Raw genomic sequence first — 121,896 nt, 5'->3', positions numbered from 1 at the left:
ATCAGCAAATGTAAACTAAGGCCCATTCCACAAAATATCAAAATCATGAAAAAGGATCAAAGCATCAAATCATGAAAAAACAAGTGAAGACTGGAAAACTATTTCAGACCACAGAAGACTAAGGAGACGTGATGGCATGGAATCCTGGATTGAATCTGGACTTCAGTTAAAAACCTGGTGAAATCCAAATAAAGTATACAGTATAGTTAGTAGTAGTACTGTACCAATGTTAATTTTTTAAGTTTTGATAAATATACTACACCATGTAAGATGATAACACTAGGGGAAATGGATGCAAGAATATAGAGGCACTCTATATCTTTACAATTCTGTAAATCTAAATTATTTCAAAATAAAACATTTATATATGCTGTATCTTTAAGAGTAATTTTTAAACATTCCTTTTACTTTTTCAGCTTCTATTTCCATTCCATGTCCCTACTCAAGTTTGGTCCTAATGAAATTATCTATTTTTGTACTTCGAAGCTTTGATCACCATCCTGAGCACACTTCTTGGCAACATTTTAATTTTTTAACTCCTGAAAGCAAAAGTTTCTCAATGTTAAGAAAGAAATCTAAACTGAGTTATCGTTAAAATCATTAATGAGCACTAAATCAGAGCATCAGAGTCAACACATTCTGATAACCTCTAAAGAAAAATGTGCTGCTTCTATTGAAAATGAATTGCTTAATGAGAGAGATGAGGCTATTTTTTCTCGCAATTAGCCCCTGTATTTGTGGACGGATGTTACTTCTTGCTGTAATGATACAGAATACCATCAATTCTGTTATTCTTCTTTTTAAGTGATTTAACCCTTGAGAAACCTTTCCCAGATAAAAGAGTAGAGGAGCATTTAAATTTTGTTATAGCAATCTCCCTCAGTCCCTTGAAGTCCTTGTGGGTTTCATGCCAAGACCTATTTAAATACTTGTAAAATACTACTTAAAATATTTTCAATGATCTATCAGCAACACCTCCATTAGTGCCTCCTTCTTCTTTCCCAAAAGCAAAGAACTGGGGACACTCACTTTGCATGTATCATGCATTTATCAGTCATTAGCTTCTCAAGCCCCAACCAGTTTTCGAAACTGTTGCTTATTTGGCTCCATGTGAGGCTTCCGCAAGAGTCCAGAGAGGCTTTTTTCTGTAAACAACAAACACACCATGAGGCCAAACCTGTCCACAGGTACCTTCTGAGAGTATAACTGTAGACAAAGCAAAGGGTCTCCTGAAACTACCCACACATAGGTACCCTAGGACTGCCTCCAGGGATCCTATAATAGATAGGAGTGCTCAGTCATGTCCGATTCTTTGCGGCTCCATGGACTGTAGCCCACCAGCCTCCTCTCTCCCTGGAATTTTCTCTGCAAGAATACTGGTGTGCGCTGCCATTTCCTTCTCCAGGGCATCTTCCCAACCTAGGGATCAAACCTGCATTGCAGGTGGGTTCTTTACCGCTGAGCCAGCAGGGAAGATCCCTATAATAAGGAGGCACTATTCCAGTGCTATGTCGGGATGGAAGCAGTACCAGGCAGGTGTGCGTGGAGGGCATCAGGCAGGAGAGTGAAGGGCCTGAACTGCGTGATCTTACCTGCCTTTCCCAGCAGACAAGGAGGCCAATGGGCCCAGCTACCTACACACAGAAAACCTGTAGTACCTCAACGAGGCCTTGAACATGCGCAATGCGCGACGCTCAACATCACTGCGTCACTTGACAACGCAAGCCTTGGCGCGCGGCAGGCACGCGCTGGCTCAGGCGCGGGGGCGGGGGCGCGGGCCGAAAGGACGGTTGGTGATTGGATGAGGCTTGCGTGAGGCGTCCGCCCCGGTCCTGTGGTGACTCCACGAGGCGGCTTTTGAAAGACGCCCTTCTTGCCGCGTGGCTCTCGGGCCAAGCTGTCTGAAGTGAGAGGTTGAGGCCGGGAGAAAGAAGCAACGGCGTCGTCGGCGGCCGGCTGGCGAGCCCCCGGCCTGCGACCTGACCTGCGGCTCGGTCAGAGCTGCCCGCCAGCGAAGTCCGGCCCGCCGGGCAAGAAGGACAATACCGGTGGGTGGGAGTTAGGCTGGGGCTCAGGAGGCCGCCAACCGGGTGGCCACTGGAGGGCTCTCAAATTTTTGGTTTTCCTTTTTTTTTTCCCTGACCCCCGAGAAAGACTTTTCACCAAAAACCACGTCGTCCCTCCTTTCCTCCTTGTAGAAGTGCTTTGGGAAGAGGTTTGGGAGATAGTTCTGTCACCATAAAACTGGTCATAAAGCAGTCATGACATCATGGAAGCGCATGTCATGGGAGTGTGTGTGTGTGAAAAGGCCATGTATGGGAATGTGGTTGTTTTTATTTCAGAGTATATATTTTTAGTTTACGTAGTACTTTTTAAATTTTCTGCTAATTTTCTTAACAATTTGTAGGTGAGAAAATGTCTGGCAACAATGACTGGTTTCAGAGTTCTCGGGTCCCTAGCTTTGCCCAGATGCTGAAAAAGAACTTGCCATTTCAGCCATCAGCCCAGACGGTAACAACAGCCACAGGATATTCCTCAGAAAGTTACAGCCTGTCAAACATGGCATCCAAGGTTACGCAAGTGACGGGTACAAACTCTTTTACATTTGTAATAATGCCTAAGTTCTGTAAGATTCTGGGATGTCCAGTCAGTTTTGATGAGCTTCCGGTTTCACTGTTTCCAGAATATATATCCATTTACCTGTGGCCATGTTCCAACTAAAACTTGTCTTTGACCCCCAGCCCAGTAGAAATGCTTCCCCTGGCTGTTCACTCAATTGTTCTTTACCACTTGAGCACAAGACCACTTCCCATATGTCTTGCCTTTTTGAAGTGAGTCTGTGTTTATGCCTTTCAGGAAAGAACCGGATTTATAAGGGGTTGTATTCCACATATCACTTACTGTAGTGTTAAGTGGAAAGCCAGGACACACACAGTAGAAATTCAGTTGAATTCAGCTTAAAAGGTAAAAATAGTGAATCGAAAGCAGACTCTAGGTTCTGGTACCAAATCTAACTACATTCTAGGCCTCAGTGACTTCGTGTAAAAATGACTTTGCCTCTGAAGACCTTGACATCACTGAAATCCTGATTCTTTGATATCACTTTATGCTTTGACAATAACAGCACTTTGCACAGTAGCCTTAGTACTCCAGAAGGTATATATATAACAGGTTAAACTTCTTTAGTAGTAGAAACATTTTTGATGAAAAACACATGTGACTGTGTGTGTGGAATTGTCTTCCATTTTAGGGAAGGGTTTAGTGCTTTTGCTTGTCTTATTACTCTCTTTAATTTAACCAAATTGACAAGCATAAACATTTATTTTTAGGTAATTTTCCAGAACCATTGCTTTCAAAAGGTCTTTCATCTATTTCAAATCCGGTCCTTCCTCCAAAAAAAATACCTAAAGAATTTATAATGAAATACAAACGTGGAGAGATAAATCCTGTATCAGCCTTGCACCAGTTTGCACAAATGCAGCGGGTTCAGCTTGACCTGAAGGAAACAGTGACAACAGGCAAGTAAAAAGTTGTATCTGGTTGTTACAATACTAGAAAATATTTTCCTATTAAAAGGAGAGTATATATGTGGCACTAAATTAAATTATTTTCTTTATTCACCTAATGTCGGGGTTGGATAACTGCTAGTTTGTTTTGACAAGGATACGTCATAAATGTTTATATTCATACTTTAGCATTTTGAAACTCTAAATTTACTCATACAAAAATTTTAAAATCACTGAATTCTTATTTTTTGTGTATGGCTAGTTAAACGGAAATCTCATCAGCCTTATAGATTATTTTCAGGTGTAACTAGGTACTCCGTATAGCCTAAACATGCTTTTGTAGGGATATTAAATATTTGGACTGACTATTTTTATGAGTATTCTGTGATGATGATGCCTGACAAGAATTATAGTCAAATTTGGCTTCTGAAATACAAAAGTTAGAAGGGAAAATAGCACTTAGGTGACTGATCTCTCTGTGAAGACTTGCCCGTGACTTAATTTCTCCATTCTCTCTTAAACTGTCCCCTACCTGAAGAATCTGTTACCACCTTGGGCCTGTGGAAAGCTACAAGAGTAAAAGATGGAAAGAAGTTTCTGATTTCTTCACCTTATGACTAGTGATTAGGAAAAAAATTAGGAAAGTGAAGGGATGAGAGAATAAAGTGCTCTTAAGAGGCGTTGACAGGCTAAAAGCATGTGAAGCAAAGGAGCACAATCTTAAAAATATCTTCATTATGTGTGCACACATTATCAAGTAGTTTCCTTTCTTTAATTTTCTATTCCTGATACTGTTACCAATAGGGATCTCAGAGCTACTATATGTAGCAGATTGTCATAGTGAAGCCAAATTTCTAGTCATTGATTTGGGTGAAACAGCAGTACATTAACAGGTGACCAAAAAAGGTGGAGTTTTCCTAGTCCTGTCACTGTAGGTTGGATAACTGGATGTGTTCAATACTATAGACTGAATTTTTCTGTAATTAGTTAGCTTTCTGCCATTCTGTTGGTCAGCTCTTAATACCTCTGCACCACCAGGGAAGCCCTAATTGAACTAAGCAAAACTCAAGAACACAACCCAGTGATTGTTCATAGTGTTCATTTTATGTGCATAGTACTGTCGAATTACCTAATTCTGTAGATTTGATAGAAAAACCACAGTGTCAGTATTTTTAAACCAGCTAGGTAGTATGGATTTAGATGATGGTAAAGTTTGAGAACCTGGGGCAGAAACAAAATGAAGCTTAAAGTCTCATCTCTCTGATTCAGGATACTTATTAACAAATTTCATGCATAGTATCTCAAACATAAGAATCATCTGGGCTGCTTGTTAAAAATGTGAGTCCCAGGTTTACTTAATTTGGATTGGAACTCAGGTGATCATGAAGGAAGAAATTTGGGAAAATGAGATCATAGATGTTGGAAGGAAAGCAGTTTACCCTGATACAGTCTGGAGTTACTTATAAAATCTTATTGTACATTTTAAGAACCTAGCAGTTAATGGAGTATGTGAGAAAATAATAATAAAGAGGCTTATGTCGAGTGACAATGTACCTAGCCATTTGTAACCAAAGTAGAGACTTAAGTTTCTTAAAGGCCTCCTATACTTCCCCAGTAGCTCAGACTGTAAGGAATCTGCCTACAAGGCAGGAGACCCGGTTTGATCCCTGGGTTGGGAAGATTGCCTGGAGAAGGGCATGGCAACCCACTCCAGTATCCTTATCTAGAGAATTCCATAGAGGGAGGAGCCTTGCTTGGTGCAGACCGTGGGGTCACAGTCAGATATGACTGAGCGACTAACACTATTAGGAAGGCTATAGTCTGAATACCAAAAAGTAAAATTAAGAGAGGATTCCATTTCATTTTTCATCAGGAAAATATTAAAACTAGGTAAATATAATTGTGTAAAGATACTTTTTCTGGGAATTTTGGATGATTGAACAGTTTCATTCTTTAGACTATCTTTTTTATTATTATTTGTTTTGGTTTCCCATGTAAATCCCCACTATGCACCCTAAAGCTGTGATGGATTTGGATTGTTTCTGTGACTCTGATAGAAACATAGGATTTCTTCAAAGGAATTCCTTCTGTTCTGGAGCTTATAAGAGTATCAGGGCACTCAGAGGACAGGAAAAATTCAGCTTCATCTGTACTGAGGTTTGAAAGGAGACATGTTGCCAGATGCTCCGCATTTTCCCTTTCATTGATCATTAGATAGACATTTGAATGCCTACCACTGCCAGGCATTATACAAGACACTGTCACTCTGTGTGTGACATGTACTCTAAAGTTGGCCCTATTGTTGATGCTGAATCTGAAGCCACACTAGCTGCTTGAAGTTTTCCTCGGAACAAGTTTAGGGGTCCACTCAGCTATACTTAAAACTGTATTAGCCCTACAGAAAAACTGTCAAGTTGAGATTGTTTAATGAAGTTGTACTGGAATGTTTTCCTATGTAACAGACATCTTTCACAAGATCATTCTGTGAAGTATTACAACTTATTCTGAGTTACTTTTCAAGGTAATGTTTTGGGACCATATTTTGCTTTCTGTGCTGTGGTGGATGGTATTCAATACAAGACTGGACTGGGACAAAACAAAAAGGAGTCAAGATCCAATGCAGCAAAATTAGCTCTTGATGAGCTTCTACAGCTGAATGAACCCGAACCAAGAATTTCAGAAACATCAGGTAAACATTTTTTATTATAAAGTAGTGTTGTAAAATGTTTCATTTTCCAGAAAGAGTCATCTGAAAGATTTACAGTAATGAAGTTACTTGCCAACTGCATGATAGAAGTAGCAGAATTTGAATTATTTCTTTCCTTTGCTGATCGCTGAGTTATTTGATAGTAGTTAAAATGCTCTTGTCTATTTTAGCACCAAAGATATAAACCTGTTGCTGAACTGTCTAGTAACTTTGTTGATGGGTTTGAGCACTGAAACTTAGTTTTTTCTTTAATTTATTGGATTCTTGTTATGTTCCTAAACTATACATTTAACATGGACAGGTTTTTATGCAATTTTTGTGACGTTTGCTTGTGTTAAATTTGATAATGTTAGGATTGCCTGAGAAAATAAGGGCCTAAGGTAACATAGCATGTAGGCTGAAATTGTAAATTCCAGAAATAGATTGCTCAGTATTGAGTATTGTCCCTGGACAGATAAGTTGTTTGCCTTCTAAGTCTTAGTTTCATCATTTGAAAAATGGAGACAAGGATAGATACCTCCTATATCTGTCATTTTAGAATTCAATAAATAATGCATGCAAAGCCTTTAACCAGTGCTTGGTGAAGAGTAACATAATCAATTAACAGAGGTTCTTATTAATCAATTTGAAGAATATATGTGTTAGCATAGTAAACAGTAAATAGTTTTTTTCAGTATTCATTCATTTTGATTTTTTAAATTTATTCATTTTGGTTTTGATTTCATTTAGATTACATTTTGTTTTCCCTATAAATGAAGCAACTTCAATAAAGAAAAACATTTAAATTTGATTTAAACAGTGACAGTTGACTATTTTTTAATTCAAATTATCACTTTATTTTATGACTGGACTTTTTTTTTGTTTATAACTTGTTAATTGTAATATTTCTTTCATAATACTTCCCTTAAGGTCATTTTGTTCTTTAAGTTCAATCTGTATTTCATATATTTTAATTTTTCTGTTTAAGTAAAACCATTATTTAATAATTAAAAGTGATCTATTTTGCCACGTCTCAAATTTGATGTGTCTGTTTCATTGTTTTAAAAATAGTTTGTCATAGTTTGGATTAAATAACTACTTAGAAAGTATTTTGTTAATTTTCATATTTCTGTTCACTATATTTCAGATTTATTAATTTTTTTAGGGCTAGATGTGATTTTGCTGTCTTACATATATTGGTAGCTTATTAATGGAAAATCTCTCTATATGATGATTTTATAAACTATCAACCCACTTAGGTATGTGCCCCGAAATATTTTCCCTGTTTCTTTCCAACCATCTCATGCATTCAAATCACTAAATCTGTGGTTTGAAGATCTGCTATGTTTCAGACAGTTTTCCCAGGATCCATCTGCCAATACACAAGATGCAGGAAATGTGGATTCGATCCCTGGGTCAGGAGGATTCCCTAAAGGAGAAAATGGCAACCCACTCCAGTATTCTTGCCTTAATTCCATGGGCAAAGGAGCCTGGTGGGCTATAGCCCATATGGGGGTGCAAAGAGGACACGACTGAGCACACACACATGCATGCATGTTCCAGGGGCTGTGATAAACACTGGGAATCTAGACTCATTTAAGACCCATCTTATACCCTCAAAAAATTAAAATACTTTGTTGAAATCAAAACATATCTACAGAATTTCCCAATTTCTAATTTAATTACTAGAAAAGGATATTTATAATTGGTTTCTCATGAAAAATGCATTTCCCTAAAAGTTTTCAAAATGTTTATCTAGGGCTAGCAAATCTTTTGCCCTTTGGCTACAACTTTAAGTTTCTAAACATTTATATTTTCCTTTTTTGTGAACATTAAAGTAGCATTTTCCCATCTCCAGTGATAGCATTTTAATATTCAACATTGTTTTCTCAAAGAATGATAGAAATGCATTAATTATGACTAAACTTTCTTTCAGTTCAGTTCAGTCACTCAGTCGTGTCCCGCTCTTTATAACCCCATGAACTGTAGCACACCAGGCCTCCTGGTCCATCAATAGCTCCCGGAGTCTACCCAAACCCATGTCCATTGAGTTTTGAAAAAGTCCAGTTTGTCAATTTTTTGTTTGTTTCCTGTGCCTTTGACATCATGTCCAAGAAATCATTACCAGATCCGGTGTCATGAAGCTTTTTCCCATATTTTCTTATAAGAATTTTTTAGCTTTAGCTCTGATGTTTGAGTCTTTGATCCATATTGTGCTAATTTTTATATAATAGTGTTATCTAAGGGATCTGACTTCATTTATTTGCATATGAATATGTAGTTTTTCCAGCATCATTTTTAGAAAAGACTGTTCTTTCCCCTCATTAGACTTATTAGAAAGAAACCCTGATGCTGGGAAAGATTGAAGGCAGGAGGAGGAGAGGATGACAGAGGATGAGATGGTTGGATGGCATCACCAACTTGATGGATTTGAGTTTGAGCAAGCTCCGGGAGTTGGTGATGAACAGGGAAGCCTGGCATGCTGCAGTCCATGGGGTCTCAAAGAGTCAGAAACAACCGAGCAACTGAACTGAGCTGTCATTTCCCCTATTGAATGGTAGTGGTGCTCTTGTTGAGAATCATTTGAAGGCCTTAAAAAAAATTTATTTCTGCACTCTTTATTCTATTTCGTTGGCCTATATGACATTACCACAGTTTTGATTTAGTATTAAGTTTTGAAATCAGGAAGTGTGAGTCCTTCAACTTTGTTCTTCTTTTTCAAGAATACTTTCCCTGTTTGTTTATGGTGTTTCAAAATGTAGACCAACTTGTACAGTCACATTTTCTTATTTATTGAAAGCATTTGTGCTTGATAAACAAGATTAATATCTTTAGTTTTCATTTCACCCACTGAACAGATGGGAAAAAATCTATCTTCCTCTGAGTTTTTAGAGTTCTGCTTATCTAAAGTTCAGAGTGTATATATCTAACTATAGTCAACATTTACTTAACTAATGTGAACCCCAAGATGACATTGTGAATCCTTCTTTATTTCTGTGTTTTCAACCAGTTTTTCATTTTACTCAAAGTGAGGTCCAGAGTAGTAGTTCTGTTTACTGTCTTTGTCTTTATGAATGATTCTTGAGAGATGCTAACTACTTTAGTTGAACCTTTGCTCCTGGACTTTTTTCACTTAAACTTTGCAATCATTTTTGTCCCTTTGATTTAGTGTCCTGCTTTTTTCTTTTTTTTCCTGGATTCCCTAATTTGGAACCAAATTAGAAAGCTATTGCAAAGAATTGGGTAAAAAACTTAGAAAACTTTTTTTTCATGTTAATTTTTTTTATTGTGCTACTGACACAAAAGAATGAAGTTGTTTCTGAATTATGTTTAGATCTTTAAATTACTCATTTAACAAGTTCATTTAAGTAAATAACTTAGAAAACTTTGAATGAAGTATTCCCCTACAAAATACTCTGGTAAAATAACATTAAAATGATAATTTTTGCTTACTAAATTTTTTGATAGAAGATTAAATACAAATGTCTTAGGAATGTTTCACCTGGTATTACTGTAGATATAAAATTATTCATAAGCATTTAAACTAGGGTTTAACCGATTTTCAGAATGTTGAATCTGTTACAAAGCAAGCTATATAGTAGCATAAGAATAGGGAACCAGAAATGTATAATTTGGCGTTTGTATAATTGATTTCAGTATAATAAAAACATTTAGAAGGCTGAGCTAATGGATAATTGATGGCCTAGAGTTGGCAGAAGTATATAGAAAAAACAGTCATTCTTGGATTGTTGTTTTATTACAGAATAGTATTATACCTGTCCTTTTGAACATTTAGGTTTCATTTTTCCTTATGATTTTGTTTTATTTACAGGTCCTCCTCCTATCCCTGCAGAACCTATTGTTTCACCTGAACCAGTATATGTTTCAAAAGTACATTATGGTAGGAAAGTCCTTTATGATAATTTTTAAAAGAAGATTAACCCAATTAAAATTATAACAGCATACAATTAAAATATGCATAGGTATGAAAATGTGCATTAGTATTTTATTCAAACCTGTCACACTTCTACAAAGATGAGTATTTCCTTCCATACTCTGCTAAAAATTAGACAAATAAAATTGGAGAGGAACAATTGAAGAAGTGGCTTCTTTCCTATAAAGAGATGACATCAATATCATGTAACTGCCTTTTTGAAAATTCTGTGCTTTGGTGGGCTGGTCATTAATGAAATCCAGTGGCTTTCTGGTGCTTGATGGTTGGGATATTCATTTCAAATAATCTGTTCACTTTCTTTTAATGTTGTTACTCAAGCTCAAGAAAACTGTAACTGCAATTGAAGTTACTAGTTGTGTGACCTAGAACCACTTACTTTTCTCTGTACACCGTAATTTCTCTACCTGTAAAATGACTACAACAATAACTGCCTCATAGGGTTATTGTGAGGTTTAAATTAATTTATGCATGTACAAAATCTTGATCAGTGCCTGGCCCACAGTAGGTGCTCACTAAATAGTAACTACTATTATTTTATTGTAGTATTTATTCTATTCAACACTATGTGGTGACTGTTGTATTCTTTTCCCATTCGATTGTTAATCTCCTGAAAGGCAGGAAATTATCCTTAATTTCTGCCTTGCCTACATAGTAGTAACACTTCAGACTTTAAAATTTAGAGTATTTGCAAAACTAAAATGAAGAAGAGCATTTCTTTCTTTGTCCTTTCCAGGTCTGAGGATTAGGATTTGAAAACACTTTTCAGGCTTGGTTTTCCATGGTCTTTTTGAGACAGAAAAAGGCTGTGTACATTTGTGTGCTTGTTTAAAGTAAAAGGACTAGACCAGGGGAAATAGGCACATTCAAAAGGCAAAATCAACCAAGAGTTAAATATATTCAGTCAAATATTGTCACTTGATCAAATGATCATAGGAATTGATGAACAGAAGGACAGTGAGTGATCATTTCAACAGGAATGATCTCTTAATATTGAAAGGGGCTCTAGTCTTTTCAGCTTCAATGGACATTTTTAATGAATAGTAGAAAGAATCCTAAGTTGATGATGGGCAGATAATACAGATTACTGGTACCCTGAGTATGTGGTTAACAATGTGTTTACAAAAATACATGAGTAGAGTCAGGTTTGATAGGCTCAGGTAAGGAGTTAAAAAGTTAAAGATTAACAGTTCTCTGTTAGGAAAGGGAGGGACAAATATCATTCTTCAGGCTTATGTGTAAACACAGGAGTTGAATATTACACTTTGAAGAACAGATTTGAGATACATAAAAATCTCCTGAACAGCTCCTTTTGGGCCAGTTATGGAAGGTATCATTTTCTCACAGCCTGTCTACTTTGCCATATTTTTACTGGACTGTATCTTCACTTAATATAATGATATTTTGGTTCTGAAGATAGATTCAGGTTCCTTATGATACTAAGGATCAATTGAAATTAGCAACTGGAAATCAAGGAAATGGTGTTAACATCATATATGTAATGCTTTATCTCATCCTTCACGTCCAATGATTTGTGAGAACATTTTATTTCCTCAGCAAGCAGCACACATGTATAGGAAAAATGGTATTGCTCCTTATTCATATGCATGCTAATAAGAGATCCATTTAGTAGCAAAGATTTGTCTATAGTCACAGGATTCATTATTTCCTTCAACAATCAGTTACAATCAAGAGCTGTATCAGTATGTTGTTAACTTCTAAATGTTCTTTATAATATTTAGGTGCAACCTTTTTATATGCAGTGAAACATTGTCCTGCCACACACATAATTCTTGTTCTGTCAGTATTAATTACAGTGTATTTTTCTGTTCTGTGTCATTGCACAAAATAATTGCTAACTATATAGTTAAAATCAAAGTCACTGAATCTTGTCCGACTCTTTGCGACCCCATGGACTATACAATCTGTGGAATTCTCCGGGCCAGAATACTGGAGTGGGTAGCCTTTCCTTTCTCCAGGGGATCTTCCCCACACAGGGATCAAACCCAGGTCTCCCGCATTGCAGGCAGAATCTGTACCAGCTGAGCCACAAGGGAAGCCCAACCATATAGGATGTGATGAAGCAAATTACATTCATTCTTTGGAACCATTAAGAAGGAAGGTAGCACTAATGTCTACCTTTGAATGATGCCCAAGACCAGTTGCAGAGTGGATTTTAGCATGTCCAGTTTTAATTTTTTTAAGTAGTATATGTTTTTATTTATTTGTTTATATTTTTGTTCATCAAAATATCCATCCTGATAATAGTGGTTGCATTTGGAGAGGAAGACTTCTGAATGTACACCTTTTATATTGCTGTTGAAGTGAAAAAAAGATTTCATTTTAAAATATCATTAAATGAGTATGCTTCTCCTGTGTAATAAGATGTTGGTGATAAACAGAGCCAAGTTGCTGAATACTTCTCATTCATATTTTTACTATATACTATACACTTTTACTAACACCAAAAACTAATTTTTATGCCACACAATGGTTTTGCAAAGTTAAATGAAATACATACTAGCATGCAATTGTAATAACTTGCACCTTCACACTTTGTGGTTAGATAAAAGAATATAACCAGTAGTTCATTCTTCTTTCCCTCAGAATTTCATTTTATGATTGTATTTATGAAGTTCTTTAACTCTTTTTGATGTGACTTTACCTGTTTTTGCTAAGAGAGCATTGACAGTATTAACAAAGAAAAATTCAAGTTTGACAAATATAAATAAACTTGTAAATGGCCTGAGATTAGTTGTACTAAGACTAATAATGTTAAAATTTTTGTCATTTGTGTGCCTTTTTAATATATTTATTAAGCAGGTAAGAAGAATTTCTATGAAAGTATGGGTTTCATATATATGCAATGCATGAGAGCAAAATTGTGTCATTACTTATTTCCTCCGAAGATGATATGGACTGCAAACCATTTGATAAGACTACTTAGCAGCCATCATGCAACATCAGGAACTTTCAGTGGCTTAGTAAACAAGTAAACTTTGAGAAATACTCTATTAAGTGATTCTGCAACCTCTCATTCTCTAGAATAATGATTCTTCCCTGGGGATACACAAGCATATATACACAAAGCAATAGGTGGCCCAGGTCCTATCTCAGAACCTCAAAACTTTCATATTTTTTAAAAAGTCTGTGGGTAAGTTTTGATGTATATTCTTGGTTATAACTATTCTGTAGTAATCCTAATTACTTTAAACTACCTTTATCTCCTTTCAAAGTCTGGGTTTTTCGGTTTTTTTTTTTTGCTTTTTTTTTTTTTTTTTTGTAGGAACATGGAACTATATCAAGAGTTTAAGTGTTTAGTGCTTTTCAGTGGTTCTCAGTGGGGCAAATACTAAGGAGTATATTTTGATTATCACAGTGATTAGGGAAAACTGTTGGTTTTCATTGACATCGTGCTTATCAGGCAGTGTGGGACAGTCCCTTATAACAGAGAATTGTCTTTTGTCCTGAATGACTTTTCAATATTTTATCAAATACAAATCAGTAATCTAATTTGTAATACTTGCACTTCTTTTTTTTTTTAACTAAAATCTATCCAACAGCTCAATAACTTGTATACTTTTAGAATGGAATACTTTAAAATCTCAGTCATGACATAAATTGTACATTTGCTTACGTACCTCTGAAAATTAACTCATTCAGTTGAAAGGTTATTCTGGCCTCTGGGATAAAGCACAGTGTTCTTCAAATTGATGTTGCATTTGATTTTTTTTTTCTAGAAGGGAGACATATTCAGTTTGCAAAGATTTCACAGATTGTTAAAGAAACATTTAGTCAACTAATTTCTAATCAATCAGACTATCTGAAATGTAGCAACTCATTAGCTGCTTTTATAATTGAAAGAGGTAAGTGTGAGTATTTGGTAAGTGTTTATAGAAAAACTATTAAGTAACTTAATGATACTGTGGTAGTATATAATTAACTTTCTTTGCCCCTATTGATAGTGGTGCTGCATTAATTTGAAATAGCCTTTTCTAGTAGGTGTGGGTTGTTAAACACACATTCTCAAAGAGATAAAGTATACTGAACAGGAACCAATAGAGAACTGCAGAATGGTAAAATACTTAACATTTTAATCAGTAACTATGTTGGAATCACTAGCAACTTGAAATCTAAGCTCATTATAACAAACATTGAGGACTCTATAAAAATGAACATTTTCTTCACTATCAAGTAATAAAAGATTAAAAATGAAAAATCATGAATCTGTTTTTTCCTGTAATTATTATAATGTGATTTCAATTACATTTTATTTTTTATCCTTTAATGTTTTATATTGATATTAAAACCATTTGAGTTTTATATTCATCTCTGAATAAGACACTGTAGATGATACAAAAACAATTTCATATTTGGTTCCTATTCTTAAGGATTTTTTTTAACCTGGGTAGGAAGAGAAGATATATATGATTATTCAAGGGTCGACTTAGTTTGAAATCATAGAGCATGATACCTCCATGCTTTTTTTTTTTTTTCCTCTCTGTAGAGATAGCTTTGGTTATTTGGGTGTTTTTGTGTTTCCATACAGATTGTACAGTTTGTTCCTGTTCTGTGAAAAATGCTGTTGGTATTTTAATAGGGATTGCACTAAACCTGCAGATTGCCTTGGACAGTAGTATGGTCATTTAAAAGAAATGATTTATTTATTTTAATTGGAGGCTAATTACTTTACAATATTGTGGCGGTTTTTGCCATACACTGACATGAATCAGCTTTGGGTGTACATGTGTCACCACGTCCTGAACCCCCTTCCACTTCCTTCCCCATCCCATCCCTCTGGGTTGTACCAGTGCCCCGGCTTAGAGTGCCCTGCTTCATACATCAAACTTGGACTGGTCATCTGTTTCACATATGGTAATATACATGTTTCAGCGCTGTTCTCTCAAGTCACCCCACCCTCACCTTCTCACACAGAGTTCCAAAGTTTGTTGTTTACATCTGTGCTGCTTTTGCTGTCTTGCATATGGGGTTGTTACCATCTTAATTTCTTCCAGTCTTTGAGCATGGTGGATCTTTCCATTTGTTTGTTATCTTCAGTTCCTTGTCAGTATCTTACAGTTTTCTAAGTACAAGTCTTTTCCAAAACTCCTTGGTTAGATTTATTCCTATGTATTTTATTCATTCTGATATAATTTTAAGTGGTATTGCTTTCTTAATTTGTCTTTTTTGATAGTTCATTATTAGTATATAGAAATGCAGAAAATTTCTGTATATTAGTTTCATATCATGTAACTTTACTGAATTCATGTATTAGTTGCAATAGTTTTTTGGTGGAGTCTTTAAGAATTTCAGTATATAGTATGTCAGGGTTGGCAATTTTACTTCTTTCCATTCAAATTGTATTCCTTTTATTTATTTTTTAATCTGATTACCATCGCTTGGACTTCCAGTACTATGTTGAATAAAAGTAGTGAGGGTGAGTATCTTTGTCTTAATCCTCTTAAGAGTACATTGCTTTCAGCTTTTCACCATTGAGTATGATGTTGGCTGTGATATGTCATATATGGCCTTTATTATGTTGAGGTACGTTCTATCTCTACCCACTTTGTTGAGAGTTTTTTGTTTTTAATCATAAAAGCATGTTAAATTTTGCTGAAAGCTTTTTCTGCATCTATTGAGATAATGTACTTTTTAGTTTTCAGTTGTTTATATGGTGTGTCACATTGATTGTGTATATTAAACCATCCTAGCATGCCTCAAATAAATCTCACTTGATTATGGTATATGATCCTTCTGTGAATGTATTGTTGAATTTGGTTTGCTAATAATTTGCTGAAGATTTTTTTACATATGTGTTCTTCAAGCATTTTGGTCTGTAATTTTGTTTTGTGGTATTTTTCTATGGTTTTGGTATCAGCATAATGCTGGCCTTGTAAAGTGAGTTTGAAAGTGACCTTTCCTCTTTAATTTTTTGGAATAGTTTAAGAAGGATGGGTATTAACTCTTCTGTAAATGTTTGGTAGAAGTCACCTGTGAAGCCATCTAGTTCTGGACTTTTGTTTGTTGGGAGTTTTTATACTACTGATTAAATTTCATTACTGGTGATTAATCTGTTCATATTTTGTTTCTGCCTTGTGCAGTCTTTGGAGATTGTATGTTTCTGGGTATTTATTTCTTATCGGTTGTCCGTTTTATTGGCATATTATGGTTCATAGTAATCTGTCATATTTCTTGATATTTCTGTGGCATCAGTTGTAATTTAACCTTTTTCATTTCTGATTTTATGTGGCTCATTTTTTTTAATGTATCTGACTAAAGGTTATAAATTTTGTTTCTTTTCGAAGAACCAACTCTTTTTTCCATTATCTTTTTTTTTTCAGTCTCTGTTTCATTCATTTCCATTGTTATCTTTATGATTTCTACTAACCTTTGTTGTTCCATCGCTCAGTCATGTCCGACTCTCTGCAGCCCCATGGACTGCAACATGCCAGGCTTCCCGGTTCTTCACAATCTCCTGAAGTTTGCTCAAACTTCTAACTTTAGTTTTTGTTTCTTCTTATATTCTAGTTCCTTTAGGTATAAGGTTGGATGACTTGTTTGAAAATTTCCTTCTTTCCTGAAGTAGACTTATTTATTTTATTTTGGCTGTGCTGCATCTTCATTGCTGCACTGGCTTTCTCTCTAGTTGCTGTGAGAAGGGGCTACTCTCTAGTTTGACCATGTGGTCTCAGTAGTTGCAGTGCACCAGCTTAGTTGCTCCATGGCATGTGAGACCTTCCCAGTCAGTCAGTCAGTCAATCAGTTCAGTCACTCAGTCGTGTCCGACTCTTTCCCAGACCAGGGGTCCAACCCTTGTTCTCTGCATTGGCAGGCAGATTCTTAACCACTGGACCACCTGGGAAATCCCTAGACTTGTTTTAATTTAAGTCTTGTATCTGCTTTTGCTACATCCCATAGATTTTGGGTCATTGTATTTGCATTTTCATTTGTATATAGATTTTTTTTAATTTCCTCTTTGATTTCTTCAGAGACCCATTGATTGTTTAGTACCATGTTGTTTAAAATACATGTTTGTGTTTATGCTTCTTTTCTTATAATTGATTTCCACATTCATAGCATTGTGATCAGAAAAGATGTTTTATATTAATATGATTTGTCATCTTAAATTTATTGAGACTTATTTTGTGGCATAGCATGTGATCTGTCCTGGAGATTGTTTCACATACACTTGAAAAGAACGTGTATTCCGCTATTTTGATGAAATATTCCATATATGTTTAGTTCTGTCCGGTCTGATGTGTCATCTAAGACCAGTGTTTTCAAATTAATTTTAGGTCTGGATGGTCTGGCTATTGATGTAATTGGGGTGTAGCCCCCTACTATTATTGTCAACTTCTCCCATAATGTTTATTAATACATTCTTTATGTATCTGGATACTCCTATGTTGAATGCTTTGCATTTACACTCGCTATGTATTCTTTCCAGATTGATACCTTTATCATTTTATAGTGCCCTTTTTGATATTTTTACTGTCTTTCTTTTTCTTCCATTTGCATGGAAAATCTATTTCCCTTTCACTTTCAACCTGTGTGTGTTTGTAGATGTGAAGTGAGTCTCTTGCAGGCGGTAGTGTGTATCTTGTTTTCTATTCATTCAGCCACTTTGTCTTTTTTATTGGAGCTTTTAGTCTATTTACATTTAAAGTAATTACTGATTGGTAAATACTTACTGACATTTTGTTACTTGTTTTCAGCTTATTTTTATAGTTCTCTTTTGTTCCTTTTTTCTCTTGCTCTCCTCTTGTGATTTGATGACCATCTGTAGTAGTTGAGTTTGAATTCCTTTCTCTTTTTTGTGTGCATCTCTATTATAGATTTTTGGTTTATGCCTACCATGAGGTTCATATATTACTATAACTATATATATATATGAATGATTATTTTAAGTTGATGATCTCAAACTGAGAAGGACTGGGTTATAGAAAGTCCACATAAATAGGAGGTGAAAAGAAAAATGAATGGTATTCTTCTGAGTATAACGTTTCAAAGAAATCTCAAATGGGGTACAGCAAAAAATTATTCTGTTGCCTTTTTTCCTAAAAGGCAAAAATTTAGACAAAGTATAATGTAAAACATCTGCCTTTTAAATTGAGATATTACTGAAGTATTTTAAAACTTTGCTTCTTAAAAGACTCTTAAACTTTTTTTTAAACTTTTCATTTTGAACTGCAGTATAGCCAGTTTGACAATGTTGTGATAGTTTCAGGTAAACAGTGAAGGGACTCAGCCGTGCATATACATGTATCCATTCACCCCCAAACCCCCTCCCGTCCAGGCTGCCATATAACATTGAGCAGAGTTCCATGTCCTATACAATAGGTCCTTGTTGGTTATCCATTTTAAATATAACGTGTACCTGACCATCCCCACCTCCCTAACTGTCCCTTCCCTTCAGCAACCATAGTTCGCTTTCTGAGTCTCTGAGCCTCTCTCTGTTTTGTAAGTAAGTTCGTTTGTGGAAGACTCTCAAACTCTTATTTGAAGGTGTGGAATTATTGATATTTTTCCATATTTTTGGTCAATGGTTTTTCTAACTTTAAAATGGTAAAATAGAATTTTTCATTGAATTATAAGCCTAATTCACTCATTTAACCTAATCTCTTTTTATATTAATACCTGGCATTTATTGGGTTGGCCAAAAAGTTCCTTTTGTTTTTAAGAGACAGATTTTTTTTTTACTTTCACCAAGAATGTTGATGATTTTGTTCAGTCACTAAGCAGTTGTCTGACTCTTTGTGACCCCATGGGCTGTAGCACACCAGGCTCCTCTGTTCTCCACTATCTCATGGAGTTTGCCCAGATTCATGTCAATTGAGTTGGTGATGCTGTCTAACCATATCAAACTCTGCCACCCCCTTCTCTACCTCCTCTCAGTTTTTCCCAGTACCAGAGTCTTTTGCAATGAGTCAACTCTTAGCATCAGGAACAGTCCTTCCAATGAATATCCAGGGTTGATTTCCTTTAGGATTGACTGGTTTGATCTCCTTGCAGTCTAAGGGACTCTGAAGAGTCTTCTCCAGCATCACAATTCAAAAGGATCAATTCTTTGGAGCTCAGCCTTCTTTATGGTCCAGCTCTCACAGCCATACATGACTACTGGGAAAACCATAGTTTTGACTATATGTACCTTTGTTGGCAACGTGATGTTTCTGCTTTGTAATACACTGTCTAGGTTTGTCATAGCTTTCCTTCCAAGGAAAGGTGTCTTTTAATTTTGTGGCTGCAGTCACCATCCACAGTAATTTTGGAGCCCAAGAAAATAAAATCTGTCACTGTTTCCACTTTTTCTCCATCTATTTGCCATGAAGGGATGGGACTGGATACTATGATCTTCGTTTTTTGAATGTTAAGTTTTAAGCCAGCTTTTCACTCTCCTCTTTAACTTTCATCAAGAGGCTCTTTAGTTGCTCTTTACTTTCTGCCATTACACTGGTAACATCTGCATATCTGAGGTTATTGATATTTCTCCCAGCAATCTTGATTCCAGCTTGCAAATCATCTAGCCTGGCAATCCACGTAATGTACTCTGAATATAATAAACAGGGTGATAGTATACAGCCTTGTTGTACTCCTTTCCCAACTTTGAACCACTCCATTGGTTCCATGGAACAAACCAGTCTGTTTTCCATGTCAAGTTCTGTTGCTTCTTGACCCACATACAGGTTTTTTTAGGAGACAGGTGTAAAGTGATTTGGTATTCCTTGGACATCGGTCCCTGCCTGGGCTACAGTCCATGAGATAGCAAAAAGTCAGACGTAACTGAGAGACTAACACACAAAGTAGTCTGATATTCACAGCTATTTAAGAATTTTTCAGTTTGTTGTGATCAACAGTCAAAGGCTTTAGCATAGTCAATGAAGCAGAAGTAGATGATGTTCTAGAATTTGCTTGCTTTCTCCATGATCCAATGAATTTTGGCAGTTTGGTCTCTGGCTCTGCTGCCTCTTTGAAACCCAGCTCGTACATCTGGAAGTTCTCGGTTTACACACTGCTAAAGCCTAGCTTGAAGGATTTTGAACAATAACCTTGCTAGCATATGAAATAACCACAATAGTATGGTAGTTTGAACATTCTTTGGCATTGCCCTTCTTTAGGATTGGAATGAAAACTGACCTTTTCCAGTGCTGTGGCCACTGCTGAGTTTTCCAAATTTGCTGACTTATTGAGTGCAGCATTTTAACAGCATCATCATTTAGGATTTGAACTAGCTCAGTTGGAATTCTGTCACCTCCATTAGCTTTGTTTATAATAATGCTTCCTATGGCCCACTTGACTTCACAATCCAGGATATCTGGATCTAGGTAAGTCACCACATCATCATGGTTATCTGGATCACTAAGACCTTTTTTGTATAGTAGTTCTGTATATTCTTGCCACCTCTTCTTAATCTATTTTAGGTCCTTACCATTTCTGTCATTTATCATGCCCATTCTTACATGAAATGTTCCCTTGCTATCTGCAGTTTTCTTGAAGAGATCTCTATATATAGTCTTTCCCATTCTATTGTTTTCCTGTTTCTTTCATTGTTTATGTAAGAAGGCCTTCTCTCTCCTTACTATTCTCTGAAACTTTACATTCAGTTGAGTTTGTCTTTCCCTTTCTCCCTTGCCTTTCATTTGTCTTCTTTCCTGAGCTGTTTATAAAGTCTCCTCAGACAACCACTTTGCCTTCTTGCATTTCTTTTGAGGATAGTTTTGGTGACTGTCTCCTGTACAGTGTTGTGAACCTTCATTCTGTAGTTCTTCAGGCATTCTATCTACCAGATCTGATCTCTTGAATCTATTCATCACCTCTACTGTATAATCATAAGGGATTTTATTTAGGTTGTACCTAAATGGCCTAGAGGTTTTCCCTAGTTTCTTCAGTGTAAGCCTAAATTTTGCATTAAGATGCTTATGATCTAAGCCACAGTCAGCTCTTGTTTTTACTGACTGTATAGAGCGTCTCATCTTTGGCTACAAACAATATAATCAATCTGATTTTGGTATTGACCATCTGGTGATGTCCATGTGTAGAGTCATCTCTTGTGTTGTTAGAGGGTGTTTGCTATAACCAGTACATTCTCTTGACACAATTCGTCAGCCCTTGCCCTGCTTCATTTTGTTCTTCAAGGCCAAACTTGCCTGTTACTCCAGGTATTTCTTGACTTCCTAATTTACACTCTAGTCCCTTATCATGACCTCTTTTTTGGATATTGGTTCTAGAAGGTGTTGTAGGTCTTCATAGAACTGGTCAGCTTCAGCTTCTTCAGCATCAGTGGCCAGGGCATAGACTTGGATTACTGTGATATTGAATGGTTTGCCTTGGAAACAAACCAAGAACATTCTGTCATTTTTGAGCTTGCACCCAAGTACTGCATTTCAGACTCTCTTGTTGACTATGAGAACTGCTCTGTGTCTTCTAAGGGATTCTCTCCCATAGTAGTAGATATAATGGTCATATGAATAAAGTTCTCCCATTCCTGTCCATTTTAGTTCACTGATTCTTAAGATGTCAGTGTTCAATCTTGCTGTCTCCTACTTGATCATGCCCAGTTTTCCTTGATTCATGGACATAACATTCCAGATTCCTATACAATATTGTTCTTGACAGCTTCAGACTTTACTTTCACCACCAGACACACAGCTGATCTGCTTTGGCCCACTTGCTTCATTCTTACTAGTTGTTCAGTTCCTCAGTCATGACCAACATTTTGCGACCCAATGAACTGTAGCATGCCAGGCTTCCATGTCCTTCATCATCTCCCAGACCTTGCTCAAACTCATGTTCATTGAGTCAGTGATGCCATCCAACCATCTCGCCCTCTGTCATCCCCTTCTCCTGCCTTCAGTCTTTCCTAGCATCAGGGTATTTTCCAGTGAGTCAGCTCTTCACATCAGGTGGCCAAAGTATTGGAGCTTCAGCTTTAGCATCAGTCCTTCCAATTCAGGGTTGATTTCCTTTAGGGTTGACTGGTTTGATCTCCTTACAGTCCAAGGGACTCTCAAGACTTCTCAAACATCACAGTTCGAAAGCATCAATTCTTTGACTCTCAGCCTTCTTTATAGTCCAACTCTCACATCCATACATGACTACTGGAAAAACCATAGCTTTGACTATACATTCCTTTGTCAGCAAAGTAATGTCTATGCTTTTTAATACACTGTCTAGGTTTTTGATAGCTTTGATCCAAGGAGTGAGCATCTTTTAATTTCATGGCTGTGAAATTAAAATCACTGCAGTGATTTTGGAGGCAAAGAAGATAGAAGTTTGTCACTGTTTTCATTGTTTCCCCATCTGTTTGCCATATGTGATGAAACTGGATGTCATGATCTTAATTTTTTGAATGTTGAGTTTTAACCCAGCTTTTTTTCTCTTCTCTTTCACCTTCATCAAGGAGCTCTTTAGCTCCTCTTCACTTTCTGCCATAAAGACGGTGTCATCTGCGTATCTGAGGTTATTAATATTTTTCCCCGCAGTCTTGATTCCAGCTTGTGCTTCATCCAGCCTGGCATTTCACATCATGTACTCTGCATATAAGTTAAGTAAGCAGGGTGACAACATACCTAGACATACTCCTTTCCCAATTTGGAACCAGTCTGTTGTTCCATGTACTGTTCTACCTGTTGCTTCTTGACCTGCATACAGGTTTCTCAGGATTGCCCTTCACTCTTCCCCAGTAGCATATCTGACACCTTCCAACCTGTGGTTGGGGGCTCATTTTCCAGTGTCATATCTTTTTACCTTTTCATACTGTCAATGGGGTTCTCCTGACAAGAATACAAGAGTGAATTGCCATTTCTTTTTCCAATGGATCGTGTTTCTTCAGAACTCTTCACTATGACCCATCCGTTTTTTGGTGGCCCCGCATGGCATGGCTCATAGCTTCAGAGTTACACAAGCCCCTTTGCCACAATAAGGCTGTTATTCATGAAGGGCACTAAGAACTTTATTGAGGAACCTATTCATCATTTTGCTATACTACCTTCAGCCATTTTTCAGGCAATTTTATAATTCCATCTTCCCAAATTTTTTTTTTCTTTTTGAGCAAAGAACTATTCCAGGTGCTATTTACAGTCTTCCAAGGAATTGAAATTTTTTCCATTAAGAGAATTGAGGTTGCAGTATCTTGTAAATACAGTGAGTGAATCAGAACTTCCCAGCCAAGCTGTAACAGTTTTTGCCTGGTCATCAAATAGACATGTGATCTAGCATTATCCTTGTGGAAGATAATGCATTTTTCTGTTTATTATTTCTGGATGCTTTTCATCAAGTGTTGCTTTCAGTTGGTTTAGTTGGGAGCAGTACTGTTGGAATTGTTTGGTTTTCTGGAAGGAACTCAGAATAGAGGAATCCCACCATGTTCACAAAATCACTTTCTTTCAGTGAAGACCGGCCTTTGGTGGGGTTGGTCATGGTTCACTTCACTTGCCCCATGATTTCTTCTACATTATTGTATGGTGTCCACTTTTCATTGCCCATCACAATTTGTTTTAAAAATGGAATGTTTTCATTATGTTTAAGTAGAGAATCACATGTAGAAATACTGTCAGGAAGAGCTTCTTAATTTATGCTGACCCAAACATTAGAATGATGACCATAACCAAGCTGGTGCAAATGATTTTCAACACTAGATCTCGATATTTTGAATATTTTGGCTATTTCCCATGTGACATAATGTTGATTTTTCTCAGTTAATGTCTGATTTGATCACTATCATCTTCAACTGGTCTACTTGACCATAGAGAATTGTCCAGCAAAAAATCTTTAGCATGAAACTTTGCAAACCACTTTTGACTTGCTCGATCAGCCACAGCACCTTCTCCATACATGGGAGAAATCATTTTTTACATTTCAGTTGCATTTTTATCTTTCTTGAAACAATAAAACATAATATGCCAAACATGTTGCTGTTTTTCTTCCATCTTCAGTATTAAAGTGGCTACCCAAAGATTTACCAATTTGGATAAATTTTTTTTTAATCCATGCTGATAGGACAGGTGTCACAATACAATCTTAACAGTTGTCTCAAATGAAATTAAAGGCAACTAAGTACTGCTAGTGTCACCTTACAGGAAAAAAAAAACAAAAACCCTTTTGGTCAATCCAGTAAATAGATGCTTAAATAACAGTTTGTTGAATATAAATATAAAAAGGTGGTAAAGTAGAGGTGGAGGTTGAACATAGTGAAGAAGGAGGTCAAAATAATCTGCTACTCTTAACCTTTTCTTTTCAGCTGGACAACATGAAGTTGTAGCTATAGGCACAGGTGAATACAATTACAGTCAGTGCAGTAAGCCAAATGGAAGAGTGTTGCATGATACTCACGCTGTTGTTACAGCAAGGAGATCTCTCCTTAGGTAAGGTAACATACATTTAATGCCATCAAATATTAATGCTCTTATATTAATATTAGCCTAAAGAATCACATATATATGTTATTATTTACAAGTGGAGTTTTACTCATCACTGAGCCAAAGATACGGTATTGTCTTACTTACCTAAGCTATCTTACATTTTCATGTCACTTTTAGAAACCTTATATTAACTGCACTGTTTAGTCTATGAATTTTAGTATCTTCCATTATCACAACCTTATGAACTAAATTTTAAAAGCCATGCAACCTGTTTTTAAAGATAAAATATGTCTTCATTAAAGTAATTTGAGAGTATAGCCTTAGATGTGGACCAAGTAGGCTTAGTAATACTTCACCCCTGAATTAGCCATACTATCCAAAGGCAGAAATCAATGAGTTTCCACTCATGAAGTCTCTACAGTCTACCATATGGTAGAATATCGATAAAGTATTTTTTAGACTGGCAGATCTCAGAGAGAAGGGGGCTGAGGTAAGCATGCCTAGTTTCTTTTTCCAAATTTATCAGTCACTGCTTCCTATAAAAGGAAGGAGTATCTGATAGTGGAGAAATAAACCAGGAATTTTACTCTTTGGAGTTTTTCTGTGAAAACACAAAAAGTGGGAAATAAGCATTATCTCTGGTAGTATTCAGCTTTTGTTCTCTTACATCACTGAATTTACTTTTCAGAAAACCTTTCTTAATGGAATTTTTCAAACACAGGTGAGACTCAGATAATTAATACCTTCATTCAGTTATCAGCATACTGATTCCAGTATCTAATATTCATATCCAATTATTAGTGTATCCTGCTATATTAGGATTTTGTTCTTATTTAATTATGCGTTCTCACTTTTTATTGGTGATATTTTCTTTAAATCTTAAAAAACATTTAGGCATACTCTCTTTTCTGAAAATCTTATGTATCTCTAATAATATGGAAAGAATCCTATAATCTTAAAAGGAAAGCTATTGGGAAGTCCATGAAAGTAATACAGCTCACTGAAAACTACCTCTTTTGTGTTTATTTCTTCCCATGCTTGGCACTGTCAGATATACTGATGATTAATTTTTATTACATATTTCTGATGATAGGATTAAAATTATATTTTTTTGAGTAAGCAAAATAGTATTTGTCCCCTTGAGTTATCTTTCAGGAAATCTGTTTCACTTCTAAATTCAGTTTATGGGCTTCATTATGTTATTCGTATACTCTTAAATTTTTGTCTTCAGAACCACTAGGTAACAGGAACCATAATTGTTTGTCTATGTGTTTGGGGAAGAGAAAATAGAAATAATGCAGAAAATTGATACTCCTAGGAGGCTGGGAGCAGAGATGTCTTGAGAAAAAGGAGGAATCAATAGAGAAATGGGTCTTTTGCAAGAAATGATAGTTGAGTACTTTCGAGTGGAGTGGTAGTTGAGGAATGATGCTTTAAGGCAGGTCACAGTGTAAACTGGGCTATAGCTGAAGACTTCTCAAGGGACTTACATCTTCATTAAGTAAGACAGATTATTTTATAATAAAACTTGATTTATAGGAACATTGCTCATGACATGAGTATAATGTTTAAGATACTTCATTTTTAAACATTCTTACTCAATAAAGCTCTATCTTTTACTTTAGGTACTTTTATAGACAACTTCTACTCTACTATAGCAAAAATCCTGCTATGATGGAAAAATCAATATTTTGTACAGAACCAGCTTCTGATCTACTCACCCTCAAGCAAAATATCAACATTTACCTCTATATGAACCAGTTGCCTAAAGGATCAGCCCAGATTAAGTCACAATTGTAAGTATATGGAAGCTGTTAAAAGCAGCTAGGATGACCGCTTATACATTCTGAATCCGTATATCAAAAGAACAAGTAAATTCAAATCCATCCATATTTTCCTTTCAGTCTTCAGAAGTTATTTGTAGGCTGCAAGAGACCACAAATTCATTCTCCCTCCCCTGCACTGTCTTACCTATTACTATTACTTAAATAGTCCACATATTTCACCACTTTGTTTTATATGCTGTTGAAAATCTACTCCTTTCTGGTTGTAAGACTTTTTTATAAACTTTAGGAAGTATGGATTATGCACTCTTCACATACTAACACAGGAGTTAAGGAATGCAGTCTATTCCTCTATAGTCAGAACTTCATTGTCTTGATGAATGGGTAGCATCAGTAGCATGATTGAACAACACAGACACAAAAAGAAAGTAAAATTTACTTTAAGTCTGACCATCTAGAGATAATCATGGTTTATAGTTTGTTTAAAAGCCTTCCAGTAACACCTTTGAAAACAAGGGTGAGTGTTCTGTAGAAAAACATCAAGAAAAATAATTTTAGATTTTACTGTTTTTTATATTTTATTGGAAGTGAATCTTAAATATAAATTGTCAGTTTTCTTTTTTCATTCTCTAGTTTTGTCATTATTAAAAATTTTCATTTGGAGAAAGGAAATAACTCAAAAATTATGACGGGGCAAAAATCAGATTTTTATTTGATTTTAAGGGACATAAAAAAATGGCAATAATATGAAATTTATCCTTGTGGGAGCTCTAACTATAGGGTTAATTTCCACATGGTTTTAATCTTGTGAAACAAAGTCATTCCATCCTGGCTTGCTTTGGGTTTGCCTCTATTTCTGTTACTGAAATTAAGTATAACTGGCAAGTTACAATTCTTAGGTATATGCAGATTTTACTTCATTGGCTTTGATTTTTAAAGGAAGAAACTTTCTTTTCTTCCTCTAGGCGTCTTAATCCACATTCTATATCTGCATTTGAAGCCAATGAAGAACTAAGTCTCCATGTAGCTGTTGAAGGCAAAATTTATCTGACTGTCTACTGTCCTGCAGATGTTGTTAATAGAATAAGCAGTATGTCCTCAAGTGACAAGTTGACAAGATGGGAAGTGCTTGGTGTACAGGGAGCATTGCTCAGTCACTTTATACAGCCAGTTTATATCAATAGTATTCTTGTTGGTGAGTGAGATTTCAGTACCTCTTGGCTTCTTTTACTAAGTAATTATACTTTATTTATCAGTGTAAAATCAAATTTTGCATGCATGAAGCTTTTCTTAAGGTAAAATTCAGATCCACTGTTGTTGAGGTTTTCATTTCATGGTAACTTGTAATCACACTTAGTATAATATGACTTTTATCATCTTGTGAGAAGGCTAAGAATATTTTAAGTTAGGCAATTATATGTATTCTGGCTTGAACATATGCTTTTGTTTGCACGATATCCAATGTTTCCCTTTCTTTTGGAAGAAGGTGCTTTTTTGAACTTCTCAGGTAAGCTTATATTTAGTTATTTCTGAAATAAAAAATATATGCCCATTTTGGTTCTTTGCTACTTTTATACTTTTTAAAAATGTGTTTGATTATGAGTTGGATTCTTTTGGTTTGTGAAGTAATTAGGAAGTAAATAGAATACAAAATAAGTGACATGAACTGATAATTAACTTCTTCCTTTGGTATTTATATTTGAATGGGTTTTCAGGTATTATCTCCTCAACAGATATTTTGGACACTCAGTTTTGTAGTTTTCGCAAAGCCCTGAGAGTTTCAAAGCTTTAGTCACCCTTGAGAATCAATTTAAATTCCACTACTTGACTCTTCTTTGTTTACTGTTAATTTTTGGTAATGATTGCTCACCTAAAAACTTTAGCTCATCATATGAGTAATGTTTTGTTTTTAGAAGGTACTGTTTGTTTTATTCTTGTGAGTTTTTTTTATTGTTGTTCTGTGTATTTTATATCCATTTCTTTAAGAAGTTCTCTTATGGACTGTTTTTTGATAGTTCTATATATACACAAAATATTGTATTTTCTTGCCATTTGTGTTTGACTTGACTTTATTAAATTATAAAAAGGAAATAATGATTATATAATTTTCTAATATTAAGCTTATTTTCATTATTTTGGAAACTTGTTTCACAGTTCAAAAGGGTTTTCAGTGAAAAGTCTTAACTTCTATCCTAGTGCCACAGCTGCCATTTTACCTCTGTGGCATCCATTGTTCCTAGTTTCTTGTTTCCTTTCCAAAGATGATTTCTGCTTATACATTTTTAAAATTTTACACCAATGAGATAATACAGTTCACACTTCTGCATCCTACTCTTTTCATTTATTAATGTATCTTGGAAATTTTTCCCTATGAAGACTTTTTTCATTATTATTCATAACTCTCTTATGGTATTTTCTTTGTATAAATGTATTATAATTTATTTAACCAGTTGTGGGTTGATGGAACTTTAGATTGTTTCTAATCTTTTGTGGCTACCAAATGCTACAGTGAACCTTGACCTTTTTATGTTTGTCATTGACACGAAAGTAAAATATATGTAAATGTAAAATGAATTCCTAGAAATAGAATTGCAGGTCAGAAATACATGAATTTGCAGTTTTGAAAATTATTGCCAAGTTACTCTCCAAATTATATTCTCACTAGCAATATATGAGAGTGCCTCTTTGGAGTTACTTCTTATTTTCCAAATATATATTCTTATAGATGATTTATTTCTTAAACTGGATACCAGAATTATTCTTATGTTTTCTTTTAGTCAAAAAACTCTAAGACACTTCAAATTTTTCTCAATCTTCTTTAAGAAAGGCTATTTTCTTGATAAATGTCTACAGAATGTCTAATAAATATCTATGCATTCTCTAGAGTCACAACTTTGAAATGCAAAGCTTTCTTTGACTTTTGTGAAGAAAGATATTTTACAGTTTGTTATTTGTATAACATAACTTCATAATATTTTAGTCTCTTAAAAGGATGGACTCAAATGGATTCTTTTGAAATTATGTACTGTTTAGTGGTTTGGACTGGGGCTTAACAATTAGATCTCATAATTTGACTACCAACTTGTACATGGGAATGGGAACACCAGGAAGCAATAAAAATACTATTAAGACTGTAAAATTACTCCTGATCTCTTTCTTTGCGTCTTTATGGGACATATCTAGAGTTAATTAATTGGTGATCAGTCTGAGAAAGCCGAAACAGATTTTAATGTTTGTTAAAAATGCAGATTTCTCAGCCTCTTAAGATCTCTACTCTCTCTCTGGGGGATAGCCCCAGGAATATACATTTTAAAAGGGCACCACCAGTGATTCTGATACAGATAACATGAATGGCTCATTGAGAAATACTTAAACTGTACATTTAAAAGTGTGATATGTACAGTTAAATGAATCAAGAGTTTATTGAACTAGTAAAGCTTCTCATTATACAAATTCTTTTTATGCCATTTCTGATCATCTAATCTAGTTTAAAAGGATCCAGTAATGTGGGATATAGGATTTAATGACAATCTGTTCCATTAATTGGGTGCTCCAAATGATTTTAAAAATTACTTTTTAGGATTTAAATTTGCTTCCCTTTCACTTTGAACTAAAAGACAGTACAGATTAAATCTTGATTATTTGATGATAATGACCTTGTCCCTTTTTCTCTTATCTTATTAAATCTTTTGCAGTTCTTTATTTTGATTCTTAAAAACGTGAGTTATTTTATCAGTAATAGATCAGTTACAGGTGAAAAGAGAATTATATATGAAGACTTCATTTTACTTTCAAAAAGTTTTCATAGACTAATTTCATACCTTAGATGTTCTCAGATACTCATTTTGTCTTTGTTAATAGTCTTTCTTTTTTAAGAAAAAAATCTTAAACTTGCTTTTTTAAAAGGCACTATTATTTTAATAGAAAATAAAAAGACAAGATGTTTTTTCCTTTATGTATTTTCCTACCTAGCCATCACTTGTGTTACATATGATTTGTTTTCTCCAGATGTTCTGTAATATGTTGGTGATAGTGTCAAAATGTAATGCCTTAGACTAAAGACAGTGTTTCAGTTCTGTAATAATGCTGTATTCTTTGATTTAGATGCTGTTTTTATTAATGCAGCTTCAGTTTCTATGGGCATACCTCAAAGATAGTGTGGGTTCATTTCTAGGCCACCACAATAAAATGAATATCACAAGGGTGGGTTCAGTTCCAGACCACCACAATAAAGTGAATATCACAATAAAGTGAGTCACACGAATATTTTGGTTTCCCAGTGCATATAAAAGTTGTGTTTAGACTATCCTATCATCTGTTAAGTGTGCATTAGTATCATGTCTTTAAAAAAAGCAATGTATATACCTTAATTAAAAATTGCTTTATTGCTAAAAAAAGGCTAAACGTCATCTGATAACATGGGTTGCCAGACTTTCAATTTGTATCTCTGAAGTGCAGTAAAGCGAAGTGCAATAAAGTGAGGTATGCCTGCATTACATACTTCAGCAACTGTTTCTGTTGACTTATATTTGTTTTGTTTGAGTATGTATTTTGTTTTTGCTTTCTAGGTGATGGAAATTGCAGTGATACCAGAGGCTTAGAAATTGCTATAAAGCAACGTGTTGATGATGCACTCACTTCCAAACTTCCAGTGTTTTACTTGGTCAACAGACCTCATATTAGTTTAGTACCTTCTGCATATCCATTTCAAACAAACTTGGAATATAAATTCCTGAGTCTGAATTGGGCACAAGGGGACATTTCTTTGGAGATTGTGGATGGCCTAAGTGGAAAGATTACAGAAAGGTTAGCATTACTGACTTCTTCAAATATCACATATTACTTAAGCAAAAGAATGTATTTTAGTACAATTTATAAAAACTATTTTAACATTTTTGAATACAGGTTTTTGAATTTTGAATAATAATGATTATAATAGTTATTGGGTGTGTCTATGTTGCAGACATTATACTAATTTTAAAACTTTTTTTTTCCTGATAAGAAGACAGGCCTAGAGAGGTTATATAACTTATTGAAGTTACTTAGTAAGTGGTGGAACCAGCATTTGAAGTCAGTTTCCAGAACTGACTTTATTTCTCTAGTGATCATTATCATTAGAATTATATAATGTATTTGGTTTAAAATTGTGGTTTTCCCACTGAATCTGAATATCTGAATTTAGGGCTCAGAAATCTGCATTTTTGACAACTTTACAAAATATTATTTATGTACACTTGAGTGTGAGAACTATTGTACAATCCTATACTGATTTCTTAGAAAAACCCTGTTATTCTTTTTTTTTTTTTCTTTTTACAGATAAAGAGACTGAGATTCAAGTAGGTTAAATATCTTTCTTAAAGTCACCCAACTATTAAGTTAAACAGCTAGGATTCTGATCTGAGTATTTTATTTCCAAAGGCTTTGTTCTTCTCCATAATACATTATGCCTCTTACATATACCCTTGTAATATCCCTAACATTGATTATCAAGTAAAACTAAAATCCTTCTTTTATGTGAACATACATTTATAATGGACTAATGAATAATGTTAAAAGTTTAAGTGCCTAAATTTGCTTTCTTTGTGAGAGACAGATTTAAATTAAGATCCCATACAAATGTTTCTTCAATCAAGTATGAACTATTGACTATTTTAACTAGTATAAATTATACTGTTTATGCTTTGAATCAGCATGAAGAAGTGTATCTCTGTTAATAACATACAAACAAAGCAGGTCTTCTATGAAAGACACTGTAAACAGTTTACTGAAAACATATTTTTAAACCAAAATTGAAATTAATATAAAATGAGCTTAACTCATTTTTTATAGCCAAATGCTTGCTGCTGCTGCTGCAAACACAGAGAAAACAAATACGATCTAATTATTCAACCCCAAAGTAGTACATAAGGCAAAAAACACTTTAGCAATATAATCCACAAGGAAGAACAGTTCTGAGTAATTGTGCAACAAATAACATGATGTGTCAACATTCATAAAGTAGAAATTACAACGAGGATAAATAGAAATACACTATTAGTTAGTGGAGGCAATAATTCACCTCTTTCAGTTAGTGGTAGATTGAATAGACAGAATAATAAGAATATATCAATCTTAATAATGTAGATTTGATTAATTTCTTTAAAATTCTACACCGTAAAAATATAAAATATACCTACTTTTCGGGAACCTACAGAACATTAACAAAAATTGACCATACGTTAGGCCACAAAGAAAGTCTCAAATTCTGAAAAGTACAAGTGATGTAGGCAGTATTCTCTGATTGTGATGCAATAAAAGTATAAATCCCATAAAGTCAGAATACTTAGAAACTCCTTTCACTGGGCAAAAGAAGTTCTCTAACTTTTGACTCAAATAGGGAATATAAAATGAAACCATAGAATATTTAGAAAACAGGATGTTTAATGCATTGCATTTCAGAACTTTTAACTTATATAGCTAAAGCAAAGCTGAATGGAAAAGCCAGTTCTTTGGATGTTTATATCAACAAATAAGGAAAATATAGTGAAAAAATTTATAATACTAGAAATGTAAAATAAAGAGAGAACAGATGAAGTTAGAAATGATCATAAAAACTGATTCTGTGTGGGGAAGAAAGCACTGTCTAATCTCATATAAAATAATGATAAAGGCGTTATCACAGAGAAAATTTAAAGAAATCAAAGGAAACTTCTTTGATCACCATGCAAATATATTTGAAAATATGGGTGAAATGCATACATTTCGAGGAAAAGTTATTTCTAAAATTGGTACACGAGAGGAGAAAATCTTACATTATTTTCTTGAGAAAGCTACCAAGAAGATGCCCTACCTCTTTTTCAAAGAAAGCAACATTTTGAGGTGGTTCAGAGGAATGTTTTAAACCTTTAAATAGCAGAAACTTCCAATGCTATCTGAAAAGATGGAAAAGATTCAAATCCTTTTCTGAAGCATCATTGATCATGTATGCATGCTCAGTCATATCTGCCTCTTTGTGACCCTATGAAGTGTAACCCACCAGGCTCCTATCCATGGTGTTTTTCAGGCAAGAATACTGGAGTGGGTTGCCATTTCCTTCTCCAGGGGATCTTATTGACCCAGGGATTGAACCACGTCTCCTGCATCTCTTGCATTGTCAGGCAGATTCTTTACCTCTGAGCCACCTGGGAAGCCCTATATCATTGGTTCTTAAGCTTGATAGAAGATTTCATGCCCACCCCCAAAAGTTATAGACCAAGCTCAATTTTATATCCAAGCAAAATTGCTAAATAAAATAATAAGAAGCAGAACCTTAAAATAATATATTTTATGCATTACTAAGTGGCAGTTTTTCTAGAACTGAGGAAAATAATAAAAATACCAAATTAGAAACTTTTATTAATAAATTTGTTATATTAACTGATGTAGGGAAAAACACCATATTTCATCTTTATAAATTCCACGAAGACATACAGTACAGCTCTACAACTATTCTTGACAAAAGATACCCAATAAGAAAGTAATAGATACTTTTGTTAAGAATAAAATATCTCTCTTATTTGTCCAAATTGTCATCATCATTCATGATGAAATCTCAGAGTCATTTCTACTAGCGTCCAAAACAGGACATTATTGTTTACTGTTATTGTTGTTTAAGATGTTGTTTAATGCATTTAACAAAAGAAAGGAAAGACACAAAATATTGGAAAGGAGGAGGTAAAATGACTGTTTCCATATGGTATCGTTTTATACCTGAAAAGTCCAAGAGAATCATGTGAAAAAACACCACCAGAAAAAGGTATCATGGTGGAAAATTAATATATAGAGATTAGTACATTTTGTTAACAAGAGTGTGTGTTAACTATTGCTGCATATACTATTGTTTTAGAGGCTTAAAACACCAACCACTTTTTACTGCTCCCAAATCCTTAGGTCAGCTGAGCTAGATTTGGTCAAGTTCTCCCATGTGTGTGGGGTCAGCTGTAGGTCAACTGTAAGGCAGCTTGGCTGATCTTAGAGGGACAGCTGGGCTCTCATCTTCTAGTGGACCAATCTCAGCAAGTTCATATGGTAGAGGAAGGAGTGCCAAGGCATAGAAACAAACTGCTTGCAGCCCAGGCTTGCAACTGGCAGAGTATTTTATTGACCAAAACAAGTTACAAGGCCAGTCCAAATTCAAGGGGAGGAAGAATAAGCTGTAGTTGTTGATGGAAGAATCTGAAAAATTATATTGTAAAGAGCATGCAACAAGAATAAAGGATTTTGGCAGTTTTTGCAATCTATCACAAAAACAACTAAAGAGAGTATATAATGAAGGGAAAGAGTTACATAAGCAAGAAAGCTATGATATGTGAACCTATTTTTATTAGAAACATAGAAAAATATATATTTACATGTGTACATATATGCACGTATATATATATGAAGGCTGATGAAGTGCATATATTTTACTTTTTAGGGAGTCAAATTGTACATTAAAATGTATAATTTCATGAGTTTATATATACACACACATATATATATTTGTGTATATATGTATACACACCTGTGTAACCATTACCCCAGTCAAAATTCAGGATGCTTTCTTCATCTCAAAAAAGATTTCTATTCCCTCATCTAGTCAATCCCTGGTTCTACTTATCTTAATTTGGATCACTATCTTAAATTGGATCACTATAGATTAATTTTGCCTCAAACAGTAGAAATGTTCCAAATATCCATCTTTTGCTTTAATTCTTAATGTAATACTCTGATAACATACACTAATTTTATAAAAGAAATTAGCTTCAGAAAGCAGTTAAATATTCAGAATAATTTTATATAGAAAATTTCACTATCTTCTCTGTGCATCATTGAGATAAATGTACATTTTGTATTGATTGTAATCCCTGTAAGTGCTAACATAAATCATTAAATAATGATTAGTGATTGTTTCATTCTTTTCTACTTTAGTTCCCCATTTAAAAGTGGTGTGTCAATGGCAAGTCGGCTTTGTAAGGCTGCAATGTTAAGTCGATTTAACCTGCTTGCCAAAGAAGCTAAAAAAGAAGACATACTTGAAGCTAGTACATATCATGCAGCTAAGGTAAGTCTTTAAAAGAATGAAAGTGATCATTGAAATAAAAATTTTAAGACAGTAGTACTGTGGTAATTTGATGATACATAGCAAAATAATGGTTAAATAATTCCTGATATTGCCATGTAGTGGTAAAATTAGATTTTAAATGGATATGTTGGAAATTGGATATGTGAATAAGTTTTACCACTTTTAGTAGCTTCCTCAGTATGGTATGTACCAACCTTGGCAATATTGCTAAAAACATGCTGGTCATACCCAGAGAAACAAAAAGGTAATAAAATCTCTTTTGTGTATGATATTAACTATGTTAACTATAGTATTTCAGTATTCTAAAATAATGCACTACTATATTTACGTAAATTACTTTGCTTATCTTCCTAAGTTGTGAAACGCCTTTGAGTTTGTGATTTGGGCTTAAGTGATATATAGAGAGCCTTTTATATCTTTAAAAATACACTTTTTTAGTATTACAAACATAATGTATATTTGAGTAGAGAACTTGGAAATCTTTCTTAAATGCAGATGGGAAATATTAGCTTATAATCCTACCTATTATTCCAGTATAATACTCCTAATCTTATAAGCATGTTGTTTCATTTTCTTGTCATGTATTTATATTTTTTGTGTATGTGTGCATGTGTGCACTAAGTCACTTTGGTCATGTCCGACTTTTTGTGACCTCATGGACTATAACCCAACAGGCTCTGCTGTTCATGGGATTTCCCAGGCTAGAATACTCGAGTGGGTTGCCATTTCCTTCTCCAGACAATCTTCCCAACCTAGGAATTGAAGTCACATCTTCTGCTTGGCCGGCAGATTCTTTACCACTGAGCCACCTGGGAAGCCCTATGCTCATACTTGATGTGCTTTTTAGTTTTTTTATTCAGTTTACTATGAACCGAGCCATGTCATAGTATGAAATATCCATGTTTTCAAGTTGTGAAATACATATTGTTTTTTATCTAATTTCCTTTTCAGTAACAATATAGTATTGTATGAAAGTCTTAATTTCATCTATATCTTAATGCTCAAACTGTATAATGCTAAACCTGTAAAGCAATGAATACTAATGGTAGGTAGTTTGTATATAGACACATTTTTAAGTATAAAAGCTTACCCTAGACAGTTTCTGACTTTGGCTGCATAAAGAGGTTTCAAGTCCTCTCTATTAAAAAAAACAAATTATCTCTGTGATAAAATTGGATGAATTAGTCGAGATAAAAACCCTTTTCACAACTCTGGAAATTGACTAAAAGCAGACAACGCATTGGAAATTGTATAGTCTTGTAAAACTTAGAACTCTGGGAAAGAACAGCAGGAATTTGTGAAACCTTTGCCCAAAGGTGTTCCTGTTCTCTCTCCTTTCTCTCCGCTAGTTTGAATGGCAAGGACTCTAGTTTTATGAGATTCAAAATGCCACTGAAAGTAGTAGATTTTCTGGACTTGATTTTGGGCAAGAGGGTGAGCATTCGTCACTTTTTCAACTAAATGTGCCAAACCTGATAGGGAGAAAAATGGCAAAAATCAATAACTGATGCAAGGTTGCAGTCCTTGTTGGAGCAAGTGGTATACAAAAGAGTATAACAGGTAGATATTGGAAATGAAAGAGCCATGGAAGAGTTGAAAGAAATTCTCTATATATCCTTGGGTGACCAGTAAATTACACTCAGGTGCAAATGAGACTCAAGAGAACCCAGAAGAGTTAAAAGTGTGAAATAGAACTGCCTGCAATATTAAATACACTGTACCACCCATCCCTCCCCAAATTAATTGATCAGAAGAAGGTAGAAGTCTTAAAAGTTTAAGGTGTTGAGTGTAATGCCTGCTGAAGTCATTTGCTTCTCACTAAGCAAATCATTTGCTTCTCACTTATTTGCAGTTTATCACAATAAACTGTGGAAAATTCTGAAAGAGATGGGAATACCAGACCACCTGACTTGCTTCTTGAGAAACCTGTATGCAGGTCAGAAAACAGCAGTTAGAACTGGACATGGAACAACAGACTGGTTCCAAATAGGAAAAGGAGTACGTCAAGGCTGTATATTTTCACCCTGCTTATTTAACTTCTATGCAGAGTACATCATGAGAAAGGCTGGGCTGGAGGAAGCACAAGCTGGAATCAAGATTGCTGGGAGAAATATCAATAACCTCAGATATGCAGATGACACCACCCTTATGGCAGAAAGTGAAGAAGAACTAAAGAGCCTCTTGATGAAAGTGAAAGAGGAGAGTAAAAAAGTTGGCTGAAAGCTCAACATTCAGAAAACGAAGATCATGGCATCTGGTCCCATCACTTCATGGAAAATAGACGGAGAAACAGTGGAAACAGTGTCAGACTTTATTTTTCTGGGCTCCAAAATCACTGCAGATGGTCATTGCAGCCATGAAATTGAAAGATGCTTACTCCTCAGAAGGAAAATTTTGACCAACCTAGACAGCATATTAAAAAGAAGAGACATTACTTTGCCAACAAAAGTCCATCTAGTCAAGGCTATGGTTTTTCCAGTGGTCATGTATGGATGTGAGAGTTGGACTGTAAAGAAAGATGAGCGCTGAAGAATTGATGCTTTTGAACTGTGCTGTTGGAGAAGACTTTTTATATATATATAAATTTATTTTAATTGGAGGTTAATTAGATTTGGGAGAATGGCATTGAAACATGTATAATATCATATATGAAATGAATAGCCAGTCCAGGTTCAATGCATGATACTGGATGCTTGGGCCTGGTGCACTGAGATGATCCAGAGGGGTAGAGAAGACTCTTGAGAGTCCCTTGGACTGCAAGGAGATCCAACCAGACCATCCTAAAGGAGATCAGTCCTGGGTGTTCATTGGAATGACTGATGCTGAACCTGAAACTCCAGTACTTTGGCCACCTGATGTGAAGAGCTGACTCATTGGAAAAGACCGTGATGCTGGGAAAGATTGGGGGCAGGAGGAGAAGGGGGCAACAGAGGATGAGATGGCTGGATGGCATCACTGACTCGATGGACATGAGTTTGAGTGAACTCCGGGAGTTGGTGATGGATAGGGAGGCCTGGCGTGCTGCAGTTCATAGGGTCGCAGAGTAGGACACGACTGAGTGACTGAACTGAGCTGAAGCTTTGCAGATACATGGTAACTACTAGGAAACCAGGCTAAAACAGAAACTGGAAAGAGACAGTACACACCATAGGTGAAAACAGCTTACTATTTCAACATGCAGAAAACAAAAACAAAACCTTATAGAAAAATAGAATCCAGAGTTACTATAATATATTATCCAAAAAGTCTCTTTCACCCCAAAATTATGGGGTATGTAAAAGCAGGAAAGTAAAATAAAGTCTATACTTAGAAAAGAAACTGGTTTTGAGAGGATTCCAATTTTGAATACAGCAAAGTCTTCAAAGCAACTGTTATAAATATGTTCAAGTTATTAAATGAAAGGGTAGCAATGTTTCAGTAAACAGGTAATCTCAGCAGAGAAATAGAAGCTCAAAAGAAAAGGCAAAAGTCAAAAAAACTCAAAATTCAGAAAAAGACCCAGATGAATATTCTAGGACTGAAACAATAAATAATAAGTGAAATGAATAATTCTCTAGATGGACTCAACAGTACGTGTGAGATTGCAGAAAAATATCAGTGGGCTTTGAAGATAAATCAAAATAATTTTAAAGGGCAGATGAAGCAAATAAAAGAAAATTTTACAGAACTTCAGAGATTTGTGGAACAATATTAAGTGTACCAACTTATGTTTACTAGAAATTCTAGAGAAAAAGAGAAAAGGATCAACAAAAATATTTGAAGAAATTACTGAAAAAAATTTCCATATTTCATGAAAAACATTAGCAGACCCAAGATGCTCACAAAATCCCAAGGAAAAAAAAAGATTCACATCTAGATACATTACAGGCAAGCTGATTAAGACAAAGAGAAAATCTTGAGTTTCTGTGCATTACCAGGATTATGTCAGTATCAATCTGAAGTAAACTATGGTAAGAAAAAGAAGCATATTGTAATTCCTGAAGTAGTCATGAAAGCAATAACTTGAAAGCTATTGCTAAAATATCAGCAGAGGAATTAAAATACTGTCCTAAAAAATGTATTTTTAAAAAGACTAGAAGGCAGTAAAGCAGCAAATAAATAAAAGACACAGGACTTGGAAAATAAGTAATGAAATGGCAGACATAAATCCACTTATCAATAATTATTAAAACATTAAATTTGAATATTCTAAAACCTCGAAAATGACAGAATGATCTCAGTTTGTTTCTAAGGCAAACCACTCTACATCACAGTAATCCAAGTCTATGCCCCAACCACTAATGCTGAAGAAGCTGAAGTTGAATGTTTCTATGAAGACCTACAAAACCTTCTAGAACTAACACCAAGAAAAGATGTCCTTTTCATCATAGGGGATGAGAATGCAAAAGTAGGAACTCAGGAGATACCTGGAGTGACAGACATGTTTGGTCTTGGAGTATAAAATGAAGCAGGGCAAACACTAACAGAGTTTTCCCAAGAGAACACACTGGTCATAAAAAACACCCTCTTCCAATAACACAAGAGATGATTACACGTGTGGTCAATACTGAAATCAAATTGATTATATTCTTTGGAGCCAAAGATGGAGAAGCTCCACACAGTCAGCATATACAGGACCTAGAACTGACTGTGGCTCAGATTGTGAGCTCCTTATTGCAAAATTCAGACTCAAATTGAAAAAAGTAGGGAAAACCACTCAGTCATTAGGTATGACCTAAATCAAATACCTTATGATTATACATCAGGCTTCCCTGGTGCCTCAGATGTTAAAGCGTCTGCCTCCAATGCGGGAGACCCGGGTTCGACCCTGGGTTCGATCCCTGGGTTGGGAAGATCCCCTGGAGAAGGAAATGGCAACCCACTCCAGTATTCTTGCCTGGAGAATCCCATGGTCGGAGGAGCCTGGTAGGCTACAGTCCATGGGGTTGCAAAGAGTCGGACACGACTGAGCGACTTCACTTTCACTTATGATTATACAGTGGAAGTGACTGATTCAAGGGATTAAATCTGACAGAGTGCCTAAAGAACTGTGGATGGATGTTCGTAACATTGTACAGGAGGCAGTGACCAAAACCATCCCAAAGGAAAAGAACTGCAAGAAAGTGAAGTTATCTAATGAGGCTTAACAAACAGCTGAGGAAAGAAGACAAGTGAAAGGCAAGGGAGAAAGGGAACGATATACCTAGCTGAGTGCAGAGTTCCAGAGAATAGCAAGGAGAGATAAGAAAGACTTCTTCGGTGAACAATGCAAGAAAAAAAAAAGGAAACAATAGAATTTGAAAGACTAGAGATCTCTTCAAGAAAATTTTAGATACTAAGGGAACATCTCATGCAAGGATGGACACAATAAAGGACAGAAATGGGAAAGATCTAAGAGAAGCAGAAGAGATTAAGAAGAGGTGGGAAAAATACACAGAAGAACTATATGAAAAAGGTCTGAATGACCCAGATAACCATGATAGTGTGGTCACTCTTCGAGGGCCAGACATTCTAGAGTGTGAATTCCGGGGCGGCGGGGGGGGGGGGGTGTCTTAGGAAGCATTATGATGAACAAAGCTAGTGGAGGTGATGGAATTCCAGCTGACTATTTCAAATCCTAAAATATGATGATGTTAAAGAAAAAGTAAAAGAATCCCAGAAAAACATCCACTTCTGCCTCATTGATTACACTAAAGCCTTTGACCGTGTGCATCACAACAAATTGGAAAATTCTTAAAGAGATGGCAGTACCAGACCATCTTACCCTCCTACTGAGAAATCTGTATGCAGGTCAAGAAACAGCAGTTAGAACTGGACATGGAACAATGGGTTGGTTCAAAATTGGGAAAGGAGTAGGTCAAGGCTGTATATTGCCACCCTGTTTATTTAACTGATACACAGACTACATCATGAGAAATGCCAGGCTGGATGACTTACCAGCTGGAATTAAGATTGCTGAGAGATAACTGCATATCAACAACCTCAGATATGCAGATGATACCAGTCTAATGGCAGAAAGTGAAAAGGAACTAAAGAGCCTCCTGATGTGGATGAAAGAGGAGAGTAAAAAAGCTGGCTTAAAAGTCAGCATTCAAAAAGCTAAGATCATGGCATCCGGTCCCATCTCTTCATGGTGAATAGATGGGGAAACAATGGAAACAGTGACAGGCTTTATTTTCTTGGGCTCCGAAATCACTGCAGATGGTGACTGCAGCCATGAAATTAAAAGACACTTGCTCCTTGGAAGAAAGGACAAACCTATATAACATAATACAAAGCAGAGACATCACTTTGCTGAGAAAATTCTATATAGTCAAAACTGTGGTTTTTCCAGTAGTCATGTATGGATATGAGAGCTGGACATAAGGCTGAGCACTGAAGAATTGATGCTTTTAATCTGTGATGTTAGAAACTCTTGAGAGTCTCTTGGATTGCAAGGAAATCAAACCAGTCAGTCCTGAAGGAAATCAACCCTGAATATTCATTAGAAAGACTGATGCTGAGGCTGAAGCTCCAATCCCTTGGCCATCTGATACGAAGAGCTGACTCACTGGAAAAGACCCTGTTGCTGGGAAAGATGGAGGGCAGGAGGAGAACGGGGTGCCAGAGGATGAGATTGTTGGACGGCATCACGGACTCGATGGACATGAATTTGAGCAAGCTCCATGAGATATTGAAGGACAGGGAAGTCTGGCAGTGCTTCAGTTCATGGGGTTGTAAAGAACTGGACACGATTTAGGCACTGAACAACAACAAAATGTCCTAGAAAAGACAGAGATTGTCATATCAGGCAAAATGCAAAATCCAGCTATATGGTCTCTGCAAGAGACATGTTACATTAAAAAATACAAGTAGATTGAAAATAAAGGATGAAAAAATGACATACCATGCAAACAATAGCAATAAATTAGCTGGAGTGTGTATATTAATGTCAAACACACATCAAGATGAAAAATAATACGAGAAACAGAGAAACGTTTTAGTGGTAAAAATACACTATTGTTTTTCCAAATGTTGTTCATAAACAACAGGTAGATATTGCTATATGGGTAAAACAGTGGAACTTCAAATGTATAAGCAAAACCTGTTAGCATTTAAAGGTTAAATGGACAGTTCTGCAGTTATAGTTGGAGTGAAGTTGCTCAGTCGTGTCCGACTCGTTGTGATCCCATGGACTGTAGTCTACCAAGCTTCTGTGTCCATGGGATTTTCCAGGCAAGAGTACTGGAGTGGGTTGCCATTTCCTTCTCCAGGGGATCATTTCTGACCCAGGGATCAAACCCAGGTCTCCTACATTGCACGCAGACACTTTACCCTCTGCAGTTATAGTTGGAGGTTTTAGTTAATATTCTTGTCTTAGTAATTGATAGTACAACTAGAGAGAAAATCAGTAAGAATATAGAAGGCTTGAATAATACTGCAGTCCAACCAAACCAAACACTATTTTCCGCACAACAGCAGAATATACCTTCTTTTCAAATACACATGGAGCATTCTCCACTACAGACCATGTAGGCCATAAAGCAAGTTCCAATAAGTTTAAAAGTGTTGAAATCATAAAATGTATGCTGTAACTACTGTACAATTAAATTAGAAATCAACAAGGATAAAAATGAATATAAGAAGGGTTTAGAAATACATAGCCTTAAGTGCTTATATTAGAAAGGAAGAGAACCATAAAAATCAGTTATTTAAGCTTCTACCTAAAAGAAGTTAGAAGTTAGAAGAGTATATTTTTAAAAAAATAAGAGTGCTTGCTTTGACAACACATATACTAAAATTGAAATGATACAGAGAAGACTAACATACATGGCCCCTGTGTAAGGATGACATGCTAATTCATGAAGTGTTAAGTATTTTAAAAAGAGATGAAATAATATAGGATAGGTTGGAAGTTAGGTAAAAACAAAACAGGAAAATAAACAGAAAAATCAATGAACTCAAAAGTTGTTTCATTGAGAAAAATCAGCACAGTTGATAATCCTTAAGACTGAGAAATAAGAGATAGCATAAATGATCAAAATCTTGACGGAAAGAAGGGTCATCACTGAAGAGCCCAAAGAGCTAAAAAAATTATAAGGAAATATTACAAACAACTTTTGTCAACAGATTAGACAAGTTAGATGAAATGGGCACATTCCTAGAAAGACAAATTACAAAACTTGACTAAGAGAACATCTAAATTGAACTAATATAAAGAAATTCAATTATTAATTAAAATTCTTTAAAGAAAAGTGAAAGTGCAGTTATGAATTCACTTGTGAATTTTATCAAATGTAGAAGCAAAGATTAACATAAATCATACAAAAAGTATTTAACAGAGTAAAGGAGCAGCGAGTGCTTCCCAACTCATTTTATAAGGCAATTTTAAAAACCCTGATACCAGAAGTGGGCAGAAACATTATAAGTGAAAACTATAAATCAGAATCTCTTAGGAACATAAATGTAGAAATTCTTCATAAGATATTGACAAACCAAATCCAGCAACATACAGAAACGATTATATACAAAGGAGGTTTATTCCAGGAATGCAAGGGTGATTTAACACCAGAAAATCATTTGATATATTATGTGAATATTTTTAAATTCAAAACCTGTTTGTTTGTCTCAATAGATGTACATAATGCATTTGACAAAATTTGACACCTATTCACAGTAGAAACACTGAACAAATAAGAAATAGAACTTGCTCTACTAGATAAAGGCCATCAGTGAAAATCTGCAGTTTACATGACAATGCTGAAGGCTGAATACTCTTTCCCTTTGCCCCAAGAGTGCTCTCACCACTTCTAGTCAACATTGATCTGTAGGTTCTAGCCAATGCAGTAAGGCAAGAGAAAGAAAGAAAAGGCATCCAAACTGGAAAGGAAGTAGAAAAACTGTCCTTATTCCTAAATGATCTTGTATGTAAAATATCCTATGGAATCTACCAAAAACAAACAGCTATATCATGTGTGAATTTAGCACGCAGTATAAGAACAACATAGAAGAATAAATTGTATATCTATATGTTAAGAATGAACACTCTAAAATTAAACTGGAAAAAATAGTTTTTTCCATAAGAGAGTACAAAATATTAGGAATAAATTTAACAAAAGAACTATAAGACCTGTACATGAAAAATAATGAAACATTGCTGAGACAAACTTGTAAAGACCTAAATGAGAAATGTACCATTTCATAGATTGGAAAACTCTATTTTTAGAATGGCAGTTCTCTCCTGAATAATCTGTTGATTCGAGGCAAGCTCTTATCAAAATCTCAGTAAGCTTTTGTATAGAAGTTGACAAGCTGATTATAGAATTGATATATAAAGCCAAAGGACATAGAACCAAAACAATTTTTAAGCAAAATGGTAGAGTTAACCTACCTAGGTTCCACAATTTAACATAAAGCCACAGTAATCAAGAAAATGTATTGATTTAGCAATAGACATAAAGATCAATAAACAGAGTAAGAGGCCAGAGATAAACCCACACACTTACAATTAATTGATTTTGTGCAGAGGTGTCAAGGGAATTTAGTGGAAGAGAGGACGGTCTTTTTAACAAATGGTAATAGAACAGTTGGGTATTTGAGAACACATTAACCTAGACTTACATCAGTTATACAAAAACTATACAACTTGCAAAGAAAATGTGGGGAAATATTTTATTTTCTTGGGCTCCAAAATTACTCCAAAATGACTGCAACCATGAACTTATAAGTCACTTGCTCCATGGAAGGAAAGCTATGACAAACCTAGACAATGTGTTAAAAAGCAGAGATGTCACTTTGCCAACAGAGGTCCATATAGTCAAAGCTATGGTTTGTACATGTATAAACCATGTACAAACTACAGGTACATGTAGTAGTCATGTACAGCTGGGAGAGTTGGACCGTAAAGAAGGCTAGGCATCAAAGAATTGATGCTTTTAAATTGTGGTGCAGGAGAAGACTTTTGAGAGTCCCTTGGAGAGCAAGATCAAAACAGTCAATCCTAAAGGAAATCAACCCTGAATATTTATTAGATGGGCTGATGCTGAAGCCCCAATACTTTGGCCACCTGATGTGAAGAGCCGACTCATTGGAAAAGACTCTGATGCTGGGAAAGATTCAAAGCAAAAGGAGAGGGGAGCAGCAGAGGATGAAATGGTTAGATGGCATCACTGACTCAATGGACATAAGTTTGGGCAAACTTCGGAAGGTAGTAAAGGACAGAGGAGGCTGGCGTGCTGTTGTCCATGGGGTCACAAAGAGTCGGACACAACTTAGCAACTGAACAACAACAAAATTTGTCTTCCTGCATTGGCAAATTTTTCTTAGATATGGCATCAAACATGTAATCCATAAAAGAAAAAATTGATGGAGTCCAGAATTTAAAACTTGCATTTCAAAAGTCATCATTAAGAAAATGAAAATACAAGCCACAGAATGGAAGGAAATACTTAAAATCATACATTTGACAAAGGTCTTGGATCTAGAATAAAGAACTCTTACAAATCATTAAGTGGACAAACCATTCAACTTTTCCAAGTGGCAAAGAATATATGTGAATGGCTAATACACATATAAAGGTGCTCATCCTGATTAGTCATTAGAGAAATGCAAAACCAAACCACAGTGAGATACCACTTCACGCCTACTAAAATCCAAAAGTCTGGCTGTACTGCATGTTGTTGTGGAGAAACTAGAAACCTCTTTCACTGCTGATGGGAATGTAAAAGGTTTTAAAATACTTTGGAAAACAGTTTGGCAGTTTGTTTTGTATACTTACCATGTGATCCAGTACTCCCACTGAAAAGAGAAGCAAAAACTTATATCCACCAAAGACTGGTACATAAATGTTTACAGCATCATTATTTATAGTAGCCAAGCCCTGGAAACAACACAAATGTTCATCAACTGGTGACTGCATAAGCAGTGTGATCTATCTATTTGATGGAATACCAATCAGCAATAAAGAACAAACTGATGCATCAGACAACAGGAATGAATCTGAAAATGGTATGCTAATTTAAAGAAACCTGACACAGAAGAGTACATGCTGTGTTAATCACTCTCTATGGAATTTCTACGAAAAGCAAAATTCTGGAGACAAAGTAGATTCATAATTGCCTGAGACTGGGGCTTACAAGTACAGATTGACTGTATATGAGCACAGTGGAACTTTTTGCATGTAATGAAGTTATTTTAAAACTGGACTGTGATGGTTGCACACCTATATCAATTTCATAAAAATACCCACATCAAACTGAACACTTACATGTAGTGGGTAAATTTACCAATTGGTGAATTTACCAGTGAGTGAATTTATGGTATACAAATTATACCTAAATAAAGCTGGTTTTTCTTTTTTAAAGTTTATCAGTATGTTTATTTATTTAAAAAGTAAAAGGAAATAAGCCAAAATATTAGTTCTAGTTATCTATAGTTTGAGAATTATAAGTGAGTTTTTTTTACTTTTTGTATATTCTTTTTCAAGTTTTCTGTAATGAGTATCATTACTCTTTTAATTACAAATATTAAAAAAGAAGGAAAATTATCTTAGGAGTGTTGAGAAGGAGAATTTTTAGTTTCAGAAACACTACTGAAGGAAATGGAAATGCAGAAAGATTTTTTGTAATGTTTATGTTAAACTAAAGAAAGATGATTAAGGCTAATTAATTACTTTTCATAAGCCAAATTCTGCCTATATTCTATAATTTACTATTTTTTCTTTCTGTAGCGTATGTCTGGATCCTATCAAGAAGCTAAAACTTTGTTGAAATCCTACTTGCAGCAACATGGCTATGGCTCCTGGATTGTGAAATCTCCCTGTATAGAGCAATTTAGTATGTGAATTAAGCAATCCATTGTCATATTAAAATTCTTTTTTGTGTGTGCTTTGACTACTAAAAAAATTTTTTTTAATATTGGTGGTTTTCAGCTTTCAAAATCAGTCTTGCTATAGCAGTGTTCAGAGATTGCTGAAAATTCGTAAATATTTATGTCAATTTACGTTGAAACATTTGAACTTTTTTTTTAAATAATTACCTGCTTCATTATGTAGCTATTTTGTATTTTTTATAGACATTACAAAGCCATTACCATTTTGTAATTTAAAAGACAATTTCTTTTAATTTTGTACTTTAAAGTTACTTGTTCAGCAAAGATATTCACTGTGTCCTGGTGTCTCACTCAAAAATTTTTTTAATTAAAAATTGGAATCCAAGAATACAAATAGCAATTCTTACTCATTTGTTGATTAAAGCAACAGACATTTGAATGTCTAATATTTGCCAATAATCATAGTAAAAAATAGTAATTAAAACATCATTTCTCATGTCAGAAAAATTTATGAATTCAAATTGAACATAAAAATTCAGAGAAATGTTAACCATGTTGGGGGTACTTTGATAAGTTATTCTGATTAGTAAAGGATTATTATAAATGTTTTAAGATTACCTATTTTCAGGTCTCTGTAAAATCCGTTCAAATGTTATTCTTTATAATTTAGATTAGTAAGAATTTCTAATAATAGGTCAATAAAATATTGTTTAGCCTTATATTTGTTTATACAGCTAGATGAAAAGAGAAAGTTTAGTTACTCTTGGTTAGGATATATATATTTAGTAAAATTGAGTTTGTTCTCTTAAAATCTCTTCCTTAGATTAAATCACAGATGGATTAAACATTGACTCTCAAGACTTTGTTCCTCTTAGCTTGGATCTTTATTAAATTACTAGGTCTCACTCCAACTCTAGCCAAGATGAACTGTTATAATTTCTGATAAGATTAATGTAGGGTCTTTGTTGTTGTTGTTGTTTTTTAGTTTGGGGGTTTGTTTTTTGTCTATTCTAAAAGTATAATTGAGCTTAGTTGATGAACATTGAAGTCATCCTGGATGGAAAGACATACATGTCTTTCAGTAGACTAGATTCTATATTTATTAATAGGTTGAATCATGTGAAATTGCCATTTTGGGGGAGAGGGTAGGTAAATGATCAAATATTTGCAATTTTATGTCAGCATACATATATTATTATGAATAATAAGTTTAATTTCCATCAAATAGATGATATTTAGTAGGTTTTTTTTTTTCTGAATTGGTATTTCCTTGTTAAGTCTTTTCAGTTTCTTGTCTGGGTTGATTCCTTCCACAGCTAATTTACAGCCTTTATTTCTATTACTTTAACCTCTCTTTGATAGTAAATTTCCTGTGAATATACAGCATGTTTCATCTTTTCTTGGCTCTTCACATTTGTGGATATTTTGCTTTTGTCTAAATTAGGAAAAGCTCAAAATGGTTAACTTTTGCCTAAAAGTGAAAGATCATGTTAGACAATTTATTTCCTCGAGAAAAATTTTTAATTTTAAGGGTTAGGTAAAATATATACCCAGCTATTTTACAGACAGGATCCAGTAAGGACCACTGATTTCTTCAAGTGATCACTGAGTGTCTCTGTACATTCAGTTCAGTTCAGTCACTCAGTCATGTCCGACTCTTTGCGACCCCATGAATTGCAGCACGCCAGGCCTCCCTGTCCATCACCAACTCCCAGAATTCACTCAGACTCACATCCATCGAGTCAGTGATGCCATCCAGCCATCTCATCCTCTGTCGTCCCCTTCTCCTCCTGCCCCCAATCCCTCCCACCATCAGAGTCTTTTCCAATGAGTCAGTTCTTCTCATGGCCAAAGTACTGGAGTTTCAGCTTCAGCATCATTCCTTCCAAAGAAATCCCAGGGCTGATCTCCTTCAGAATGGACTGGTTGGATCTCCTTGCAGTCCAAGGGACCCTCCAGAGTCTTCTCCAACACCACAGTTCAAAAGCATCAATTCTTCGGCGCTCAGCCTTCTTCACAGTCCAACTCTCACATCCATACATGACCACTGGAAAAACCATAGCCTTGACTAGACGGACCTTAGTCGGCAAAGTAATGTCTCTGCTTTTAAATATGCTATCTAGGTCGGTCATAACTTTTCTTCCAAGGAGTAGGCGTCTTTTAATTTCATGGCTGCAATCACCATCTGCAGTGATTTTGAAGCCAAAAAAATAAAGTCTGACACTGTTTCCACTGTTTCCCCATCTATTTCCCATGAAGTGATGGGACAGGATGCCATGATCTTCGTCTTCTGAATGTTGAGCTTTAAGCCAAGTTTTCACTCTCCTCTTTCACTTTCATCAAGAGGCTTTTTAGTCCCTCTTCACTTTCTACCATAAGGGTGGTGTCATCTGCATATCTGAGGTGATTGATATTTCTCCCAGCAATCTTGTATTTCTTCCAGTCCAGTGTTTCTCATGATGTACTCTGCATATAAGTTAAATAAACGGTGACAATATCCAGCCTTGACGTACTCCTTTTCCTATTTGGAACCAGTCTGTTGTTCCATGTCCAGTTCTAACTTTTGCTTCCTGACCTGCATATAGATTTCTCAAGAGGCAGGTCAGGTGGTCTGTACATTATGTCTACTTAATTTATATATGGTATTTTGAAGTGGAGAAACATTGTATCTCAAGAGGGATAAGCTAGATAAAGAATAAAGGAGATGACATTTAGTAGAAGGCGGTCATTTAGCAGAAAGTGTAGGATACAGATGTGAAACCCAACATTGGCTGTTGTAACTCTGACAGTTATAAATTATTTAATCTTTTGTAGCTCAGGTTTTTTTCTTTGCAAGAGTGAAGTTGGTTCTAGTGGTTGTTATTCTTTGTTCAGGGATGGAAGCTTGATAGAAAGGGCTTCAGGGTTCATCAAAAGTGGAAATGCTTATTGTTTTTTCTCTGTAATATATATTGGGTTGTACAAAATGTTTTGCTTGAAGAAAAGCAAGCTTCTTTTCTAACATAAATCATAAGTAACATTTAGTTTATAAGCATTCTGAGCACAGTATTTAATTTGTAAGCACAATAAAATATTTGTGGCAGATATTTGTCAAAGATTTTTATTAAAAAGTTGATAATTATGAAATACATTTATGCAGCAGGAGCAGGATTAAGCTATTTTTCAATACAGAAAGAAAATTTTCTGCAAAATTCATTTGTTTTAAATGTTATGTTGGGAAAAGCAAAGCTAGACTTCTAAACCTCTACTTCTAAAGTTGCTCAAAACCCATTAAACTAATTGCATCTAAGTTAAAGTCCTCTTTTGAGCTCTAAGGTTCTGTTATCTGAGGCAAACATTGAAGGATGGGTAAAATTTAGAAGGCTGAAATTAAAGAGAGAGAATGCATTCCACTTGGAAATGATAAAGCAAAGATTAGAAGGGAAATGTTAACAGTGTTTGAGTCTAGAATTTAGAACACAGGATGGAAGATGTTGAGAGATGAATCTAGAAGATGTTCTCAGTTTGGTAGGCAGAGGGAGTTCGAGAAAGATTTCTTATAGGAAAGTGACCTACACTGAAACACAGTTTCACAACGTCTTCTTTGTTTGCTTATTATGGAAATTTTCAGAGATGCAAAAATAGAAAGTAGCAGCCATCACACCAGCTTATTAAAGCATGGCAATCTCATTCTATATGTACCTCCTAAAGATAGATTATGTTAGAATAGGTATCAGACATTCATCTGGAAATACTTTGATATGTATCTGTAAAATATGAACACTTTTTAATACACAATTCAATTAGTGTACCTTAAAAATTAATAGTAATTCTCCATCTCATACATGTTATATACATTGTTGGAATCAAAATTACATCCACGTATTGGAGTTTAAATTTTTGTTAAATATCTATTAATCTACACATTTCTTCTCATTTTTTTCTTTTAACTTAGTTCTTGAAAAAACTGGGTCCTTTGTAGAGTTTCTCACAATCTTGTTTTTGCTGCTTTTATCTCTATGATATCATTTAACATTTGTCTGTCCTCTGTACTTCCAGAAAACAGTAAGTTCAGGTTTAATTTTTTAGCAAAAATACTTCACAGGCAGTGTTGTGTGCTTTCTGTTAGAAAGCTCTCTGGGTTGTCTATCTTTTGTGATGTAGCCGTCATCGATGAGTCTTGTCTAAATCCATTATTTAATTAGGGATTGCAGATTATACTCAAATTCTCTCATTACCTGGAATGCTTTGACTTTAAAAATGTCCACTTCTCAGTTATTTGATTACTGAGGTATAGTTGGTACAGAAAAGAATGGATTATTTCTCTTTCTTTATGTTTTTTAACTAGTTAATTCTCTGTCATCCTTTAAAGTTGACCAAACAGTGCTTTTTAGCATCATTATGATTTTAAACATGTCTCCTAGTCTATCCACATTGTTGTAAATGGCATTTTCATTCTTTTTTATTGCTGAGTAGCATTCAGTTTTTTACTGCTGGGTAGTACTCAAATTGCCAACATCTGTTGGATCTTAGAAAAAAGCAAGAGAATTCCAGAAAAACATCAACTCCTGCTTTATTGACTATGCTAAAGCCTTTGACTGTGTGGATCACAACAAACTTTGAAAAATTCTTAAACAGATGGAAATACCAGACTACCTTACCTGCCTCCTGGGAAACCTGTATGCAGGTCAAGAAGCAACAGTTAGAACTGGACATGGAACAATAGACTGGTTCCTAACTGGGAAAGGAGTACAATAAGGCTGTATATTGTCACCCTGCTTAATTAATTTATATGAAGAATACATCATGAGAAATGCTGGACTGGATGAAACAAGTTGGACTCAAGATTGCTGGGAGAAATATCAATAACCTCAGATATGCAGATAACACTACCTTTTGGGCAGAAAGCAAAGAGGAACTGAAGAGCTTCTTGACGAAAGTGAAAGAGGAGAATGAAAAAGCTGGCTTAAAACTCAGCATTCAAAAAATGAAGATCATGGCATCCAGTCCATCACTTCATGGCAAATAGATCAGGAAACAATGGAAACAATGACAGGCTTCATGTTCTTGGGCTCCAAAATCACTGTAGATTTTTGGCTACAGCCATGATATTAAAGGGCACTTGCTCCTTGGAAGAAGAGCTATGACAAATAGCATATTAAAAAGCAGAGACATTGTTGCTGACAAAGGTCCATCTAGTCAAAGCTATGGTTTTTCCAGTAGTCATGCATGGATGTGAGAGTTGGACCATAAGGAAAACAGCACCAAAGAGTTGATCCTTTTGAACTGTGGTGCTGAAGAAAACACTTCCACAGTCCCTTAGACTGCAAGGAGATCAAACCAGTCAATTCTAAAGGAAATCAGTCCTGAATATTCATTGGAAGGACTGGTGCTGAAGCTGAAACTCCAATACTTTGGCCACCTGATGTGAAGAACTTACTCCTTAGAAAAGACCCTGATGCTGGGAAGGAATGAAGGAAGGAGAAGGGGACGACAGAGGATGAGATGGTTGGAGAGCATCACCAGTTCGATGAACATGAATTTGAGCAAGCTCCAGGAGTTGTTGATGGACAGGGAAGCCTGGTGTGCTGCAGTCCACGGAGTCACAAAGAGTCAGACATGATCGTGTGACTAAACTGAACTGATTCTACTGGGGCTTCTCTGGTGGCTCAGATGGTAAAGAATCTGCCTGCATTGCAGGAGACCTGGGTTCGATTCCTGGGTCAGGAAGATCCCCTGGAAATAGGAATGGCTACCCACTCCAGTATTCTTGCCCGGAGAATTTCATGGATGGAGAAGCCTAGTGATGGGGGTCACAAAGAGTATTCTATTTGTGTGTGTGTGTGTGTGTACACTTCACATCTTTTTTATCCATTCATCTGTCGATTGACATTTAGGTTGATTCCATATCTTGACAATTATATATAATGCTGCTATGAATACTGGGGTACATGCTTCCATACTTTTTTCCCAGTGGCTGCACCAGTTTGCATTCCTACCAATGGTGTATGGGAGTTCCCTTTTCTCCGCATCCTAACCACTGTTTATTATCTGTGTGCTTTTTAAAAAATACTTCTTTATTTATTTGGCTGCACTGGGTCTCTGTTACTCTGCGAAAGCTTTCTCCAGTTGTGACAAGCAAGGCCTACTCTTTGCTGCAGTGCACGGGCTTCTCCTTGTGATGGCTTCTCTTGTTGTGGAACATGAGCCCTAGGGTGCATGGGCTTCAGTAGCTGTGAAGCATGGACTTAGCTGCCCCACAGCATGTGAGATAGTCCCAGATGGAACCTGTGTCCCCTGCACTGGCAGGTGGATTCTTAACCACTGGACCACCAGGGAAGGTCCCTATTTGTGTGGTTTTTGGTGATAGCCATTTTGACAGGTGTGAAGTGACAGTACATTGTCATTTTGATTTGCATTTTTCAGATGGCTAGCGATGTTGAGCAACTGTTCATATGCCTGTTGGCCATCTGTATATCTTCTTTGGAGAAATACCTATTCAGGTCTTCTGCCCGTTTTTTGATCAGGTTGTTGTTTTGATGTTGAGTTGTAAAGAGTTTGTTTATTTTACATATTAACCTCTATGGGTCATACTATTTGCAAATATTTCCCCCCACTCATCAGTGTCTTATAGCTTACCACATACAGGTCTTCTTCCTCCTTAGGTAGGTTTATTCCTTGGTATTTTACTCTTTTTTATATGATAAGTGGTATTATTTCCTTAGTTTCTGTTTCTTATTTGTGTGTAGAAATATAACCAATTTCTGTATATTAATTTTGTATCCTGCAACTTGATCAAATTCGTTGATGAGCTCTAGTTGTTTTCTAATGGCGTCTTTAGGATTTTTGATGTACTATATAGTATCATCAAGGCTGTATATTGTCACCCTGCTTATTTAGCTTATATGCAGAGTATATCATGAGAAATGCTGGACTGGAAGAAGCACAAGCTGGAATCAAGATTGCCGGGAGAAATATCAATCACCTCAGATATGCAGATGACACCACCCTTATGGCAGAAAGTGAAGAGGAACTAAAAAGCCTCTTGATGAAAGTGAAAGAGGAGAGCGAAAAAGTTGGCTTAAAGCTCAACATTCAGAAGACGAAGATCATGGCATCTGGTCCCATCACTTCATGGGAAATAGATGGGGAAACAGTGGAAACAGTGTCAGACTTTATTTTTCTGGGCTCCAAAATCACTGCAGATGGTGACTGCAGCCATGAAATTAAAAGACGCTACTCCTTGGAAGAAAAGTTATGACCAACCTAGATAGTATATTCAAAAGCAGAGACATTACTTTCCCGACTAAGGTCCGTCTAGTCAAGGCTATGGTTTTTCCTGTGGTCATGTATGGATGTGAGAGTTGGACTGTGAAGAAGGCTGAGTGCCGAAGAATTGATGCTTTTGAACTGTGGTGTTGGAGAAGACTCTGGAGAGTCCCTTGGACTGCAAGGAGATCCAACCAGTCCATTCTGAAGATCAGCCCTGGGATTTCTTTGGAAGGAATGATGCTAAAGCTGAAGCTCCAGTATTTTGGCCACCTCATGCGAAGAGTTGACTCATTGGAAAAGACTCTGATGCTGGGAGGGATTGGGGGCAGGAGGGGAAGGGGACGACCGAGGATAAGATGGTTGGATGGCATCACGGACTTGATGGACATGAGTCTGAGTGAACTCCAGGAGTTGGTGATGAACAGGGAGGCCTGGCGTGCTGCAATTCATGGGGTCGCAAAGATTCGGACATAACTGAGTGACTGAACTGAACTGAATCATGTTATCTTCAGACAGTGACAGTTTTACTTCTGCCTTTCTAATTTGGGTAATTTTTATTTCTTTTCTGATTATTGTGGCTATGATTTCTGATACGATATTGATAAATGGGGCAGGAATGGGCATGCATGTCTTGTTCCTAATCTTAGAGGAAACGCTTTCAGCTTTTCACCGTTGATACTGATGTTGGCTATCAGTTTGTTTTATATGGGGTTTATTATGTTGAAGTAGTGCCTTTTATAACCATTTTGTTGAGAAAACATTATAAATGTATGCTGAGTTTTGTCATAAGAGATTTTTGCAGTACTTAGATAGATGATCATATGATTTTTATTCTTCATTTTACTAATATAGTGCATCACATTGTTTGATTTGTTGTTATTGAACCATCTTTGCATCCTGGTAAAATTCTGTTTGATCAAGGTGGTATGATCTTTCTAAAGTGCTTATGGATTCAGTTTGCTAATATTTTGCTGAGAATCTATGTTTATCAATGATATTGGCCTATAATTTTCTTTTATTGTAATATCTTTGATTTTGGTATCAGGGTGATGCTGATCTCCTAGAAAGAGTTAGCAAGTGTTCTTTCCTCTCCTGTTTTTTGAAATAGTTTGAGAAGGATAGGTGTTATCCCCTCTCTGAATATTTGGTAGAAGTTAACTGAAGCCATCTGGGTCTGAACTTTTACTTATTGGAGTTTTTAAATTGCTGATTCAGTTTCAGTATGGTAATCATTCTGTTCATATTTTCTGTTTCTTCCTGATTCCGTTCTGGAAGATTGTAACTTTCTAAGAAATTCCCCATTTCTTACAGCTGTCCATTTTGTTAGCATTTGGTTATTCCTGGTAGTCTTTTATGATCTTTCGTATTTCTGAGGTATTGGTTGTAACTTTCCCTTTTTCATTTATGATTTTATTGATTTGGGTTCTCTCCCCCTTTTTTCTTGGTAAGTCTGGCTAAAGGTTTATCAATTTTATTTATCTTTTCAAAGCACCAGCTTTTAGTTTCATTGAACTTTTATTTTCTAGTCTCTGTTTTTATTTCTGCTCTGAACTCTGTGACTTCTTTCCTTCTACTGATTTTGGGTTTTGTTTTTTCTTCTTTTCCTTTAAGTTTAAGGTTATGTTGTTGATTTGAGATTTTTGTTGTTCCCTGAGGTAAGCTTGTATCACTAAACTTCCCTCTTAAAACTGTTTAGGCTGTCTCCCATGAGTTTTGGATCATCATGTTTTGCGGGGGACGGCCCGTGAAGGGTTAAGTCCTGGGAGCTGCTCCGCAGGTATGCAGAGCCTTAGGCGTTGTCCTAAGCTCCCTGTCCCGCCACCCTCAAGAATTCTTGTAGCCCTTAAGGCTCCAGGTCGTCTTGCTCCAGGATGTCTTGTTCCTGCAACATGTCCTAGAAGATAGATTATCTTATACACGTATCATAAAAGATAGATTATCTTATTGAATTATGTACACAATGGTAGGGGTCTGGTGATTGTATTTTGAGATTAAAGAATAACCTTGTACATGTCTTAAGTCACGTACTTTACCCTATAAATACCGTGGCCTAATAAAGGAAGGCATCAGACATAGTGGGTCTGATCCTCTCAACCCCATCTTTTGTCTCTCTTATTTTTCCACGCAGGGACGCTCCGTTCTCTCCCTTTGCAGGTGCGACTCTTGCTTGTGCTGGCCGCGGCAGTTTTTGTTTTCATTTGTTTCTAGGTATTTTTTAATTTCCTCTTTGATTTCTTCAATGATCCATTGGTCATTTAGTAGCATATTGTTTAGCCTCCATGTCTTTTGTGTTTTTTCAGTTTTTTTTTTTTCACTTGTAGTTGATTTCTAGTTTCATAGCATTATAGTCAGAAAAGATGCTTGATATGATGTCAGTTTTCTTAAATTTACCTATGCTGCTTTTGCAGCTTAGTATGTGATCTCTCCTGGAGAATGTTCCATATGCACTTTAAATTTGTATTCTGTTGCTTTTGGATGGAATGTTCTTTTTATATCTAATGTTCATTTGGTCTGATGTGTCGTTTAAGGACAGAGTTTACTTATTGATTTTCTATCTGGATGATCTGTCCATTGATGTAAGTGGGGTGTTGAAGTCTCCTACTATTACTATGTTCCTGTCAATTTTTTTCCCTTGTACTTGTTCGTATTTGCTTTATGTATTTAGGTGCTCCTATGTTGAGTGCGTATATATTTACAATTTTTATATCATCTTCTTGGATTGATCCTTTGATCATTATGTAATGTCCTTCTTTGTCTCTTGTAATAGTCTTTATTGTAAAGACTGACTTTATTGTAAAAAAACTGACTTTATTGTAAGGTCAGTTTTGTCTGATATAAGTATTGCCACCCTGTATTATTCCCTAAGTATTGTAAAGACTGACTTTATTGTAAAAAAACTGACTTTATTGTAAAGTCAGTTTTGTCTGATATAAGTATTGCCACCCTGTATTATTCCCTAAGTATTTCTTTTGATTATCATTTGCATAGAATAATACCTTTTTCCATTGCCTCACTCTCAGTCCATCTGTGTCTTTAGATCAGAAGTGAGTCTTTCATAAGCAACATATAAATGGGTCTTGTTTGGTTTTGTTTTGTTTTTATCCGTTCAGTCACTCTTTTTTGGGGTGTGTATGGGATACTTAGCAGCATGTGGGATCTTAATTCCCTGATCAATGATTGAACCTATGCCGCCGGCATTGGAAGTACAGAATCAACCACAGGACAAGGGAAGTCACAGCCACTCTGTCTCTTGATTGAGCATTTAGCCTATTTACATTTAAGGTAATTGTTTCCCTGGTGGCTCAGGTGGTACAGACTCTGCCTGCAATGCAGGAGACCCGGGTTCAATCCCTGGGTCAGGAAGATCCCCCTGGAGAAGGGAGTAACTACCTATTCTAGTATTCTTACCTGGAGAGTTCCATCGACAGAGGAGCCTGGCTGGCTACAGTCCATGGAGTCACAGAGTCAGACAAGACTGAGAAACTAACACTTCACTTCATGCCATTATTTTAGTTGTTTGTGGTCTTTTCTTTTTCCTTTTTTTTTTTTCATGCTCGTGATTTGATGACTATCTTTAGTATTATTTTTGAATTCCTTTTCCTTTTTGTGTGTGTATCTATTATAGATTTTTGGTTTATGATTACCATGAAGTTTTTATATAGCAGTTTCATGTACATGTATATGATGATTTTAAGTTGCTGGTCTCTTAATTTTAAATGCGCTTTAGTAGCCCTGCATTTGTACTCAACTCCCATTATGATTACTGTATTTATATCATATTTTACTTCTAATTGTTTTGTGTATCCTTTAGCTGCTTATTGTGAATGTATATGATTTTACTATTTTTGTCTTTTAACCCGTCTACTACCTTTGTGTGTGTGATTTCCTAGATTTACTGTATGTTTGCCTTTACTGATGAGTTTTATTGTTTCTTAATGTTCATGCTTCTAGCTCTCCTTTTCCTTTTCACTTAGAGAAATTCCTTTAACAATTCTTGTAAAGCTGGATTGGTGGTAGTGAATTCTTTTACCTCTTTCTTATCTGTTAAACTTTTGATATCTCCATTACATGTGGGTAAGAGCTTTGCCAGGTAGTTTTCTTGGTTGTAGGTTCTGTCCTTTTATCACTAAGCATATTGTGCCAATCCCTTCCAACCTGCAGGGTTTCTGCTAAAAAGTCAGCTGATAGCCTTATGGAAATTCCCTTATATGTTATTTGTTGCTTTTCCCTTGATGCTTTTAATCTTTATTTTTTAATGACAGAATATGTCTTGGTGTGTTAATCTTTGGGTTATTCCTGTGTGGGGTCGACACCATGCTTTCTGGACTTGGATGTCTGTTACCTTTCCCAGATTAGGGAGTTTTCAACTATTATGTCTTTATATACATGTTCTCAGCTTTGTTCTCTCTTTTTTCTTCTTTTGGGACCCCTGTAATGTGAATATTAGTGTGCTTGATGTTGTCCCAGAGGTCTCTTAAGATGTCCTTATCTTTTTCCTTCTATTTTCTTTTTTCTATTCAATATCAAATCGATCAGTGATTTCTTACTGCTGTCTTCTAGCTTGCTGATCTGTTCCTCTGTATCATTAATCTACTATTGATTCTTTCTAGTGTATTTTTCATATCAGTTGTTATATTATTCTCTTTTTGATGCTTCTTTATATTTTCTAACTCTTTAAAAACTAACTTCTTGCTCTACATATCCATTCTTCTCCCAAGTTCTTTGATCATCTTTATGATCACTACCCTGAGTTAGGTTGCCTAACTCCACTTCACTTGGTTCTTCTTCTAGGGCTTTATCTTGTTCCTTCATCTGGAACATCTTCCTCTGTCACCTCATTTTGTATAAAAGAAAAACTTAGGTATCTGTTAGGTTAGTTATGTTTCCTGACTTCGGAGAAGTTGCCTCCTATACATCCCAGCAGCACACCACCTCTCATCATCTGAACTATGTCTTCCCTCTGAGGGCTGCAGGGCCCTTCTGTTGTGGTGGACTGACTATGTGGGTAGTCTTGTAGGTTTAATTGATCACTAGCCCAGTTGATTGCCAGGTCAGGCCTTGTACACAGGCTGCTGGCTTCTGGTTGGTGGGGCTGGGTCACATGGTGGCTGACTCCAGAACCCCAGGGGGCCTTGGGGCTAGTACTGGCTCCCTGGTGGGCAGAGACAGGGTCCAGAAAACCCCGCTAGTGAAGGACTAACTGACATGCAAAGCTAGGTCCTGGAGTCTGGTTGCAGGACCTAGGGGTCCCAGTACAGGTATTAGATTGTTGTTGTTGGGGTAACTGGTTCCTAACTCAGTTTGTCTTAAGTTGTAGAAGATCTTTTCTGGTGGGTTCCAGTCTTTTTCATCAATGATTGCTGTGTAAATAGTTATGATTTTGGTGTGCTCATGAGAGGAGTTGAGCTCACGTCCAGAGACAGCTGAAGCCTGGACAGTGGACTCTGTCCTTAGTCCGCCCATTACTTACCCTCATGTTCAGTAACACCAGTTTTTTTTATCTGTGCTATGATATGAAAAAGTTAAAAAGCAGTATTCTAAACATTTTAATTTAAAAAGTGTATTGATCATATATTAAGTCATTGCCTATTAAGGTAGAACAGACATTTAATTATATGTTACAGAAACTTACAATTTTTTAGTTGGGAAGTATTTTTAGATAATTATATTTCATTTTGCACATGAGGTAAAGTGAGCATTATTTTAAGAAAACCTTAGATGAAATTTGTGAAAAATAATTTTAGGATAATATGTACATGTAATAGGTAATAAATACTTTAAACATATTGATGGGGACTGGATATGAATGTTGTCCAGCTTCACTTCATAGTAACAGTTAATGAAGGATCACTGTGACTTTCAAATGCAAGTTTATTTTCTTTGAGAATGAGCTGAAATTGATGGTTCCTAGATAAGATGACTATTCTTTGATGTGAGAAAGGAGAAAGAATATTGTTAAGTAAACAGGAAGCATGAGAATTTCCTCTTTAGAAATCTTTTGACCTTGATACCATACTATAAATTAAGTTGATTTAAAGTACACGTTTCTAGTCTGTCACTTCTTGTGTTATAATAGATGTCAAAAATATTTTTGTTTAGTTTAATAGCTTTAGTAGTACCAAAAAAGCATCCTGACTACCAGAACAGTATTTGTTTCTACAAATAACATGCATATTTCTGTTGATAAAAATTCTGCTGAGCCTGAAATCCCTTTCTTTATGGTATTTTAAATCTGGATTATTTTCTAAGCTATAATTTATATTGTTACATGACGGTAGAGCTTAAAAAGGTGTACTACTTCTAGAAAGTTGATATTGCCATTTAAGATCTTTGAATTACTTTGAGTTGTAGTTTAAATTACACTGCATATATTAATATGTAATGTTTGTTAGTTTTGATCATCCAAGAAGCCTTTTTTAATACATCCCAGTAAATGGGGGTATACCAAGATTGGGTGTCCCAAAGTGGGAGATCTAGGGCATAGAATCTACGCTGATTGGAATCCAAACCCTCAAGCAGCAGCAGTTAAAGTATACAAATATATATAGTTCTGTGGCACCCTAAGCCCTGCTGACCTCCCAGGGCCAGACAATCTGGAGATGTCCCCTGGGCAGCATTAATAAAAACCAGGGCTCCAGATGAGTATATAAGCTCCTATCTGGGGAGATACCGTTGAACTGCAGCAGGGCCATGGGAGAGTACAAAGGTGAATTTCTCTGACCTTTGTTTCCTGAGAGCACCTTCATATCCTGTTGGTCAGTGGTCCCCATCCTTTTTGACACCAGGAACTGGTTTCATGAAATACACTTTTTCCATGGATGGTGGTGGTGGGGTGAGGGATGGTTCAGGCAGTAAGCAGATGGTTCAGGCCATAATGTGAGTTCAGTTCAGTTCAGTCGCTCAGTCGTGTCCTACTCTTTGCGTCCCTATGGGCCGCAGCACACCAGGCCTCCCTATCCATCACCAATTCCCAGAGCTTACCCAAACTCATGTCCATTGAGTTGGTGATGCCATCCAACCATCTCATCCTCTGTCATCCGCTTTTCCTCCTACCTTCCATCTTTCCCCGCGGCAGGGTCTTTTCAAATGAGTCAGCTCTTCGCATCAAGTGACCAAAGTATTGGAGTTTCAGCTTCACCATCAGTCCTTCCAGTAGTGTGAGTGATGGGGAGCAAAAGATGAAGCTTCAATCTCCCGCCACTCACCTCCTGCTATGCAACCCAGTTCCTAACAGGCTGTAGCAGGTGTGGCAGAAGTGGGTGTTAGGGACCCCTGCTAGATGTGTGCCAAACCCAAAGCCTACCCCTAAGGCCAAAAGTCCAGGACTAGCAAGTACGCATCTTTCACAGGAAGTCTGGGGGTATATTTCAGTCTTCTGTCTGTGTAGTGCCTTGGCAGTGGGCTGCTATGAATTGTCTCTCCGATGTTACAGTCCTGTGGTACCCAAGAGTGCAAGCCTCCCTCCAGTCTCACCCCACTCCCACATTCAGACAATCAAGGGTGGCAGCTGCAAAAACCAGAGCATTAGAGAAGGGTATGAGCTCCCTTCTATAAGATATGAGTGAGTTCAATTGAGGCAGAGGGAGAGCATGAAGATTGCATCCATTGGCATTCCCTGAGAGCACCTCTGTAGATCCCTATAAGTGTGTCAAACCAGAAGCCTTCTCCTGAGACCAAAGCTCATGGACAAGGAAATGGGCCTCTTTGTCAGAAAGACTGAGGATTTATTTCAGTCTGAAACATGTCCAGTGCCCTGTGTGATAGACTTCGAAGAACTCTCTCTCTGATTGGTACAGTCCCATAAGACCCAGGAAAGCAGACCCCTAGTCTCTAGAGATAGGTGGTCAAAGGGTATCCCTGTGTGGGAGCCATGAAAATTGGGTCACCAGATATAAAAATCCCAGGGCAGCAGGTGTATGTGGAATCTCCCCTCCAGGAGATACTGGCATTCTGAAGCACAGCAGAGGGAGGGTGAGTGGTGTCCTTTGGCTTTAGCAAATCAGAATGGAAGCAGGAAAATGGTTCCCACCAGCCTCTGTTCCTGGAAAGTATCTTAACAGGCCCCTCCTCCTCAGACCAGTGCTTTAAAATTAGGACATGAATCTCATTTATGTAGAGTCTAGACACTTTGCAAATGACTGTTTCTGCACTGGGCCTTGGAGCAGGTGAATCTGTACAGAAGCCCACATTTTGCCACAGCTCTAGTCTCATGGGTACAAACACCATTGTTTTCAAATGTCTGAAGGACTGTTTCAGATATTCAAAGAACTCAAAACCCTAGTGCTGGTCTTAAAAGTTGCAGCATCCAGTGTGGGGTATGAACCCTCTACTCCTCAGTGAGAAGCTCCAGGTTTTTTAGTTCCCTCCTGGTTGTTGATCACCTCACAATGGATGGGAGCTGTGATAAAAATATGTCTTTATTTTTCCTACCCACTTTGATGTGACATGCCTCTCATTTATCTAATGTGAAGGGCAAAATGGTTTGCTGATTTTTAGTTTTGTTTCCAGAGGAAATTTTTCTGTTATAGCTGTAGATTAGGACTGTCCATGGGAGAAGATAAGTTCAGGAATTTCCTGCATCGCCATCTTGAAGATGCATTTCTCCATCTTTTTTCAAATTCTTCCTGTCAGTGCACAAATTGTGGGTATCAGTTTCTCCACATTCTGTCAATACTTCTTATTTTCCCTTTTTTCAGACATAATGCTTAAGGATTTTAAAAATATATATGTATCCAGTTAGTCTAGTAGCATTTATTGAAGACTATTCTTTCCCCACTGAATTAAGTTGTACATTTGATATAACCTTATAGATATTGGTATTATTCTTTTCTGCTGCTCTGTCCTTATGTCAGTTCAGTTCAGTCGCTCAGTCGTGTCTGACTCTTTGCGACCCCATGAATTGCAGCATGCCAGGCCTCCCTGTCCATCACCAGCTCCCAGAGTTCACTCAGACTCACATCCATCGAGTCAGTGATGCCATCTAGCCTTATGTCAACTATGCTTAATTATTATGAGCTTTTCAATATCTTGTTATTTGGTAATACGAGCCCTCGAGCTTTGGTTTTCTTCAAGAATGCCTTGGCTATTTTACACTCTTTGTATTTCCATATAAATTTAAGCTTTACTTTTTTGGTTTCATACCATCTCCTCCACCACAAACATATTGCACTAACTCTGAAGATCAAATTAGGAAGAACTAATAGTCTTAAATTCATGAACATGGTAGATCCTTTCATTTATCTAAGTCTTAATTTCTCGTATTTCTTTTCAAGATAGATATATATGTATATTTTGTAACATTTATTCTCAGTCATTTGATATGTTTGTTGCTATTGCAAATGGCACTGTTTTAAAATATTCTCTGATTCTGGCATATAACACTACAGTTGACATTTTTGTATACTTAGTTTGTTACGAGTAATCTTACTATGTTCACCCATTAATTCTAATATTTGTAGTTTAAGATCCTTTCAGACATTCTATTTTTACAATCTCATCTATGAAAAAATAATAATTTTACTTCTTCCTCTCTTTTACTTCTCTTCCTTGTCTTACTACATTTGTTAGAACCTCCATTATACCATTTGGAGAAGACAGTGGTAACCCACTGCAGTACTCTTGCCTGGAAAATCCCATGGACGGAGGAGCCTGGTAGGCTGCAGTCCAAGTAGTAATGGGCACACTTGTCTTAGTCCTAAACTTAGGAGAAAAGTGGTCCATTTTTCATCATTAACATATTGTCTCTAGTTTTGTGACAAAGATATTCAGTTAAGGAAATTATCTTCTTAGTTTTCTGAGCACTATTATTTTTATTTTCATTTCCTTAACTGATTTTTATGTATCAATTGCATTGATTCATATAATCTGTATGGATTTCTCTTTTTTTCTGTATGTGATGAATTACATTTTTTAAAAAACTTATCAAATCAATATTCCTGGAATAAATCCAATGTAGTCACATATATTACCTTTTATATATAACTGATTTTTGTTAATGTTTTGTTAAAGGTTTTTGCATTTGTGTTTAGCAGAGTTATTGGTTTCTGTTTGCTGTTTCTTAAAATGTTCCAGTAGTCGTGTATGGATGTGAGAGTTGTACTATAAAGAAAGCTGAGCACCAAAGTATTGATGCTTTTGAGCTGTGGTGTTGGAGAAGACTCGAGAGTCCCTTGGACAGCAAGGAGATCCAATCAGTCCATCCTAAAGGAAGTCAGTCCTAAATATTCATTGGATGGACTGATGCTGAAGCTGAAACCAATACTTTGGCCACCTGATGTGAAGAACTGATTCATTTGAAAAGACCCTGATGCTGGGAAAGGTTGAAGGCAGGAGGAGAAGGAGATGACAGAGGATGAGATGGTTGGATGGCCTCACCAACTCAATGGACATGAATTTGAGTAAACTCCCGGAGTTGGTGATGGACAAGGAAGCCTGGTGTGCTGCAGTCAATGGGGTTGCAAAGAGTTGGACATGACTGAGAGACTGAAACTGAACTGAACTGAAAATGTTAGCTTGGTTTCAAGATTTGCTGGCCTAATAGAGTCCAATTTTCTGCAGAAATTCACATTTTCATCTGTATTTTAGAACCAGAGCTCTATTTTCTTGAACATATTTTAATGTTAGTTATTTTAAAGTCTGTGACTTATAACTATTTCTGATATTTTTTAAGATGTTTATTTGCCTCATATTTTTGAATGTGTGTGTGTATGTTTGTTAGCACACCTCATAATTTTTTGGTGCAACATGTGGATGGAAATAATAGACGGGCTGATGTGAATTTGATGATGTTATCTTTAGTTTATGTTTCCTTGAAAGGCAAGTAGGATGGCAGTTACCTTTCATTCTGTTGAATCCTGGCTTTAGGCTTTTTTAGAGCTGGTATATTTCATATCTTCTTATTCTAACGCTCATTTGCCTACAGGCTTGCCCCTTTTCTCTCACCTTAAATTCTGATATATTTACTAGACCCCTCTCCCATGGCAGAAGTTAAACTCCAATCTGTGTCTCTTCAGCACCACAAACCTCTTTTGCCTCATACCTGCTTTTTTCTTGGCATTTCTTCTCTTGGTTGGAAGGTGTCTTAACTTTTGCATGGGCAGGTGGTAGATCAGCCCTTGCAGGGAATTTGTATATAAATATATGATAGGGTCCTTCACAGTTGCCTCTGTTTTACTTCTCAAATGCCAAACACTTTGACAACCCTGAAATCCTACCTTTATTTCCTTATAGGTGTGCCACTTGAGTTCTAGTTCCTTGTACCATAATTTGGAAAATACCATAGGCAGAAAAGCTATCTACATTCTTTCTTGTTATGAATATAACTTGTAAGACCCTGCCTACATTTGTTGCTTTCTTCACACAGTGAAACTGGTGCCACACTTAGGTTTGAAGGGAGGAAGAGAGTCCTAGAAATTTGAATGACAGGGTCAAAAAGAACGGGCTATTTTGAAAGGAGTATGACCTTTGGTCAGCCATCTTGAGGCCATCCTGAAGTGATCCTTCTTCCAGCTCTTAGCAGAGACTTGGACAAATTAAACTAGGAAAAAAAAAATAAGACAGGAAAGCACGTTGACATGGTTTACGTAAATCAGCTTAGCAGAGTAGAGAAGAATGTTGAGTTGTCGGGGGAAAATGGAAATATCTGACACAGGACACCCTTTGTTCCTTAACATTTACTCTCTGTTTTCATTTTGGAGAAAAATCTGTATCCCAGACAAAGAAGACATTTGAAATACCATCAGTTTTGGTATTATTGTGGACAATGTCCATTCAATGATACTTTCCTGAAACTTAAAATATTAGGCATGCAACCAGTATTTTACACATAAATACAGACTATGTGAAGTCTCATTTCACATAGTGAGAAACAAAAAGGATAATGGGTAAAATAAATATAACTACCTGGGTCTCTGCTGAATAGCCAACAAAGTTGGTAGTCATGAAAGTTCATAGTCATGGAATTTGGTAATCATAGCTGCATTCTTCCAATATTTTTTGCATGAATATTATCCTCTACCATCTGCTATTATCCTCTACCATTCTTCTGGCTAGGTAGAATTCATTCAGTTCAGTTCAGTCGCTCAGTCATGCTGACTCTTTGCAACCTCATGGACTGCAGCACACAGGATTCCCTATCCATCACCAACTCCCAGAGCTTGCTCAAATTCATGTCTATCAAGTCCACAATGCCATCCAACCATCTCATCCTCTGTCATCTCCTTTTCCTCCTGCCATCAATCTTTCCCAGCATCAGAATCTTTTCTAAGGAGTCAGTTCTTCTCATCCAGTGGCTAAGGTATTGGAGCTTCAGCTTCAGCATCACTCCTTCCGATGAATATTCCTTTAGGATTGACTGGTTTGATCTCCTTGCTATCCAAGGAACTCTCAAGGGTCTTCTCCAACACCTCAGTTCAAAAGGATCAATTATTCAACAATCAGCTTTCTTTATGGCCAACTTGCACATCCATACATGACTACTGGAAAACCACAGGTTTGACTAGATGGACCTTTGTCGGCAAAGCTTTTTAATATGCTGTCTAAGTTTGTCATAACTTTTCTTCCAAGGAGCAGGTGTCTTTTAAATTCATGGCTGCAGTCACCATCTGCAGTGATTTTTAATCCCAAGAATATAAAGTCTATGACTCTTTACATTGTTTCCCCATCTATTTGCCATGAAGTGATGGGACCAGATGCATAATCTTAGTGTTTTGAGTGTTGAGTATTAAGCCAGCTTTTTCACTCTCCTCTTTTAATTTCATCCAAACACTCTTTAGTTTCTCTTGGCTTTTTGCCTTAAGGGTGGTGTCATCTGCATATCAAGTTATTGATATTTTCCCCAGCAGTTATGATTGCAGCTTGTGCTTCATCCAGTCCAGCATTTTGCATGATGTACTCTGCATATAAGTTAAATAAACAGGGTGACAGTATACAGCCTTGCCAATTTGGAATTAGTCCATTGTTCCATGTCCAGTTCTAACAGTTGCTTCTTGACCTGCATACAGATTTCTCAGGAGGCAGGTAAGGTGGTCTGGTATTCCCATCTCTTTAAGAATTTTCCACAGTTTTTTTGTGATCCACACAAGTCAGGACTTTGGCACAGTCAGGAAAACAAAAGTAGATATTTTTCTGAAATTCTATTGCTTTTTACATGGTACAGCAAATGTTGGCAGTTTGATATCTGGTTCCTCTGCCTCTTCTAAATCCAGCTTGAACATATGGAATTTTTCAGTTCACAAACTTTTGAAGCCTAGCTTGGAGAATTTTGAGCATTACTTTGCTAGCCTGTAAGATGAGTGCAATTGTGCAGTAGTTTGAACATTCTTTAGCATTGACTTTCTTTGGGATTGAAATGAAAACTGACCTTTTCCAGTCCTGAGGCCACTGCTGAGTTTTCCAAATTTGCTTGCATATTCAGTGCAAGACTTTCAGAGCATCATCTTTTAGGATTTGAAATAGCTCAGCTGGATTTCCTCCACTAACTTTGTTTGTAGTGATGCTTCCTAGGGTCCACTTGACTTCACACTCTGGAATGTCTGGCTTCAGGTGAGTGATCTCACCATTGTGATTATCTGGGTCATTAGGATAATTTTTGTATAATTCTTCTGTGTATTCTTGCCACCTCTTAGTATCTTCTGCTTCTGCAGGTCCATACTGTTTCTGTCCTTTATTGTGCCCATCTTTGCATGAAATACTCCCTTGGTATTTCTGATTTTCTTGAAGAGATCTCTAGTCTTTCCCATTCTATTGTTTTCCTCTATTTCTTTCTTTTGACCACTGAGGAAGGCTTCCTTATCTCTCCTTGTTATTCTTTGGAACGATATTCTGATGGGTATATCTTTCCTTTCTCCTTTGCCATTTGCGTTTTTTCTTTTCTGAGCTATTTGTAAGACCTCTTTGGACAATCATTTTTCCTTTTTCCATTTCTATTTCTTGGTGATAGTTTTGATCACCACCTCTTCTACAATGTCATGAACCTCCATCCATAGTTCTTCAGGCACTCTGTCTATCAGATCTAATCCCTTGAATCTTATTTGTCACTTCTACTGTTTAATCGTAAGGGATGATTTAGGTCATATCTGAATGTTTTAGTGGTTTTCCCTACTTTCTTCAATTTAAGTCTGAATTTTGCAATAAGGAGTCAAGATCTGAGCCACAGTTACCTCCCAGTCTTGTTTTTGCTGACTGTATAGAGCTTCTCCATTTTTGGCTGCAAAGAATATAATCAGTCTGATTTCGGTATTGACTGTCTGGTGATGTCCATGTGTAGAGTCATTTCTTGTGTTGTTGGAAGAGTGTTTGCTATGACCAGTGTATTCTCTTGGTACAACTCTGTTAGCCTTTGCCTTGCTTTATTTTGTACTCCAAGGCCAAACTTGCCTGTTACTTCAATTATCCCTTGACTTCCTACTTTTGCATTCCAGTTGCCTGTGATGAAAATGACATCTTTTTTCGGTGTTAGTTCTAGACGGTGTTGTTCACTTCAGTTGTTCAGTCATGTCCGACTCTTTGTGACCCATGGACTGCAGCATACCGAGCTTCCCTGTGATCACCAACTACCAGAGCCTACTCAAACTCATGTCCATCAAGTCTGGGATGCCGTCCAGCTGTCTCATCCTCTGTCGTCTCCCTCTCCTCCTGCTATCAATCATTCCCAGCATCAAGGTCTTTTCCAATGAGTCAGTTCTTTGCATCTGGTGGCTAAAGTATTGGAGTTTCAGCTTCAAGATCAGTCCTTCCAATGAATATTCAGGACTGATTTCCTTTAGGATGAACTGGTTGGATCTCCTTGCAGTCCAAGGGACTCTTAAGAGTCTTCTCCAACAGCACAGTTCAAAAGCATCAATTCTTAAGTGCTCAGCTTTCTTTATAGTCCAACTCTCACAGCCATACATGACTACTGGAAAAGCCACAGCTTTGACTAGACGGACCTTTGTTGGCAAAGTAATGTCTCTGCTTTTTAATATGTCTAAGTTGGTCATAGCTTTTCTTCCAAGAAGGTCTTGTAGGTCATTATAAAAACATTCAACTTCAGCTTGTTTGGCATCAGCGATTGGGGCATAGATTGGATTACTGTAATATTGAATGGTTTGCCTTGCAAACAAACAGAAATCATTCTGTCATTTTTGAGATTGCACCCAAATACTGCATTTCAGACTCTTGCATTGACTATGAGAGCTATTCCATTTATTCTAAGGGATTCTTGCCCACAGTGGTATATATAATGGTCATCTGAATTAAATTTGCCCATTCTGGTCCATTTTAGTTCACTGATTCCTAAAATGTTGATGTTCACTCTTGCCATCTCGTTTGACCACTTCCAATTTACCGTGATTTATGGACCTAACAGTCCAGGTTCCAATGCACTATTGTTCTTTACAGCATCAGACTTTACCTCCATCACCTGTCACTTCCACAGCTGTGTGTTGTTTTTGCTTTGGCTCTGTCTCTTCATTCTTTCTGGAGCTATTTCTTCGTTCTTCTCCAGTAGCATATTGAGCACCTACCGACCTGGGGAGTTCATCTTTCAGTGTCATATATTTTTGCCTTTCCATACTGTTCATAGGGTTCTCAAGGCAAGAATACTGAAGTGGTTTGCCATTCCCTTCTCCAGTGGACCACGTTTTTGTCAGAACTCTCCCCCATGACCCATACATCTTGAGTGGCCCTACACAGCATGGCTCATAGTTTCATTAAGTTAGACAAGGCTGTGATTCATGTGATCAGTTTGGTTTGGTTCAGTTCAGTTCAGTTCAGTCACTCAGTCATGTCCAACTCTTTGCGACCCCATGAATCACAGCACGCCAGGCCTCCCTGTCCATCACCAACTCCCGGAGTTCACTCAGACTCACATCCATCGAGTCCGTGATGCCATCCAGCCATCTCATCCTTGGTCGTCCCCTTCTCCTCCTGCCCCCAATCCCTCCCAGCATCACAGTCTTTTCCAATGAGTCAACTCTTCGCATGAGGTGGCCAGAGTATTGGAGTTTCAGCTTTAGCATCATTCCTTCCAAAGAAATCCCAGGGCTGATCTCCTTCAGAATGGACTGGCTGGATCTCCTTGCAGTCCCAGGAACTCTCAAGGGTCTTCTCCAACACCACAGTTCAAACGCATCAATTCTTCGGCGCTCAGCCTTCTTCACAGTCCAACGCTCAGATCCATACATGACTACTGGAAAAACCATAGCTTTGACTAGATGGACCTTAGTCAGCGAAGTAATGTCTCTGCTTTTGAATATACTATCTAGGTTGGTCATAACTTTTCTTCCAAGGAGTAGGCGTCTTTTAATTTCATGGCTGCAGTCACCATCTGCAGTGATTTTGGAGCCCCCCAAAATAAAGTCTGACACTGTTTCCACTGTTTCCCCATCTATTTCCCATGAAGTGATGGGACTGGATGGTTAGTTTTCTCTTATTGTGGTTTTCATTCTGCCTGCCCTCTGATGCATAAGGGTAAGAGGCTTGTGGAAGCTCCCTGATGGGAGGAATCTGGGTCTTGTGCTAATGGGCAGGGCCATGCTCAGTAAATCTTTACTCCAATTTTTTTGTTGATGGGGTGATGGGGTGAGGCCAAACTATGGGAGCACCTTCAAAAAGATTTATGCCAGCACTGTTGTATTCAGTGCCTCTGACCCTATGGCAGGCCACTACTGATCCACGCCTCTACTGCAGATTCCTGGATGCTCACAGGCAAGTGTGGCTCAGTCTCTTGTGAGGTCACCTTTCTCCTGGGCCCTGGTGTTCACAAGGTTTCATTTTCACCCTCCAAAGTCTGTTTCCCCAGTTGCATGGAAGTTCTGTAATCAAATCCCACTGGCCTCCAAAGTCAAATTCCCTGGGGTTTTTCACTCCCTTTGCTGGATCCCCAGGTTGGGAAATCTGTTGTGGCTCCTAGAACTTTCTTAACAGTGTGAGAACTTCTTTGGTATAATTGTTCTCCAGTCTGTAGGTCATCTGCTCAGTGGCTCTGTGGTGGGATTAATGGCCCTCCAAGAGGACTTAGGCCACATGGCATTCCTTCCAGGTCTGCTGCAGCTAGAGAGCCCCTGTCCCTGAGGCAGGCCACTGGTGGCTGACCCATGCCACCACAGGAGATACTCAACACTCAAAGGCAGGTCTGGCTCAGTCTTTGTGGGATCTCTGAGTCCTGGTGCGCACATGGTTTTGTTTGAGCCCCCCAAGCATCTCTGGTGGGTATGGGGTTTTGATTCTAAACACAATTTTCCCCCTCTTACAATCCTGTTGGGGCTTCTCCTTTGCCCTTGGACATGGTGTATCTTTTTTTGGTGGTGTCCAACATTCTCCTGTTGATGGTTGTTCAGCAGCAAGTCACAATTTTGGACTTCTCACAGGAGAAGATGAGTGCATGTCCTTCCACACTGTCAGTGTCCTAGAATTCTTTACCTGGTGGTAAATTCCAAATTCTCTATTCTATGACATCCAAGTCTGGTATTCTTGCATTTTGGGGATTGGTATAATTTTCCACTGACCAATACAATTGGGAAGAGGAAGTTAAGTGCTGCCCCACTGAGCTTCCAGGGTTCCAAATAGTGTTACCTATTATGTAGCAGCTGCCTTTGTTGTATAGTGGGATATTGATTTCCTCTTGTCATCAAATCAGTTACTCTCCTAGTACAATATGTACCTGTTGGTTCAACTGCATGAAAAGCCCCTAAATGCCCAAAAGGTAGTCTCAGCTCCCATTTAATCAGTTTTCTGATAAAAGTTAATATTCCTGCCCCTTTAAGCAGTACGACCATAAAATCGACTAAGCTAAGATTTCATTAATGGGAGGTAAAGAAAATTTTTTTCACATGAGTCATTTAGTATAATAATGAGATGGACTGCTTTTACTTGTACTTTTTTATTCCTAGACCTATGTTCTCTGGCTCTGGGGGAGACTGTACAATATATTGGCTGCTGATTTAACACTAATAGAGCATTCTTCATTTGACCCTCACAGTATCGTTCCCAAGTAGATGCCCTAACTGAATCTTCAACAAAGCATTTCTCTGTCTAACCAAGTCAGCTGCTTCTAAATAGTAGAGCCTATAGTAGAGAGAGAGCGGTGAAATCCATGGGCTTGATCCTATTGGCACACTTCTTTTGCCATACTATATACTTCGGTTGGAGGCAGTGTTATGATGGATAAGACATTTTGTAAATCTACTCACAGTGGTGCTGCAGAACACTTGAGGCAAAAAAGAAAGAAAATCTGTGTTTGAAACATCAATCTGTTCTTTTGAGGACAAAATACTGCTCATGCCATGGTAGGAGAGGTCCAGTATAATCAATCCCAACTGGGGTTCTTTTAGGGAATGGTGCTATACTGAAAACTCAGCATTGACATGCTTTGGGGAGCTTGAGTACTCACAGTGGCAGTAGCCAGGTTACCATTTGTAAGTGAACGACCATGTTGTTGAGCTCTTTTTTTATTTCCATACTTGTTACCATAGAATTTTGTTTGTGGACCTATTGAATAAGCACTTTATTGGCCAAGGAAAGAGACTGGCTGACATCCTCAGAAAGAGTCATCTTGTCCATCTGAACAATGAAACCCTTCATTAATATCTTCAGATCTTCTGCCCATTCGAAGAGAGCCATTACATACTTCTTCTCCAGAACTTCTTGTCACTAATTTTACATTTTTTCTTCATATCCCCAGTCATCTGGCAGTCTCATTCATCACTTTCCACAAGTCAGTCTATTCTAGATCCAAACCTCTGTCCATTTCTCCTTAAACATGCAACGGGAAACCAAGTTTGAATAGGGTTATTCTTCTGGGATCGTCTATTCTGGCTGACACCAGCATCTAGTACAGATCTGTTTGAACCATGCTCTTTTCTCTCTTGTAATAGGGAACTCCCCCAAGAAGCCACAGGAGTGGGCTAAGGGAGAGGGATTAAACCAGGTTCTGTGAGAATCTAAACTGCCTGTTTATGAAGTTGACTTGTCCCTCTTGGATCTCTTTAGGCCTACTCACTTGCATTTTATAGTGAAATGCTGCTGTGTTGCCCAGTGTTAAATGGTTCAGTCCATCAGTTAATAACTAGTTCATGATGGACAGTTCAGGTTGCAGAATCATTTGGTGTCCTGTGGTCAGACATTTGTCTCTACCAGGATTTTGCTTTTAAACGGGGAATTATCTGCAGAGTAGGGTGTGGTCTTTCTAAAAACTGTAAAACTGTGTGGTCATTATCTTTCAGGGATTTTCTAGAGGCTTTTAACAATACTTCTATCACAAACACTTTGAATACCACTCGGTCTTCTGGGTCATATATCTCATGTGGCTGAGGAACTTGAATTGAGGGCTGGACCTGCAATATAGCCCTTTCTTGCTGGGGGCTTTACTCAAAACTGACAGCATTATAGAGTTACCCTTCAAAAATGAGTCAGCATAGTGTATGTAGCACACTTTCAAATTCCAGAGGCCCACCAAGCTTTGTACTTCTTTGCAGTTGGCCTTTCAAGACACAGAATCTTGTCCTCCACTTTAAAGGAAACTCCTAACGTTCAAGACACTACTGGACCCTTAGAAACTTCATTTTTGTGACACATCCCTGAACTTGTTGCCCTTCTTCTACCCCATATTTGTCTTATTCTTTTACTACTCCTACCTGTTTCTTGTCAGCAAATCCAGTTAACAGCACCAAAGTCATTGACCAGCATGGTATTCTTTGAAATAGTACGATGATCAAGTACTCTTCAGACTAATGAGGACAGAGAGCAGTAAAATTGATAGATCCCTAGGATGAGACAGTTAAGATATTCTGTTGCCCATGCAATTTAAATGCAAATAGCAGTAGCTAGAGACTGCCAGTCAACTGTGCTCTCTGGAATAGTGCTGTGGAGATGTGCTAGGAGGCTTTGTGATCCCTTTGAGCCCTCTGGAGAAGGACTCAAGCTAATATTTCATCAGGCTAAGTCCCCATTCTGACTGATGACTCACATTGGAGTTTCAGAATTACAGGATCCCTCAGGGTCATGTAATAACTTCCCAGAATATCTCAATAATTCCCATTCTTTAGGGAATGGGCTCCCACATGAATATCTCTTCCAGAATTGCTTGGGGAAATTTTTACAGTATATACCTGTGGTCATATTACAGGACCTTCCTTATTCTGTGCTATTCCCAGAATGACAAATATCTGAGTTTGTTTTTATTCATCAACTTTATTAAATAATTTTAGTCAATGACCTGCATAGACATTATATTTAAAGATTCAATATAAAAATAAATACTTTAGGATAAATAATTTAACTGAATTTTTTAGAGCCCGTAGGGCTTACAAAAAGAATCTTAAAAGATCCATATTTATCATCTTAAGACTAATAGTTACAAAAGGTAGGAAAATGTATATCAAAAAATAAATATAAATTTTAAATATTTAAATAAATAGAAAGCCTGATAGTTTAAAATGAGAAGCACACAGTTATCAAGTCATTGTTGAGTAGATGCTTTGACAAAAGGTAATCCATTTGTTCAGAAATTCTACAGCCTTTACTGTCGCATCATCATATTCACATGTGAATCTTGTTTCAGATCCCTATAAAAGAAAACATTTTAATTTTGTTTTAGTTCAAAGTAGTTTACCTTATATACAATTATTTTCAGTTCAAGTCTTATAGAATTATGGCCTTTATTTTCAAGTATATTAAACATATTAACATTCACATTTTCAAATGACCAAAATTATGTGCCTAAATTAGTATATGTTATGATATCCAGATAGTGACATACAAGCTGTAATTTAACTTGTGCTTTTTATTTAGGATGTCTATTAATTAATGAATTTTGTACTTTGACAGATGGGTGAGAAAAGAGAGCCATGAATCTCTCACATCACCCAAGTTCCTTGTATATTTCATGCTTCCTATGCGTTTAAAATTCTTAAGGTCCTGAAAGTGAGTATTACCTCTAAATAAAAAGTTAATTATTTGGTCCATTGGACATTTTACTGGTTGCCATTTTTTTAAACAAATCTCTTAGTTCTTCTACCAAATGATAGGAAAACCTCATTTAAAAAGTAATTTTGGGTAATCAGAATTACCTATTTTGGAAGATGATCTGAAAAAATTTAAAAATATAGTAGGTCCCCTACATCCAAATGAGTTCTGTTCCAAGAGCGGGTTTGTAAGTTGAATTTTGTTTGTAAGTCCTACAGTTAGCCTAGGTACCCAACTTAACACAGTCAGCTATATACTGCTGCTTTTACCCTTGCTTCTAGACATCCTGGGCTTGAAACAAAGATACCCACTACTACTGTACTCTATACAGTACTATACAGTAAAGTACACAAAGCACAATCACTTGTAGAGGATGCAGGCAAATGACAATGTATGACAGACACGTGAACTAACTTTTATGATTGGACATGTGAACGCACATTCACATCTTTGAAAGTCCACAACTTAAAGGTTCGAATGTAGAGGACTTACTGTATATAATGACACCGGTCTCCTTTCTTTGAAGTTCAATTCAGTGTTCTCCCAATCCCAGTTTTGTGTTTAAATGTGAGGGGTGGGTGACAAAGTGCATTGATAGGGGCTTGTCCCTGAGTGGATGGTAGATAGACCCTCTAGCTTACACTTCCCAGATCCACAATTTGTCACCTAACATAAAAATGACTTATATTCATAATGGACTTTAAATGCATGAGTACTTCACAAATACCAAATGTTACACAATGTTAAAATGCCCTTCCATTTATTTTATTTCCAGGAGAACAAATATAGTAATATTTTACCTGTAGTTCCAAAACTATTCTCTTGATATTGTCCATTGAATCCTTGATCTCTCTGGTGTTCAGGTTTTTGCTTGGAGCTAAATCTAGCACTTCCTCTAGAAGTTTGAGTTCTTCTAGTAAACACTTAAGATGTTTCAATTCTGTAGCCTTGAATAGTAGTAAAAGCAATTATCAGGTCAATTTTCCCTGACTAAAGGTCAGAACCAGAAATTAATATCAAAATCTATTTTATTAATAGAAACAGTATATAGTTTGTACCAATTCCCTCTGTTTCTCAGCATTACTATAAAGATGGATCAATATAGTTTACATTATAAGACTGGAAAAATTAGAGTTTAGCTGCCCATAGTTAGCATTAACTGTTAGTTAACAAATAATGAGTCATTAATTTCAGCTTAATTTGGTTTTGCAAAAAAGGCAACATTTCTGCACCCAAATGCAAATTACTGATATAGGTTGAATTATTTTCCAATCTGCGTAGAAATTATTAGAGCTAAGAGTAGTCTTAATTTGGAAGTATAGGCTCACATTCTATGATTCTAATATTTAATAATGTAGGAGTTATGAATCATAGAATGTAAGGGACAGAGGGAGCTCTTGGATGCAATCTGTCACAATCGCAACATTTTATAGATTAGTTAATTGTAACTACTTAGTAATAGCTTGATATAGCAAGGCCCATAAAACTGCATCTTAATTTTTTTACTTTTCTGTAATAATTATAGTAAGATGCATTGTTAAACATAATGTCTCAATCAAATAAAAGTTTACAGTATTTAAAGGATTTTTGGATAGGCTCCCTGATTTAGACATGTACACACACAAGCACACACATATACATACTCATATATATAATGATATTTCATATTTCTATGGTATAAGTTCAAAGTGTTCTGTCCTAAATAAGTCCATTTAAGTCTCACAGCCACCTTTTGACATACATAATACACTGTGTTATCACCATGTTACAAATAAGAAAACTAAATCTCAGAAATTAAGTGTCTTCCCCAAGGCCACATGACCAGGCGATGTGTATGTGTGTGTGTGCTCAGTTACGTCTGACTCTTTGCGACCCTGTGGACCATAGCCCACCAAGCTCCCCTGCCCGTGGGATTATCCAGGCAAAAGACTACTGACTAGGTGGAGCCAGAGTTAGATGTCAGTTCTTTTTCGTTATAGCATTATCATAACAACCTTTGAATTAAATGTTTTTATACCTCTCTAAATTCTTTTGCAAACATGGAATAGTTGTAAAATGGACAAATGAATGGAGTTTATCACATTACTTTTAGTTTCAGATAGATTTTGTGTTGTCATTTAGAAACTGTTAAATTTCAAAGAATTCTACCACCCTGCACATAATCTGGTGTTACCTCACTTTTAGAGAGAGAGGTAGGAATATACCACGTACATTTTATGACATTTTCATCTAATGCCCTTTCAACTTGCTACTATAAATTAACAAGTTTAAAGTTTAAGTTTTTGACATGAACTTGGAGCTCTTTCCCTCAAAATAGTCTAGTGTCTTTATGCTTCTGGAAGTAAGAGTTATGTGACTCTGATTAAGTTAGAGGAGCATCTCTATTTCCTTTTCATCTTTTAAAAGGGTAGTTTGAAAAAAAGGGTGAAGGAAGTGAAAGTGTTAGTCGCTCAGTCATGTCTCTTTGTGACCCCACTGACCTTAGCCCGTCAGACCCCAGTGTCCATGGGATTCTCCAGGCAAGAATAACTGGAGTGGGTTGCCATGCCCTTATCCAAGGGATCTTCCTGACCCAGGGATTGAGCCTAGATCTCCTGCATTGCAGGCAGATTCTTTACGTTTTGAACCATCAGGGAAGTCTCAAAGGGTAGTTTGATATCTAATCTCCTCCAAGGTGTAAGATGGTGATCAATGGAAATTCACCCATGACCCTTAAAACACAGTTTTCTTATAGGCTATTCACCCAAGGACAAGCGCTTTCTAGCATCAGAGTCTTGCCCATTACCTTTTGACTGGCATAACAACTAGGAAACTTGACACACCTAATGTATCTCTAGGAGCTTGGATGATGCTTATCTAACTGTCTGAATCCCCGGACAACCAAATGGAACTTTTAGTCTTGGAATATAAGTCATATAGCATCAGAAGTCTCTAGGTTTATTGACATAAAAAGATGTGTAAGTCCCATTTTTTACTCTATACTCTCCAGGAAGAATTTAGTCTTTGTTATTACTTCTAATTGTTAGTGCTTATATGGCATTTCCCATATGCCAGCCACTATTCTGAGTACTTTACATTTATTCATTAATTCTCACAAAAGTGTATGAAGTATATACAATTATCATTTACATAAGAGACTGTGTCACAAGGAGAATAGGTAACTTGCTCAAAGTTACAAAAGCTTGGACATGGCAGAGCTGAGATTTCAGGTTAAATAATCTGCCCTAGGATCTGTGCTATGGATTAGTGCTATACTGCCTCTTGAAGGAAGATCCTTAAGAATCCTTCCTAAAACAATAAAGTATTTTTTCAGATGGGCTCTCTGAAATCAGTTTTGCTAATTTGAATGGTAAAGTGATATGCTCAAGTATCTCCAGAGTTTTATTTTTAAATAAAAAAGTAAGTCAATACAATCTTTTTAAATATTATCCCAGCAATATAGTGAGAATATTATTCCTCTTTTCCCATTTCCTCTACCCCAAAATATACATAAGTATATATTTTTTAAAAACTGCAAAGCCATTTTTCAGAAGTCCATTATCAAACTTGATGTTTTTTTAAAAAGATACTGAAGTTACTATTTCTTCTCCTCAGATGAGGTGCTATTAATCCAGTTAGTGTGTACATTTTCACATTACTTTCAGTTTTATTAAAATTAAATTGAACATAGAAAGTTGTACTTACGTTAACCTTGGGCATGTAAAAGTTAAATGTATGCATCCTGGAGAGCTTGAGGTTCTCGGGATTCTGAGAAAGCATAACAGATTGTTATTTAAAAAGCAGACTCCAGTTAGAAAAATTAAATGTAATAATTTGAGTAAGAAAGAGAATAAACTTACTTTAACTTTCTCCAAAAGCAACTGTAAATCCAGCAGCAATGACTTCACTTCTTTCATTGTGTTCCCCGTAGAGCTTGAAGTAGGTGCACCGTTTGCAACGAGTGCAAGAGTTAGTGCAATGCAAGACAAGAGTTGTATCTTGTACATTGTGGCAGGAGTTGAGGTTACTGTGAGTAGTGATTAGAGAAGCAGATAGGAAGCTCTAGAACAAGAGAAGCAATTTATACTTTTAATTCTGGAAAAATATGATGGGGGTGTCAAAATGTTTTACATATTACACATACTTTCAAAGATTCTACCTGTGTGGCAAAAAGCATTACCTTTATTTTTCCTCTTCTGATGACTCTTTGGAATTTCTTTAAACCCCCATAAACTGACTGAATGGATGTAGGTGAAATCCCTCTTGGTTACATTAGCCCACACTTAGGTGGCAGTTCTAATTCATACAACTAACGCCTTCTGTATGAAACAGTTTTTCCTCCCTCTTTCTTTAAGGGGGTGGGGATACAAAAATGGCTCATGAAAAATTTCTCTTTGTCATAAAACTGTGCGGAACATGTGGAGCACCGTGTTGTGGTGGACAAGAACAAGAGTAAATAGTTGAAAAGAATAAATTTTTAGATTTGTTGATTAAACAGGAAGAATATTGGTTTCCTGTTCCAGGATGGCTTTACCTTTTTATCTCCACGATGACTGAGCTAATGCATACAATGTGATAGATTACTTCTTACACAATCAGCTAGAGAGGTATTAAAATTAGAATACATAAAATACTCACTGAGTTTGGGGCGCTGTTTTATGCTGTTTTAATTTTAATGTGTTTCTTGTGTCTGTTTACATCTCTTAATGTCTGTTGCACTTTTTTTTATTAGTGTGGTGTTTAACAAATACTTAGAAAACGATTTGCATACAAGAGTACTACTACTGCTAGGTGTGTGTGTGGGGGGAGGGTATTAGTCATTTTTTTACAAATTTGTTTTTGCTCCTTTATTATTTTTTATGAGCATTAAGGGAATATAACGAGAGTTGGAATGTTGCCAGAATCAAGGATGCTTTTTCTTCCTCTCAGTCTCTCAGGGGCCATCTGAGCCCCTGAGAGTATATTAGTCTTTCTCCCTCTTCATGCCCATTTCATTTCTTTCTATCTGTTGAACAGATTACTTGTATTTCTTTAAATATAAGGAAGAAAATGAGCATAACAATAGGAATCCCCAGGCTTGATTATAGGAAGCTTACTAACTGGAATTTATGGATACCGTTTGTATACTTTTAGGAGAAAGACAATATGGCTAGCTTGAGGTGTACCAGTACTGGCCTAATTATTGTGGCTTGGAGTGAGAAAGGCAGGGTAATAAGCAGTCCAGAAGGCCATGATGAGCCATGGAATGTGTATGCGTGTATGTGTGTGTGTCTTGTGGATTGAGAGCAGTTCTCAGGATAAGGGTATTTGGGCTCAGTTACTCCAACATAACTCTTACAATACAGACACCAAAACTCTAGCAATAAAAGTTACCAAGAGGAGTATTCATTACAATTCTTGGAGCACCTTTATGAAAAAATAAAGTACTACAAAAAAACTTGTGACTAACAAATACTCAGAAAAGAGTTTACATTCAAGGGTATTGATGCTAGTTGCATAGTAGACTTTATATGTGCCATGTATAAGGGCTTCTCTGATGGCTCAGCGGTTAAGAATCCATCTTCAGTGCAGGAGATGCAGGTTCAATCCATGGGCCAGGAAGACTCCCAGGAGCAGGAAATGTCAACTCTCTCCAGTATTCTTGCCTGAAAAATTCCATGGACAGAGGAGCCTGGCGGGGTACACTCCATGGGGTCACAAAGAGCTGAAAAAAGCATTCAAAGAGTGCTATGTATAAACCAATCCATAAGTTTCTAGTTTTTATGTTTTTACTCTTTAATAAATTTAGATTTAACCTCTGAAGCACCTGTGACACTGAGTGTAACAATAATAGCTATAAAATAATACCAGATCAGTATCTTTTAGTCATTAGATTGGGTAGGATACCAGGGATTATGTTCATTTGCACTCAGTACAATGCACTAACTGCCTGAATGATGGTATAGATATATACTTCTAATTTAAACTGGGAAAATTTGAGGAAATACTTCTCCAAACCATGTCTTACAACTCCCCCATTTTTATTACCTTATTTATTTTTGTATATTCTGTAAACAGATATTTCCCTAACTCCTATGATACTGTCAGGTATATAGAAAGAAAAAAGTATTCACAGACACATGATTTCGTTTAAGCCTTAGAAGTGATGGTACCATTTTGTGGATTAGAAAATTGAACATCAGAGAAGTTAAATAATTTGTTCTAAGTTATTTAGCCCTTATTTCCAGTTTGAGACAGAACAAGGATTTGAAATCAGAATATTCCTACTCCAAAGTCCACACACTTATCATTTATATTCTTTCTCGAAGAAACATGTGTAATAGAAAAGTCATAGGTAGACAAGGATAAGGCCAGGTAAAAGATGATTACTGCCTTGAGAAAGGTGGATATAAACAATTTTGAAGAAGAAACATGACTTTAAACTGAATTTTGACAACATGGTTAAAATGTAGATATGTAAATTTAAGGTTAAGTTGAGGGTGACTAGGCAGGAAAGTTTATACATTCTGTGAGCATAATTTTTACTTTTTTTTTTTTTTTTTGGTCACACCACAGGACATGTGGCATCTTAGTTCCCTGATTATGGAATAAACCAGTGCCTCCCTTAGTGGAAGTGCAGAGTCTTAACCACTGGATAACCAGGGAAGTCCAGGTTATACTTTCTAAGGAACACAATTGTACTGAAAAAGAACAGAAAAATGGTTCAGTACTTTTTAGCTATGCAGTAGACAATATTCTGAAGAATATGAAACATCTTCCTAAAATTTAAAAACAAGCATTACAGTTCCTAAGGAGGAAAAAAAGAAAAAGCCAGATTAGAGGCAAATAACTTTTTCTTTTAGAAAATATTAGAGACAAATGATCATGCTCTTTTCCTTATTTTTTTTTTTAACTAAAAACTGCATAATGTCTCTCTGTACCTTTCAAATCAAAACCACAAATTTAGCATTAGTTCTAAGGGAAAGGCTATTTGGTAATCTGTGTGTCAACTCTGTTATACTTGTTTCACTTCTTTAAAGACTTTGAGTGTCTCTTCCAGCATCATCAGCTCAGGCTTTTACCCTTCCAGAGTGGAAGGATTCACACCCACACTTTTTTCTGTGTGGGGGCTTTTCCAGCAAGGCCTTTGATGTTCTCAGAGTCTTGATATTTGTATTTCTCCGGCTATTTCCATTAGAGAATAGGTCAGTGTATGGCTGAATTGACAGGACCCTATAGAAAATTGAATTCCTAAGCCCCTGCCTTGTGCTTATTATTGTGTAACAAGCATCATTATAGAAGCTTGGGGAGAAAGCTACAGCAAACATACACTGTGGCAAACTTTCACTTTTTAACATGTCTGACACATCAGCTGGTTTCTCTGGCTATAGCAATAATAGAATCAGTAGTAGACTGCTAACTGCCACGTGTCACACTCCCTATTTCCCCTGTGAAAATAAATTTTACTATCAATAAGCAGCTATTTTAGTTGCTTAGCATTGTTTGTGAGTCTTTCTCAGAGTCAGGAGTAACCCAAGTCCCTAAAGCTGTCTCCCAAAGAGGTTGGTCAGTCAGTTGCATAATTGTCCAGCCATGATTTTCAAGAACTCTGTCTCATGCAAGAATTTCTTCTTTCTGAGCCTTTTCCACAGCTTTGTAAAACTTTAATTTGGTCTGGAGTTTAATGCTTATATTAATGTATGTCTTGTTGGTTTCTCTAAAGGTCTCTTGACTTTTCAAGATGTAGTTCTCTCCCTTTAAAGTTAGAATATATTGTTCAATAAGCTACCTACCATCTAGAGAGATTTTTTACTAGGAACTCTGTTTCCTATGAAAATCCAGATTTCCTCAGGCATAGGATGGTGACCATTTTTTGTCTTTACTAGACCTGTGGTCCTCCATTATGCGATACCCCTTCTGTAAATACGTCTGTGAATCACAATTAAGTCTTATTTGCATGGGGTCTTCCGAGTGGTAAATTTTAATGATGTTCACAACAGTTTGGAAGAATTATTTCTTTGATACTTTTATTTTTTCAAAGTATTTTCAAATTGATTATTTTATTGAGTCGTATTCTGCTGATAAGAAATTTGACATTTGTAGAGGTTGACTTGCCCAAGACCACATTCTTAAATTAGTGGTGAAGTTTAGAGCAAAAGTCAAGGCTTCCTTGTCTCTAATTTCATGTATTTCCCATGTTAAACAGTGATGCCAAATTCTAGGTCCATTATGCTGCATAGAAAAAGCTGAATTAAACTGTGCCCATTTTCCATCTCACGTATTCTCTCAGTAATAGCTGATGAATCAAGTGAGGGATCATCCACTATCCACCTTCACTTAAGCAACACCTTGTCTAAGCAGCTTTAGGATTTCTAAGAATTTAGAGCAGCTGAATTCATATAGTAGCTATAAAAGCTGGGTTTTGCTCATGTCTTTTAATCTCTTTCTGGGGTCTTTTAAAAGCTCTAGAGCATTTGATATTTCCTAACACTTCTCCCATGTTTAAAGTAAGAAAATGATTGTGTCCAATGTGGATTTAAGCTGCATTGTCCTTTTAGGAGTGCAGTGTCCAAGGATGATATGAAAATATGACACACAAGGCAATTGCATTTGTCAGCTAAGAGACAGCTCACACTTAAATGCGATGAGAATGGGAGTATCTTTAAAACCTTTTTTGGAAATTTCCTATTTGTGTAAATATCTGACCCCTATGACAAATCAACAATTACTAGAGGTAGAACATGACAGTCTTCTGATGGTAATAGTAATAGATCTATAAAGCACTTCAAATGCATAAAAGTACTTTCATATCCATTTATCTCATTTCACAGCAAAAAAAAAGTGAAGGAAAGAAATTTTCTGGCTGTATGTATTTCATGAAGACCTTTATTTTCTTGATACATTAAGAATTAAGCGTTGCAACTTATAAATAAATATTAGCTTTCTCCTCTGTGGAAATAAATGCCTTCATTAAAATCACTAAAAATAAAGTTATTATTTATGTTTAAGTTCTCTACTAACCATTGGTTCTTTCCTCTTCTACAGAAGCTTTGGATGCATCATTAACAGTCCATTGTTCCATGATTCCTAATGTTGAAAGATAAACTGAGGCATGCCAAAACTTTTTAGAGTTTATTTGAGCAAAAGTCAATTTGAATCATCCAGTCTAGGGACAGAAGGGAACTCTGGGGAGCTGTACAAAATGAAAGACTTTTACAGCTAAGAAGGGAATGGGAACAAGGAAGTTATATTAGACAAAAGGTGGATTGGTTTTTGCAAGGTTACTTTCCTTTAGGAAATTGCAGGAGTGTATCAAGCAGATTACCTAACTAATGCTGATTAGGCAGTTCCCAGTTGGAGTTTCTGAGAGAACCAAAACTGTAATTAAGTTGTGGTTTACTGATGTGGGGCTTAGCATAAGTGATTCCATTTGGGGCCTGTTGTATTGTTTTTAACACTAGTATATTTTTTAAAGATTGTAGCCTGATTTTTTGTTTAAAAATTATAACATTATCTAATTATAAAATAATTCATATTATAGAAAATTTGGAATATACAAAGAAAGTGAAAAAAATTAAAAATCAACTATAATCTTACTGGGTAGACATAACTGTTGTTATCACATGCAGTATTTATGTCCATCCAGTCTGTTTTCTTGATATGGTTTTACATGCTTTTCTCTTAGTCATGTGTTATAAACATCTCACATATTAAGTATTCTTCTAAAATATTATTTTATAGTTGCATAGAATTCTGTTGTGTGACTGTGTTCTAATATTGGAATTTACATTAATTATGTTCACAATTATGAATAGTGCTGTAATTCACTAAACTATTTTGCACATAAATATTTGTGCAAATTTCTGGTTTTCCTTTTAGGATAAAACCCTAGAATTGGAATTACTGGATCAAAGAGTTTTAAGGCTTTTGATACTTATTCAAAAAGTTCTTAACAACTTAGCACTCCTTATTGGTGGTATAAGCCTATTTTTCTGTACCAATTACATAGTTTTCATATTATCAAATAGGGGTGGAACAAGAGGGAGAAAGCAGTGATGGTAAAATGTATGCTGATTGCTGGTTATACTAATACATTCAGTTCCATATTTGGAATTGGGAATCAAGTAGACCTGAGTACCAGTCCCCTTTATCACTCGCTGGGTGTGTGACCTTGAACAAATTTCTTATCCTCCCTAAGCCTGTTGTTTCATTTCTAAAATGATGTATGGACCTAAGTGGAGTTTTGTGTGAATGACCAATAAAATAGCATATGAAAGCACAAAACACTAATCTGATAACTTTGGATGGCTGAGTAATCCAATGACCTGTTTCTGATACGCTGCTCCCTCTCCGTTTTCTAAGATATTTTTGTTTAATGATGGCATTTGCTTTGCAAGCTGTTTTGATATCATCCAGGTTTACCTATTTGCATAATATGAAGGTTGAAAAAGAAATAGGTGGAGATATTTTACCATGTCAGCATTGCTCAGGTTAAACTCAGGTAAAGTCTAACTAAACCAAATAATTCTTAATCATTCTATAAGGTTGCTAGAGGTAAAATATAATGAAGATATTATCCCATAATATATGTCAGTCCCATTTAAGGAGATCTTTCTCCATTGTAGAGGAGGAACAGTCATTTTCCCTTTATACTTCTATGTGCTCTGCTGAGACTCTTCCCCCCACATACACAGACCATACCCCCCACCTCCATAATAAAAGACAGATTACTAGGAGAAAAAATAAACAATTTTAAGTACATACATATGTACCTATAGGAGCCGTGTAAAGATTTGAGCCTCAAAAGGCAGCCAGATGGTTGAGGCTTAGAGACCATCCTAAACTAAGGAATGGGATAGGGGTCTGGAGCTTCAGGATCTGGGGCTTCAAAGAGGGGAAAGGTGTTTCCTGGGAAAGTGAGAAGAGGAAATGTTTGGTAAGTAAAGGTTGCTCTGCCATGCAGATACATCTCTCAAGTTAAAAAAATTATCTTTGTTACATAATTGCTTTCTTCCTGGTACAGACCCCTCTGGAAATTTCCCCTGTAAGTACAGATTTCTCTTATAAAAGGGTAATTTTTACTCTGTTTTCAGAAATGTTCCTGTGTCTGCAGTTTCTCAAAATAATCAACTAGAAATAATTCTTACAGCCAAGGAAGCATATTTTGGGGTGGCATATTCTGCTGCGCTTCGCCATCAAAATTGACCTATCCTGATCTGAGTCGAAGAACAATCTCATTCCTCTGAAACAACCAAAACTCTGAACGTTGACTAACATCCTCCGATGTGCCTAATTATTAACAGTGTCTGCTTGGAGTGCTGTTTTGAGAATAATTCTGTCCTCAGTGAAGTGCACATAGGTATATGAAGTGCACTGAAGTATATTCAGTCTGCAGTGGGCTCTGGGATGTGGAGTAACAGCCTGCATGCCAAGTTTTTAACATTTCCGCTCTATGCTCATGCTTTGTTTAGGCTGAGTTCCAGCAAACTTTGTTATTTGTTTTCAAGAGCAGGATAGATTAGAAGCAATTGTAGGAATTGGGCTGCCTGCAGAATAAATGATTGTCAGTGGTTAAAAGTATTTTAAAAGTGAAGGAGATATGAGGACCAAAGGAAAGCACATTCTTCTGAAACTTTAGTATGTGCTCCAGTAATCCGATGCACCCTAATAACTATTTATAGTAGCAGAATATAATGACTAATATTCACAGTGATGACCTACCTCTTCAAAAAACATTGAAATTATGCTTTGCCTTATTAAAATCTGCTTTGTTTAGGAAGTCAAAATATATGTAATATTTTTAGGGAAGATTCTATTACAAATGTTCAAAATAAAAACAAATCTGATATTTTAGCTAAAGCAAATGAGAGCATGTCTTCACATGTCTGCAGACCAAGTCAAAAATAATTATTATAGAAGACAGCAGTGCTAGAGAAGAGGAGGGAGTCAAACAAATCAACACTCTACTGGGCCTCTCATGCAAATCATAGAGAATGAAAGGAGGAGCCAGGCTCTTTAAATAAGATGTAACCTTCTGTTACAGGGAACAGCAGAAAAGCTTCCATATTACCTCACAGTTACTCAGCTTTTTATGCTGGTAGAGCTTCTAGAAGTAGATAGGTGGCTGATTTTAGTCAAACTTGCCTCATATAATCTTTTAAAATTTATTATTATATGCTTTATTCTTAATTCTCTACCTCTGACAGTATTAGGCAAATAATTCTGGACTACTCAGCGGATGATTTCATTTCACCTCTTAGGCCAAAATTGTCTATAGATTAACTCACATATATTTCTGTGTGTGTACTTGTATGTGTGTATACTAGATATATTAGTAATTCCTATTTTTTGAGAATTTGGACAAATATTATCCATAGAATAAGAATGTATTAAGGAACTCACACTGCCAAAACTCTTTTTCATTTGGTTTCATTTTAATTTGATTTCATAAATTGTAAGCCAGAATTATCACCGATTTGTTGTTGTTGTTCAGTTGCTAAGTTGTGTCCATCTCTTTGCAACCCATGGACTGCAGCATGCCAGATTTCCCTGTCCTTCACTATCTCCCAAAGTTTACTCAAATTCATTGGGTTGGTGATGCTGTCTAATCATCTCCTCTGCTGCCCTCTTCACATTTTGCCTTCAATCTTTCCCAGCATCAGGGTCTTTTCCAGTGAGTCGGCTCTTAGCATCAATAGATGAGGTTATTTTAACCTAGGAGGAAAATCTTGTAAGTTTGTTGACAGTCATTAAGCTTCTAACCATACTGAAGGTACACAGTCATTGAAAATATTTATATTAATGACACTTTTCTTATGCAGAACTAATAAGGAAAATTGAGATCCCTCCCTCGTCTCACCTTTTACATGTTTCTCACATTGTAAGTCAGCAATATAGGACAGTTCTTACAAAACCATTGGGCTAATATTAAAATGTGGAGTGTACCAAAAACCTAGTTATTTCTAGCATCCCTTTCATTCCTAAGCAGAGGGAGTAAACCCTTGGTGCAACCCATGGACCATCTGGAAGGCACCCTAGATGTGGGTATAATGGGCATCTTTAAAGTTGTTTTATTCTGAGTTTGGGTAAGTTTGAGGGGAAGAAACACCAAGAAGAATACTCAGAGGTGAATCCTTGCTCAGGTAAGATGCAGGTACAGTTTCTAAAAGAATAGCTGAAGGTTGGCTGCTTCATGGACCAGATTGATGGTGAAATGTTTTCAGTATAGCAGCTGGTAATGTAATGCTTAAGAATTTGACCTCTGTAAGTGAGGAATCATTTGATATAGGACTACCTATAAAATGATAAGAGGCAGCATAAAAGTACAAAAAAGTATTCTTGAGGTGAGGCAAAAGTTAACATGTTTTCTGTGTTGAATATGCAGAAGACAGTAATTTTATTATACCTCACATTGTAGGTAGACTATGTAATCCAAGATAATTACAGTCTTTGCTCCAGCATTCTCTCTGTATTTGGCTATGTTGGTTGTGGTGGTTAAAATTTCAGCTATTAGGAATACTTTTATGTGGTTATAATATCACTGAAAGTTATATTGACATGCCCATATACAACTTAGAAGAATAAAATGAAATCTAGTATACCCTAGATTTTAAAATATTAATTCATTGTTCTCTACATTAACATGTTGGGGGGCGGGAATGGAACAATAAGAATTTGATTAAGCATTAGGGATGATTTAAGTTTAAATTATATGGTACTGTTTCCTAGGGAATATAAATTCAAGGGCCACATGACAGTAGTGAGGGTAGGACCACATGAGGGTCTCAGATGGCCTGGGTAACAGAGCCTGAAAGGAGAAAGAACAAACAATCTATTGCAGGCTCATCTCAATCCAGTCCTACAGGAGCAGCTATGAGACACGGGATTACTTTGGAACTTCCTGAATACCTTATTTTCTTCAGATACAAAGGCATTTTTAAAAGTTACCCTGTTATTTCTGTTGTAGAGAATGCTAATTTCCTCCTAATATCTGTTCTTCCCTCTTGCTTAGAGAGTGAGGTCCTGAGTTTTAACTGGATACAGTACTGCTCCCTGGTAAAAATCATATTCCCTGGTTTTTCTTTGCAATGAGGTGTGGCCTTGCAGATATGATAACCGAGTTCTAGTGACTCTCGGACATAAAGACAGGGTACCACACTGTAGGAGTGTAAGAGCTGAGAGCTAAGATACCAATACTTTCATGAAACTAGCAAATCCACTCTGCCAAGTTCCTGAATTGCTTTATGTGAGAGCAAAGTAAACATATCTGCTTAAGATACTTTTATTTTGGGTTTTTGATTATATGTCTGTAACAGTACTATATGAGTTCATTAGTCTTTGTTCTTTCTTAAACAATCCTATTTGGTTATTTTGAGTGCAAAATATTCAAGGTACATGATTAAACATCATTACGGGCTATGATGTACAAAAATAAGTTGCCATCCCTAGGCCACAGAATTTTATATTTTAGCAGGTAAATGCATGGAGACAGTAAATGCATGGAGATGGGTAGGTAGTTAACTGCTAACTGTCAAATTTGGTGGCTTCTACTGGTCATGTATGGATGTGAGAGTTGGACTGTGAAGAAAGCTGAGCGCCGAAGAATTGATGCTTTTGAACTGCGGTGTTGGAGAAGACTCTTGAGAGTCCCTTGGACTGCAAGGAGGTCCAACCAGTCCATCCTAAAGGAGATCAGTCCTGGGTGTTCTGTGGAAGGACTGATGCTACAGCTGAAACTCCAATACTTTGGCCACCTCATGCAAAGAGTTGACTCATTGGAAAAGACTGTGATGCTGGGAGGGATTGGGGGCAGGAGGAAAAGGGGACAACAGAGGATGAGATGGCTGGATGGCATCACCGACTCAATGGACATGAGTTTGAGTGAACTCCGGGAGTTGGTGATGGACAGGGAGGCCTGGCGTGCTGTGATTTATGGGGTCGCAAATAGTTGGACACGACTGAGCGACTGAACTGAACTGAGCTGGTATAAAAATAGACATGAGATCAATGGACTAGAATTGAGAATTCAGAAATGTACTTTTAATTTTAGTCAATTGATTTTTGACAGGGATGCTAAGATAATTCAGTGAAGGAAGAATAATCTTCAACAGCTGGTGCTGGGACAGCTGAATATCTATATTTGAAAAAATGAAGTTGCACTTTTACTTTATACCATATACAAACATTAACTCAAAATAGACATGAAATTATGAAACTAATTGAGTAAAATATTCTTTGAATCAGATAATGATTTCTTAGCTATGTCTATAAAAGCAAAATCAACAAAAATAATAAATTATACCTCACCAAATAAAGCACCTGCCTCCAGTGCAGGAGACCCGGGTTCGATCCCTGGGTAGGGAAGATCCCCTGGAGAAGGAAATGGCAACCCACTCCAGTATTCTTGCCTGGAGAATTCCATGGACTGAGGAGCCTGGTGGGTTGAAACCCACGGGGTCACAAAGAGTCAGACATGACTGAGTGACTTTACTTACTTACTTATTTACTTAAAATTTAAAACATCTGTGCTTCAAAGGACACCATAAAGAAAGTGAAAAGATGATCCACAGAATAGGAGAAAATATTTGCAAATCATATATCCATATAAATTGTTGTTTATATCTAGAATGTATAAAGAACTCTTGCAAAGGACAAATAACCCAGACTTAAAGTGGCCAAATGATTTGATATTTCTCCAAAACAAGATGTATACATGGCACATAAAAAGATGCTCAATATCATTAATCCTTGGGGACAGGCAAACTAAAACCATAATGAGATGCCTCTGCATACCAGTTGGTATAACTGAAATAAAGACTCTATAATGTGTTTGCAAGGATATGAAGAAATTGAAACCATGATGCATTGCTAGTGAAAATGTAAAATAATGGTCCAGGTGTTTTGGAAAACAGTTCCTCAAAATATTAAACCTAGAGTACCTGCAGTTAAGTTCAGTCACTCAATTGTGTCTGACTCTTTGCGACCCCATGAACTGCAGCATGCCTGCCCATCACTAACTCCCAGAGCTTGCTCAGACTCATGCCTATCGAGTCCATGATGCCATCCAACCATCTCATCCTCTGTTACCCTCTTCTCCTCCTGCTTTCAATCTTTCCCAGCATCAAGGTTTTTTCCAGTGAGTCAGTTCTTCACATCCAGTGGCCAAAGTATTGAGGCTTCAGCATCAGTCCCCCCAATGAATATTCATGATTGATTTCCTTTAGGATGGACTGGTTTGATCTTGCTGTCCAAGGGACTCTCAAGAGTCTTCTCCAACACCACAGTTCAAAAGCATCAGTTCTTTAGCACTCAGCTTTAGCACTCAGTTTTTTATGGTCCAACTCTCACATCCATACATGACTACTGGAAAAACCATAGCCTTGACTAGATAGAACTTTGTCAGCAAAGTAATGACTCTGCTTTTTAATATGCTGTCTAGGTTGGTCATAACTTTTCTTCCAAGGAGCAAGTGTCTTTTAATTTCATGGCTGCAGTCACCATCTGCAGTAATTTTGGAGCCCAGAAAAAGTCTGTCACTGTTTCCACTGTTTCCCCATCTATTTGCCATGAAGTGATGGGACTGGATGCCATGATCTTAGTTTCTGAATGTTGAGCTTTAAGCCAACTTTTTCACTCTCCTCTTTCACTTTCATCAAGAGGCTCTTTAGTTCTTCTTCACTTTCTGACATGCAGGGTGGTGTCATCTGCATATCTGAGGTTATTGATATTTTCCTGGCAATCTTGATTCCAGCTTGTGATTCATCCAGCCCAGGCACTTTGCCTGATGTATTCTGCATGTAATTTAAGTAAGCAGGGTGATGATATACAGCCTTGACCTACTCCTTTTCCAATTTTGAACCAGTCTCTTGTACCATGTCCAGTTCTAACTGTTACTTCTTGACCTGCATACAGGGTTCTCAAGAGGCAGGTAAAGTGGTCTGATATTCCCATCTCTTGAAGAATTTTCCACAGTTTATTGTGATCCACACAGTCAAAGGCTTTAGCGTAGTCAATAAAGCAGATGGAGAAGGAAATGGCAACCCACTCCAGTATTCTTACCTGGAGAATCTCATGTACAGAGGAGCTTGGCAGGCTACAGACCATGGGGTCACAAGGGTCAGACATGACTTAACAACTAAACCTCCACAACCAACCAACCACATAAAGTAGAAGTAGATGTTTTTCTGGAACTCTTTGATTTTTTGATGATCCAGCAGATGTTGGCAATTTGATCTCTAGTTCCTCTGCCTTTTCTGAATCCAGCTTGAACATCTGGAAGTTCACAGTTCATGAACTGTTGAAGCCTAGCTTGGAGAATTTTGACCATTACTTTGCTAGCGTGTGAGATGAGTACAATTGTGCAGTAGTTTGAACATTGTTTGACATTGCCTTTCTTTGGCGTTGGAATGAAAACTGACCTTTTCCAGTTCTGTGGACACTGCTGAGTTTTCCAAATTTGCTGGCATATTGAGTGCAACACTTTCACAGCATCATCTTTTAGGATTGAAATAGCTCGACTGGTATTCCATTACCTCCACTAGCTTTGTTCTTAGTGATGCTTCATAGTGATGCTTGACTTTGCATTCCAGGATGCTTGGTTCTAGGTGAATGATCAAACCATCATGGTTATCTGGGTCATGAAGATCTTTATTGTATATTTCTTCTGTGTATTCTTGCCACCTCTTCTTAATATCTTCTGCTTCTGTTAGGTCCATACCATTTCTATCCTTTATTGTGCCTATCTTTGCATGAAAATTTCCCTTGGTGTCTCTTAATTTTCTTGAAGAAATCTCTAGTCTTTCCCTTTCTATTGTTTTCCTCTATTTCTTTGCAGTGTTCACTTAGGAAGGCTTTCTTATCTCTCCTTGCTGTTTGGAACTCTGCATTCAGATGGGTATATCTTTCCTTTTCTTCTTTGCCTTTAGCTAGCTTTCCTTTTCTCCTTTCTCCTAGAGTACCTTATGATCCAAAATTCTACTAGTTATATACTTAAGAAAAATATATCTACATAAAAACTTGTATACAAACATTCATAGTAGCATTAATCAAAATAGCCAAAAAGTGAAAACAACCTAAATGCCAATCAGCTGGTGAATGGATAAATAAGATGTGGTATGCCCATACAATGGAACATTATTTGGTGATAAATATTCAAGTATTGATACATTATACAACATAGATAAAACCTGAAAATGTTAATCCTAATTTCAAGCAACTGGTCACAAAAAGCCATATGTTATATGATTCCATTTAAATGAAATGTCCAGAAAAAGCAAATCCATCATGTAGATTAGTTATTTCTAGAGACTGGAATAAGGTAGAATAGGAAGTGACTGCTAAGGGGTATGATATTTCTCCTTTCAGGTGATGAAAATGTTCTAAAATTAGATAGTGGTGATGTCTGCACCACTTTGTGACTATACTAAAAGCCACTGAAATGTATATTTATGGTATGTAAACTGTCTCAAAGCTGTTAATTTTTTTTTTTTTTTTGCCAGCTTTACAATTGTGGTTAAACATACACGGTATGCTTTTGGTTTGTGGCTAAACTGAAATAGTATCTTCAAATGAAGCTACATTTGTCTCTAAGAATTGCATATTTAACAATATTTTTAAAACCTTTGTTATTACAATTAAGAAAAATGAACTGGGTTAAATTTTTAATTGTCTTTATTGTTACATAAAGATATCACATGGCATTCAAGTATAATCCTTAAGTCCCAAACATCGTAGAAGTGGTAATGCTTTGTCTTTGAGTGGTATTTGAAAATGGCATCATCCAACACATTATTATATTTGAATGCTTGAAAAATGTATTTTAAGATTAATTACTGTACCAGCAAATACTATAGAAATGTGGCAGTGGTTGCAGAAAAGATGATTCCATGGTTTTCCCTCTCACTTGCTAACGGTTCCACATAGTATGACTGCTCAAAATAACAACAAAAAACTTTTTCTTTATCTTGTACTCCATATTCAGTCTGTCAAAAATCTTGTTGGTTCTATCCTCAGAATTCATCCTTGGTCTACCACTTATAACCACAGCTCTCTCAACCACTCACTATCATCTTTTGTTTAAGTATTTCAGTAATTCAAATTGATGTTCCTTCTTTCGATTTTTGCCCCACCACAAGCCTCTTTTTACACAAGAGACAGAGTGGTCCTTCTAAAATCTGAATCAGATTACATCATGGTGACCAGAACCTTCTAGAGAAAGTATAATAAATGCCAAATTTATTAATTGGCTTACAAGGTGCCCCTAATCTGACCTCAGTAATATCATCTTCCACTCTTTCTCTCCTGCCTACAGTTACATTGTTCTCCTTACTATTCCTTCAATAAAACGGCCTGTGACAACTTCAGAGCCACTGCAGTTGCCCTTCCTTCTGCTTGAAATGTTCTCTACCCCAACATCCTCTTGACTTCCCTCACCTTCTTCAATTCTTTTCTCATATGTCTTCCTCTCCAAGAGACCTCTGGTCCTCTTATTAACATTGATCTCCCATAAACTAAATATCTCCCTTCCCTGCTTTTCCCCCTTCTGCAGCTTATTATCACTTTATAGTACATTGCATTATTTTCTTACTTAATCATTAAGTGTCTGTGTTTTTCCACTGTAATATACACTCTGTGAAGGCAGGGATTTTTGTTTGTTTGTTTTCCCTGTTATACCCCCTAAGGCCTATAACAGTGTCTGACACATAGTTGTCACCCAATAAATATTTATAGTAAGCCATTCTGAGAAAGTAGGAATTTTCCCACATATATTGGAAAGATATTGATAGATTTTATATTTCCATTATATAAAGATTCCTCTAGTAGTAGTATGGAGGAAAATTTGGAGGAGCTAAACAAATAAAACAGAAAAGACTTTATCGCATATCAAACACTTTTGCAGAAACACTCTATAGGGAGCCTGAACATACCTTAGGAAGACAAAATGTCATTTCCTTGGGAAATGCCTTGATTATTTAAATAAAAGTCTGCATTTTTTGCCGATTTGTGAGCATGAGGTACACTCTCAGGCTTGTATGTAAATTTACCGTGTGCTATTTGTTATTGAGAGATTTTAAATGAAGCAATGCTATGCTACAATATGGAGTAAGTTTGAGTGTTGAAAGTTTGTTAGGAAAAGTTGGAGTAGAGGGAAAATGTGGATTACTAAGGTGCTGACACAGAAATATTTTATCATGGATAAGCAAGGAAGTTATTGTTTTTCTCATGACGGCCAAAAACAACAACAACTCTCAGTAGATATTGTGTAATATTCTGGATGGAAAGAGTTACTACATCTCAAATGAGTGCCTGAATTCTAAGGGACCAGAAGAAGGTGTCCTCTGAAAAGAGTTTTGAGAGCATCAAATACAAAAGTGAAGATTCTCCTTTGTTGATTTACAATATGTGTAGTCAAGTGCATGTCCCATGTTTTTGTTTTGATGTCTATGTGTTATCTGAAATGATGAAAAATTGGACTTTCCATGGAACTCTGCCACCCTGATTCTACTCTTTCTGGTTAAAATTGCATGCTTTTATGGTTTTCTCATTGCGATTATGCCACATGTTTTGAGAAAAATATGATGTGTTTATACTCAGGTAGATATAGTTTTTGTTTCACAATTACCATAACCAATTAGTATGACATGGAGTTTATTCCCTAACTTTGTATTTTATGTACTTTATGTTAATCTACATCTTGCTAATTTTCTGGTCAAAAAGAACTGAAAGAACTGTGGTCTTAGATAACTGAGTGAGAGACTTGTTTCTGCCCTGCTGAGCAAATAATAGTCAAAGGAAAATTTCTCAAATAGTCATCTCATTTGTGAGCTTTCTTCTTGGGCTTATTTTTTTCATGCTTTTTCTTTCTTTCTATTTATTTTCCCCATTACACCATGCAGCTTGTGAGATTTAGTTTCCCAACCAGAGAGGGAACCCACACCACCTCCAGTGGAAGTACAAAATCTTAACCACTGGACCACCAGGGAAGTCCCATACACATGTTCTTTTTTCAATTTATGAAGTTTACAATTTAAATAATATTGAAAATATTTTTAATTTCCTAAAACACTAATTCCAGAGTGGATTGATAAGACTGAATTCACAGATAAAGGGAAATAATGTTTATTAATTGAAGGTTGTATTAAGTAAGATTGCCAAGAGATACCTGTTGTCAAATTGCTCAAGTTACATGGATTAAAGTATTTAGTCACTCATGAGAGTGATAGCTTCAGAGAGAAATCTGGTTTACTACTTTCCTACTTCTTTGTAATAGTGTGTTTCCATATTGAAATGTCTCCATTTCATCAAAACAGAGGCAAACCAGTCTTTTATAATCTGCTTTCACTCATAAATGTCTACAGTCTTTATAGCATTTTAGCAAGAAAATCTAAAATCTTTTCAGTTCAGTTCAGTTCAGTCGCTCAGTCGTGTCCGACTCTTTGTGACCCCATGAATCACAGCACGCCAGGCTTCCCTGTCCATCACCAACCCCCCGAGTTCACTCAAACTCACATCCATCAAGTTAGTGATGCCATCCAGCCATCTCATCCTCTGTCGTCCCTTTCTTCTCCTGCCTTCAATCTTTCCCAGCATCAGAGTCTTTTCCAATGAGTCAACTCTTCGCATGAGGTGGCCAAAGTACTGGAGTTTCTTTTACATTCCCTCAAATATCCATCCCCTAACCATTCTACTGGATTTCAGTAGTTTGGCCACGTGTATTGGGCTTAAAATTTCTAGCCAAGTTGTAAATAAGTCAGTAACTACACAGAGTAGGTAAGACATTAAATGTATTGCATTAAGCCAGTGGAAACTGTTTAAACTCTTCCTTTATCAAAATTTACTATTTAAATTATCTAAATTATATTTCTTTTATTTCTCCAGATAAGCAGGAAGGCCTGGGGAGGTGGGGTGAGGGGGGTTGGGGGGTGGGGAGGACTTGGCATTAGTAGGCTTAGGAGTAAATGCAATTCTCCTTACTGACGTGTTCATCCTCAGAACGATTCATGTTCTAAGAAAAAGCAACTCTCCCAATTTTGTCAGATCTAAGATGGAAAAACAAAAATAAAACCACAAACCCATGTCATATAAGAGATATTTAAATATTTCATGAGTTAACAATCATAGAAATAGCTATCATTTTTAAATTCTTTCTGCAGAAACCTTCCATAACTTGGGGTATTATGACCAGGCACTTTATTAAACTAGGGGTTTTATGACCAGACACTTTATTGAACTGGAAAATTTGTTTTATAGTTGTCTGTGTTAAAGAAGTAGTTCAACCATATCTGAACCTAATTTCAAAGAATACAAGTGCTAGGCATTACTAACATTTTTTATAGCTTTATTGAGTCATAATTTATATACAAAAGAAAATGGATATATTTAGTGTATACAGTTTGATGAGTTTAGATACAGGCATACTTATGAAACAATCATCACAATCAAGGTAACAAACATACCCTTCTTTTGGTGGTAATAACATTTAACTATCCTGTTAACAAAATTTTAAGCACACGATTTATTATTGTTAACAGTAGGCACTGTGTTGCACAGCAAATCTCTAGAACTTAACTATCTTGCACACATTAAACTTTATACCCATTAAACAGCTCCCCACTTCCCCCTTGCTCTGGCCCCTGGCAACAACCATTCTACTGCTCCTATGAATTTATTTCAGATGCCTCATATAAGTGGAATAATACAGTATTTATCCCTCTGTAACTGGGTTATTTCACTTAGCAAAATATCATCTAGATTCATCAATGCTATTGCATATGGCAGGTTTTCCTTCTTTTTAAGGCTATATAATACTCCCCTGTGTGTATATACCACATTTTATTTATCTATTCATTTGTTGATGGATATTTAGGTTTCTTTTTGTATCTCAGTTATTCTAAATAATGCTGCAGTGAACATGAGAATGCAGATATTTTTCCAAGATCCTAATTTTAGTTCTTTTGCATGTACCCAGAAATGGGATTACTGGGTCATATGATAGTTTATTTTCAATTTCCTGAGGAACCACCATACTGTTTTCTATAGCAAATAGGCCATTTTTTTTTTCACCAATAGAGCGCAAGGGTTTCAATTTCTACACATTCTTACCAACGTTTATTATCTTTTGTTGGTTTCTTTGTAAATAACAATCCTAACCAGTGTGGGGTGATATCTAATTGTGATTTTAATTTGCAGTTCTCTAATAGTGGTTTGAGATTCTTTTTACATATGGCCATCTGTATGGTCTTCTCTGAAGAAATGTCTATTCTCTTTTCCAATGAGTCAATTTTTCGCATGAGGTGGCCAAAGTACTGGAGTTTCAGCTTTAGCATCATTCCTTCCAAAGAAATCGCAGGGCTGATCTCCTTCAGAATGGACTGGTTGGATCTCCTTGCAGTCCCTTGAAGGGACTCTCAAGAGTCTTCTCCAACACCACAGTTCAAACGCATCAATTCTTCGGCGCTCAGCCTTCTTCACAGTCCAACTCTCACATCCATACATGACTACTGGAAAAACCATAGCCTTGACTAGATGGACCTTAGTCGGCAAAGTAATGTCTATGCTTTTGAATGTGCTATCTAGGTTGGTCATAACTTTTCTTCCAAGGAGTAAGCGTCTTTTAATTTCATGGCTGCAGTCACCATCTGCAGTGATTTTGGAGCCAAAAAGAATAAAGTCTGACTGTTTCCAGTGTTTCCCCATCTATTTCCCATGAAGTGATGGGACCGGATGCCATGATCATCATTTTCTGAATGTTGAGCTTTAAGCCAACTTTTTTCACTCTCCTCTTTCACTTTCATCAAGAGGCTTTTTAGTTCCTCTTCACTTTCTGCCATAAGGGTGGTGTCATCTGCCTATCTGAAGTTATTGATATTTCTCTGTGACTCTAAATAGTGACATATTATTTCATCTGCAAAAAGAGATAATTTTACTTCTTCATTTCCCATTTAGATGATTTTTTTTTCTTGACTAATTGCGCTGGCTAGAACTTTTAGTACTGTGTTGAATAGAAGTGGCAAAAGTGGGCATCCTTGTTAGTGATTTTAGAGGAGATTTCAGGTTTTTACCATTGATTATGATATTAACTATGGGCTTATCTTATATGCTGTTAGTTGCTCAGTTGTGTCTGACTCTTTGTGACCCCATAGACTGTAGCCTGCCAGGTTCCTCTTTCCGTGGCGTTTTCCAGGCAAGAATACTAGAGTGGGTAGCCATTTCCTTCTCCAGGGGATCTTCCCAACCCAGGAATCAAACCTGGGTCTCACACATCATAGGCAGATTCTTCACCTTCTGAACCACCAGGGAAGCCCTTTCTTATATGGCCTTATTATGTTGAGGTAAGTTACTTCATTGTTTCTTTAAATAAGCATTTTTTTAAAAAAGAAAAGCAAAACTTTTTGACCACACTACACAGTATGTGGGATCTTAGTTTCCTGACCAGGCATTGAACCTGAACCCTCTACATTAGAAGCATGTAGTCTTAACCACTGGACTGCCAGGGAGGTCCCTAAATACGATTTTTGTGCCTTTTTGTTTCTCTTCTCCTTCTTATACTCTATAATGTGCATATTGATTTATTTGATAATGTCCTATAAGTCCTTTAGGCTTTCTTCACTCTTTTCCGTTATCTTTTCTTTTTTTGTGTGTGAATCATTTCAAATGACTTGTCTTCAAGTTCACTGATTCTTCTGCCTGATCAAGTCTGATATTGAAGCTCTCTATTGCATTTTTTCAGTGTAATTATCAAATTCTTGAGCTCCAGAATTTCTGTTTGGTTTTTTTTTTTTTTCATTTTTTACCATTGTTGATATTCTCATTTTTTCATATATTGTTTCTAGGTATCATTTATTTGTATATCTGTATCCTTTTGTAAGTCACTGAACTTTTTAAAGATGATTTTGAATTGTTAAGAAATATGTAGATCTCTATTTCTTTAAGGTTGGTTGCTGGAGATACATTTTGTTCCTTTGATTTTGTCATATTTCCTGAATCTTTGTGTTCCTTGTTGCTTTGCAATGGTGTCTGCACATTTGAAGAAAACAGCCACCTTTCCCAGTTTTTCCTGGTTAACTTCAATAAGGAAAAATCTTCATCAATCATTCTGCCTAGAGTTTCTGGGAGATTCTCAAACTTTTCCTATGAACGTGCATACTCCACTCCTCTCCGTCCTTCCTGGGGGAAAAATCTTTGGTGGTGTTCTGGTTTGTCTGTTTTTAACCCATAAAGCTTGAAATTATTGGACTCTCAACAAACCTAGATTGTAAACCATTGACAGAAAAGGTCTCTCTTATATTCTTCTTTCTCTGCCGTTAGATGGGCCACCTTTAGTCCCTACTTCTTTCTTTCTTCTAGAGTTTTACTAAAGCAGCAAGAAGCAGCTGATCCATTCTAACATTCCTAAGTTTTCCTGTCATTTTCCTGGATACTCTAACTTGAGTAGGTGTATGTCTGCCCTCAAGGTGAAAGAGTTTTACCAACGTTTTTGCAAGCAAGGTTGTCAAACCTCTCACTGAGGAACAGTAGCAGAGTGCCCATTGCCATTTGTGCCGCGTTCTCTACTTAACAACTTCCACATCACATTTTAGAGTCTGAGACTAGTAGCACTTTAGCGCCATGTGCCAAATTCTGTATTAGATAGGATACCTCCAGCTTTAAGTAACAAAAGCCCTACTTTGAATTGGCCTGAATACCAAGGACATTTATTTCATTTATTAGGAAGTCTAAAAATGTGGTAGACAGAGCCAACTGATTTAGCACCTTAGGTCATCAAGGATCCATATTCTGTGCTGCCACAGTGTTGGCTTCTTGCTGAGACTAGTTACTCTCATGAACATAATATAGCTGCCAATAGCAACTAGAATAATATACTGCCTTATTTATATGCAGCAGGAGAGTGAAACTAGTTCCTTTTTCCAGAAACTCAAGTCAGTCCTTGTTCTAAATTTTCTTAGGCCTGCCCACCCCCCAATTAATCCATTCCAAGGACAGTAGTCTTATTGTGATTGACTCACTGACCTAAGATAGAATGGATGATGGAGCATTAGCTTCAATATCCTCTAAGCCAAGAATTTTCCAATGTGTATTCATAAACAAATAAAGGTCCTAATTTCCAAATACCTCTTCTCTCGATGCTAGCCACATTTCTCCCTGTGCTCTTCTACACCTGAGATCTTAGAGTGAAGACCCTATTGCATGTTTGAGTAGTTATTGGCGGAAAAGTTAACAAAGCTTTGTATTTGTTATCTCTCTTTTCAGTTAAGTTACTGTCAACAACCATCACTTTAATAATTAAGTAAAGGTAGCTAGACTCCCTGAATGTTTTAGGAAAGCTTCAAGGTTGAAAGTATCATAACCCCAATATAGTGGCTTAAACAAACAGGGTATTATTTGTGTCATATAAGAAGTCTGGCCATATGTCCTTGAGTGTGTTGGTGTAGTAGCTTGACAATGTCAAGGTCAGTGTCTGATTATCAGCCTTTTTTATATATTTTTATGACCTCATGACAAAACAGTTACTGCATTCCAGATATTGAGTTTATATTTTAAGCAGGAGGAGGCAACTGTGATCTTACTTACATTTTATCAGCCAAACTAATGACCCATGACCACTCCTAATTGGTAGGTGAATGTGGAAAAGCAGTCTGGGTATGCCAACCACAATGTCTGCTGCACCCTGACCACTGAATAAAGTATGTCAGCATATACAGTTTAGTACATATTTACTTTCTTCCAAAAGCTAGAAATGAGATAAAAACTGGCGGTAGTTATAAGGACCTAAAAATGCCCAGTCCAGCTGCCCTATCCTGTCAGAACACTTCAGGCAGTCTACCTGTGGTGGCTCTCCTGGACTTGGGAGAATGCGTGCTATCCATGGGCCCCTGCTACCTTGCGATTTCTAGCTCAACTTCTGAGTTCAGTTGACTAGGCAACTGAATCACAGTTCATGCTGCAGGGAACTACGGTGGACCTTGTTTCTTGTTACCACACAAGTACCCTGAATGTTTTGTTCTTATAACTCCTCCCAGTGTACATGTGAGGGATAAGGGATTCCTTGAGCCTCCTTTTCCACCTCTGCCCCTCAAAGTGGTCTTTATTCTTAGGATTGGCAAATTGACAGACAGCAGAGAGGACTTTGCCTCCTTGCCTGAAACTCAGGAGCTGTCCTCTTCTTTGCTTCAACTCTTCTCTCTTGTTATCTCTATATCTCACTGGACAGTGTATGTGAAGAAGCTACAGTAGAGGGGAAAGGTACTATAGCAAAGGGGACTTCATTTTGGCTTTCATTAAGTCCTGCTTTGTTCCCACAGCATCTTGGAGCTGGATGCAGTATCGGGCAAGACTGGAAGGCCTACTTCCCATGCCTCACCATTTCCAAGCTAGCCCTACTCTGAACAGAGGAAAGATTGAAACCCTTCTGATGACTCATGAATAGCCAAGCCCCCTGGAATCTCAGAGCTACTTGAGGTAGCAAATAAGAGGTAATTGTCTTTAGTTGCCTTCAGTTCTTATTCTCTTCTTTGTCAGAATGGAGCTCACTGTCCTCCACTAGGACTTTCCTTCTGATCATGCTTTGTAATCTTGTCATGAAATTCCATCTCTACTTGCTACCACCACATGTACACACTGTGGTTCTGTTCTAAGGCAGAGAAGTAGAAATTTATTCCAGATTTCTGAGTTTATGGAACTGGCTAAATGTTCTTCACCATTGGAGCTTTCTAGAAAATGGTATGTATTTTCATTTTTTGTGAAAACTGGACATTCATGGAGAGAAGTGATATGCAAGTAGAAAGTCAACATCAGAGAGCCTCACACAACTCTTATGAACAGAGACAGCTTCCAAGACAATGAGGATTATGTGGTAGGAAGTGTCCAGAGCCAAAGAAGCTGAGTGGTGACAGACAGCCTTTTATGCACATCCAGGACTCCCTGTGCCCTTATGCAAACCTCAGGTTTTGGCCAAGAGATATAAGTTTAAAATAGGCATGGATTGTTTTAAAGGGCAGGATTCTTATAAGGTTGTTTTTCTCAATCCAGTGCTGAGCATATATCTGTTTGCTGTTCAGAAGCAGCCCTGTTTTCTGGATCCTTCAACAGCTATCAATGTCCTGACAGTCTCTCAGTACTGTCTTGTAAAAGAGATAAAATCAGGTGTCTTTGATTTTAAAACAGATTCCTGGTTCCCTGAATAGATTATCTCAGGAATGAGTCTTAAAGATGCTGCAAAGGGGAAAGGAAATCTTGAAAATCATTTTATTTCGCTATCTCTGGAAATAGCCCAACCCAGATCTTCTCACACAAATGTACCTCTGAATCCCATATATCCAGCAGTAGAGTCCAGAACTTTTGTTTTTAAAGTGATGTGTTTTTTCTCCTGATTAGAAACTACTGCATGTTCATTGTAGAGATTTTGAAAAACATAAAAAGTACAAAGAAAACAAAAATTATCTGCAGTCCCATATGTCCAGTGATTGTCACCCATAACAATGTGATGCATTCTTTCCAATCTCCCATTACTTTCTCTCTCAATTTATGTGTTCATGCCCCTTACAAAATTGGGATGATAACCATGTACATGATTTTATATTCTGCTTGTTTCATCCAACTGTATATTATTACTATTTTCTCAGGCAAGTAAACATTTTTTTAAATATCTTTTTAAATGATGTTATAATACCTCATCAAATGACTATAAAAATATTTGATTATTCTCTTGATAATAATCCATACCTTTTCTGAACAAATTTTAGTGATATTTAAAATATTTAAATAGAAAGTATATTAAAATAAAATCAATTGAAATTTAAGCATATGAAATGGTCAATGTAATCTGCTAAATGCTGTAAAGCAGATAAAGAATTAATAAGGCCAGTTCTCTAATCTCAGTGAGATTTTAGGTTTTATTATGGTATGATTTTTTTAAATTGAGTACAGTGTAGCTTAATACTTAAAAACATATAGCTTATAGTTTAAAATAATTAGTACTTACAGTTAATTATTTTTAAATACTGTTTATTATACATTCACTCTACTTTTCAAAACTCTACGAGGCAACTTACTGTAAAAGAAAAGCTAAAATAAAAGTGAAGATCATCACAAGTAGAGGAAGAAGATAGGAACCAAGACATAAAGGAAGGTAAAGGAAAAAAGGAGAAAGAGACCAGTGAAATCAGAAAACCTAATCTAAGAAAAATTACTGCATGGACTGGGAGGCACCTAGCTTTTATTATCTAAAAAGTTCATTTCTTCAGTTATTCATTTGTTTTTTCAGTCCACAAATACTTATTGAACACTTCGCATGTGTCAAGCATTGAGTTAGGGGCTGGGAACAATGGTGAACAAGATAGACTTGTTCTCATAGAACCCATGTTTCACAAAAAGAAACAGACTTTCTCCTAGCTCCTAATGATTGTATCCTCAGTGGAAAATTCAAACATCTTCCATGTTTCTTCATCTCATATAGGTCCTCAGAAGCCATGAACACTAAGGTAGCTCAAAATATTCAGCACAAAGTTTGAAAAATATAATCTATCAATAGAGGATTTGAAATAGAAATAATAAAGTTTGGAGAATCTAGAATATGAATGTTTATCACATTCTTCATGCAATTTCTTATATAAATTAAATATCCTAGACAGCCTTTTGATAATATAGTTGACTTTTTAAATATTTCTTTTTTAATTAAGAAATCTGAACACATTACTAACATTTTGGAAAAGAAGAAAAATAAAATTCTCCTTAAGGCTTTGATCTCACTTAATTATTAGTAATATTATATCTCTTTCTCATCTTATATATTGCCAAATTTTACATACTTGTAATCATACACTACATAAAATTGTCCTTGAATCTTTTTTTCACTAATCATTATATTGTAAGCATTATATCAATCAGTGCTCTCAAGATAAACAGAATATATATATTCTGCATATGTATAAGTATATATTATGCTGCTGCTGCTAAGTCGCTTCAGTCGTGTCCGACTCTGTGCGACCCCATAGACGGCAGCCCTCCAGGCTTCCCCGTCCCTGGGATTCTCTAGGCAAGAACACTGGAGTGGGTTGCCATTTCCTTCTCCAATGCATGAAAATGAGAAATAAAAGTGAAGTCGCTCAGTCATGTCCGACTCTTAGTGACCCCGTGGACTGCAGCCTTCCAGGCTCCTTCGTCCATGGGATTTGCCAGGCAAGAGTACTGGAGTGGGGTGCCATTGCCTTCTCCGAAGTATATATTATGTATATATATATAATATATATATAGTAAATAAAAGAGAGGGATATTGAGAATTTAGAGTGAGAATGGGCTCATCCAGTTATTGAGGCTGAGAAGTTCCAGGAGTTGGCAGCCAGCAAGCTGAAAACCAAGAAGTATCAATGTTTCAGTCCAGGTTCTAAGGCTGGAAAAGACCAGAGTTCTACTCAAGCAGTCAAGCAGAAGGCAAGAAGTAGGCATAGACTTGAGTAGCCCTAGTAGGCCTCTGAGTCATCCTATGGAATGTATGTGTTAGTTGCTCAGTCATGTCCGACTCTTTGTGACACCATAGATGGTAGCCCACCAGGCTCCTCTGTCCATGAAATTCTCCAGGCAAGAATACCAGGTTGGGTTGCCTTTCCCATCTCCAAGGGATCTTCCTGACCGAGGGATCGAACCCTGGTCTCCTGCACTGCAGGCAGATTCTTTACCTTCTGAGCTACCATTCTGTAGTCACTTTGGATTACAGTACTCTTATCATTTCCTAGTTTTTTCCCACTTCTGATTAACACCATGATGGACATATTCATGATAGGAATATTTCCATATTTTAAACTGTTTCTTTGGAAAAGCTCCCCCATATGCATTTCTTTTTGTTTAGGGGTTGGGATCTGTGTTAAATAAGCAGGGTGACAATGTACATCTTTGACATACTCCTTTCCCGATTTGGAACCAGTCTGTTGTTCCATGTCAGTTCTAACTGTTGCTTCTTGACATGCATACAGATTTCTCAGGAGGCAAGTGAGGTAGTCTGGTATTCCCATTTGTTGAAGAATTTTCCAGTTTCTTACAATCCACACAGTCAAAGGCTTTGGCATAGTCAATAAAGCAGAAATAGATGTTTTTCTGGAACTCTCTTGCTTTTTCCATGATCCAGCGGATGTTGGCAATTTGATCTCTGGTTCCTCTGCCTTTACTAAATCCAGCTTGAACATCTGGAAGTTCATGGTTCATGTACTGTTGAAGCCTGTCTTGGAGAATTTTTAGCATTGCTTTGCTAACGTGGGAGATGAGTGCAATTGTGTGGTAGTTTGAGCATTCTTTGGCATTGCCTTTCTTTGGGACTGGAAAGGAATGAAAACTGACCTTTTCCAGTCCTGTGGCCACTGCTGAGTTTTCCAAATTTGCTGGCATATTGAGTGCAGCACTTTCACAGCGTCATCTTTTAGGATTTGAAATACCTCAGCTGGAATACAATCACCTCCACTAGCTTTGTTCATAGTGAAGCTTCCCAAGGCCCAGTTGACTTCACATTCCAAGATGTCTGGCTCTAGGTGAGTGATCACACCATTATGGTTATCTGGATCATTAAGATCTTTTTTGTATAGTTCTGTATATTCTTGCCACCTCTTCTTAATATTTTCTGCTTCTGTTAGGTACGTACCATTTCTGTCCTTTATTGTGCCCAAGATATACAGATGACACCAGCCTTACAGCAGAAAATGAAGAACTAAAGATCCTCTTGATGAAAGTGAAAGAGGAGAGTGAAAAAGTTGGCTTAAAACTCAACATTCAGAAAACTAAGATCACAGCATCTGGTCCCATCACTTCATAGCAAATAGATGGAGAAACAATGGAAACAGTGACAGACTTTTTTGGTGGGGCTCCAAAATTGCTGCAGATGATGACTGCAGCCATGAAATTAAAAGACACTTGCTTCTTAGAAGAAAGTTATGACCAACCTAGACAGCATATTAAAAAGCAGAGACATTACTTTGCCAACAAAGGTCTGTCTAGTCAAAGCTATGGTTTTTCCAGTAGTTATGTTTGGGTCTGAAAGTTGGACCATAAAGAGAGCTGAGCTCCCAAGAACTGATGCTTTTGAACTGTGGTGTTGCAGAAGACTCTTGAGAGTCACTTGGACTGCAAGGAAATCCAACCAGTCCATCCTAAAGGAAATCAGTCCTGAATATTCACCGGAAGAACTGATGCTGAAGCTGAAACTCCAATACTTTAGCCACCTGATGCGAAGAACTGACTTATTTGAAAAGACCCTGATTCTGGGAAAGATTGAAAGCGGTAGGAGAAGGAAATGACAGAGGATGAGATGGTTGGATGGCATCACCGAGTCAATGGACATGAGTTTGGGTAAACTCCAGGAGTTGGTGATGGGCAGGGAGGCCTGACATGCTGGAGTCCATGAGGTCACAAAGAGTCGGACATGACTGAGTGACTGAACTGAACTGGGATGTGTGTTAAGTTTTCTAGGGCTTCTATAGCAAAATACCACACACTGCTTGACTTAAAATAATAAAACTTTATTATTTTAGAGTTTAGAATCCAAAATCAAGATTTTGGCAGAGTTATGGCTGGGAAAGAATCTGTTCCTTGTTTCTAACCTAGTTGCTGCTGGTTGCTAGCAGTCCTTGGCATTCCTTAGTGTAAGGATGTATCACCGCACCTTTGTCTCCGTGTTCACATGGTACTCTCTTCTGTTTCACATGGGCTTCCTGAAGGACTCCAGTCATTGGGTTTATAGCCCATCCTGATCCACTGTGACCTCATCTTAACTAATTACATCTGCAAAGACCCTGTTTCCAAATAAGGCGGGTGCCAGCATTAGGACTTCAATATATCTTTTTAGGGAGACACAATTCAACCCATAGTAAAGTTTCTGGCTATTCCTGACAGATATTGTCAGATCGTACTCTAAAAGCCTGTATTTATTTAAAATATGCCAATAGGGTGTGAGAGTAGTTTTATTTTATATGTTTTATATTCTTATAGTAGTTACTGTATCTCTTATGATGACTTGACTCTTATCATTTTATAAACAACACCTTTTTTCTCAAGTAAGTTTTTTTGCCTGGGACCAGAACTGCTGACAGTATTCTTGCAGTTGGAAAATGTATAGGCTCTCATAGGCTATTCAGAATGCCAGGACAGTCAGCAAAAGGGTACTAGGTGACTCCAGCCCTTCCAAGTTGCAAGGAATGTGTATGTAGTAGGTTATTTTAGGAGGTAAGGACATACAGCAGATCAGGAGCACTTGGGCATTGCAGTCTCATAAACTCTTGAACATCATCCTGGAAACAGCTGCAGCTACTCAGTCAAACCTCTGGAACAGGTTAAAAAGCTCATTCAGAGTACAGTGCTTAGTCCAGTGACCAGCAATTTTATTTTCCTCACAGTAGCAGGTGTTGGCTGCTGCATAGTAGACTAAGCTCCATCTAGTAGGCTACTACTTATCTGTGTTTTTATGTCTAATGCTGCAAACAATTAACTGACCTTAATTTCCTCACAGCTTCTGTTTAGTCATGGCTTCTACTGTGCTTTGGCTTCTGTTTCTTGTCCCCTCTTCATGTCTCTTGGCTTCCATCCATACTATTTTCTGCTGATTCTGATGCTAAGTGTTCTGAATTCAAACTCCCCAAGATAGTCTAGTCTCCCCTATTCAGTCTAGCTAGGCCCATCCTCATTCCCGCTGAACAAAGTCTTAGGTTAAGTAGAGCTCATATGAGAAGCCTTGTGGGTAGGGGCCAGTCTATTGACGACTGTCTTTGAAGCTGCTGACTATCTCTGGTGCAATCAACCAAATGCATGGTAGTGTTATTAATAATAAACCTGGTGACTCAGGCCAAGAAGCCTCTCTCTGAAGGGTTATCAGACACTCTGAGCCTTTGTCAGTGGGGTCGGTGCAAATAGCAGGCCACTGGCCTGGTCTGTCCACGTGACACTTAGCTCAAATCTCCAGCTCTACATATATATGGTTCGGGATAACAGTGACTCTTAGGTGATAGAGAAGCCTTCTAGAGAAGACTTCCAGGAAGAGATGACAAAGGAGCACAATCCTGAAGGATAGTTAGAGTTGATTAGAGAATACCAGGCTGAGATTATAGATTGAAGAAAGACATGGACAGGAAATCTTAAGCTGTGTGTAGAAAATTAAGTAGTTCAGTGTTACTAGAATACAGATGTTAAGACAAGACAGTGTAGGCTTGCATAGGAACTGATTTATGAAGACCCTATTTGCCAAGTTACAGAGCTTGGACTTTTGGTAAAAGGAAGTCACTGAAATGTTTTAAGCAGGGACATATTATAGCCTTTTCTAGTTCAAGTGTAAAATATAGGTTTAAAGGGAGAGAACTAGCAGCATATTAACTGGTTAGAAAACTATCAAAAATAGCCATGCAAGAGACAATGAGGGCAGTGATAGTACAGATGGGGAACAGGGTACAGATCTGAGGAATGTTTGGAAGAGAAAACTGGCAAAACTTGATCACTGAAATGATAGAGAGACAGTGTATCAGGCATGAGTTCAGAATGACTCCCAGGTTTCTGCCCTGGGCAACCTCAGTATCCCTTTAACTGAAGTTTAAGGACTTAGGACAAAAAGCAAATTTGGGGGAAGAGATGAAAAGTAAATACTGAGTTCCGTTTTGGACATTTTGAATTTTGAGTACAGATGAATGTGTATGCATCCAAGTTAAAGTGTTATTTCTTCAAAGAAAGCTTCTCTGACTAGTGGTAGGGTATGTGCATGTATGCTCAGTTGTGTCTGACTCTTTGTGACCCCATGGACTATAGCCTGTCAGGCTTCATGGGATTTTCTAGGCAGTAATACTGGAGTGGGTTGTCATGCCCTCCTCCAGGTAATCTTCCAGACCCAGAGACTGAACCCACATCTCCTGCATTGGCAGGCAGATTCTTTACAACTGAGCCACCTGGGAAGCCCAGTTATAGGGTACAGATCTCATGGCATATTCTGCTTTTCTGCTATAAGCATCTGAATGCAGAGTTCCAGAGAATAGCAAGAAGAGATAAGAAAGACTTCGTCAGTGATCAATGCAAAGAAATAGAGGGAAAGAACAGAATGGGAAAGACTAGAGATCTCTTCAAGAAAATTAGAGATACCAAGGGAACATTTCATGCAAAGATGGGCTCGATAAAGGACAGAAATGGTATGGACCTAACAGAAGCAGAAGATATTAAGAAGAGGTGGCAAGAATACACAGAAGAACTGTACAAAAAGATCTTCATGACCCAGATAATCATGATGGTGTGATCACTAACCTAGAGACAGACATCTTGGAATGTCAAGTCAAGTGGCCCCTAGAAAGCATCACTACGAACAAAGCTAGTGAAGGTGATGGAATTCCAGTTGAGCTGTTTCAAATCCTGAAAGATGATGCTGTGAAAGTGCTGCACTCAATATGCCAGCAAATTTGGAAAACTCAGCAGTGGCCACAGGACTGGAAAATGTCAGTTTTCATTCCAATTCCAAAGAAAGGCAATGCCAAAGAATGCTCAAACTACCGCACACCTGCACTCATCTCACATGCTAGTAAAGTAATGCTCAAAATTCTCCAAGCCAGGCTTCAGCAATATGTGAACCGTGAACTTCCAGATGTTCCAGCTGGTTTTAGAAAGGGCAGAGGAACCAGAGATCAAATTGCCAACATCCACTGGATCATGGAAAAAGCAAGAGAGTTCCAGAAAAAACATCTATTTCTGCTTTATTGACTATGCCAAAGCCTTTGGCTGTGTGGATCACAATACACTGTGGAAAATTCTGAGAGAGATGGGAATACCAGACCACCTGATCTGCCTCTTGAGAAATCTGTATGCAGGTCAGGAAGCAACAGTTAGAACTGACTTGGAAAAATAGACTGTTTCCAAATAGGAAAAGGAGTACGTCAAGGCTGTATATTGTCACCCTGCTTATTTAGCTTATATGCAGAGTACATCATGAAAACGGTGGACTGGAAGAAGCACAAGCTGGAATCAAGATTGCCGGGAGAAATATCAATCACTTCAGATATGCAGATGACACCACCCTTATGGCAGAAAGTGAAGAGGAACTAAAAAGCCTCTTGATGAAAGTGAAAGAGGAGAGTGAAAAAGTTGGCTTAAAGCTCAACATTCAGAAAACGAAGATCATGGCATCTGGTCCCATCACTTCATGGGAAATAGATGAGGAAACAGTGGAAACAGTGTGAGACTTTATTTTGGGGGGCTCCAAAATCACTACAGATGGTAACCGCAGCCATGAAATTAGGACACTTACTCCTTGGAAGAAAAGTTATGACCAGCCTAGATAGTATATTCAAAAGTAGAGACATTACTTTGCTGACTAAGGTCCATCTAGTCAAGGCTATGTTCCTGTGATCATGTATGGATGTGAGAGTTGGACTGTGAAGAAAGTTGATTGCTGAAGAATTGATGCATTTGAACTGTGGTGTTGGAGAAGACCCTTGAGAGTCCCTTGGACTGCAAGGAGATCCAACCAGTCCATTCTGAAGGAGATCAGCCCTGGGATTTCTTTGGAAGGAATGATGCTAAAGCTAAAACTCCAGTACTTTGGCCACCTCATGCAAAGAGTTGACTCATTGGAAAAGACTTTGATGCTGGGAGGGATTGGGGGCAGGAGGAGAAGGGGATGACAGAGGATGAGATGGCGGGATGGCATCACTGACTCGATGGATGTGAGTCTGAGTGAACTCTGGGCATGGGTGATGGACAGAGAGGCCTGGTGTGCTGCGATTAATGGGATCGCAAAGAGTCGGACACGACTGAGCAACTGAACTGAACTGAATCACAATTTAAGATAAGGAACCAATTGTGTGGTTAACTATTAATGTAATCTTCAGGAAGAGAAGCTCTGTTTTGCTGGCCTAGGCCAGAGCCCTCTCCACCGTAAGCAGTCAGTACCTATCTATTGAATGAATCCTAGATGCATTTCAGTCACCTGGGTGTTTATTATCCTGCACCTTACATATACAGAGCTGGAGATTTGGAGAGAAAAAGTAGCTTGTGCATTGACACACAGTGAGTGAATGTAGGGTAGCCAGAGTTAAAAAACCAAAAATACAGTGTGAGCAGTTAAAATTGTATTTCACATAAACAAGTGCTTATTAGTTCCAAATGCATGGGATTGACTTACACAGACAGCTCAAAGTAAGTGACATTTGACTTTGAACTATGTGATCTCATAGTCCACCTCTTTCTAGTCCACCAGTAATGAGAGTGAACACCACTCCTATACTGAAAGCTTTGTTGGTGATTATACCAGCACCAACCTCTTGCCCTGTTAATGAAAGTTTTTGTTTTATTTTATGTTGTTTTGTTCTTAAATTCCTGCTTTGATGGAAAGTTAGTTGGTCTTAGATATAGACTAGTAGCCACTGGATTCCAAAAGTTTTATTAGAGTCTTTCTGGGATGCCTTCTCCAAATATAAGGTAAACTAAGAGAAAGTGTACATTCTGCAGTATCAGGGAAATGAGTTAAAGGATTCTCCTCGGTCGAATGCTCCCCACCCACTTCTGTGGTATTTTGAGCCACTCAGGAGCTGTGGCCCCTATCAGATGTTTATGTACGTCAAAGGTGATGCTTTATAGTTTATGAGTTTCCTCAGAGATACTCTGCCTTGTTCTGGAAACAAGATAACAGTGTGGTTCTGGCAATTTTCCTGAGCGATCTTTAGGGCTGTCCTGTGTGGTTAATTTGATCTGTGGAGCTGCTGCGTTATGGTAATTTTGAAACACGAGGTTTGCTTATCTGTCTGTCTATCCTGGGTGACAACGTTTAAACATTGGTTCAAAGGGCAGTACCAGGCGTTTCTTGAGGGACCTAGAAGGGCTCCTGTGTGCTCCGTCTGCCTGCCTGCCTGTTTACTTGCATGTATGTATGTATCTAATAGACACATGTAAGTCTTTTACTAGAGCATTAAGAGTGATTATCTTCTGAACAGTAAATTTTTGTTTTTACTTTATATCAATTTTTAAAACTTCGGACATAAGCAATATTATCTTTATGATAACCATGACAATAAAGACTGTTTTCTTTTGGAGAGAACCGTTTCAGCCTTCCCTAACCTAGACCACTGGTTAGTCCTCATATCTGACACTCTTCAGTTTCTTCTTCTTCTTCTCTACTCATGAAAGAAAAAGAAAAATAAGATAAAGATAGAGAATCTTCTAAAAGATTATTTAATAAAAATTTTTTAAAAAATCAAACAGCTCTTAAAAAAGGAAAATGTAATATTGGTCAAAATTATCACAAAGAGATAGATAAATTCTCTGGTTTAATATAAATAGTGAAAACGTGTAAATTCAGGACTTGATGTGCAGGCTCCTTTCAAACATATATTCCCAGAAGTTTATATGTCCATGTGGTTAAAAAAAATGAGAGCAGAGAGCACCTGCTGAAACCTTGAGCCTCAATCATGAATACATATTACCATGGACAAGACAAGACTGTCATCTTTCTGTTCCTAATGGTTTGTTTTTACCCAACAATATAGGCCCATTTTCCAGATTGATTTTTCTTCCCTGCATCCCCCAAGCAGCTGCTCTAATTTATAAGGATTCTTGTTAAATTGTTTTTGGAACATTTTTAGCTGTAGAAAGCAAATGGAATGCAGAAGGCCTGGCAGGTTACCATGGAACAAATTTTTGTGCTTCAACTATATTTTAGGCTTTGTGCCCCTAGCACAGACTGGGGTATAAGCAGAGTTATAGGAATAGTCACAGCACAGTATCTCTCTTGCTGCATTTCTTTTTCTTTTAAGTTTGAGGATAATTGCTTTATAGTGTTGTGTTGGTTTCTGCCATACAACACAAATCAATCATAGCTATATATCTATTCAGTTCAGTTCAGTTCAGTCACTCAAACATGTCTGACTCTTTGCAACCCATGAATCACAGCACGCCAGGCCTCCCTGTTCATCACCAACTCCCAGAGTTCACTCAAACTCACGTCCATTGAGTCGGTGATGCCATCCAGCCATCTCATCCTCTGTCGTCCCCTTCTCCTCCTGCCCCCAATCCCTTCCAGCATCAGAGTCTTTTCCAGTGAGTCAATTCTTTGCATGAGGTGGCTAAAGTACTGGAGTTTCAGCTTTAGCATCATTCCTTCCACAGAACACCCAGGACTGATCTCCTTTAGAATGGGCTGGTTGGATCTCCTTGCAGTCCAAGGGACTCTCAAGAGTCTTCTCCAACACCACAGTTCAAAAGCATCAATTCTTTGGCAATCAGCTTTCTTCACAGTCCAACTCTCACATCCATACATGACTGCTGGAAAAACCATATATATCTATATATATAATTATTCAGTCACTCAGTTGTGTCCAGTTCTTTGTGACCCCATGGACTGAAGCATGCCAGGCTTCCTTGTCCTTCACCAACCCCCAGAGCTTGCTCAAACTCATGTCCATTGAGTCGGTGATGCCATCCAAGCACCTCATCCTTCATCATCCCCTTCTCCTCCTGCCTTCAATTTTTTCCAGCGTCAGGGTCTTTTCTAATGAATCAGCTCTTGGTATCAGTGGCCAAAGTATCGGAAGGTCATCATCAGTCCTTCCAATGAATATTTAGGATTGATTTCCTTTAAAATTGACTAGTTTGATCTCCTAGCTGTCCAAGGGACTCTCAAGAGTCCTCTCCAACACCAGAGTTCAAAAGCATCAATTCTTTGGCGCTCAGCCTTCTTCATGGTTCATCTCGCTCATCCATACATGACTACTGGAAAATAATAACTTTGACTAAATGGACCTTTCCAAAATTCTAATTTGCCCAATGCTGATCTTCTCTTCTCTTCTCTTCTCAGTCTTCTCACCTGATTTTCCTCTGGAAAGCACTGCCTTGAGTTTCCTAAGGTCTACAAAGTTTAGTGAGATAGCTCTTTTAGTTTTTATTTACACTTTATTTCGGCCCTTTCTGCCTTGGACACAAAGTTGCGTCCATGGGAGCTGGACTAAAGGACACCATGATCCACTGCCTCTCTTGACTTTCTTCCCTCCCCATTGCCCACTGTGATCCTTTGTTCTTGGGCCAACGTTGAGGATGTAGACTCTTGTGTATGTCTGGATGAGTTTTTTCTTCCCCAGAAGGCTCTTCAGTTTTTTAGGCAAATATGCCTATCGTGGGTCACCCTGCCAGCCTTTTAAACATGCTCAGACATACTTGGATTTCAAGATGAATATGGCACAGAGTTCCAAACCCACTCTGCTTCCCATGAATTTGCATTTGGGGTTCCAGATATAACAAAGTGGCTTACTGGGATAGAAATGTAAGAACTCTAGCCAGCACTTAAAGCTGACAGTATGTCCTTGGTGTAGGTGGAGACAGTGGGTCTTCTTTTTCAGGATAGTCATTTAAGTGATCCCAAGTTATTAGGCAAACAAAAGGTACACATGCATCCATTGCCCCAGGAGAAGAGTGAAGCAGAATCTTAATATAAGACATCTCTCAAGACCCTTTGGTGTGCATGGCTGGTTGCTGGAGAAAAGGTAGATAAGTTTGTGTAGATGCCAAGCAACCCTCTGGGAAAGAAAAGAAGGCAGAAAACCTTTTAAATAGAAATTCATTAGAAACTTTTTGATGGATTGGGATGGCTCTGATTGAAATTTTCCTGCAGTTTTAAAGGATAATGGACTAGAGGAGATGAGGGCCCTGGTCTGATGGATTCACAGGATAGTGGGGAGCTCTGCATCACATGGCTAAGGCTGGAAGTCCTCCCTGGGACTCCCTCTGATCTAGAGGTCAGCCTTTGGAAAAAGACTGTCAACATGTGGACTGCTGGCTCTCTCTTTAAAGCCCAGTGTGGCAATACCTCAGTCTCAGCATGGTCTGGGATAGCAGGAGCATCAGTTCACAAGAAGATAATGTCCTTTGGCCTATGGAGGACCCATGGCAGCAACCAAAGCGAAAGTCTCTTCTAGTGAGTGCTTGGAATCAAAACTGACTTTTTGAACTCAGTAGGCACCTGACTCTTTTGGCAATTCATGTCAGTTGTGGGTCAAGGAAGTGAGAAGGGCTCAAGATTGAGGTTCTGGACTTATTAATAACTTGTAGATGGGGCTAAAACAATTAACTGCTAAAATTAGCACTATGACTGCTTTTATGCCTACAAACTGATAATGCCAGTCATATGGGTAATACAAGCAGAAAGAAAAGGCTCACTCACCTGCTGTTAGTTTTAAGATTATTATCCACTACAATTTAGGGCTCAGATGAGGTTGCATATTTATGCTTTTTAAAAGTAGAAGTTAATATGATCATTTGCTCTACCCTGCTGATCTCTTTAATAAGCTAGATCCATTCCAACAGGTCTTTGGAATTAATCCCAATCATGTCCTCTTTGGCTGGTGTCACTCACAAGTTCTTGCCCTGTGATTCTTGGCTCTTTGATTTGAGTCAGTCTCTAGAACTCAACTCTCCTTGTCTGCCTCGCCCTCTTGGACTGTTCTGAGCTAAATTGTCTAGACTGACAGAGATGCACTTTTTCCAGCCAAGCCTTTAACAGATAGATGCCCAACTTGCTCCTGCCCTCATTTCCTGCTACTGAGCTGCCTCCTTGTGAGTGGTGGAGGATAAGCTGCAGCACTTGCAAAACAGGCCAAAGAGTTCACTCCAGTGCCCCATATCTCTGTGCCAAGCACTAGTCTTTTTGAGCTATTTCACACCCTGCTGCTTCACCTGGGGAATGTGAAGATTCAACTGGAAGGTCCCACTGTGCATTTTGATTTAAGAAGCAATCATTATTTTTTGTGCTGGTGGTATTTGTATTGAGATACATATACAGAAACAAAAAATGTTTACTTCAAATGAAATGTGAATTTTTGCCTTGGAGTATTCATAGTACATTCAGAGCTCTCAGTTTTTGACAGGATCATGATGATATGGAATTTTTTAAAAGTTAAACCCTTCAAAAAAATGAAGTTTTTTTTTTTTTTAAATGTATTTCCCCTTCTCATGAGGGAAAGATGAAGGTTGATTAGAAAGTTGATACAATGGAAAGAAATGCTGAAATCCTGGTATTAATTTTACCTTAAAAATCTGGAGTTTTTATTCACATCAACTTGATAATATAAGCAAAAGCAATGGAGAAATTTGCCCAAGACTTGGCCTTCCCACCTTTATTCAAATTACTGTCTTTATTACTTTCCATATCTTAACAAAGGAAAAACTGAAAGTAAGGGAGGTGTGTGCGCCACAATGACTGCACTCATACCTTCCATCACTGAAAATGAGAATGAGCAAGCAATTTGTTTTTCCATATTCAGAATCATATTCAAAAAAAACCTCAATTTTTAATGGCATTAAGATTAGAAGCAATCAACAAAGGCAAGGAAATTCACTGTGGAGGAAATGAAATTCCACCTTAAATCACAAACCCAAGAAAACATAGTCTACTGGTTTGATCATATCAGGAATCCCCTGCCCAAACTCAAAAACAATCTCTTTTCCCTGTAACAGATCTTTTTAGTCATGCCAAAAGGTATGTCTCATGCACACAATCATGAAGATATTCTTTTTAATCAAATTCTTAAGAAGCTCATTAAGTTAGGACCACTTGTATGTTTCTTTGAGATGCTTTTGACAAGAAATATAAACTAAAGAAACTTTCTAAGTTTCAAACCTGAAAAGATTGTGTTTTATTTTTCTTTGGGTGGCAGGGGAGTGGGAAGGAGGCTAGTCAGTAAAGACAGGTCTACTTTTTATCTTTAGTGAAATCTCGATGAGTAAACTGAAAGGAAGATTGGGTTGGGGTTTATGCAAACTCAGTTTCTTCCTCTCTACTCCTCTGCGCTGCTCTGCCTGCAGAGAGATTTACCTTTGCATCTCTCTATTCCTGCTCTTTACTCTCAGAACACTGCTAGTCTGTCCGGGGCAGTTCTAGTATTTCTTGTATGAACTTGTTCTGGAATGGACAAATTCAGCATTTCTTAGGATCAACCTATAAAAGCAGAGTCTCTAAACAAAAATATAACAAGACTTAGTTTTCCTTCAAACCAACGTGAACATGAATCATTTGATGCTATGTGGCCGTAAATGTCAAGAAATATTTATTAGATGCCCATTTATATAACTGGATGAAATAAAATGTACAGTGAATACCATAGGCACAGTCCTGACCCTAAAAGGGACAGTTGATAACAATGATAGTAAGAGCAACTGCCACTTAGCAGGTACTTACCACGTGCCAGGCATTTATAGTCTCATTTAATCCCTGTATGCATGCTAAAGTGCTTCAGTCATGTCTGACTCTTTGCAACCCTATGGACCATAGCCCACCAGTCTCCTCATCTATGGGATTCTCCAGGTGAGAATACTGGAGTGAATTGCTTTGCCCTCCTCCAGGGGTTTAATCCCTATAGCCACTGTAATAATTAGAAACTATTATGACTCTTTATGGAGAAAGAAACTAAGGTTAGGAGACATTAAGCAATTTGCCCAAGGTTGCATGATGTACACTGTTCTCATCTCTGAAGAACACACTACTGTGTTCACCTTGAGCCTAAGTGAAGATTGAGCTTGTAGGACTGGAGATAGCCCCTTCTCCACCTGGGTGCTGGATTATAAATAAATAGGTGCATAGGGTCTTGGGATGGAGAGGAAAGTAGAGAAAAGAACAGTATTTCTTCTCCACATGGTCTGATACTGGTCTCCTGGCATGACTCCCTAGAGAGAAATAAGGAGCAAGAGGATACTAAAGAAACTAGAATATATCTATATAGGGTTTTTTGTGTGTGAGTGAGGGAGGAGGAAGTTTATAAAAAATATATATTCTAGTTAAAAATTTGAACAATGGAAAATGTATAAAATAATCTTACAAAAAGATTACTGTTAATGGTTTATGTATATTCTTCTAGATTTTTCCCCACATATTAAAAATGCCCTCAATGAGATGATAACCATTTTATATTTCCACCATCAGCATAAAAGAGTCTCTATCTTCCCATACTTTTGCCAGTACTAGCTATTATTAATCTCTTTAATATGTGCCAGTGTAATGGGTGAAAATTCTATCTTCTTATTTTTATTTAAGTTTCTTTCGTTGTTACTAAGATTCAACATCTTTTCTTATGTTTATTTAGCTACTTGGATTTTCCTTCTGTGAATTCTATCTTCTTTTTCTATTAGGAATTTAATGATTTTCTTATTGATTTTGATGAATTCCTTGTATGTTAGGGATAGTTTAGCATTTGTCTGTTATACATATTGCAAATTTTGTTTCCTAATTTGTCTTTGTCCTCATTTTCTTCTTCTCCCTCTCCTCTTCCTCCTTCCTCTCCACCATGCCTGTCTCTCTCCTTTCCCAATAGAGGTGTTTTAAATTTTCATGTCAAAAGTTTTTTATGACCTTTGAACTTCACATATTTATTAGAAAGGCTTGCTTCCAAGAGTATGCAAGTATCAATTCATGCTTTCTTCTAGTAACTTTATTTGATCTAACTTTAATTCACTCAAATTTAGTTAGGAATCCATGTTTTCAGGTAAAATCATTTGCTTTAAAATGTGTATACTTTTAATGTGAGCCAGAACAACCTCTGTGGTCAGGTTTGGCTGTGGACTGCCATTTTGTGGCTTCTAGTTACAAAGATTTCACATAAGAAATTAAACAAGAACAGACACTGTTACTTTGTTGATAGGTGAAAGGAGTATATACAGCTTGTAATTAAATGCAGGGGAAACTGTATAACAACCTGTTTGAAGGTAATAGCCTTCAAGCTCTGTCTCCTGAGGAAGATTACATAACTGAGATTCTCTTTCAGATTCTGCATCTGCCAAATAGAGAAGTAATAGGTTTCAGGGAGCATTAATTGTGTTCTGTCCTCGTATGGGCTCTGGCACATGGGTTAAGTCATTATGAGGGGTTTTAGTGAATTACAAATATGATCTCTACCACTCCCATAGTCATCTTTGTGGCATATTCTAAGCTTGTTTCAGAAAGAACTTACTAAAGTGGAGGTTCAGTTAAAGTCAAGTAGTGGTTATGGGTCCCCAGTTTGTATGTGGTTTAGTGAGGGAAGCTTTTGGAGATATGGAAAAAGCATTAGAAATGGTCCACTCTCAGGAAGTCTCCAACTTGGTTAGGAAACTTAGATTTGCATTCAGAAAACAAATGGAAACACAGATAAGGATTCTATAAATGGCACCAAATGGATGTAGGTATGTTTTAAATCATGAATATAAAGTTGTAGAGGTGATGAAATTGAAGGCCTTGAAGAATGTGTAGGATTTGTGTGTACCAAGAAAAGGGCATTCCAGGCCTGGACAACAGCATGAACAGAGACATAGACATGGGATTGCATGGGTCATTGTGCTTTTTTGCAGATGGTAGAGGAGAGAGAGAAGAGGTGTGATGGGACAGAGAGGAAGGGTCCAGGCCAAATATGCTGCAGCAGATACACTGAACTTGATAACCACAGAAGATTGCCCTTATGGACTGAGTATGTCGGATGGAGAGGCACAAGAGTGTATGCTAGTGCAAAGTTTGGTCACGAGGGCTGATCAGTAATTGGGAATTATAGGCATTCACATGGAAGCTGAAGTTGTAGCTGTGGATGAAAGTATAAAATTATTAATAGCATTTACTGTCATTAACATATAATATGTCACTAACATAAAACATGATATCAAGCATTTTTTTACATTATCATTTATCACAAGCATTACAACAACCGTAGTAAGTTCTAGGTGTCATTTTACAGATGAAAACATTGAGATAGAGAGAGACTAAAAGACTTGCTGTAGAAGAGATAGATATCCTCAATAACACTACAATGTCTGCCTCTTCAGGATCTTTCTTTAGAAAAGCCACTCATAAAATCAGTCCAGACAGTGGCCACATTTCAAAGTATAGATGCCAAGTTTTCACCCTCTTCTGAACGCACCTTAGGACATAAATCAAGATGAGGATGGGGTCACAGTGTCTTGGTGACATTTGTAGTTTCACTATATGATCAACCTTCCAGAGGATTAGAAATGTGAAACAACAAGGTTCACAGAGCAGAAAAAAGTCTATTCAGGTAAAAAATTGTTCATTTTTTGACTGAGTGATTTTTCTCTGGTCATTGAGTCATGATTGCTTAATGTTGCCAGGTGCTTCAATAATTCCCTCTTTCCTTTTTTGACTATTAGGTACTTTCTCTCACTTTTCCTACTCGATTTTGGGGATTTTTAGATTCTAAGTTACTATTGCGGAGAGGGCAATGGCACCCCACTCCAGGACTCTTGCCTGGGGAATCCCATGGATGGAGGAGCCTGATAGGCTGCAGTCCATGGGGTCGCTAAGAGTCGGACATGACTGAGCCACTTCCCTTTCACTTTTCACTTTCATGCATTGGAGAAGGAAATGGCAACCCACTCCAGTGTTCTTGCCTGGAGAATCCCAGGGACGGGGGAGCCTGGTGGGCTGCTGTCTATGGGGCCGCACAGAGTCGGACACGACTGAAGTGACTTAGCTTAGCTTAGCTTAAGTTACTATAGAGGAGAGAAAACCATTGATTGTTATAACTATGTAATATTTAGGTAAATCAAGTCAAAGAATAACCAAGAATCTTGCCCAAGACAAAGTTAATCTCTCTTAGCAATAGTGCTGAGACATCTCAACATTTGTCT

The 121,896-nt window shown here is 37.1% G+C and overlaps 2 protein-coding genes and 1 non-coding gene across 4 annotated transcripts; 2 read left to right on the top strand and 1 right to left on the bottom strand.

The window, feature by feature from the left end:
• Window positions 1–2,415: 2,415 nt before the first annotated feature.
• Window positions 2,416–47,167, top strand: ADAD1 (adenosine deaminase domain containing 1). 2 transcript variants are annotated; one of them, XM_068990052.1, is made up of 11 exons: window positions 2,416–2,587; window positions 3,330–3,518; window positions 6,028–6,195; window positions 10,025–10,093; window positions 13,885–14,010; window positions 24,381–24,504; window positions 26,160–26,297; window positions 27,251–27,480; window positions 30,854–31,091; window positions 35,214–35,346; window positions 47,054–47,167. In XM_068990052.1, exons 1-11 carry the CDS (start codon window positions 2,416–2,418, stop codon window positions 47,165–47,167), a joined length of 1,701 nt encoding a protein of 566 aa, XP_068846153.1. The 2 variants fall into 2 exon arrangements, with proteins under 2 accessions (XP_068846153.1, XP_068846152.1); XM_068990051.1 differs by having other exon boundaries at window positions 26,127–26,297.
• Window positions 43,097–43,207, top strand: LOC138094214 (U6 spliceosomal RNA). Its single transcript, XR_011146243.1, has one exon. It is a non-coding gene; the product is annotated as a U6 spliceosomal RNA (small nuclear RNA).
• A 27,670-nt stretch (window positions 47,168–74,837) lies between the features above and the next one.
• On the bottom strand, window positions 74,838–79,334 carry IL2 (interleukin 2). Its single transcript, XM_068990025.1, has 4 exons — window positions 79,188–79,334; window positions 79,033–79,095; window positions 76,149–76,295; window positions 74,838–74,948 (listed from the first exon to the last, which is right to left on the bottom strand). Exons 1-4 carry the CDS (start codon window positions 79,332–79,334, stop codon window positions 74,838–74,840), a joined length of 468 nt encoding a protein of 155 aa, XP_068846126.1.
• Between the last annotated feature and the right edge of the window lie 42,562 nt (window positions 79,335–121,896).

The sequence above is a fragment of the Capricornis sumatraensis genome, chromosome 17 (assembly GCF_032405125.1).
Source record: "Capricornis sumatraensis isolate serow.1 chromosome 17, serow.2, whole genome shotgun sequence".
Lineage (NCBI taxonomy): Eukaryota > Metazoa > Chordata > Mammalia > Artiodactyla > Bovidae > Capricornis > Capricornis sumatraensis.
The sequence above is the reverse complement of the archived record's forward strand: the minus strand, read 5'-3'. Positions and strand labels throughout refer to the sequence as shown.

What these genes read in the sequence shown, in the direction of transcription:
- ADAD1 (XM_068990051.1), top strand. Translation starts at nt 2,416, where the DNA reads ATGTCTGGCAACAATGACTGGTTTCAGAGTTCTCGGGTCCCTAGCTTT. An exon ending in TATCAATAGTATTCTTGTTG is followed by an intron (nt 27,481 to 30,853) that starts GTGAGTGAGATT and finishes TTTGCTTTCTAG; the next exon opens with GTGATGGAAATTGCAGTGAT. An exon ending in GTACATATCATGCAGCTAAG is followed by an intron (nt 35,347 to 47,053) that starts GTAAGTCTTTAA and finishes TTCTTTCTGTAG; the next exon opens with CGTATGTCTGGATCCTATCA.
- IL2 (XM_068990025.1), bottom strand. Translation starts at nt 79,334, where the DNA reads ATGTACAAGATACAACTCTTGTCTTGCATTGCACTAACTCTTGCACTC. An exon ending in TTTACATGCCCAAGGTTAAC is followed by an intron (nt 76,296 to 79,032) that starts GTAAGTACAACT and finishes CTACTATTCAAG; the next exon opens with GCTACAGAATTGAAACATCT. An exon ending in GAATAGTTTTGGAACTACAG is followed by an intron (nt 74,949 to 76,148) that starts GTAAAATATTAC and finishes TTTCTTTTATAG; the next exon opens with GGATCTGAAACAAGATTCAC.